This window comes from Lytechinus variegatus, chromosome 18, assembly GCF_018143015.1.
Source record: "Lytechinus variegatus isolate NC3 chromosome 18, Lvar_3.0, whole genome shotgun sequence".
NCBI lineage: Eukaryota > Metazoa > Echinodermata > Echinoidea > Temnopleuroida > Toxopneustidae > Lytechinus > Lytechinus variegatus.
The window spans coordinates 8,591,878-8,736,056 of record NC_054757.1 but is presented as its reverse complement, the minus strand read 5'-3'; the positions used below and the strand labels follow the sequence as shown (position 1 = coordinate 8,736,056).

The 144,179-nt window shown below is 36.4% G+C and overlaps 5 protein-coding genes across 8 annotated transcripts; 3 read left to right on the top strand and 2 right to left on the bottom strand.

Moving 5' to 3' along the window:
- Positions 1-3,287: 3,287 nt before the first annotated feature.
- LOC121405580 (calcium uniporter protein, mitochondrial-like) lies at positions 3,288-58,077 on the bottom strand. 2 transcript variants are annotated; one of them, XM_041596506.1, is made up of 8 exons: positions 57,932-58,077; positions 47,794-47,860; positions 31,089-31,262; positions 28,695-28,799; positions 11,676-11,836; positions 10,362-10,565; positions 8,582-8,704; positions 3,288-3,656 (listed from the first exon to the last, which is right to left on the bottom strand). In XM_041596506.1, exons 1-8 carry the CDS (start codon positions 58,016-58,018, stop codon positions 3,567-3,569), a joined length of 1,011 nt encoding a protein of 336 aa, XP_041452440.1. In that variant the 5' UTR covers positions 58,019-58,077; the 3' UTR covers positions 3,288-3,566. The 2 variants fall into 2 exon arrangements, with proteins under 2 accessions (XP_041452440.1, XP_041452439.1); XM_041596505.1 differs by having other exon boundaries at positions 3,288-3,662; positions 8,588-8,704; positions 57,932-58,076.
- LOC121405578 lies at positions 54,181-57,243 on the top strand. Its single transcript, XM_041596504.1, has 2 exons — positions 54,181-55,205; positions 55,764-57,243. Exons 1-2 carry the CDS (start codon positions 54,186-54,188, stop codon positions 57,120-57,122), a joined length of 2,379 nt encoding a protein of 792 aa, XP_041452438.1. The 5' UTR covers positions 54,181-54,185; the 3' UTR covers positions 57,123-57,243.
- A 5,550-nt stretch (positions 58,078-63,627) lies between the features above and the next one.
- On the top strand, positions 63,628-106,725 carry LOC121431584 (protein ZGRF1-like). The gene is given in 25 exon segments (XM_041629131.1): positions 63,628-63,750; positions 71,875-72,035; positions 73,203-73,343; positions 73,797-73,979; positions 74,911-76,108; positions 84,380-84,558; positions 87,834-87,972; positions 88,593-88,693; positions 88,695-88,841; positions 89,347-89,544; positions 90,373-90,472; positions 90,934-91,080; positions 91,789-91,903; positions 92,495-92,582; positions 93,128-93,245; positions 94,331-94,493; positions 95,482-95,559; positions 96,073-96,283; positions 96,862-97,047; positions 99,540-99,668; positions 100,698-100,909; positions 103,263-103,391; positions 103,841-103,950; positions 104,328-104,519; positions 105,591-106,725. Coding segments are annotated over 24 exon segments (5,022 nt in total). The 5' UTR covers positions 63,628-63,750; positions 71,875-72,014; the 3' UTR covers positions 106,328-106,725.
- A 6,644-nt stretch (positions 106,726-113,369) lies between these two features.
- On the bottom strand, positions 113,370-127,849 carry LOC121432106 (F-box/LRR-repeat protein 15-like). 2 transcript variants are annotated; one of them, XM_041629962.1, is made up of 4 exons: positions 127,717-127,849; positions 124,223-124,662; positions 114,673-115,338; positions 113,370-113,938 (listed from the first exon to the last, which is right to left on the bottom strand). In XM_041629962.1, the coding sequence occupies exons 2-4, from the start codon at positions 124,561-124,563 to the stop codon at positions 113,731-113,733; spliced, it is 1,215 nt and encodes a 404-aa protein (XP_041485896.1). In that variant the 5' UTR covers positions 124,564-124,662; positions 127,717-127,849; the 3' UTR covers positions 113,370-113,730. The 2 variants fall into 2 exon arrangements, with proteins under 2 accessions (XP_041485896.1, XP_041485897.1); XM_041629963.1 differs by lacking the exons at positions 124,223-124,662; positions 127,717-127,849 and adding an exon at positions 115,588-116,072.
- Positions 127,850-128,468: 619 nt separating this feature from the next.
- Positions 128,469-137,757, top strand: LOC121431748 (geranylgeranyl pyrophosphate synthase-like). Of its 2 annotated transcripts, none has more exons than XM_041629442.1 (10): positions 128,469-128,548; positions 131,021-131,114; positions 131,472-131,540; positions 131,869-131,954; positions 132,597-132,760; positions 133,636-133,737; positions 134,190-134,250; positions 135,214-135,460; positions 136,393-136,442; positions 137,501-137,757. In XM_041629442.1, the coding sequence occupies exons 2-10, from the start codon at positions 131,046-131,048 to the stop codon at positions 137,592-137,594; spliced, it is 942 nt and encodes a 313-aa protein (XP_041485376.1). In that variant the 5' UTR covers positions 128,469-128,548; positions 131,021-131,045; the 3' UTR covers positions 137,595-137,757. The 2 variants fall into 2 exon arrangements, with proteins under 2 accessions (XP_041485376.1, XP_041485375.1); XM_041629441.1 differs by having other exon boundaries at positions 131,018-131,114.
- The last annotated feature ends 6,422 nt before the right edge of the window (positions 137,758-144,179 follow it).

The following is a 144,179-nucleotide window of genomic DNA, read 5'->3' as shown; positions in this document are numbered from 1 at the left end:
ATGCATACCATGCTACAAATATATGTTGCTCCAAATGAAGAAAAGAGTCATAAGTGATTTGCACAGTTATAAAGGAGCAAATTTCATGGAATTTGGAGAAGATACCCAACAGTAAAATCATGTTATGGCTTTAATACCTGAATGAATTGATTTGCACACTCTCCACTCCCTGAGGAGTGTAATAGCAATGAGCTGTTAAGTCATTCAACATGCCCAGACAACAATGTTGACATTAACACTCCTAGAGGGTTCGAATTTAAGGACTGGATTGAGATATATGGTGTATGCCAATGCAAGTTATGACTGGTGCAATATGCACTACTTTGCACTTGCTTCAACACACCCTTCATGAAATATAAATCACAATCTTTTCAATTTTTTTATGAATGTGTCCATTGCGTTTTAAGACAAAAAAAAAGCCTTGGAAAACTTTTCGAAAAAGATAATCTTCCCTTAAAAAATACAAAAACCAATATTTGCTTGAGCATTTCTGATATGTTTCTGGAATCATTAAAGACACCTCCATTTGACAACGTTTCCATATCATTGCAGATAGTACCATGAGGATATGTGTTGTATTGTATTGCTTTAGACGTTTCCTCTTATAAAAGTCTCACACAAATTCCAATTTGAAAGAAAGAGAAAAAGGAAAGGAAGGTAGATCTACTGTACATCTACTGACTGCGATGAAAATAAGAGGAATTAACAAATTCTGATGTATAGAGTTATTCATAAATAGATACTAATAATACTCTACGTATATTTGACATTTCAGAATCAGCAATCAACTGCTATCCATTAGATTCTTTCCATTTTCTTTTATATAAAGATGCTAAATTTTCCATTTCATACAAAATTTTTAGAATCATATAGTTACACTACCTTCATATATACATGTACATTTACAATTGCATGTTCCTCGATATATGACTCAAGGATTATACAATGAATATGAACGCCTATAATCAAACATAAATAATTTCTGAATAAACTCGTCCACTATCATAAACTCGCTTCAACCTGTAATAAAACAAATTATTTCTGAATAATTCCAATAATAAGATTGCTCAAGATTTACCTGGACAAGGCAACACATGATTTAAGTGACTGTTATATATAGGTTATGGCCGCTTGTTATTAAAGGTCGTGTAAGTTGCACGTAAGTGTCGGGTAAATTTCTACGGGCAGCTGTAAGATTCAATTTTAATGGCCGCGTCAGTCAAGTGTACGCTAACTAATAGCCAGCCAATTTTTCATAACAAATCAAGAGCTGAGATGGCCATACAAATCATTCATAGAAGTAAAAAATTAAAAAGTTGTAACTCTTGCATGGATTATCTGATCTTACTTTGATTCAAATAATTTGTTTCAATACATATCTCAGCTTTTATGGATCTCTAACACTTGTGTAGTTTCTTGGTAGCTTTGTACTTTGAAAGACACCATAGGAAAAACTGGCCGGCTGGCTAGCTTACACTCACTCCACTTAATTTTGCCCTTATGGCTGCCCATAGAAATTTTCAGAAACTTGCGCTTCACTTACACAGCCTTTTATAACAAGCCGTTATAGCTTGCAATCACAAATAAATCATTTGTCCAAATTCATAAGCTTACCAGAAACTCAACCAGAGGTACATACAGCATCAAATAAGTGACTGTTGTCAAAAGATAGCGTTATGAAAAAGTAACATGCAAACAGCAATAATAATAATCACGGCTCTGCAAACACAAAATTGTGCTATCAATTGCTAGATGGCAAAAGCCAATCAAGGTCACTCTTACAGGTTTAGTTTGTTTGAAATACAAAGCAGGAACCAATCAGAATTATTCTTTCATATTAACAATTGCAAATGTTTGTGTCACAGGCCCAAGGAGTGGACAAGAAGTCAAATTGAATACCTTCTTCATAAAAAAGAGGGAAAGAACGGGAAAAATGCATTTGTTTAAAGGAAAAAGTTATTTTAAATCAACAAAAAATAATATTAAAGCTAAGTTACAACATATGAAAAAAAATTGCTTATTTGAATCATTAAGTAGAATTTGCCACTGGAGGTAGTATATACTATTCTATTATTTTGGTTAAATTAAACTTAGGAAAACATAACAAGAAAACAATTTACTAGTGATATCTTGGGATTCACATAACATAAATTTAAAGCCAACTTATACTTTCAAACTTTTGAAATCATTACCGCAGATGGAAATTTATCTTTAACCAACTGGTCAAAGTATGTGTGAGTACATCCTTTTACAAGTCACTTGCATCAAAGGACCTGCCTTAAACCATGGGTGAATTGAACCACTTTCATGAAATGAAAATTGAATACCTTGTTTTTGTGCACCTTGAGGTCGTCATTGACCCCCTGAGGGCAAACACGTGGCCATGGACTTGTCCTTGACTTTGACCAGGGACTCGTCCTTGCCCTTGAAAAGCTAGTCGTTGGTCTTGGACACTTCGGCTTTTGCTTATGACGGTCAGGATTCAGTCGTGGACATTCTGATCTTGGCATTCTACACGTAACCTTTGGCATAACACTGGTTAAAGTTAACCCATTGCCTAATGGAACCAGGGCTCCGTAACACAAAGGTTTGCGATGGATTGCAAATATGAAAGAACCGCACTGATTGGTCCTTGGTCAGTATTTTGAACCTAATGCGCGTGTAACATCGACAATGATTGGTCAGTTCATTTAGCGATTGATCGCTAATCTTTGTGTTACGGAGCCCTGGTGATTCCTGTACAAAGCATATGGGAATCACAGAACTCAGTACTCAACAGGTTAACCCACCTTCACGAATTGGGGCCACAAAATGTTGTTAAATAAAATGATACAAAGACTACATGGGAGATTTCATATCACTCTAGCAGCATTATCAATTAATAGGCCTATACCTTAACCTGCAATGTCATGATAACAAATGGGAATACATCATTGATTCCTAATGATGACAATATAAGATGTACTGAACAATAAATAAAATACAACTTAACTATACTGTTATGCTTTTTTATCTCCTATCTTTATAATATAAAAAAAACTCACTTTGTGTATCTTTAAAAGCGTTTTAAACATAGGCAATGAATACTTCAAAATATTAAATGATGAGCAGACCATTGTATCCCATACTCTTACTAATCACAGCTTTGCATAAAAGTTAGTTACGTCACAAGCCCGCAAACAAATGAACCTTAACAAGCACTTTGTCCAAAATTAACCTTTTCTGGTGATAGGTTATAAATTAATAAAAATCATGAATTAATTTGGCAGAGTCTTGAATATTAGGTGTTTTAGATTTTAAAATCTAGCCAATGACACAGAATCTTCTCTCACTGAATGCTGTGTTCTCCTTCTTATTCATATGCACTTATGCAGTAAGGATGATTTCCTCATTTCAAAAGGTTCTACATCTTGGATGAGAAATATAAAGCTCCCTAATTCTATACCATAAGAAAACAACATTCTTTAATCCTTGATATTAATATCCAACAATCCGTAAATAGTTGTGAAATACACTAGTAGATAATTTTGGTCTATTGTTATGAACTTGTATGTTTCCATGGTAACTCAAAAGTCCTCTTCTTGTGCCTTTTCCCTAGGAGGTGGAGGGATCGGAAGGTTGATAGTCAACGGATCTCGTAGCCGCTGAAGATCGGCGTTCACCTGGAGGTCAAACAGAGAGAGAGAGAAAAAAATTGATATAATAAAATGCTTCAACTTGAAGAGGAAACGAGAACAGACAATGAGTTATTGATAATTTAATATAGGATATTTTTTATAGCGCACATATCCACTTTGTTAGGTTCTCAAGGTGCTTCTCTATTACCCCAGCTAAGCTTGGCTACCAATTCCAGTGCTAACAGCTTTTTGAGAAATTAATTCCTGCAGGTACCCACTTTATACCTCACCTGGGTTGAGTGCAGCACATTGTGGATCAATTTCTTGCTGAAGGAAATTATGATCGAAATTATGACATGGCTGAGATTCCAACCCATGACCCTCTGTGTCAAAGTTCGGAGACTAATCCACTGGGCCACTGAGTGCTGGTGTTACTGTTGGTATTGGAGGCACAAATAAGAGCCTTACATGTATCAAGCTCCAAATCCTAATGACTTTACACAAATCACATTTTATGGACAGTTCACCACCAAGTGAGATTCATTCCAGGGCTAAATCTATTGTACATTTGGTGCCATGCTGACCTAATAGCTGACCTTTATACAGGCTTTCACCAACACCAAGTGTACATGTATAATGTGTCGGGCCCAGGTGTATCGAGAGCACTTAATCATAAATCCAATGATGAATTGAATGAGTTCATACGTTGTTCTCCATCCTTTCACATGAACTAATGTAAAAAAATAAAAATAAAAACAATTTGACGACTGTGTGTTTCTGCATTAGTGCTTGCTATGCTTTCCAGCACACTGATGAATTAGGTCAACTGATGATGCACTCATTTGCTATTTTCATCAAACCAACAGAAAATAATTGGCATTTGATTGATACCACTGAGAATTACTGATGACAAGTCATCAAGAGGCAACACGACATTTGCTCCTACGACAATCGCTCCATGCTTAATTTTTACTATTAAAGATATAGGCCCGTATTCTGAAGTCAGGTTTAACTTAGACCATGGTTTAACTCTGCTAAAAATTATGGGAAGCCAAACGTTTTAAAATTTTGTTTACAGTGAATGCTTCTCATGTTTACTGTGCTCTTTACTAATTCATTAATGGTGAAGACAATTGTCATACTTATCCTTCCCAGGCAGTTAATAATGTTTTGGGAGTCGAATGAGCTGATACATTGAACCTCTACTGTTAGAGATTTATGTAATAACTGGCTTTCCATAGCTACCCACAGTCTCTCAAAATTTCTACTCCCCTTTTAAGGAATTTAAAGGTTAGAATCTGAAAGTGCAAACAAGGCCTTTTCCGTATGTCAATTACCCAAATAGGTCTATTGATTATCTGGTGAACATTACGGTTCATATCACAAATTATGTTCCCAAGAAAGAAAGAAATCTTAAGTGTGAACAGTCCATTTGCAATCCATGAATTGCCCAAATGGCACTAATGATTGTATGGTATACATAAAGCCCGTCTCAAAGTAAGTGATCTGGTGCGACACAATTTTTCAAGAAATAGCATTTTGCATTACCGGTAAATATGAAAGTTTCAAGAGGTAAAATTATTTTATTTAAAGTTTGGCATATTGTTAGGAAAACTAAAGTCATATTTTTACTCTGCGTCAAGCCCTAAGATGACGTCATTACGATTTGGATTTGAATTTGTTTTTATCCATTCAGAAAGGCTCTAACTGGAGTGAATTTCGATATCAGTAGTCCTATCACTATTCTGGATTCTGATCCGTGATATTTTGTTAGTTGGATTATTCCTATCAAAGGTTATCACAATTAATTTGAAATTTGGATTGCAATGAATCGCATAGTGTGAGATGAGCATAACGGTTCATATCACGATTCTACACTCCAGATGACTCTGAAAGTGTGAACAGAGTTTTACAATACGTAAATTGCACAAATTGTGCTATTCAAGATAGATTAAGGTTCATTACTCAACTTACGTTCACCATAAAATGAAATTCTAGGGAAAAGGGTCCTTCAGACTTGATGACTATTTTGAGTGTAAGCACTGCCTCAATCATCATCAATTTACAATATGGTACTCTTGACCGTACTACGTTCATATCACAATTTTCTGTGCCATATGGAGAAATTTCTAAGGAAAGATCATCATCCTATATGAAACTGAAACTGAAGATATAGCCGTTTCAATCAGTCAATTGCCTGAAGTGCACACTATTGATTGTGTAGCGAATAGCGATACTGCAAATAGGGCTTTAAATACATCTTTTGTGATACCCACAATAAAAGAGTGATCATTAAAACGTACAAAGAATGCCGGCAATAGTGAGCGCATATGGAAGTCATGTGTTCATGCTTCAATTCGACGCAACTTCCCACCACTGTGCATTTGGGGTGCATTATTTTGCCCATAGCACGTACAAACTGAGATGCTATCTGAGATACGCATACTTTCAAAGAATGTGCTATGGCAAGGGCATTGATTAGTATACTATGTACGCCTGTGATGTCATAATAAAAAGCAGGTGTGATCTCTTCATCCATGCGATCCTAAAAAAGTTAGAGGGACTCCAACAACCTTTCGACTACAAATTAATGCTGCATTTATAATGATACACATTTTCAATTTTGTGATGCTAGTGACGATGCAGGCATCTCCGGTATTCGCAAAAACATGCATAAGAACTTGGTGCAGCACTTCATTCTTGCCATATATTGCAAATACCCTAGAATATGCTGCATCACCACAAAACACTCACAAATTTGCAGAGCTACCAAGTCTCACGCATTATGCGTGAGACTCAAGCATTTTGGACTCTTGTTCATCCCCTCAAATCTCTGTCTCACGCAACTATCACAGCCTATCCCCATATACATTGTACACAATGTCTGTGATCTCACTCAGATTCACAGAAAATCTCACGCATAGCTGTTCTTTGAACTTGGCATCTCTGAATTTGCGTTATTTGAATATTATGACAATATGGTTCTGTACGTATCACAAATATCCGTTCCCCATTTTAAATCTTCAGGCTGAACGACTCGTGAAATGTGAACACGGTCCTTCTCAATCTGCTAATTGCCCAAAGAGCACAATTGATTGTGTAGAGAACATTACAGCATAAATGGCTTTGAATTAATGTTTTTGTGATATGCGCATTAACAGAATGGTTCATTATTACTAAAACATCGTGGTATATATCACAAACATCCGTGGTATATATCACAAACATCCGTTCCCCATTCTAAATTTCAGACTGAATGGCACGAATTCATAAAGGTGGATTTTAAAACCATTGGTTTAACCCATGGTTTATGCAGATTTCCTGTATAATTTATGCTTATTTACCACGTATATCACAAAATGTCCAATGCTGATGCACGTTTTCGTCACAGTGTGCCAAACTGACGCCAGTTGCCATGGGTAAATACGCTATCTTATTCATGAGTTCACAGTTTGAAGAGTGGACTCATTAATTCAAAACCATGGACTCATAAATAAAAAAGCAAGCATAGCCACGGCAACAGGCGTCAAGTCGGCGCACTGTGACAAAAGCGCACATCAGCATTGGACATTTTATTAATATACGCGAAAGTAAGTGTAATTTATACAGGAAATCTGCATAAACCATGGTTTCAACCGATGGTTTAAAAAACCACCTTTGCGAATTCGGGCCAATGACTCTGGAAATGTGAACAGGGGCGTCCTCAATCTGTCAATTGCCCAAATGGCACTATTGATTATTCCTTCTCTGGGTAAGTCATCAGTGGGTGATAATTAAATTTACTTGCCACAATGTGTCTCACTACCTTTCACATCGGGTAACCTTTCACCAAGCATCCTGTAGCAGTAATATTCACTGACAACTGTTACAAGCTACTGAAATCCTTGCATCTGATTGGCTGAAAGCCAATTTGTCAGTGATCCATCACTGGCAAATGACTTTGTGGAAAGTGCCCCAGACGTTACCGCTCATGACAGGTTGTGCAAACAATACAGGGTTTGGCTGCGAATGCTTGGCATTGTACGACTATCTGTGGTTAGAACTGTGGTTTATGTACTTTTTCAGAGTGTTCCAAAAGTGATTACTATGAAGAGAGTAAAATGTTCAGTGTCTGCATCCTTTATTAATTGCAGGGTGGTTGGAAAGCAATCTCTGCACAATATCATATTTGATATGTACTACGTGTTTCCCCTTTTTTTGGAGGAGGGGAGAGGAGGAGTGGATTTTTGCTCTTTTTTTCAGAGCACTAAATCCTGCTTTAGTTATACTGGGCCATTCACTTCTCTTAATACAATTTGCTTCAAAAGAAAAATTAGTGGCCATGATCTGCCCATGCGAAGTATATGTACCACATGTAATTAGGAATTTAATTACAACTTCTGATCACACTTTACTCTCTTTTTGAAAAGCCCATGATCTGGAGATTTTCAAAACAGTATTTACCTGAGCACTTTCATCTTTAAGCATGTTATATTTATCTGGATCCATATTTTTCCTCTCATGGAACACAATAACGCAGCAATTCTTGCTATTGACAATGACCAAAAGTTCCCCCATTGTATTGCACAGTGTGAATTTGCCAAATAACTTTGTGCACTGAACTAGAAAATCTACTTCTTGTTCAGTGATGTCTGACCTAACGAATTCCAGTCTACTTGTACCGCAGCTAGTGCTAGCCGAGTCGCATCCGAACCACATTCTCAATATCTTCTTACATTGCAATGAGGTATCATTGTAAAACTTGATCCTTATTTTATCCATCTTGCTGGATTGGATACTATTCTTACCTTCAAGCTACTGGAAGTTACTGGGTCATATAAGTAAACAACATGAGCTACATCCAGGAATTTTGGTTATTGCCACTGGAGAGAATTGGCCGCTCCTGACCATGATCTGAGATTATACCACATATTATACAGCACAATGTCTCCTTGTCAAACTGCCCCCAGACTGCCATCCATTATATTTACCTGAGCAATATCATCTTTAAGCTGGTTGTATTTCTCTAGATCCAGACTTTTCCTCTTAGAATACTTGTGAAACAGGACAAGGTATTTACGATCCTTTGCATCCGGATAGAGGAATTCCTGCATTTAGGACAAAAATATGTAATATACATGAACAAAAAATATAAATCATTTTATAAAATAGCCCTGTATTCTTAAGCATCGTGATTGGCCAATACGCGTCACATGACATCCAACTTGTTTGGTGCACTGCACGGCAGTGCCAAAGGTGCGCAATGAAAATTGATATTGCACGCTCGAGCAAAACAGTGCCGTAGAAGTCCCTGGAGAAGTCGTTTAGTCCAACAAAACTGTACTGTAACTTTTTAAAATTTTGTTTCTGTGTTGCTATTTTATAAAACAAATAATGCACTCGCTCTGTCGTGCGTAAAAGTGAATGCAGAGAAAGCTCTGTTTCTTCAGATGATGCACAGTGGGCACTCGCCGCAAGCGGCTCGTGCACAGTGCGGCATCTATCTAAAGAAACCTTGTGTGCTCTGCATTTCCACTAACGCACTCGGCTGCATGCATTATTTGTATATTTACCTCTACAAACAGAAGCAAAACAAACAGGAAAATACAATTACGGTAATGGCTTCCTAAATGAAAGCATAACTTGATTCCAGTGGCTGTAGGAGATCAATAAAAGTGAAAGACTTAAAGTAGATGATTTGGGGATGGGGGAGGGGGGGGGCTATATATTGACAATATCCCCCCTCCTCAAATTTTCTCTGACCATTACCAGCACAAAGTTGTGACAACTTGCTAATTTTCAGCTGATGGCGTTGAAAAAAAGGAGATTTATTCAGCACACAAGAACAGATCACCGTTTATGTGTAGAGATATACACGAGGGCCGATCACACACCACGCTTGTTACATTTCACAGTGGTTTGCCCCCGAGGTGGATGTTATCAGAGTCGTTTGTGATATAGAGTTTGGCAAATTCACTTTCTATGGTTTATAACATTATGCAATATCTTTGGAATTGTGACTGCCTAACAAAGAAATAAACACAAAACTCTGCAATAAAGGGCTCTGATTGCATTCAAATTCTGGGGCAAACCGCTACGGGCAACCATCTACATGTAAACTAACAGGCCCGTTGGATTAATTTAAACTCAGGTTTGAAGTTGTAGTTTAAGTATGGAAAGCCAATTGTGACATAAATCACTAACAGTAGAGATGTAATATTTCAGCTCATTTGACTCTTAATTTATTCTCAATTGTCTAGGAATAATGAATAAGGTAACTGAGTTCACAATCAAAGAACCAGGAAAGAGCATAGTAAACATACAATGCAATACAAATTTTGATACTTTGGCTTTCCATAATTTTGACACAGAGTTAGACCATGGTCTAAGTTAAACCCGACTTCAGAATACGGGCCACAATGTGTAATCCCTCCTTTAGGAACATGATTATGAGAGACTCCTACAAAGTTTAGGTATTGTTGATTATTCATCATACGCTAGAAAGAAATATATGGTATACCTCTCACTCCAATACAACAGATTTGCCTACTTCAGACAACGCAAATTCATTCCAGGGGCCCGTTTCATAAAGAGTTACAACTGATGTAACTTTGCCATTATGGCAACTACCATGGCAACAGGGCTCAGCAGCCAATCAGAATCAAGGTTGCCATCATGTAATTGCCATAATGGAAAAGTTACAACAGTTGCAACTCTTTATGAAACGGGCCCCAAGAATACATGACTGCACTAAAGCATACTAACCTGGCGAGTGACTACATAGTAGGCATATGCAGCAATTGCCGTTCCGTAGGTAACGAAGTAGGTGATAGGTTCTACGATATCCCAAGAGTATTCCCACCATGTCAGACGAGCTAGCAGACCGAACTGGACAGCCATGAAACCCAGGCCTCCCCAAACGTACACATTGGTGTTCTTCTTGGCTTTCATATCGAGGGCAGTTTTAATCTGTGTAAGAAGGGAAATAGAAAATGGATGAAACTTAGTAACTCTTCAACAGCATGCTATACATGTTATAATGAGCATCATCGATATTTGTCGTCACCAGCAACACAACCATCACCATCATCATCATCATCACCACCACTATCATCATCATAACAATCTTCATAACAAATCTTTATTGTAATCATTATTATAATCATAATCATCATCATCACCATCATCATCATCGCCAAAACCACAACCATCATTACCACCACCATCATCATCATCATCACCACCACCATCATCATCATCATTATCACCATCATCATCATCACCATCATCATCGTCATCACCATCATCATCATCATCATCCCCATTATCATCATCATCATCATCCCCATTACCATCATCATCATCAACAACATTACCAACTCTAGATATAATATTATTACCATCATCCTCATCATTGTCATCATCATCATCATAATCACAATTCATCTCCACCATCACTATCATCATACATGCAATTATCATCATCATCATTTTTATCCTAGTCTCAACATAGTTCTTTGGGGGTGGTAGTGAGTGTACCTTCAAGAAATGAAAGTTCAGAGTCATTGGCCCGAATTCACAAAGGAGGCCACGGTTGAGTCCATGGTTTATGCAGATTTCCTGTTTAAATTATGCATGATTTAGCATGTACATTATCTGGCGCGTGTATAAAAAATATCCAATTCTGATGCGCACTTTTGTCACAGTGCGCCAAATTGACGCCTATTACCATGGTTAGATAATGAGTCCAATGTTTTTATTCATGAGTCCACTCTTCAAACAGTGGACTCATGAATACAATAGCATATCTAGCCATGGTAACAGGCGTCAATTTGGCACACTGTGACAAAAGAGCGCATCAGAATTGGACATCCTTTATACGTGCACCAGATACGCGCTAAATTAAGCGTAATTTATACAGGAAATCTGCATAAACCATGGACTCAACCGTGGGTTTTCAAAACAACCTTTGTGAATTCGGGCCATTAAGTATACAATCATTCAATGTTTCACTTCAGCTGTGTTCAACCCACATTGGAGGAGTATTTCATGAGTAAAGAGCTTTTCCTACTTCCTTACCCGTTCTAATGGCTCCAATTCTTCCTGGAGCTGCTCCAGCTTGCCTCTTAAGATCTTCTCCTTCTCCAGCTGATGTTGCTCCACGTGGAGGGTGGAGTAGAGTTGATAAATCATGGACTTGACATCATCCATAGTCTTGGCATCCTCGCTGATTAGTTTACCTGGAGAGATAAAAAATTATAATGAAATTAATCAAAATCATCATACATGGCGCACACCCCATACAGTTGGTGCAAGCAAATGCGAAAAATCATTTACATACATGTATGAACCATTTCACAAAAACTTTCATCAGAGATTTTTCACTGAATGCCAATGAGATACAAGGATATGCAGTATTTTATAACATTTGTCAGTGAAAGACATTTACAAAACTCTTCATGAAATGCTCCCCTAGAATGCATTCCACAAAAAAATTATAATAATGAAATTAATCAAAATCATCATTCCCCCTGGGGCCCGTTGCAGAAAGATTTATGTTTAAAGGCAAGCCAAAAAATCAATGGCAAGTCCCAAATGCGCGCTGTTGATTGGTTGAAAATCAAGTTGCGCATGATTTTTAGAGTTGCGATTGATTGCAACTCTTTCTGCAATGGGCCCCTGTGTGAGCTTAAGTAGGAAAATGAAAATATACAATTTAGCAGAAAGTGATACAATGTTTGGAGGGAGCAGTAATTGTGCAGTTACTTCAAATTAATATGTGGGTCACCGTTGAAACTCAGGAGTCACTGGCGCACACCCCATACAGTTGGTGCAAGCAAATCCAAACAATCATTTAAGTACATGTATGAACCATTTCACAAAAACTTTAATCAGAGATTTTTCACTGACTTATTAATTATCAGCCAATGGAGATTTTTCACTGACTTATTAATTATCAGCCAATGAGATACAAGGATATGCAGTATTTTATAACATTTGTCAGTGAAAGACATTTACAAAACTCTTCATGAAATGCTCCCCGAGAATACATTCCACAAGTGTATCCAACAAAGAGGTCAAGTACATGCATGCATGAGGTGGTCAACCACATTTCCCACTGTCGGTATCAACTTTATTCATGATCTTTATTAAGGTTCTAAGATTTTACTACAATATCCACATATCGCAGCCAATAAGGCTGATTTGCATTGGATTTACAAAGTATAACATGAAATGATTACATGATATAGCAATCAAATATTATAAATGTAATAATTTAAAATAAAAAGACAAACCCCATGGGTAACCTGGGAGATTAAAAAAAAAAGTAGGGGTCTATCAAATTTTGTATTACATCCATTGTTAAATTTAATTATTGTTACATTTTTATATTGTCTATAATTATTTTATCATGTAATGTTTATTTTGTTCATATTTATGGGTTTTTTAAATCTGTGAATAAAACCAAATAAAACCAATAACTAGGGGTGGGGAAGATAAGGAGGACAGAACAGAAGGAACAAGAGTAGTACCGTAATCTTGACCTTTATAGTACATCTTGAACTGAATACCTGCCCTGGCCAGGGAGGCCAGTGAAAATAGACAAAGGAAGCTGTTTAAAGGGGAAGTTCACCCTGAAGAAAACTTTGTTGTAAAAATAGCAGAAAAAATAGTAAAAATATTGGTAAAGGTTTGAGGAAAATCCGTTAAAGAGTAAAAAAGTTATTAGAGTTCAAAGTTTTGGATTTGTGACGTCATAAACGAGCAGCTGCCCCATGTGTTATGTTATATGAAATGCACAAATTTCAAATTTTGTATGGTTCCTGATGACTTAATTTTGTTTTCTTTTCATGGTCGGGTGTGAATCGATTTGTCTATTGATATACAAAAGTTACAGTGAAAACCATTTTCAATTTTCTGAGAAAATGACATTTCATTGATTTTTTACCATTCGCTATGTGGGAATGCTGCTCGCATATGACGTCACAAATCAAATAATTGATATTCTAATAACTTTTTAATTATTTGATGAATTTATCTCAAACCTTCGGCAATATTTTTAAATATTTTTTCTGCTATTTTACAATAAACTTTTTCTCAGGGTGAACTTCCCCTTTAAGTCTTCCATCAAAATAAATAGTACAAACAGCAATAGTTTGGCAATAGTTTGGCAATAGTTGTTCATCCATGGAACCTGGCTTTGTAGCTCAACAGAGTTGAGTGCCCACAGATATGTGTAGAATAAGCCTATCGGTAGCATAGTATCTTTCGAATTTAGTTCACAGCTACAGAGTACAGTGTATGTGTATACAAAGTAATATGTAGGCTGGAATGTACAAGTGGCAAGTGGGGGTTGTAAAGTCAAGAATAATCATGTCAATTATCACCCTTGATTGATCAGTATGTAGCTATTTTTGTTTGTACTTTCAGCTACATTTTGTTTCATTTTCTGTTCTTGTACAGTAATTTACATTCTTCTGTATTTACATACATGTACTGGTGGAAAGCAAATTTTTGTGTAAACATTACAGGGACCAAATAAACAAATATTTTTAAGTATTTATCTTACATTCCATAATGTTCACTGACTATTTTTTTATTAAATGAAGGTTAGATAATAAATGTGCTTCAGGGAATAATTTTCCTGGTATCGCATCACAATTTGCTCCACATTTTTAAAAGACTGCTATGCACAAAGTCTTTTGTATAGCATATTTTTACATAGTACTGTACATTACTCAGTTGAGAGCTTTTCTCTTATGACCAAAAATGCTATTCAAATATTTAAAGCAAAATTATTACCTGTGCTTAAAGTTAACTCTTAAATTAACTCATAATTTATTCAAATCAATCTACAGTTTGTGACCTTTGTCGAAGACCTGGGATTACTACTGAATGTTGTGATGATATGAGTGCACTTACCAATAAAATCTGCATGGCCTACATGATTAAGTTAACTCATTGTGGTGAGTTTTGGGCATGGGGTACATGGGGGTGTTGTGGTATAGTGGTTAAGACTCTCGTCTTTCAATCTAAAGGACGTGGGTTCGATTCCAAGCCATGGCATGTTTTCCTTCTGCAAGAAATTTATCCACATTGTGCTGCACTCAACCCAGGTGAGGTACATGTAAATGGGTACCGGAAGGAAGTAATTCCTCAAAAAGCTGTGCGCACTGGAATCGGTAGAGTAGCTTAGCTGGGGTAATATAGGAGCGACTTGAGCACCTAGCAATGTGGATATGTGCACTATCCAAATATATATAATATTATTTATTATTACTGCATACTATAATTTTTCAGGTTTCAGTCACCCTGAATGAATCAAGAATATAAAAGTGAGTTGACTCAAGTTTATTACTCATTATAGAATATGAGGAAAACTTGTTCTTGGGGAGGGGTTCTGTCTTTTTGGTATAAAATGCATCAAATACAAGCAATTGTGTTTTTGTATTGATCTAGTAAGTTCCTCATTTCCTTTGTAGAGTTTCTCAAGTCTATAAAAGAGGATCATATGTCACTCTTCAGGAAATGTTCATTCCTGTTTGTTAAAAAAAAATGTGCATGTCAAGGATATGATCAAAGTATATTTTTCTGTAAATTGCAATCAAATACAATTTCTCCTTCCTATCTCTTGATAATTCATTTTCTACTTCAACAATATCAAATGAAAAGAAAATTGCATTTTGCAAAAGGTTCAAAACAACTGTTCAAAACATCAACACAACTGAGCCAACCGGTGTGTTGGCTCAGTTGGTAGAGCGTCTGTCTCACAACCGGGAGGTCTGGGGTTCAAACCCCAGCCGCGTCAGACCAAAAGACGTTAAAAGATGGGAGATGCTGCTACCCTGTTTGGTGTTCAACGATTAAAGGGAAAGAGCCTTGTTGATCTGGCGCTGCACTGCAGCTGCCGGGCCCACGATCAACTGGGCAAAGCAAATTTTTGGAGTATTTCATTTCATGTGTATTTCTAACAATAAAATATGGATTTTTTTATTTTTTGGACATCATGGTGCATGAATATACAAAGTCCTAAGATCACATGAAATTCTGTGAGAAGTAATACATATAACACAACCTCAAATCAATTGTGTTATGATATCAATGGCCACATTAATAGTGTTCAATCAAATCAGCATTATCATAATGTACAAAACACATGTTTATCAGTAGAGAAAAGGTAATGAGAATTGAGAGATGATCAAATAAAATATTGAATCCATCTTAAAAACATGAATGTCCCAATTCCTGGACTGAAATAACAATATCCATTCAAAGGATGTTGAAAACTACATGTATAATGGAGAAGTTCTATAATTAAGACTTCCATTGTCTTTTAAGAAATTATTCAGGCCCATAAAGTTATTTTTATTAGTTTCCCTAGAATCCACCTTCCATTTCCAGGATATCCTTAAGACCAAAGGCGCTGTAACATAAAGCTTTAGGATTGATTATGGGGCCATTTTTACATTTGATCATACACATTCATCAATGCAATCAATCACAGGTAGGTGCTTCATAAAGCTGTATTAAGTTACAAGCGACTTACATGTACGACTGGTGACACTTTCTTAAGAAATAAATCAAGGCCAACTGTCAATCTGATGTGTATCACTTCAGGATTAGTCTGCAGGCAAAGACCCTAATTGAAACTTTGATCAGCAAGTGTGTCTCCACGCAAGACTAGCACATATCAAACTTTCTGTTTGCCCTCAGTACATACATGTAAGGCATGAGTAGGCTGCACATTCAGACCCTTACCTCGAGTGAAGGGTTTGCACAGCAGTCTATTTCAGGACCACCAGTCATTCTTAAAGATGCATGTAACTTACGAACAGCTTCATGAAACATCCCGGGGGGCCACTTACATTGACGAGTGGATACCATGCGTGACCAAAAAACGTGTAAAAGGAAAGTCTTTTTCAAGATAGGGCATGTAATACGCATGTAACGTATTAAGGGTGTCAAAAACACTAAAATAATGAAAAAAGGGTATCTATTTTCGATAGGAGAGCTACATGGTCAAATTTGCGAGGGTATAACAAATCATGACTAAAATGTTTTATAAAGGATGTACTTAAATTGCCAACACTACGTGTTTAGAGTATGATTTGTGCGAATGGGGCTGTACTAAACTCAATAATGTAGGCAAAGGTAAAACCGACGACTGACGTCCGTGACATTGAAATATCGCTGTACTTGTTAAGGGGTTCAATTCAGGGAATACTTGCCAATATTATCATTTGGTTTCCAATACTTGTTAAGGGTTGGGTTTCACATGCCAATATTACTTGTTAAGGGGTGCGTTTTCAGAATATGGAAAATACATGTTTTATACCCCTTTCATATTGCGCTTTTCACCGGCGAAGTTCGCCAGCGAAGGGGAAAGTGTCCAGTATGAAAGGTACACAGGAGAACTTCACCGGTGAAGTTCGCCGGCGAACTTCTCCACCTCTAGAGGTGGAGAACTTCGCCGGTGAAACAGCCAGTATGAAAGCAAACTGGAGAACTTCTCTTTAATGACGTCAGAGGTCAATTTTTTTCTCTCCCAAAGTCTCCTGTACCGAGATTCCGCGCGTGATAAGTTGCAAGCTCAGCTAAATACTATGGCCAAGTAGATACCCTCGAACATATTTTTTTTACTAACAATATTTATTAAAAAGCACTTTTTACATGTATAAAATGCGCTGAAATATAAAAACAAGGTGATATTGTTTGTTTTTCTCGTAATACTTCCAAAATATGTTGTAATTGATTTTTTGATACCTTTTTGTAATAGGTAAGAGGTAATGTTTACAATTTTCTTTCGTGTGGTTCTGCAATCGCCCGTTGACTTTCGCCGGGGAAGAAATGTCAGTGCGAAAGGGTACATTTTTTTCTTCGCCGGTGAAGTGAGGAATGCGAGGCGGAGAAGTTCGCCGGTGAAGTTCACCGGTGAAAAATGAAGAGGGCAGCATGAAAGGGGTATAAGGTGCTTTTTGAGACCGCATGGTCATGCATGGTATCCACTCGTCCATGGAAGTGCCCCCCCCCCATGTAATCAGCCCTACGATCAATCACTAAGCTTTATGAATGCACACTAGTGGTGAAAATCCTACTTAGCTCTTTTGACAAAAGGATAAGGCATATTATAAACCACATAAGTACAAAAGGGCACTCACAGGATATGACCATTCTACAAGATATTACCCATGTGTGTAGGAGTTTAATGGTGGGAAAAGCCCTATCTCTTCCCATCCCACAAATGGACATGGAATCGTTTGTGTGCAACATGAACTACTACATGTATAATACTAACATATATATAGACCTAATGGAAGGTGAAAGATCATTATGGTATAAAGTCCTTCTTATCTTGGCTGTTTCCCAAGAAGAATTGGAAAGCATCCCGATGGGGGCGGAGGGCGGGGGCAGTCAAATATATTGTTCTACACACGCACAACCAAGGAATTTCCCCAAAAAACCTGAACAACTTTTTTGCGGGCTTAATTTACACGTTTTGGCCCCCATTAAAAAAAAATATGACCTTAGGGAAAAAGCTTGGGTGAAAAAATCATACCCTAAACATGTTTGGCTAGTCTTTAAAAAATAAAGCTTTGGGGAAAAAAAGTACCCTAAATACATTTGACCCCGCGATAGACCATTGATCAGTCTTTCAAAACCACCCTTTTCCCTGAAAATCAGTGTTTTTGATAACTTAATAATGAGTCCACGTGCGGACCGCGTCCAAAACTGGAAAAACACCCCTTTAAACATGTTTTTTGGTCATGAGTGTGTACAGCAATATATCTGACTGCCCCCCCCCCCGAAAAGCATCCCAATGAACGCAATAAGGGCACTATTACAAGGTACAAAACATCACGGCATTCACGTGCAGCAGCTAATGGTGAATGAATGAATTCAAATTAATGGTAACGAGCAGGATGCCTCTGGCAGTCTTGCCTGCATTACACCATATAATATTGCAGCAGAGTTTACTGACATTAGGAATCAAACCATCTCTCCTTTTATACCCCCTTTAAATATTATCAAAATATGCATGGGAAAACATGTAATACTCAAGATGACATACATGTAAATATTTGGCACATATAATCTTTATATTCAAGCTTTAAGGAATAAAAAGAATTCATATGATTATTTGATTTTGGAATTAGGAGGAAATATTTTTTGTTCATTTTTTCATCAGAAATAAGAACAATCTTGATCCAGTGTCTGACCTTACATTATTCAACTCACATAACACTTGATACTCCGTAGGTGAAAACCACTGAGTTATTTAAACCACCAATGCAACATTCCAAAAAGTGGCATCATATTTATTTCATGCATGAGCACAAAAAGTCGCTATCACTACGGAAGATATGACCTTACTTTCATATGACTTATATCTCTCCATTTCCTGACAGAACAAGGATTTTGTTTTATTCACTGGCAAATATACATACTGTACGAATATCCACTCTTGTTCATGTTTTGGAAGTTGGAACAGTATCCCTCCCTGTCCACTTTATACTTTTTGGAGTAAAATTGGTAAAAATGGATTTCTTGTATGTCTTGGTGACCAATACATTGTAAATGTGCATTTAAAGCCACATTTTTTCCATCTGTAAATTGATCAGTCCATGATCAGCCGTACAACCTCCTCGCTCTGATAAGTGCTAGGACCAACATCCTCACTTCTGGCAGATTAAGGCCATCAACATAATGGACTTCTTCCATCAACCAATGATGACTGTTCAATAATTCCATCAAGTTCTTCCCATGTCTCAAATGGCTTGTCTGAGAGGTTATTATTCAAATTACACATTATCTCATCAGAGACCTTAATGTGTGTCTATCCCTGGATTCCCAGATGAAGGTTTCTTATAGTTTGCAGTAATATGTGCTTTGGATAAAAAGACAATTCAACGTGGCATCCACATCCTACTAAACTCACTAGGGTACCTAGGGGGGAGGCAATCAGCCCCCCCTGACGAGCTGACGAGCTTGAAGACCTTTTTTTTGCTTGTCAATTTTTTTTCTGGTACAAAATTCTATATTCGTGGTTGAAGACCTTTTTTTTGTGGGGGCTTGTCAAATTTTTTGGCGGATGAATTTGCCCCCCCCTGTGGAAAATCCTGGGTACGCCACTGACTAAACTGCAATGACGAATTAAAGCTACACTCTAAATCCTAAGGATTTTAAATAAATCAAGATCGGCTGTGATCAGCCAAATTTTGAATTTATATTAACTTTTAAATTCAAATCTTTTAGATTGATATTCAAATCAACAAGGCTTAAAATCTATATATTCGGCTGGTCACTATTCACAGTTGATCTGGATTTATTTTAAATCCTTGGAATTTAGAGTGTAATGTTGGCTACTAGGAAGATAACAAAAATCATCATGACCTGTATATAAAAAGCATTTATTTTCTCTAAAAAAATGAGACAGAAAGCGATAAACAGGCCTAATACTTAGACAAATAATTTTTTTTTGTTATTTACAATATTTGGTCAATGCAACAGGCAATATTAAGTCCTGACAAACATAGGGCCATCTGCACCAGCCCACGTTTTCAAGTAAATTATCCCGATCTGAACAATCTTGAGATTATTTGTAATGGAGATACATGTAGTTCGCTGGATTAATCTTAAGATTACAATCCTAAAGTCATAGCGCACTATTTACAAATTATCCCGTTACTTTACAGACCTGTGCAAAAGCACTCAGGATTACACGGCATCACACCAAAATGCACTGATGCCTCGCTCGAGCACGAATTGCTCTTCTTGCACTGGTGGAGATGGGGTTTCTTGAATCTCGAGATTAATCGCGTAGAGGGCCGATCGGGCTAAAATCTCGAGATTGAGCAAACTTGGGCTGGTGCAGCACCGCCTCATTATAAAAATATTATATAATAATATACTTCACTATTAAACTCAGGTTTCACCTTTAAATATCTTTCCCTTTAAGACTTTAATTTTTTTCTCCGTTGAATACAGTGTAGAGTCATTATTGCCCATCTAGCATAAAATTGAATTACACCGAGTTAGATTTCATCTGATTCTCAGACTCTTCAGATGCACTGTATTTCCCTTCAAACTGCCACTTCTCGATATCATCCTACAGATTGCTATTCAAGATCAAATCTCACAAGATCTACTTTTCTTCAGTCACACAACACATTAATTCACAAAGCTCCATGCTGCAGAACAAAATCCAAACCTTCTTAAAACCTAAATCTGTCAACCTGACTTTACTACCGGTATTTGGTGGCTTCACAATTGAAATTACTGCTGCTTCAAAGCAATATTAAGAATCAGATGGAAGGTGGATTTATAAAGATTTTTATTATAGCATTGGGGAAGATCACATAGAGAAAAATATTCATTTGAATAATCACAAGTGGCAGTAAAAACATAGATGTATGTTTGTTTGTACATGGTGGTGGTGACTTTTTTACCCGATTGCTAAGAAAGCATGAATGCTTGTAAGCAAGCAACCAACCAGAGGACCGACGGCTTAAAGTCCCCTGCGAAGGACCTGGTACTGAGGATTAATGCCTTACCAAAGGGCACTAGCGCACCAAGTGGGAATCGAACCCGGGTCACCGGAATACGAATCCCCCGCTCTACCGAGCTATCGCGCCACTTGTGATTATTCAAATGAATTCTATTCCCTATGTAGGCCTACCGTGTACATACATACATGTAAACCCAATTTTATTTTTTTAAATGTGAGTAAAGGTCAGTAAAATTCTTTAAAAAATGATTTTATAATTGGGTCATTCCATCTGGATTCACCCGGTGGTTGCACCCGACCGTCTCAGAATTCGTTGTTATTTGGTATACATAAAATTCAACATGGCCCAAGCACAAAACAAAAAAATTAGTCCAATCGGTCCGTCGGTTCTCGCGCTACGGCCCGCCCTTTTCTCCTTGTTTTGACAAAAATGGGCGTGACCTTCAACTTTCAATGGCCACTGCGTCATTACGTGTTGACCAATTTTCATTAAACTGGTACCATTTGATAGGAAATTCAGAGAGGAATCCAAAACATGCATCGAATAATGTATTGGAGCAATTTATAAGGTCATGACCTTTGACCTTAACTTTGACCTTGAGTTTGACCCCCGGACAAATAATTTTTTAACTTGATTTTCGTGTATGTTAATTATTGGTATGATATTGACAAAATATGTTAAAATCAATGATGATATTTTATTTCTTCACCTTTAAAAACTCTTCCAAAGATACCATGAAATTTCACTCTAGTCCCACACACTGATATTCATGTTAGTAAAGTGTTTACCAGTTACATGATTTCTTCCAATCTTCAGTTACAGTATGCAAGCACATGAAAAGAAATTAAGCTTAATCAGTTCACAAATAAAAGATTAAACCTTTATGCTCATGAATAGATATCTGTTTAGGCATTTTGATGTTCATCAATATATATTCATTTTGATGTTCGGCAATATATATCATATATATTCATAGTAGTAAAGTCTTCACTTTTATCATCAAAATATATACATGTATATATATGTATATGATATATATTGCTGAATCATAAAATGCCTAAACAGATACCTATTCATTAGCATAAAGGTTTAGTCTTTTATTTGTAAACTGATTAAGCTTAATTTCTTTTCATGTGTTTGCATGCTGTAACTGAAGATTGGAAGAAATCATGTAACTGGTAAACACTTTACTAACATGAATATCAGTGTGTGGGACTAGAGTGAAATTTCATGGTATCTTTGGAAGTTTTTAAAGGTGAAGAAATAAAATATCATCATTGATTTTAACATATTTTGTCAATATCATACCAATAATTAACATATACGAAAATAAAGTTAAAAAATTATTTGTCCGGGGGTCAAACTCAAGGTCAAAGTTAAGGTCAAAGGTCATGACCTTATAAATTGCTCCAATACATTATTCGATGCATGTTTTGGATTCCTCTCTGAATTTCCTATCAAATGGTACCAGTTTCATGAAAATTGGTCAACACGTAACGACGCAGTGGCCATTGAAAGTTGAAGGTCACGCCCATTTTTGTCAAAACAAGGAGAAAAGGGCGGGCCGTAGCGCGAGAACCGACGGACCGATTGGACTGATTTTTTTTGTTTTGTGCTTGGGCCATGTTGAATTTTATGTATACCAAATTACAACAAATTCTGAGACGGTCGGGTGCAAAATTGCACATTCATTGGGTGAATTGGCATGGAATGACCCAATTATTCATGGGGGTATCTATCTATTACAAAAACATTCACCCCTCATATTATGAACAGTAGATACCTGTACATGTACATCACTGTACAAGCACACAAACCCCTTTAAAATAGAAAATTGGTTGTTTGCTATCTAGCAAAGAAAAGGACACACGGGAAAATACTGATTGCAAAAATATTATATACTCTGTGGCATGCATGACTTCCCACAGGCCTGGCTTTGCAATGCAATCAATATTAATTTGAAAGCAATTATCTCGAGCTGACAAATATTAACCAAATGATATTGAAATGTGTGCAATGGGTTTGAACACTGGATGTTTTTCTCCTCATACAACAGTCAGACGAAGACCCAAGGGACACTCCGAAATGACGAGATAAACTGTATAGTGTAAATATTATTCAATGCAGAAAAAAATGTGTAGGCGTATGTACATAGAGTATGTTATAAAATTACAGAAAAAAACATGAAAGATTCTCATTTAAGCCAAAGGGCATAGAAGAAAAAGAAGATTCTATGAGTTTGCTAGAATATTTTCTTCTAAAGGCTTAAGCTGATCTGAATATTATTGCAATTTCAACATTTAATATTTTCAACACACTTTCTACCTCTATAAAAAAGAAATCTTCCTCGAAATAGTGTATGAATTGAAATATATCTTGGTGGATAAAGTCTTTATTTTTTGTGTCATTCCTTTATGTGTGGGTGCGTCGTGGTCTAGTGGTTCTGACTCTCGCCTTTCAAGCAGAGGGTCGTGGGTTCGAATCCTAGCCATGGCGTGTTTTCCTTCAGTAAACATTTTATCCACTCTGTGCTGCACTTGACCCAGGTGAGGTGAATGGGTACCAAGTAGGATTAATTCCTTGCATGCACTGAGCGCTGTTGATGGTAGCTTGAGCTATAAAAGCAGGGGTAATAATAGCAAGCGCTTTGTAACCTCAGGCAAAAAGTGCTACAAATTCCAGCTATTATTATTTATTTCAATACCCCTTGAATGCTTACATCATACAGATAATGTATAACAGAAAGATTTGATATGATTCTCAATGAATGTCACCGTAAACAAGTAACAAACAATAAAAAATACACAAGGAAAATTTCATCTGAAAGTCTACTGAAAAGTATAGCCACTAACTATAAATTTAATTTCATTTCCTTAAAAGATGTGTCCGAATATAGCATAACCAAAATGCAAACTGTAAGAATAATTTGGGATAAAGGGAATCACAAAAAAAATTGCGAAAATGGCAAATTATCAACATCCACAAGGGAAACTCTTGTTTCATCTGACTTTTCTATTGATATGGTCATTACTTAATAGAAAATCTAGTTTCATTTCCTTAGAAAAAAATGGTCAATGCATGTACCCAAATTGTGCTCACAGTGTTCCAATGTATCGTACATGTATTAACAACCCCTGAATGGAATTTCATATGCAGAGAAAATGAAATAGGGGTGGCAGCCAAATTGCAAATTTGTATACAGAAAATTGTAAAGTTTATGTTTTGTCTTCAAAGCGATAGAAATGATATTTTAAAGAATTTCATGTACATGTACAGCACACATGGAATAACATATAATTTGCCAATCTATATCTGATTTATCACTGAGTTACATCACATCCAAAATACAAATGAATTCAATTATTTCTTCAAAATTTCCTCAAACTTTCACTTAACTTGATCTCTCTTTTTCAGATTCAACATAAATATTAAGCTAATAACTTTCAGAAGGATACGTTCTTCCCAAACACCATCCGTTTGTGGAACGGTCTACCTGAAAATGTGGTCATCTCACCATCGATCGACATCTTCAAGACACGAGTCAGAGATGTCGTCTTAAACTAACTCAAAATATGAGAACAATTTGTATAAAGTGTATATGCGTTCGTTTTTGGACTTATTTTCATCGAGCTTTGCTACGAGCAACACGTTTAATTAGCCGATAGACAACCAACTGTTGTGCGACGATACTCCGTGGAGGTTTATGCACACTACTGGAAGAAGAAGAAGATTGGTATTATATCATAATCACTCAAGTTTGATTGAATCGTACTTTTCATAGTTTGTTAACGTGTATAGGGAGTATGTGCCTTCCATTTAGCTATTTCTCTCACACAAATAGTATCTTGTGGCATACAGTAGTACTTCCCTCTTCTGCCCCCTCCCCCCCCCCACCCATCTCTGCTGGAAGATGAAAATAAATGAAGATCTGTTCTTGGACAGAGACCTGTTTTTTTTTATAGCCAAACATATTTGGACAGAAAAAGTGTAAAAAGATGAACATTTACATGTATTTTGTTTATTTACTCATTATTACTATTATTTTTTTTTTTGCTTATCAAAATAATCATAAATGCCCCTCCACCTCAATTATGAATTCCTTGTAAATGAGCAATGATAATTGTAATGCATGGTAAATATACAAGTACATTATGTACATTGTAATCAGGATTTTGAAAACAAGTGTGAAGATGGATTTCCAAACTGAATAATAAAATAATAATATTCCGCATTTATATAGCGCTTTAATCGCAACAACGTCTCTAAGTGCTTCACAGACATATTATTACCCCGGTCATCCGATCCTTGCATGCCCGTATACAATGTATGCACATTCTCCACTCCCTGGGGAGTATTCCAACAAAAATTCCAAGACTCAGTTGCTAGGCATACCACATATAGGCTTTCACATCGTACCAGGTACCCATTTAACACCTGGGTGGAGAGTGGCAAAGTGTGGATTAACTCCTTGCCAAAGAAAGCTAGTCCATGGTGGGATTCGAATACACGACTCTCTGATTACAAGGCGAGAGTCAGAACAGCTACACCACGGCGCTTCCACATAATGAATGACGGAGTGTACACATGTATAATGCCTACTTTTTATAATAAGCATGATGAAAAAAAAGATGTTGCTGCATTAACATGTAAAAGTACCCACTAAATGCATATGCATTGAATTTTTGATGATCGGCAATCACAAAGATCAAATTCAATTGTTTTGTCATATCAAAGTAAATCTGACTAGGAAAATATTAATTTCTTCAGAACTCTCAAAACACCCTTTTGCTAAACATACAGAACCCCCAGCAATAAATCATGAAGAGCAAAGCCGATCAAAAATGAATTAGCTTTGCCAGCCGCTCCTCAATCATAATTTCCTCGAGCCAAAACCATCGGAGATAACGAGGAGGGAACAACCACAGGCCGAGGGGAACAATGCGCCGAAAGGGAGAGTGGGTTTTCCTGTTTATGTGTGTATGAGCGACAGAGCGTGATACAACTGGACTTGATGAATTCACATGTCATATTATGAGCTCACTCACTCATAAATGAGGTGCGCTCGATAGAAGAGGAAAGAATGCAAGCGCTCGGCAATGTATTATCCCCACATATATACGAGGTGATTTAAAAATATAGTCACGTTAATGTCCATAATGAAATGACCTTTTAGAGATGCAGTACAAAGAAGGGTATCCATCATCGTATATGGAGTGAGATTAGCCTTTAATATAGCAACTACAACGTGTAATTACATTACATTATACATTGAAGGACTATCATTAAAAAAGATATAGTTGATCAATGTTAATTACAGTGGTATAACACCTTTTTTTTGTAGAAGTGTTGTGGCTCAGTGGATAAGTCTCCAGACTTTGAACCTCAATGTCAGGTGTTCGAACCCCACCACAGCATTCGCGTCCTTTGGCAAGGCATTAATCTACATACCACTCCCAACCCAGGTGGTACCTAGTAGGAAGAAATTCCTTGAACGCTTGAGCATCCGATCAGGGTAGCCATGCTAAATCCAGGATAATAGTAAGCAGCGCTTTGAAACATTATATAAAGCGCTATATAAATGTTGCATGTTATTATCAAAGGATGATGATAATGTTGCGTATTATTATCATCGTTTTTTGCAGGAATAAAAACTATATTCAGAACACTCAGATCAAAAGCACAAAGCACAGAGTTGAGAAAGGGGGCATTATGCAATAATAATGAATGGCTGTAATCACTGTAATTATAAAACATTTTATGCAACTGTAAACTTTAAAAAAAAAACTTTAAAATAAGGGAGCAAAGCATCCAAGATTGTGATTGGGCACTTTTGCATATTAAGTGAAATTGAAAGATTTTGTGCATACTTTTGGTGAATTTTGTGAAAATTTTCAGTAAAAAAAAGGTCAATTTTCAAAATATCCTCCCCCCCCTCCCCAAGGCATATGGCCATGTTGCGTTGCATCATTTTTCTCTTCCTATCATAAACCCTGTTTTAGTCTGAACACATTAAAAACACCAGATGGGGCATTCAGGATTGGCTGCCTAAATCAGATTTCAATAGGAAGTGGGATTGTGGTCTCTGATATCAAAACATTTTCTGAAAAACAATCATTATCTAAAGAAGATATGAACATGTTTTAAAATCGTTCACCATCATGTACATGTAAAATGGAAGAACAAATTTTATCAGGAAAACTTGAAAGCAAATTTGCTTTGAATAATGCATAGCAATATACATACATGTAAGCATAAAAAACATGTTCTTTATTTTGGACTTATTCAGCATGTACTGGATGTTCTCAAATGCCTTTCATTCAATTCATTTGAAAAGAAAATGAAAAGCATGTATTTGAATAGTTTTTGTTGAGTTTTGTGACCTGTGTTACTTTTAATTTTTCTTTAACAATCTCAATGTTGGTTGGAAGATTTCACCATGAGATTACAATGTAGTAGTGATAAAGAAAGACTACATGTAGCTGTGATAAGATTACATCTCTGCTGGTTTTTCACATCCACTTTGTTTTCTGTACCTCTTTTGTCACTTTGCATTATTTGAATAATTATTGATTTTACTACATGTAAATTAAAATAAATGAATTTGACTGAAATAAGGAATGCCAGCTCACAAAAATGATGAGCATGAACATGCTATTGTGTTACAGTCACACACAAGAAAAATCAACTCCAAGCCAACAAATTGGGTGATTTCAAGTCGGATGTTGGCCTTTGTGTTGGTGTTGAAATTTGGATTGCTTCAGAGAATGTAAAACTGATCCAGATCACATTATTGACATCTCAACAACTAGTGACTAGTGAGTGACTTTTCAGCCCATATTCATTTTATGCTTGGTGTTATAATTATGTAAAAATTGACCTAACACCAACACCGAAAGGTCAACACTGACCTTGAAATTACCCGATGTATATCTATGGTAAGAATGCAATAGCCATTGTTGGTCTGGACCCCATAACACAGAGGAATAGTGATTAATCGCTACATGCAATGGCCAATCAAGTTCATCGTTGCATGCGCATTTTGCTCAGTAGACTGACTAGGAACCAATCAGATTTGTTCTTTCAAAATAATCGCTAACCTTCGTGTTACAGGGCCGAGGGGTCGGTTTCGTCAGGGTGAATGCAGCCTAACAGGGTTCCCACAGAAATTTAATAACAGAATTCCATGACTTTTCCATGACTAAATTCGGTAGGCAAAGTTTGGGATGTCGCATAACTGGGTAAAATGGAAATCATGAACACCGATTATAATAGCAGAGAATGATCAGAGTATGAGAGTTGCGAGACACGACCAACTGGAACTGGAAAGCTGCCATAACCAAGAGGTAAATGCAATTCCATGACTTTCCATGACTTTTGACAAATGTTCCAAATTCCCTGCATTTCCCTGACTTTCCATGACCACAAATTTTTCCAGGATTTTCCATGAGTGTGGGAACCCTGCATAAGCAGGAACATTATTTTTTTATCACCAAACCACTTTCATGATTTTGGACTAATTAAACAAATTTTAAGTTTTCAAATATGATATGTTTTCCAAATGATGATCCTGAAGATATCCTTAAGCACTTACCTAGTTCTGGAGGGTCTACCCTGTAGGTTTCTTCATTTATCCTGAGAGAGAATGGATTCCTCATCAAGACATCTATACTGGTTGATCTTGCCACCTTTACATCATCTGGAGGAAGATATAACAGGAATTAATTTTCAAGAACAAAAATACGAATATATATTTATGACGAAAAAGAGAAAAAAACATTTAGATGTGGAAGGGGGGCGATGGGAGCCAAAGATGTGCATGTAAGCACAAAAATAAAGCCACCTTGTGCAATGTAGTTTACAAGATAATGGTTTTGATACAAACTTTTTTGGCAGAATTCTGTTTGTGCTATAACAAAACATGGAACAAACTTTAGCCAACTCATCTGCTGTGATATAAATAGAATATACAGTGTAGTTTATGTATAATGACATGGTTCAGTTTTCTTATATTGTCTGGGGAATGTCTGCTCTTGTCTTTGTCAATTTTATTCATTTTGTTTCAATCTGATGCCTGTTGTTGTTATTTTCCATATTAGTGTTTTTATTGGCAAATAAAATCAATCTCAAATCAATCACAAATATTTACAAGTGATCCATTCTTGAAAAAAAAAGATGCAATGTACATGTATGATAAACCTATTATTCACTTCCATAATGGCCCGAATTCACAAAGGTGGTTTTGAAAACCCACAGTTGAGTCCATGGTTTATGCAGATTTCCTGTATAAATTACGCTTAATTTACCACGTATCGGGAGCATGTATAAAAAATGTCCAATAGTGATGCGCGCTTTTGTCACAGTGCGCCAAATTGACGCCTGTTGCCATGGTTAAATGCGCTATTTTAATCATGAGTCCACTGTATTTAATTAATGAGTCCACTCTTCAAACGGTGGACTAATGAATAAAATAGCGTGGATAACCACGGCAACAGACGTCAATTTGGCGCACTGTGACAAAAGCGCGTATCAGCATTGGACATTTCTTTAATAAACGTGGTAAATTAAGCATAATTTATACAGAAAATCTGCATAAACCATTGACTCAACCATCAACTGTGGGTTTTCAAATCCACCTTTGTGAATTCGGGCCATTATCTCCATTAGATGTGAACATACATGTAGATGTATTAAGGAAATGTTTAAATAGCACCAAAGGGTGTTGAACTGGTCTATTATTAAACTGACTTGTGTGGTCCTACAAGAACATACTGTATTTGCAGTCCTCGATGATATCACATACTCCTCCTCCTTCTCTCCCCCTCCTCCTTCTCTTCTCTTCTTCTTCTTCTTCTCCTTCTCCTTCTCCTCCTCCTTCTCCTCCTCCTCCTCCTCCTCCTCCACCTCCTCCTTCTCTTCTCTTCTTCTTCTTCTTCTTCTCCTTCTTCTCCTCTTCTTCTTCCTCCTCCTCCTCCTCCACCTCCACCGTCACCTCCTCCTCCTTCTTCTCCTTCTCCTCCTCCTTCTTCTTCTTTATTTTCATTTTCATCAGCAAATTCTTCCTCTTTCTTGAAGGTTCTACAAATTCAATTCTACATCTCTGATATTGCGATTCCAAGATGTCTCAAGCTGATAATCTGATAGCTTTATTTCATAAACAATTACCATGACCTTCCCCGGCAGATGGTAGTGTACTTTGACTTGAACTCAAGAGCTTCCCTTGACGATCTACGCCATCCAAATGATTACCATACATTAAGAATTCATCACATAATCTCACGTTATATATATATGGAATCACTTTGTATTCATGGTCATGTATGAGACTTTAATGTCTTGCATCTTGAGACACACTCTCGCATTATGAAAAGGGAGTCTAGTTTAGAGTCAAAACTCAGAAGAAAGAACTTTGTCTTTTTATAGATTAATACATTTATTCGAAAACTCTTGCAAGCTTTCTTCCTTCATTTCTTACGAGCTTTCCAGTTTTCCCAAAAAAAAATCATATAATTTACTGAATGACAATTAAATAATATATTTTCTACTGGAAATAGAGGAATTGTAGCTCAATTGATAAATATATTTAAAGTTCATCATATTCATATAATTTATATTTTTAGAGGACATAAGAATTAATTTCTTATTTATATGGAAGGGAGCAGTTACATTTACTTCAAGGTTCACATATGTTCAATATCATGATAGTTTTCACAAAGATGTTGAGTTCCCCCTGTCTATTGAAATCACATCCAAGAGAAGATAGCATGACAAACTCACTACAAAATGTGGAAGAGGCAAAATGAATAAGAGGGGTAATGAAGACAACATTTATAACAACCAAGGAAAAAAATGAAGATTCTTATTCATCACAGATCTACTGCAGCATCATGATATTTTGCAGGGGGGCAACTCACCCTTGGTCCCATTCATTATTTGTACTATTTATTATTATTATCTCTTGTGGAGGGGACACAAGTCATATACATACCATCATTGTAGATTGCAACAGTCTCGATCCCCCCATCTTCATTCTTAAGATGCCTGAGGAAGTCGCCTACCGTCTCTGTGACTGGTTTGAGGGTAAACTGACACCTCTCTCTCCTGGAAGGGAGGGGCACGAGGAGGGTCGGGAGGCCATTCTGGTAGTCACACACTACACCATCTGTATCAGGAGGCAGAAAAGGAGAGGGGAAAATGGAATACTCAATAATATTCAGACAATCTTACCAGTGAAATATGACTTCTTCTGTGAAGATTGCAAGTCATAAACATCTCTCATTCACTTTTGACCCCACAACATAGTACAGACAGTCTCAACGATTATTAAACTATTCTATAACATCTCCGGCAGAAAAGAACAAAATATAAAGAGAATAAATACATGCACTTTGCACAAGTTAATCTTCTAAAGTAAGGTTTGATACAATTTACAAAAACATTTTAAACTCCTTCTTTAACAGAAAAGGGGTAGGAATTTTGGTATACAGATGTAGGACTCCTTTCAAGGAAAATGGCTTGGAAATTTGGTAAAAGGCATCAGTTTTATGAATTAAGACACTAAATCTTTCTGCACAATGCATTAATCAGGGTTAGATGGTTCGAAACATACCGCTGTTGCGACTGGATAAAAAGACATAATTTTGTAATAAATCCAGTGAAGTCTCAACAAATCCTATCGAGACATTTCTCAGTTTCTTCACGACAGAAAAATGAGATACATTTTAGTTAATGATTATCCAATTCCATCTGAAATGGTATACCATGTAATCATATCAAACAGAGGGAAGACATGAAATGAAAACCACATCATCGCCATGAAGTCGACGAAGAGTGCGTCTGCAACAACAGAGTTCTCTTCAATCGTGTTTACACAATCTTTTAACTGTCAGCAGCAAAGTGGCCCCCTAAAGCTATATTCAATGTGCTTCCTTGCAATAGATCTTGTGGTAATAACTATTAAAATCTGAAATGTCAAAATAAGAGAGAAGCCTCCATCTTTCCAGGCAGGAACATCATGTTCAAAACATGAAGATTGTGTTTATTGTTCATGTGCAACCCTCATTTTGCAGATGTATGGAGGCAATCTAGCCAAGTCAATTGATGAGATTTTATTGGAACAACTCTCTTCTTGCCCATCGCAATATTCAATGCACTTCCTTCTTAAACGTTGTCATGACAAAATACGGTCAATCAAACAAACAGGTCATGCTCACGACATGGCAACAAGAATTCTCTAAATTTCAAAAGAGCTTAGAGAGGCAATCTGGACCAAGGCAGATGATATGATTTTATCATTCGAGAAAGTCTCACTTGCCCCTTTTACACTAGATGTATATTCTAGATGTTAGAAAAATAAAAATCATTTATAAACAAAGTCTCACTTGCCCCTTTTACACTAGATGTATATTCTAGATGTTAGAAAAATAAAAATCATTTATAAACAAATATCATATTTAATATACATGTAATATGGACGTTCATAATGTTGGATGTCTCTGCACTATTTCATGGGCTTAAAGATAAATGAAAGTAGTTGCAGTAGACACTAATTTCACGAGAAAGTGTGTGAAACCAAGCTTAATTGTCACTATATCATCGAGGATCTAGATCTGGTACAGTTACATAAACTGAACTGTGTGAAATCTTGAAATCTACGCTGAAAATGTTCACACTGAATCACCAACACAGATAAGCGCACATGGGACAGGGTATTATTATTGCTTTGAATGTCGGCCCGACGCTTGACCCGAATCCCGTGCTTATTTGCTAATTTCTCAGCAAGTACACAATTTCTTCCAGAATCCTTTGGCACATATTTTTTATTCATACAAACAGACACTTTGGTGGACATTTTATTGGATTCTGTACGAACTCATTTTGAAATTGTTACCACAACTGGACTTTATCTTTAAACTTGAGAATACAAACCAAAGTAAATTTGGGGCAAAAATTATTTGGCAAATCATGCAGCTCATTGGTGGTGAAAATGCACTCCAGTTTTGGCTAGAAATAACTGATATTGAGCAAATTGTTCAAGGAATAAAAAGTGGCAAAGGACTCATGGATGCTTTCTAGTGCAAGGCAATACTCCATGCTCTGGCGAGAATCAACCGGACTCAGCTTGATGAAAACGGGACATTTTGAATATCAAGGACTGATAAATCTAGCATAATATGAGCGAACTCAGACTGATGATGAACTGTCTACTTCATTAAAGGTCAAGAGTACAAGAAAAGTCTAATCTTTTGAGACACGAGATCATGTTCCAGACGGTTTAATGTGCAGAATTAGATTTTATTGGAGCAACTTCTGTATTGCCCTGTGGCAAAAGACAAAAACTGCAAACCCAATCTATTTCAATGCAACAGATGTTATTTTAGTAACTAGTGATACATTTAAATGTCACTGTCGTCAGGGTATGAAGGAAGTACATGTATGATATCTAACAGAAAGATAATGTTCCAGATTTTGTATGGACTTGGCCGTGTTTTTTTTTAATGTAATTCATTTGGTGAGATTTCACTTGAGCAAATACTGTGCATGTATCTTGTTCTCTGATGGGAGAAATTATTCAAAACACACATCTTAAAACAGCTTGGTGACTTTGAAAGCTGCTCAGAAATTTCAACATTCTTAGATGTCCACCCAAATAAACAGAATATCAAATAAAAAGAAAAAACATATAAACGCAAAGCTGAACATTTCATCAAAATCAGATGCAAACTTTTTAATAGAAAGTTATGACATTTAAAGTTTCGATAAATTTCACGGAACAATTACATGTACATGTAATATGAACATGCATTTCCTGGTTGGTATGAAAATGATGGTGTCATCCCCGCTGTTTGTTTTGTATTTTATGATAGGATTTTTATTCTTCATTACAATATGAACAAAAATAGATTCCTCACTGAAAAGATGGAGGCATTGCTGCAACCTACTGTGATTCATAAAGATGCTTCTCCTCACATCTGCAAAATTTGAAATAATCATACAATGAAATATAAAAGAAAAAGCGAATAACATCATTAACTCTCATTAACCTATCCCTGTGTTTGACTTGGGAAGGCGGGGTAAGTTGAGCATAGGGGCAAGTTGATACACCACCCCCAGGCTAATAATGAACGAGTCAGACATAGTGGTGGTGTCAGGTGTCATGTATTGATGACCCATTACATAACCCTTAACCCAACCACTTTATTTCCAACTTTGAACAAAGAGTACTTTTTTAGAGGGAAAAATACAAATTTCAGCCAAAAAGTAAAAAAAGGGTGTGAAATAGATAAGTGCTTTTGACCAACACACATCTTTAAATATATTATAGAAATACAAACAATATTGTTAGTCCAGGTATGGATTCTCATTCTTGTCATAGTTTTTTACATGATGAACGCATAAGAGTGTGGATGTGAAAATATCACAATAAGTTCAGACTGGGGTAATTTACATGTAAGCCAAATCAACAGTTGAGCCATGTTAATTCTAATATGGTGATGTATAATAAAAAATTTGAAAAATTTAAAAAGCCATTGGTATGCAGGCAGAAAGGAGCAAATTCACATGACAGTTCTTTTGCTTTTACAAGATGTTAGTATTTATTGAGAATTAGCAAGTGAAAAGACTTTAAATGAAAAATTGACATCCTGGTTCTTCCCGCATACATTTTGTACATAGTTTTTGTGGCTCAACTTACCCCAGATGCTGGCACAATTTACCCCATATATGGGACAAGTTGAACCATTTGACATTGGTTTTTTCAAAGGTCACAATGACTTTCAGTGTGGGGGTAGAAAGTTATATATAGGTGAAAAACATTTCCCAAGAATCAAATTTAAAGGCAAGGTACTTATTTCTACAATATTACTAGTCATATCAATTCTAACATGTAAAATGCAAAAAGCGTCGCAACTTACCCCGCCTTCCCCTACACTGATTTTCTTTGAAATAAATTTTGTTGGAATATATCATGTTATGTGATGAGTAGACCTTATTTTCAATTTCAAAGGTCAGAGTAAAAAAAAAGAAGTCTCCATCTTTGATAAAAGTACAATTATGAAAATGTTCTATAGAGACATATTAAATGTCATTGGCATAGGTCTTTGTTCCATATGAGATTCAAGAGGCCAATCGAGGCCAGGCCAATTGAGAAGACTTTATTGGAGCAACTCTTGTCTCCTCCTGCCTACTTTTGAGATTCAATATTCCTTGAGGATACATGAAATGAAGGGCCTCTGAATGTCAAACTGTTGAACTCATCCCCTTTCTTCTCTTTATCAATCTCTCTCCATCTCTCTTTCTCTCCCTCTCCTTTAATTCCAAGATCCAAGATTAGTGTTCAAGATAGGATATTTGGATTTGCTCATTTCGAGAACGCAATCAGGAACATCGCGACTGGACGGACTCCATCGGGAAAACGACAAGGAAGAGAAGGGTATATTGCAAAGAGGGGTGAAAGCATCAATAATTCAAGACATTCCATACAGATTGAAGGAAGAGAGGGTCAGAGGAAGACATATTTTGTGAGCCATGTAATAAACAGGGGGGAAATACAGTAGATGAAATGGGAACATGTATTAGGCATATCTGCTTTTCTTTTATGTATAATTATGGTTTCTTTGAAAAATGTGTTCTATATGAAAATCTAAAGGTTATTTATTTCATTTTTATTCATTAAAGGGGTGGTCCAGGCTGAAAATATTTACAATACACAGAGTAGAATTCACTGAGCAAAACGCCAAAAATTTCATCAAAATCGGATAACAAATAATAAAGTTATTGAAGTTTAAAGTTTAGCAATATTTTGTGAAAACAGTCATCATGAATATTCATTAGGCGAGCTGATGATGTCACATCTCCGCTTTCCGTTTTCTTATGTTATTACATAAAATCATATTTTTTTTCATTATTTCATACTTGTATGAATAATATGTCTCCCTTATAATGAAATAAGTTGCGGCAATAAATATCTAATGCACTAAATCAGTTGTCAATCAATTTTTTTTCTAGTTCTTGGAGGAAAAATTTGAATGTAATAAAATACAAAAGAACAAGTGGAGACGTGACATCATCAGTCCACCTTATTTTTACAAAATATTACTTAACTTTAAAATTCAATAACTTTGCTATTTGTTGTCTGATTTTCGGCATTTTGCTCAGTGAATTCTACTCTATTTATTGAGCTATAAATACTTTCAGCCATACATTGTCCCCTTATCTACTGATTTAATAATTCATGTTCAATCAATGTGTTTATAATGCCCTGCATATCATTCATTATTAAAAAAGTCATCATCATTCATACATTGATTAACTAACAAATATGGCCATGTTTATCTTTTTTAATACATGAAATTCACTCATTCTGTCGTTCATTGATCAACTACATTGTACATGTACTACTTTTAATACAAATTAATTCATTTCTAGGTACATGTATCTTTCTAGAATTCTTGTTTTTCCAATCACTATCTTAGGTCTCGAGAGGATGTATTTTCTTCCAGTAGTGTGATCATACATGTAAAGAAATTTAACACCAACCTACCTCAAGAGAATATAATGTATATGCATTCTCTAATGACGTTCAACACCTCGCTTGTTATAATTCACACTGGTGTAGGATACAGGATCAAAGTGGGAATCATCAAAAGGGTGAGTTCACACAAAGATAGAATAACAAAAAATTAAAATCACTATCTGAAAAATATCACAATGAGTGTTAAATCCCCCTGAAAGAAGAAATAATATGGGGCAATTTGGGAAGATGGTCCTTATAATCTTTGAGGGGAGGGGCTAAGAGTGTGTTTACTCAAATGGCCAATTTTTCATTGCATTTTGGGCAATTATTCCTCATCGTCCACTTTGCATGGGCCCTTATTTTGCACTCGGTATCATGGAATAATTGCCATGTTATACAGAATTTTTTTTTTCTTCTTTTTATCTTTCTTTGTAGAGAAGAAATTTCAGGAAAAGTCTTCGCTTTGCCAAGGGATATATTGCTCCATGTTTTTTTTCTGACACTTCCCTTAAAGTCCATGTACAAGATAATGAAAATAACAGATTCTTTTTAGGAATCTTTTGAGGAAATTATGCAGGTATTGCACAGTGTGTAGAGTAGAGAAGAGAGGATGGTCGATTGCCACCTTACGTGCCATAATTCTCACCGGTTATGCACATAAATGTAAGATCAAATTTCAAGAAGCAGGCCTAGTGGGAACTGCACATCTACATTTACAAAAATCTCCAATTCTAATCGATTATATGGACAGCCCTGAAAACTGAGCAGGGCTTTTATACATGTACATGTATCTCAGACTTTCAACAATCGACACATTGGGTGGTTTCAAACCGCCTCGATCATAAGAATCCCTGTTAAATTACAAGAACTTTTTAGGCTAAAAACTATCCATTAATTAGGGCAAGGAGCTTCTTGCATTCACACCCCCCTGACACATACCTTTTGGGATAAGTTCCTGAAGTTAGCATGCGCAGTAAGGTCTGCTATATGCAAGCGAGGCGCGCGATTCAAAATCACTAGCTCAGCAGCCACCCAACACGCTGGGCCAAAAGTTCCCGTAAATTGCTTTCACATTTAATACCAAAATACTTGCGACCTTGGAAAAATCCCAGCGAAAGTTCTCTTAATTTCGCCAAGTACCTACATGTACTATTTAGCAGGTATTTTCTTTCGGGGAAATTACATGTAGTTTGCTTTCACATTACCAAAATACCTGGAACTGCCGAACTTCGAGGCAGTCTGAAACCACCTAGTGTCAGCTATGGTACTTCTCAAATATTGATGAAATTTCTTGCATTCCAAGATTTTCTGATTGGACTTGCAAATGACTATATTTTTCCCAGGTTGTGCTTGCTTGATTGCCAAAGCTACATTGTAGTCGACATCAATTTTTGTATTGATTATATTAGTCATTAGTCAAATGTACATGTACTATACCGGTATTTCTATACCAGTCCCGGAAGAAGGGGCACTTCCGTTGACGAGTATATACAATGCCTGACCATGGCGTATCGAAAAGCACCCTAAACAAGTATTTTCCATGTTCTGAAAATGCACCCTTAAACAAGTATTGGCATGTGAAACCATACCCTAACAAGTATTGGAAACAAAGCGGTACCCTTGACAAGTATTTCCTGAATTGACCCCCCCTAAACAAGTACAACAATATCTTAATGTTACATCATGGACATGATCACGAACGTTGTCTTTTCCTTTACTTTCATTGGGTTTTGTACCACCCCACACACCTCACTCAAGTGTTGGCGCAAAAAGTACATCCTTTTGGTCTTTTTATACCCTTGCAAATTGGAGCGTAAACACATAGTTTTCCTTGCTAAATATATACCCTTTTTTCATTATTTTAGTGTTTTTGACACCCTTATTTATTAAACACGTAACATGCCCTATCTTGAAAAACAGATCCCTTTTACATGTACATGTTTTGGGGGTCACACATGGTATCCACTCATCAATAGAAGTGCCCCCCCCCCCCTGGAATACCAGTCAGCAAAAATAATTTAACCATGGATTCCTCTCTGTTTTATTTATCTCTCAGTGAAAAGTTCGTAATTCCAAAGGTTCTTTATTCCAAAGGTTCGTAATTCTGAAACACGTAAATTGCCTATATACCTCGATGTTAGTAATCCGAAAACATAAAAGGGTTTGTTAATCTGAACATTTGTGGCGTTATTCCGAAGGTTCAATAATCCGAAAACGAAATAAGGTTCGATGTTCCGAAGGTTCGTTAATCTGAAAACGAAATAAGGTTCATTGTTCCGAAGGCTCATTAGTCCAAAAACGAAAAAACGAAGGTTCGTTAATCACTTAGCTATCGGACTAATGAACCTCTGGAATTACGAACCTTCGGAATAAAGAAGCTCCTTGGAATAACAAAGCTTCGGAGTTACGAATGTACATGTATGCGGTCTTTTTTTTTCTATTGACACATAAATCATCAAAAAAATGTACCAAACTACAAATACAGAGATGCTATCAAAAATTTAATAGTGAACCCCAACAGAAAAGGTACTCCTTCACACTATGAGTGTTGAATATAGACAACAACATTACAATGCCCCGGGAGCCTTGAGAATATTGAATGTAATATTTTATTACATCACTTCACAATACATGTACATGTGGGTAATTCCATACGTGTCGTACGGGACATTTTGACAATAATTTCTACATGTAGTTTCCTAGCCGAATGCTTGAGCAATGAATGATAAAGCTATAGTGGATAGTCATGTGAAAAACTAATAACCAATACCAAAAATTGATTATGGGTAAACTATACATGTAGGTGAAAATGTTGTGTGTCGTACAGGATGCAGAAATGTCCTGTAAGACACGCAACATTTTAAGCTCTAATTCACCTATGGACAACATATTCTTGTTGGTTGTCAGTTTTTTGCATGTCTATCCAGTAGTACTCTAATATACCACTAAGTAAATTGAAGTTCTTCGTTTATTTGGACAGCGGGTTGAAGAATGTTGTGAAAATGGCTGATTTTTCTAGCATGGAATCGCCCAAGATGGCAGAACTTGAACACTTTTGAAAGTTCATTCACTCTCTTTATTTAACACCACCACTGCATATCGATTCTGTAAATCTTATATTTTACCAAAAAGCATGTGTTTTTATACAATAATTTTTGTCTCTTTTCAGTGAACAGTTTTTATACATTGCAGAGTTTTGATGAATTCGCAATTTTTCCTTGCTGTGTTTCAATTACATGTACTTGGCTATTAATATTAGAGGTATTGTTTAACTTTGTGAGCAGCTGCTTTAAAAAATTCTCAAACCAAGATGAAACATGTGTACAAGTTCATGTATTATTAATATTAATAAACCCTGAAAACAACCATTATTGAGAATGAAAAGCTAAAACTACAAGACAAACCCAGATTTTGTAAATAGGCGTCTTATAGACACCTAAATAGTACACAAAAGTGTATGGGATGAAATTAAGATGGTATTTCCGGTCACTTTATATTTCAATTTTTGAAGCACTAAATAATTACTTTCAAACGCAATTTTTTCTGGGCTTCATTTTTGTAACATATCACAGACACAGGTGACTGACAAGTGTGACCTTCTAGCTCAGATTTTTTTAAAGTCAAACCAATGTTAACCAATCACTTTAAACAATAAGATCTGGAAAAGGGAAATGATATATGTACATTATTCTCAAGCCTGTCTACTACTAAGACAATGAACACGGCACAGATAAATCAAAGACCAGGGGCCTGTCTTTAATACAAAGACTTGCGATTAATCGAATCAATCACAAGTATGGAAAGCCAGCAAAGTCAACATATAAAATGCATCTTTGCTCAATTTTTTTTTCTAGATTTGAATGTATATCCATAAATTGATTTTTGACAGTTCAGTATGCTCTTCTTTCTTTACAAAGGAATTTGTAAAGAAAGGAATTTATTCTTTTAAATAAAAGTATTTTCTATTATGGTTTTCATGAAGCATTCTCCTTTCCCTTGGCTGCTATTTCAAGCTTTCAGCTTACAATACATGTAGCTGGCCTCTGCATTTAAATTTATTTGTTATTTTTTACATGATACAATTGTCACCTTTTTAATTTGATCATTATATATGTTTGATGTCATAACATTGTTATAAAATTGTAATTATGATTTTTTCATTGTTAATAAATGCAGAAATACCTGCTTAAGAAGAGGACATTTCGCACATTTCTTGTAGGAAAAATTATGTTGAATTTCCACAAAGTTACTTGTATCAATCATAACTCTTTGTAGGAGCCCAGATTGTTTCTACAGTTCTAGGGAACTCCCCCATTTATTTTCAAACACAAAGCTGTTTTAGCATAATCAAACAAAACATTTATAGCACTGGGATAAAAGTAAATAGACACTGTCAAGGGTGTTTGAATATGACATTCTCCAATCTCGAGTTGAGGAGAAGCCAAGAGGCATTGAGATACTACACTGAATTGTTCATCGTGAGAAGAATTTCATGAAAAATGGCACTTCACAAAATAAGCTCCGATATTGACAGAGGAATTCAATGCCTGTATTTTATGCTAGTGACAGTGTACATGTATGTACATGAATGTATTGGGCCTACATACAGTACTGTACATGTACAGTGAAGCACAGGGTCCCATCTCACAAATAGTTGTAATTGATCTAATCAACGGTAATCTCAACTATATACATGTACATGTACATGAACCTTGTATGGAAATCTACATGTATCATTGTCATATTACTTTTCTACAGGAAATTTGCACAAATTTCTTTGTAAACAAAGAGGAAGCACACCGAATTGTCTAAACTATGATGATTATAGCTATAGATACATTAATCACAATTAAGTTGGCATTGCTGGCTTTCCATAGTTGTGGTTGATCGGATCAATCGCAAGTTTCGCAACTCTCTTGTATTAAAGACAGGACCAAGGATGATCTGCTCGGCAATCAGCATGTAGCTTTTTTCAATCGTCCGAGTTTTGCAGTTTGTAAAGACAGCATTGAGCACTTATTTTCCAAGGTATTTTTAAGAAGTGTGGTATGAATTTTCCAGCCTCTGATATTGCATGATCACTTGCAACAGAAAATACAGACGGGTCATACTGAGGCTGCAACCTCAAACCTCCCCCCCCCCCCCACCCTTCCCCCTTTAAAAATTGTGAACATTTTCCTCATCCACAAGGAATTTGAAACAAATGGTCTCGGCATTCTTGCCCAGGAATTTCCAGTGTACCAGCACTTGATGAATCCTTCTAGATACAAGGAACTTTTAAACACAAAATCAGGGGGATCTACATGTACATGTATTTATTAAGAGTAATTAATATATTCTGTAGAATCCCAAAAGGATGATCCCCTATGGAAGGAAGTATGAACACATGTATATCGCCTTTCCAGATTACATACATGTAGTTTTTCATATCCATTTCACACAGTTCAATGAAAAATATAATTGTAAAATAAAAAGTCTATGAGATACATGTACATGTATTTATTAAGAGTAATTAATATATTCTGTAGAATCCCAAAAGGATGATCCCCTATGGAAGGAAGTATGAACACATGTATATCGCCTTTCCAGATTACATACATGTAGTTTTTCATATCCATTTCACACAGTTCAATGAAAAATATAATTGTAAAATAAAAAGTCTATGAGATACATGTACATGTATTAGTGGAGTAGAAGCATGTGTTTCCATCCCATGTGAACATATGTTGACAACTGGAAGTTTTGGTAATGAATCCGCAAATCTGGGTCAAGCTCCTGATCACAAACTTGTTGGGAGATAGAGATGTCCCTACAGTGACCCGTAGCACGTATGGCATTTCTGGGTACTGAGCAAATTTAATTTAGCATTTGTGGGAGACAAATTATCACTTGTAAGCTGAAATCTGAAATACAAACATTGCATGCAAGGATACATGTACTGCACGCCTTCATACTGTTACTGTACACTCTTATTATTTCAACATAATATACTGTAGGCCTACAGTGCACATTATCCATCAGAAAAATTAAACTGGAGTCCTAAAAAATACCTCCATATACACGTACAGTGTACATACATGTACTTGCCGGTCCAGTATCCAATTGAGACATTTTACAACATACAGGTAACACATTTTAGGTGGAAAAATACATGCAAAAAATTATTTTCTTTCTTTTCTTTGCTTTCATGAATTGCCTTCCAAGAAAGACTGAACTGATTTTTTTTTTTTTAGCAATCTACATTTTGAGCTTTCAGTATTAAATCATCGGCAAACTCAATGGTCCATACTGCTAAGGTTCCATTGATCTATAGACATAAAAACATATATGTACTGGACATCTACCAAATTGAAGCCCGCTAAAATGGAAATCTGCGAAGTGAAACAATAAAATGATTTTGCTGGTAACTGAACAAACTACATGTAGAAATGGGCCACTGAAGGAAAAGTATTCACATGTATAAAAAGATCACTAGATACATTTTAATTTTTGTCATCAAAAATGCAATGTTAGGCCTACTATAGACTACATATCATGTATAAAAGAAAATATGAAAACTTTTGCAATACTGAGCATGTACACATGTTTATAGAACGATGGTTACTTAAAGGAGAATGAAACCATTGGAGCAAGATAGCTTGTGTGAAAACAGAAAAATCAAAGAAACTGATCAACAAAAGTTTGAGAAAAATCGGACAAATAATGAGAAAGTTATGAGCATTTGAATATTGCGATCACTAATGCTATGGAGATAGCAAATTGGCAATGCGAAAAAGTTGTGTGATGTCACTTGTGAACAACTCTCCCCAGAGTCCCCATTACTTTATTATATTTTTCACTAGAATTGCCTCTTTTATCACATCTATTTATAAATCATGTGTTCTGTCTACATGAGGGCATGTAATACTTTTTTTTTTAAGAATACATCATGGATAAAGAGTTTGTATCATCATAAGAAAAAGGAAAAAGAGACATTTTGAGGGTATTTTATAGTCCACCAAAGGGAAAGTTGTTCATCAGTGACATCACACATCCTTGTCGCATTGCCAATGTGAGGATCTCCATAGCATTAGTGATTGCAATATTCAAATGCTCATAACTTTCTCACTATTTGTCTGATTTATCTCAAACTTTCTTTATTCTTATTCTTTGATTTTTCTGTTTCTACACAAGCCTATTTGTTCCAAAGGTTTCATTCCCCTTTAATAATTTACATCGATGATGTGGTGCTCTTCTGTACAAAATTAGGACCATGTAGGCGACACGTAGTGTTGTTGGTTCTAAGATGCACATTTAATGCTTTCATGAGGCACATTCCCGTCAAAATATCAATTCGAAGATGGCTGAGTTTCATCTCCGATTTTAATATTTCACTGCTTTATTATGTATGATGCACTACCAGACATTGCCCAGACGATCAACTATCTATATAGGATGGATCTTATCAAAGATGCAATGTCTGGGCAATTTTGACAGCATATCACTTTCAATGCTTAAACTAATTTCTCCTCACTAACATGTGAAATACACAGAGCGTGTTGTTGAGCTACGGGCTATCGAGCATGACGTGATGACGGTTTTTTGCCCAGTAACTTTACTCTGGCCAGGAAGTGTGAAAATATGTCTAATATTGCAGTCACCAAAGATATTAAAGATGATATATCGCACATTAATGGGGGGTGGTTCAAAATATCAGATTAAAATAATCATATCGCAATTATAATAAAGGGAAAACATTCCTTCCATTTAATACCAAAATGCTTATATAAATTACCATTTCTTATACACTAGTAATGAATATATTACTAGTATACTCCAGGGAAAAATTAAAGGGGAGCTCAGGGCAAATTTGCTCCAAAAATGCCCTACAGAGCCCTGGAAAATTAATTAAGAGCCTCTGAAATTCACACAAGCTGTCTAATAAAAGTTGTAACAAAGTTGGGCTTGTGTGAGCTCAAAAGATGGCCCCTGAAAAAGAAAAATTATTAAAATCTTCCCCGATATACAGGTAGGCCCCTAGCATGTACAAGTTGATCTGAGAACCCGTTTAAAACATTTGACAACTTTTAAAGCCGGTGCTGGATTTTGAAATCATCTCTCAATCATTAACCTTGGTTAATCTGGGTTTGTCATTTTGTGATACACATCTTAATATTAAAATGAGAATGCCGAACACAGCTCTCTATAGGCCTACATACTGAATATTTACAGAATAACAATTAACATTGAAAATTATGTTTTTAACTCTTAACATGCCACGCACACTACTAACCCAATGCCACAGTGCTAATCCGATGCTAATCCCCTGTGCCAGCCACAAAACCCCCCTGTGCCACATTGATTTTGGGATCGCGAGTCGTATTCACTCCTTTCAATAGTCATGATTACAATTGCTTGTACATGTAACTCTCTAACGATTAGTTTATCCACAAATATTGTGTAGTAAAGTTGTAGGAAATTTCATACCCATTATAATGGTGTCATTATATGGATTGGTTATTATCTTTACCGCTAAAATATGAGTTGTATCAAGTGGTTCCATTTTGTGGAGTGTTTTGTATGGATCAAAAAACCTAGGTCTCTTCCCTCTCAGAGGCGGAGCCATATCTTGTAAAAAAATGTAGAAATACTCGAAAAAGTCGAATGTAAACCGCGTAAGTTGATCTGTCAGAAAGCAGAGTTTGCACTGCACACAATAGTGCTAATTACGGCGTGCATGCGATGCGCAATACAATGCAAAACGGCGTAACAATGATTGTAATTCCAAATGTGCGCAGTCATGCACGAAGCAGGCGAGGGTAGGAAACAATGCAAGCACAAAGCAGTCAATAGTAGGCGTGCGAGCACGAGTGTGGCATGTTATAGTAGGATACGTAGCGTGCACGAAGCACTCAATGAGTTAAAGTATCAATCCCACCTTAACTGCAAGTTGACAGCTAATAATTTTGTAGTTGAATCTTGATACAAATAAACATCTGGGTCCCCCCCCCCATAAAGATATCACTTGTTATAAATAAATAAACAAATGCACAATATCTACATGTATAACAAATTTACCATTAGCCCATAAAATTGAAGGATTTCAGTAGCTACAATGTCGGTAGTTTAAACTGTAACTGCAAATTATGTTATTGAAACAAGTTTTATGAAACGGGCCTTGGAACATATTCTTTTAGAAAAAATAGAAAGAAGGATAGCTGGTGACCTTGAAGCAATATGTTCACAATGCAGTGACTTTATGATTGATGTATGTACATGTACATGGTCATGTAGTTCCTATGTTTAATACTTTGGTGTTAAAGCTGGTACATGTACATGTATAGCACTTAACAATATACTGTACGTGACACGTACACACTCTTTGTACCAATGTTGCGGAGAATACCAATGCAGAATTCAGTCCAAAGTTCCAAACTCAGTCAAGCCCAGAGAAATGCTGATTTGAATTTTAAAACAATGTTGATTTAAATCAACAGAGAAAAATCAAACAAAACTAATGCTGACAATTTTATGTCCTACTTTAAGAGTTTCAATCCAGTTCAAGCTGTCATGTATGAATATGTACATTGTATACACAGAAGGCAATGTTCAGTGTACATGTATGATCAAATAAAGGAAATTTATGTAACTTAATATTTTCATTTCCCTCAACAAAAAAATCAATATTGCACCTGGAGCTATTAAGACGTCATTGTGTAATTAGCCACTTCCATATCAATTTATATTTTCCTCCTCTTCAAATTATTATTGAGAAGAGGGTACAGTATACAAATAAGCTGTACAAATACATGTAGGTCTGTTTAAAAAATGTCATATTATTAAACATCTGTTATTGTGATTATCCACTGTGTACATTACAGTAGTGCACTGATCCAACTGTTATGATTATTGTGTGTATAATGTACATCTGTACATGTATGTTTTGTGCACAATTTTCTATATGGGTGTAAAACATGTCAATTTCTTATTGAAGATCAGGGATACACAAAATACAGTGTAAACGTGTGTGTGTGTATTTGAGTTTTGTCAGACGTGTGTCAATCAGGTATGATTATTTACGTCTGGGACCGACCTTTAATGTCACCATCCAAAAGACGTGACCAGGGCTCGAACCTTGAACCTTGAACCTCTGCATCAATTTGTAACTTCCCCACAGCTTGGATTACAGGCGCACGCCACAACGCCCGGTCTGGTTCTAGCTTTGTAAATGTATTATATCCATCAGTTTTTACAATTCAGAATTATGGGAAAGGGATCTATGCTTTCATAGTCCAAAAATAATAATTATAATAATGTAATGTAAAAATGTAACAAAAATACTAATGAAGCCAATTTGAAGAATCAAGTCGATTGTTCTGAATGAGTTTATGACAAACCAAATATTTGAGAGCTTTCGTTTTCTGAGACGAGCCATGTGGACGTACGAGATTAAGGGATTTTGGGAGCACTGCGCATGCGCGAAGTATTCTGTGACGAGCCTTCTCGTTCACTGCCCAAATCTGTGACTCGTATTTGAAGGTTTTGACGTTCGCTGTCATAGTGCTCGAACGAGCGCTTGTTCGTGCATGACGTCATCCAAGCTTAGCAAAAATGAATGAAGCCGCATCAACACTTGACTTTCGTTGATTCAGCAAGGCTGGTAAACTGCAAATTACTGCTTGTTACCAGCTTTTCCACTACATTTAGTGTGTCCTGTTTTCAGACACTACATATCCGATAGGTAATTGATGTTCTATTTAAAAAAACTTGGGTTTTTTTTTTTTTGGGGGGGGGGTTGTGCAAGAGTGCAAGTGTTGCACCCTCAGTCGCCCCACTGGTTCGTAGGGTGATGCTGCGCCTGACTCTCCGGCCGAGCATCGGCCCACGGCCCGCTCGCTATCACGCTGGTATATGCTGTGGTCTGGTACGGGCCCAGTACGGGTACGTTGATTAAGTCGAAACTGTTTTCATCAATGTACGAACGTGATACTGAACGAGCGGTGTCACCACTTCCGGTGAACTAGGAATACGTTGCAGTCGCAGACAATCAAAATCTCTCTATTAACCCAAGTTTACATCCACCCCTCCCCCCCCCCATTTTCCTTGATCAAAACATGTATGTAGCATACCGTATCACATAATTCAGATTTTTTTGATGGACTGCAAATTAAAAATCATCCCTTATCAGAGTTTAACTCACCTATTCCACTCTCTGAAGAATACATCAAAGCACTCTGTCGCCATGCTGGGCAAATCACACCCGTATCCTAGTTTATAACAAAAAACAAAAATCAAAGAATAATTTTAGGATTCAACAGAGCTGAATAACAATATCAGGAAAGTATGAATGAATCTCTCAACCAATAAAGGTACACAAGGACTTCAGTATAAAAGTGCATTGTGCAAGTTTAGGGTTAAAATCACTAAACAAATTTTTTTATAAAAAGCTCCCAGAGCTGTGTTAAAAAAAAATGATCTGTAGATCTGTATTTGAAAATTTATATCACACTATTCCTCCCATCCCACCCCTTCCCCCTTTAATACCCAATGCACACACAACTGCCTGACCCAACATCCAATAATGGACAGGTTCCAAAATGATGACATTCAGATCAAGATAATACTTTTTTTTTATTAAGAAATCTAATTTTCATGTTTCACTGCAATCACGGAATCTACGGAAGACCAAGCAGCAATACAATATTACAGCTCTGAATATCCATGGATTACAAGCCATACAGTGTATATTTTACTTTTTTATCCTCACCATTTATTGCTGTATTCTAACCTTGACCTTATCATTTCATGTTTTATGTACATGATGTATACATGTATAGGTACATGTATACATGTACAAAAATAAAACAAAACATCCACAAAAAGATTAAGAGAGTCAATAAGTCACTTTAATAGTCATAAAATTTGTCATTACGACTAAAACTGATTGCTATTGACATCCTTCTATGTGATATTTACAATGGAGCTGGATGTAGAGTACTGTACAAGTACTTTAAATGAGAGTACATGTACCCTGATAAATGAATGAGTAATGACCCTTTCAGGAACAACAGAGACAATATCGATGATTTATAGACATTAAAAGGATCTAAAGGACCAACTGAGTGATTTCATTCAATCACTCACGTGCACACCAAGTATGTACATGAGCATGATGAGCACATACAGGTACAGGAAGTAAATTGCAAAAATGTAAACACTCACAATTTATTACAAAAATAAACATAATACTATAGTAGATTATCATCATTAGAAGTACATTGTATACATATATTTTGTTTTCCATTCATGAGTTTTGCACAAGATATTAAGTAATATAATGTGCTATCAAATGCAATGAGTCCAACAGGGAACAAAAGTCCTACATGTGTGTAGGGGGGAAAAATTGGCATTGTTCACACTAATTTGCAATCACGATGAACAAAATCACCTCTGTGTGTTGAATTAATTTGAGGCATAATAATGACAATTATAATGTTCATTTGACATTCATGATTCACCATACATTTTGATTTTCTTATATCAGCTTTGACACTTCTAAAGAACATACGGTACATGTAAAGCTCAGCCCATAAAAAGCTATTTTCAGCTTCTCTTAAAAGGACGCAGGGAGAATTACAGTTTTATCTACAGTGCAAATGTTCAATTTGACGCTTTCTCTTGATTTTCCGGACTACCTGTATATGGAAATGTACATGTAGAGGTCTGGGGTTCAAATCCCACCATAGCACAAAATTCCTTGGGCAAGGTGTTTATCTATATTTGCCACTCTCAACCCAGGCATACATGTACTTGATATGTAGGAATTCCTTAAATATGAGTGCCCGGTTGGGTAACCAATACCTCCAGTATTCAGCACTTTATAAAAACATTGTTTTGAGTGCTAAATGATGATTCACAGACATGTCTCAACATCATAAGAAGTTGATGAACATATTTTATGCAATATACATTTTCAACAAGTGGAATGCCTCTGGCTGTCTCACCTGCATCACATGATTCAACATAGCAGCAGTGCTGACTTTGAAAACTCGCACAAGATGTTCAGTGATACTTGGTAACTCTTATTTCCACGTTTTATGAACTAGACCAATACACTTACAGAGATAGGATGGTAATTCAACAAATACCCACAATGTGGCAAAAGTTCATTGACCTCACATGACCTGAAACTTGCACAGGATATTCAGTGATACTTGATTACTCTTATGTCCAAGTTTCAAAAGTCAGATCAATAAACTTGCAAAGTTATGATGGTAATTCAACAGATACCCCCATTATGGCCAAAGTTCATTGACCTTTGACCTTGGTCATGTGACCTAAAATGCGCACAGGATGTTCAGTGATACTTGATTACTCTTATGTCCAAGTTTTATGAACTACATGTAGACCAACATACTTTCAAAGTTATGATGGTAATTCAACAAATACCCCCAATTCGGCCAAAGTTCATTGACCCTAAATGACCTTTGACCTTGATCATGTGACCTGAAACTTGCACAGGATGTTCAGTGATACTTGATTACTATTATGTTTAAGTTTCATGAATGAGATCAAAAAACTTTTAAAGTTTTGATTGTAATTCAACAGATACCCCCAAATCGGCCAAAGTTCATTGACCCTAAATGACCTTTGACCTTGGTCATGTGATGTGAAACTCATGCAGGATGTGTGGTGATACTTGATTAACCTTATGTCCAAGTTTAATGAACTAGGTCCATATATTTTCTAAGTTATGATGACATTTCAAAAACTTAACCTCAGGTTAAGATTTTGATGTTGATTCCCCCAACATGGTCTAAGTTCATTGACCCTAAATGACCTTTGACCTTGGTCATGTGACATGAAACTCTACTAGGATGTTCAGTAATACTTGATTAACCTTATGGCCAAGTTTCATGAACTAGGTCCATATACTTTCTAAGTTATGATGTCATTTCAAAAACTTAACCTCATGTTAAGATTTGATGTTTAATTACGCCGTCGCCGTTGGAAAAGCGGCGTCTATAGTCTCACTCTGCTATGCAGGTGAGACAAAAATTTAATCATAATCCTATTCTGCACAACTTGACTATAGATTACTGTCTCCTTTTCTCACTTGGAAGTTTGAAATTTGAATCATTGGCATTTGAAAGAAAATAAGAAACATCAATCGCAGAATTATCGAGACACAGTGTATCTAAAAATAAAAGAAAATGCATTATCATCCTATAATAAAAAAGGATGATTTAAAAGAGATGGTTTCTAGATAACCAGCAAATTACTACCTGCTGATAAAGAGAGAGTAGTTGATGAACTAATTGAATGAGACAAGAACAGCATGTGGTTAAAATGATTAGCAATGTGAGCTGCTCAACCTTCGCTGCATTGTGACATCATTAATCATGACAACAGTTAATGCTTCAAGAACTGAAGACGAGAGAGAATAGGTGAAAGCTCAGAGACTCAAACATGTTTATTTGAAATGCATTGTTCATGTTATAAAACATAAAGTAAAGATTCAATACTCAGCTTTCTCTATAAATGTATCAAAATTTTAAAACAATTTGAAATTCAATGAAAATATGTACCTGTAATAGTTTCCGCCTGTTTAGCAATGAAAGATGCTTCAACCTAACTATTTCAGTAAACTGCATCATAAACAATTCAATGCGACGATGTGAGAACTGAAAATATTAAAGCTTCAAATATACCCAGTGGCAGATTCATTATTTCCTGAGGGGCCAAAAAAGGAATCAAATTTTTCTTGGAAATTCGAAGACTTTATTAAGAAATATTGATATACATGTACATGTAAATTGAAATTCAAAATTGCAAAATTTTCAAAATAGACAAATAGGCCTACACGTATATCTAACTAACATCAATTGGTCAAAATAATATGTGAAATGAAAGTAGAACAAAAATCTTGCAGAAAATCTTCAAGGGAAAATTCACCCTGATGAAAATAAAAGAAAAATATAGAAAATATCTTGGTAGAAATTTGATGGAGATCATCAATGCAGAACTTCAGAGATAGTAAATTTTATTATTTTTTTTTATAAATGCAAGCAGCTCATTATGTACAACTGTAGGTCTAGGCTTTTGCGCTTTAGGCCTATATAAATTTAATAAATTGAATTTTCTTTTTGAAGAAAATGATCAATTAAAATATTTTGGTTTGGAGTATACCTGTCCTGTAGGTCTAGTTTCATCAATAATTATAGAAGGGGTAATAACGGTATTTGTTATTCCTTCTCCGATTTTCATGAAATTTTCAGTGTTTTAGTTGTATGACTATAATTTATCTGTTCAAAATCATATTATTTTCTTCCTGGAGTAACCCTTTATTAAGGGAAATTAATCCTTATGATAAGTTGGTTTTAAAAGCAGAAAAATATAATGTTAAAGATTTGAAGGATATCCATTAAAAATAACAGTATTACGAACATTTAAACTTTTGATTTTGTGATGTCACAGATCAGTGGCTGTAATGTTGTGTGATTTCTGTAAAAAATATTCCATTGAAAAAAAATAAATGTATTAGATAAAGTGATGTGGATGTACATGTATCATTACATCAGACACATTATTGATAAAATGAGACCTATTAAAGTTTGAAATTACATACATTTCAGTGAAACAGTGTGACATGCATAACTTCATGAATATATTTCAGAAAATATCATTCCCGGAAAAGATAACTTCCTGGAATAAATGATCCTGGAAAATAGCAAAACTTCCCAGAATTTCCTGGATTCCAGAAAGAGTGGAAGCACTGTGTCCTAAATCAGAGAAAATGGCACAAACTCTCTTGCAATTTAAATTGAGGGAACTTTTTTTCTCTCTCTCTTCTCAGTCTTCTGTATTTTGTAAAATTTCACTTTACAGTGAGAAATTTGCTTGCCCAAAATATTTGTTGTCTTTACTTCAAAACACCTGCCCGACCCTAACTTTTTTACTTGCCCCAGGCAATCGGGCAAGTGCTTACAATGTCGCTCCCTGCTGAACATGCAAAACTGTTTTTTAACAAAATATTGCCAAACTTTAAAATTCAATAAGTTTTATACTTATTATCAGATCTTGATGAAATTTTTAGTGTTCTGCTCTGTGATACTATTTTAATATTTACATGTAGATTACAGAACATTTTTAGCCCAGAGACAGAGTACCCCCTTAGTTCTTAGGCCTACAGTCGTTTAATGTTTAAATTGGGCAGGTTACATTTAAGGTATAAGGTTACATAAAAGTCATATAACTTGTTCATCAATCCTGGATGTCCTGTTTCTCTACTTCCAGCTCGAGTCCTGGTGTCTGGTGATATAGAGTGACGTCTGAAGAATTGTCATATTAATACAAAAATAAAAAATGCCGAAATTTGACAATAACTTGAATTGATTAAATATTCACATGGGTCTTGGTTTCCATTAACCTAGATGCGAAGTGGACAAGAGCTCCCTGGGTTAGAATTCCATTGGACAGTTAATGGTGGCTGGGAATTTAATTGAGGGAAAGTCGCAGTTTTGTGATGTTTCCATACCTCATTTCGCCTAGCCGCACCTTGCTTAAGTTGTCGTTAACATCAGTTGACAGCTGAAAGTGAAATACATATGCATCTGAACTGAACTGCCGGTTGAACTTCGTTTTTATTTTAATTACTAATTTGGGCCTATGTATAACTAGCCCTAGCCTAGGCCCCAGATTAGCATACTAATACTAACCTCGCAATACGTGTAAGTAGCCTAGCCTAGGCCCTCGCCCGGGGGTCTAAACATTTTTTTTTCTTCCAGTGCCATTGGAACAGCACCCACGCTGACGTACGGTCACGACGGTAGTCGTACATGTAGTCCAGTGGAAAAACCAACAGAGACTGAAGCTTAAAGGACAAGTCCACCCCAACAAAAACTTGGTTTGAATAAAAAGAGAAAAATTCAACAAGCATTACACTGAAAATTTCATCAAAATCGGATGTAAAATAAGAAAGTTATGACATTTTAAAGTTTCGCTTTATTTCACAAAATAGTTATATGCACATCTCGGTCGGTATGCAAATGAGTTAACTGATGACATCACTCACTATTTCTTTTGTATTTTATTATATGAAATATGAAATATTTTGATTTTCTCGTCATTGTCATGTAAAATGAATTTTCATTCCTCCCATGGAGAACTATCAACAAATTACTGAATGGAGGTACCTCTGCTCCTGTTTCAGCCCCTTGAAAGAGACGATGACGACTACGATTTCAATGATGTAGATATAGCTGAGCGACTGAAGAAAGTTCATATCATGAAAACCGTCACCCCAGGCAGATTTGATGATGTATGGTTCAATGAGATTAATAGTTCTGTTCAGAATACAATAGAACATGAATCCAATGCGTTGGTTACTGATGCAAGTGTTTCAGCAAAGAATTACAACTCAGACCTGACATCTACTGAGATTGCTGTCGCTCTTTCACTATAAATGAAGTCAATAGTAGCCCAGGACCTGACGAAATTCATCCTAAGTTAATCAAGTTTGCTGGATTGTCAATGAATCTCTATCTCCTTCAACTGTTTCAGCTTTGCTTGAAGACGGGGAAGATACCCAAGATGTGGAAGAGAGAAAACAAAATATTCATACCAAAACCAGGCAAAGAGTCGTACCATACTGAGAAATCTTATCGCCCACTAGGACTTACCTCTGTTGCTGGCAAACTATATGAAAGGGTCATTACCAGAAGACTGTTGGCAGCCCTACATGAACAAGCCTTCTTTGAACCTGAACAGTTTGCATACCTACAGGGACGCGACATCACTCAAGCTTTGCTCAGTATGACTCTCCCTATACTGAGTGGTTTCAAACACAACCACGACACTGCTGCAGTTCTGATCGACCTTGAAGGTGCCTTCGACAATGTATGGAGAGAAGCAGTCCTCTATAAATTGGCCAAAGCCGGTATCTCTGGGAGACTGTTGTTGTCTATCTCCAGTTTTTTCAGAGACAGATACTGCAGATGCCTTGTTAACACTGTCAGAACAGATTGGCAAGAGACAAGTGTAGGCGTTCCTCAGGGTTCGGTCATTGCTCCGATCCTTTTCATCATTGCAATCAATGATGTTTCTCCACATCTAGGCCATCACATCAAGTATGCTGATGATATCACCCTATGGGCGACAAGCAACTGCCTGCATACTGCAGTTGCGAATCTGAATGACAAGTTGCAACAGCTAGAAAAGTGGTGCAATACCTGGCGATTCTCGGTCAACACCTCAAAGACTAATGTCATGTGCTTCAGTAAAAGAGGTCACAAGGACATTACAGTATACATGGGCGGCCATCGCCTTACCCAAGTAAATGAGTGCAGATGTCTAGGTGTCATCTTGGACGAGAATCTGCGTTTCAGTAGTCAGGTTGAAACAGCAGCATCAAAAGCCATGAGAGCACTTTGCAAGATCTCTGCCTTAACATCACACACTGCTGGTGCCAGCATGGAACTCATGCTTCTATTGTACTCGGCATGTATTCGACCACACCTGGAATTTGCCTACCCTGTATGGTGTACAGTCAGGTCCATCTCGTCGCTGGAAAGAGTTCAAAATCTTGCGCTTCGAATGGCCACAGGGACCTTCGTTCATTGCCCGGGGGGGCCACTCCCATTCACGAGTGGATACCATGCGCGACCATGGGGTCTCGAAAAGCACCCTAAACACGTAATTTCCATATTCTGAAAATGCACTTATTGGGGTGTCAAACCCTACCCTTAAGAAGTATGAGCAACAAAACGATAATCTTGGCAAATATTCCCTGAAATGAACCCCTAAACAAGTACAAGAATTTTTTATTGTTACGGGTCCTTCGGTCGTCGGCTTTACCTTATTTGGTTTAGTACGACCCCACCTTCTACACCTCGATCAAATCGGACTCTAAACACGAAGTGTTGGAGCAAAAAGGTCTAATAAGGACATCCTTTATAAAACATTTTAATTTTGTCTTATCATCCCCGCAAATTCGACCCTAAACACGTAATTGTCCTAGCGAAATAGATACCCTTTTTTCATTATTTTTGTGTTTTTGACACCCTTATCACGTTACGTACGTAACGTGCCCTATCGTGAAAAAGACATCCTTTTTACGTGTTTTTTGGTCGCGCATGGTATCCACTCGTCAATGTAAGTGGCCCCCCCGGGGTTCATTGCTCTTCTGATGCTGTGGAAGTAATGTCTCACACTATTCCTCTAGACATAAGACTACGTGAAATACTTGCAAGAACTTTGTGCCAGTACATTCTTAGTAAGGAAGAAACAGATAACTTTAGAGTTTTAGTCCAAAGTCTCTTGGGTGATCCAGCATTCTCACATGGACCCAGAAGCACCCCTCTCTGCTTGATGACCAGGGCCCTCAAAGATCTGAATGTTAGCGTACATTTAAGTGATCCTGGCTCCCAACCTATCGAAGATATGTCTGACATCCTCTCGTGCAGAATGGAAGAGGTTCGTATTGAGTGGAGAAACCTTGGAAATAGTAGAGACAGAAGCAGTGAGCAGAGGGACCAGGCTCTGAAGTTGGCGACTGATTTCATTCTAAGTCTCAACACCGATACTATCATCTTCACAGATGGGTCTGCATTGTTGAACCCAGGTCCTTGCGGAGCAGGCATTGTCATCTACTGGACAGGACTGAACTGCATACCAATCTGCATCGGCAAGCCTGTTGCTAGCAGTTCGAGTAGCTTTCATGCTGAAATGGTCGCCATAGAAACAGCTGTGGAACACGTCACCCTGAAGAAACCAGCCCTAGTTGATCAGGTAGTGCACATTCTCACTGACTGTCAAAGTGCTGTCATGGCCATGACCAGTTCTCTCCACTCTTCATCGTTCCCAGAGGTTGTGTCTCGCACTAATAAAAACATCACTCTTCTAAGAAGTAGAGGCACTACTGTCACAATCACATGGATCGCTGGACATGCAAATATCATGGGAAACGAACTTGCTGACCAACTAGCCAAGGATGCTACTTTGGAAGCTGCAAGCTCATCATCATTAGCTTCCGCAATTACTCTGCACAAGGAAAGTGCAAAGACTATCTGTAAGAATACTGAGAAGCTCTGGCAACGACGATGGGACAGATCTACAAAAGGAAGATGGACATATCAACTCCAGCCCACAGTTGCCAGGAAGAATGCACACAGCTCTCTTCCAAGATCCACAGAAGTGAAGTTGATGAGGATGCTCACAGGACATACCAAACTCAATGACAATATGCACAGAATTTTCCCTCACAACCACCCTTCACCTAATTGCAGTTGCAACAGAGACAGGGAAACTATAGAGCATGTCCTTCTCCACTGTCCACTGTATGAGTCCAGTAGACTGAAGATGATACAGACTATAGAGAAAGGATACAGCAAAACTAACACTCCATACCATCTCAGAGAGATCTCAGTGGTTACCCTCCTGGGTTTCAACCCTGCAATGACCAAGCAAATGCAATCTACTATTAGAGCATCGGTGGTAGCATTTGTCTCATCCACAAGCGCTAACATCTAGCCACCTAACTCGCCAACAAAACAATTACCTAGCAGTTTTTTCTACCTTTGAGTTCCTAACACCAAGTGTCTACCGAGGAGACTACTAGGGCGTGAAACAGGCCCTAAACGAACAACAACAACAATTCCTCCCTGAACACATGGAATTCTATTATTTTAAGTTAACATTTTGTGCTTCAGGTTCAGGCAAGACTAGGTAGAGGTCCTACTCCTAATCATCAAATTCGTAAAAATTGAAATATTGTATAGGCCTAATTCAAACAATAAAAAACAAAAGAAAAAGTGAGTGAGTGACATCATCGACTCTCTCATTTGGATGTAACTGGCTCGTTCATATAACTATTTTGTTAAAAATAAGCGAAACTTTGAAATGTCATAGGCCTAAACCTACCTTTTCTTATTTTACATCCGATTTTGATGAAATTTTCAGCATTGTCATGATTGTGCTTGTCTGATTTTTCTCTATTGTTGTATTGATTCAAATCAACATTTTTTTTAGGTGGACTTGACCTTTAAGCTTTAAGTTTCTGTCTAACCACGCCCATGCGCCAATGAATGATGAATGCTGATTGAAAATTGAAATTACTACAATTAAGTCTCGCGCTTGCCGCATCGCATTCGCAAGTCGAGTCAAGTCCTAGGCCTAGTTGAGGAAGGTTCGGAGGCGCGGCCGCGGCTGCGTCCGTTGGCCGCTCCCAATAAGATCCGCCCGATGGGCAAGCGCGACGAGATTCTCAAACAACGAAACTTCAGGGTCTATTTAAAGATTGCTATTGACGAGTCATCAATCAGTTTGAACATCATACGTACCTTTTGTGATGTTATTTCCTTTCCTCTGAATAAAATCCCTCTCTGGTGCTGACATAATTGTATTCTAATTAAATTCCTGAACGCCATTTCACTTGCCTAGAAATTCCAAATCTCTCGAAGATAACTCTTTGATAATGGTATCGTCAAAGCAAAAATGGGACGGAAAGAAACTGAAAGAAAGTTGGGGGGCAGTCAAATGTATTGCTGTGCTATGTCCATGCGTGACCACATCATTTCCATACATCCCCTAAAGTTACGAGGGTTTTTTTTCTCTGTGTGCAAAATAACCACCTAAACAAGTTTCTCGCGGGCTTTATTTACACAATTTGGCCACTACCCTAAATACATTCGACCCCGCGACTCACCATACTTGACCAGTCTTTCAAACCGTTGACTAGCTACATATTTGATTGCCCCCCCCCCCCCCCCGGGAAGAAAGTGTTTGGGGGTTTTCCCCACATCTGTTTTTGTGTTCTCGTCGAATAGAATTATCATCTAAAGTTAATTGACCAAAAATGTAAAAAAATGAAATAAAAAATCTTTCAAAGTCTTCAGTACATAGTTGAAACCAATTAGGACGACGCTACAGGGGCATGATTTTCAAGTGACAAATAAAAAAATCCACGGAACTTAAGGTTAAGTGGGGGGGGGCTGAACCTTACCATGCAAACAAATCACAATCAGATGGTCATTTTATCTTTTTGTGCACGGTTTTGGAAAAAGGTGGGGGCTTTTACAAAATATCCCGGAATTTTACAAATGTTCTCCAGTCTTCCATATAAGGTGTTGTAATATGGTGGGGGGGGGGCAAATACTGTTCTCTGTGAGGGGTTTTACTGCATGGCAATTGGCTCTCGAAAATCTGAAAGTTTTTCTTTTTTATAGATGGGGTGGGATTAGTCCAATAAGTTTTAATTACATGTTGGTTCTATAAAAAAAACGATTACACATAATGGCATATTATTGTTTTAAGGATTAGATCACAAATGATATAGCGCGAAGCATGAGCTTCAGAATTTTATGACCCGAAGTTGGCCATTTGATAGAATCTTCTCGGATTTCATAGTTCTATTACTGTGATAATACATGTATGTCCATTCATAATTAGCGCAGTTACTATATACCACTATATACTTGAGGGTCCTGTATTGTTGGTGTAGCTGCATGAGCCGCCATATTTGCAGTAAAGCGTTCAAGGAATAAAAACCTATCTACCTCTTTTATATTTCGATTCTCATTCCTTTACATATCTACATCATAAACCTCAATCGACTCGGAATTTTTAACATGAATGAAGTATTCTGAAAGGGATGCTCCGGGCTGAAAGTATTTATAGCTTAATAAATAGAGTAGAATTCACTGAGTAAAATACCGAAAAAATCATCGAAATCGGATAACAAAGTTATTGAATTTTAAAGTTTAGCAAAATTTTGTGAAAACAGTCGTCATAAAATATTCATTAGGTGGGCTGATGATGTCACATCCCCACTTGTTCTTTTGTGTATTATTATATATTTATTTCAATTTTAGGTGTACTGACTTAAACTGAGACATTTTAAGGACAGTGCCTTTAAACAGATATGTAGCTCACTGATCACATAATGCGAGCGCACCGCGAGCTGAATTTTTTTTATATTCAGACCTAAAAAGGAACATTATAAGCCAATTTTTGTAATCATGATACGTACCTGTCTCGCTAAACAAACAATGCGAGTGCGAAGCGCGAGCTGAAATTTTTGTATGTATTGACCACAAACAGGGACATTTAAAGGACTATTTTTTTAAAGGAATCCATTAAGAGTACACATTTCTCACCATAGTTATCTAATTCCTCAGTGCCAAGCGCATGCTGATTGTAATTACATCTAAACACAAAAGCTCTTTTTGTAGTCTTTGCAATCATGATTATCATACGCATCTCACTAATCAAATTTTGCGAGTGCGAAGCGTGAGCTGAAACTTTGGGAAATTTTGACCTGAAGAGGGGCATTCTAAGGCTTGTCTGAAGAAATTTACGAAGACCATGCACATTTCACTCACCCGGTGAGTGAAATGTGCATGGTCTTCGTCATTGAATGACGCGAGCGCGAAGCACAAGCTGATTTTTATATTCAGATCAGAAAAAGGGACATTTCAAGGACTGAATTTAGGAATTCATGAAGAGCAGACATATCTCACCAATCCACTAAAAAAATGCGAACGTATATAAGCACGGACAGAAATTAAATGTTTTATATTAAGACCTTGAAATGGGGCAATCACTTTTAAGCAGTCATGAAAAAGGAGCATATAATACATAAAACAATAACAATTCGAAGTGCGAGGAAATATATTTGGTGTATATTGACTTGAAAACGGGAGATTTTAGTACAACAGGATTGTATATCTCGTCAAACAGACAATGCGAGCACCAGGAACAATGAAGACATAGGCCCTGCTGGGCAAATAATGTTTCATACTGAAATTATGATTTTTTTTATTTTTATGTAATATAACATAACATGATTATGATATGATAATATAATATAATATAATATGATATAATATAATATGATATAATATGATATGATATGATATAATATGATATAATATAATATAACATAATGTAATATAGTAATATAATAAACAATAATTTCTTCTTTCACACTACGTTCCTATCCCTTTCTCCCTCTTTTTCTCCTTTTCCCCATTTTTTTTTTGGGGGGGCATGTGCCCCATGCCCCCCCCCCCGTAGTCATGCCACTGGCCCACCTAAAATATTGCTAAACTTTAAACTTCAATAACTTTATCATTTGTCATCCGACTTTGATGAAATTTTCAGCATTTTGCTTAGTGAATTCTACCCTATGTATTAAGATATAAATATTATCAGCCCGGACCATCCCTTTAAGGGTGGAAAAATAAACGGGGCACACTTTAGGTTGCATCCGGAGGAGCGTAATGAGCCAAACATTTTGGTGAGAACATCATGCAGGGCAAATTTCTTTTAAAAACTGTGAGAGAGTAAAGCAAGCGAAAAAGATCTTATAAAAATATAAAACATGAATAATTTTGTGATCGATTAATTCCATATGGGGAAAATAGAATCATAATTATATCGCCTTTCGCTTTGATTTCATTTTCCTATCTCTCTTTTATTTCTTTTGTAAATGATGGTGACTTTCTGGAGCCCCAAGCCCTCACCGACCGGGGTGAATAAATTTTGAAAAGATTACGTCAAGAACATAATTATATACACACATTTCATTCTATCCCATCTTGAATTTTTCTTTCTCCATCCACATGTTTCCGAAAGCGAAAGAAATGGTTTAATAAATTATGTCCAATCTATACTCTGTGCAAATATATACGGAGGGGGTGGGGGAGAAATGTTCATCATACCTATACAGTCGATAATCATCGCTACCTTCATGATCATGATCATCTTCATCATCATCATCCTCCTCCTCCTCCTCATCATCATCATCTATACTCTCTTGCAATCAACATTTGTCATGATGGTACATCCTAATTTTACCTTATACTGGGTGATAATACAAGACACCCCTCGATCCTCTCTGAAGTCGGGTATCATATTCGTTCCCCTCATCAGATCGGCACATAATATGAACCCAGGCCTGCATGCATGGACCCACCATAGTCCATCCCCCCCCATCGACCGAAATACCTTGATAATGTAATGAAAATTACCTCCTCGATTCGGAGACATGCTACAACATAACATAATTTCGGAGAGAACGGAAAACAATTATCATTCGAATGGCTATTTATTAATTCATTTATTTTATTCATTTATTTATTATTATTATTATTTTTTGGGGGGTTGATAGTTTATAATACGTTTTTCTTTTCTACAAAAAAAAAATCAGGTATAAATGAAGAGTGCGAGAGCGAGCTTCTGAAACTTTTATATTTCGTGTATAGGCCTAAGTAGGGGAACGTTCTCAAATTTCGAACATTTCTTTTTCATAACACTGACCCAAACAGGAGATTTTTTTCAAGGAAATACTTATACCTGAAAGGGGGAGAACTTAAGGACTGTTTATAGCAAGGGACCAATTTAAGTGGCAGGAGAAGGGGCGGGAAGGGGAAAAACACATTTCTATCGGATACTCAAAGAGCTAGATATGTTCTCTTTTTAGGGGGGGGGGCGGGACTGGGGTAAACCTAAATACCTGAGAAGGCCTATACTCATTTTATAAAACAAAATTATGCATCTCATACACCTAAATAAGGTGAGCGCAAAGCCTGAGCCCTCCCCCTCCATTTTTTATTTTTTTAAAAATTTTTATATATCTGCATGCCCTGACAACCGGACATCGATAGGTCTACTATTTCTGTAGGCCTAACTAAAATTAATAATGAACATGAATGAAATAAATCAATTGTGGAACCGATCGAGTTATATAGACCTAAGTTTTTGATGCCGAGCTCACCTAAAAGGGACTTGTTAATGAGTTCATGAGATACTATATACATATATATATATATAAATACATATTGTGTATTTTCTTGTGTGTTTTGTCTGTTTTTGTCGTTTGGATTGTTTTCTGTTTTGTGTGTGTGTGTGTGTGATTTCTTTCTGTACTGTTTTGTCTATAGTCTTGTCCTCTGTGTACACTGTTTTTTCTTTCTTGTTATTATTTCGTCTTGTCTTGTCTAATTTATTTTATAAACACTATTAGAATCGTTGTTTTGTATATTTTCTTGTATACCATGGGTATGATCATGTAGTAAGGATTGTATTAAGTGTAATATACTGCATAAAACTTACGAAGCTTGACCCCGTTAGTATTTTTCTATTGAACATTATCAATTTCTAGTTGTTTTTGATGAATTTTAATCAGGTATTTATTTCAAGGGACTCACATAAACAAGCGATGCTTTCCAGTGAGCTTTTTTTCATTTCATTTATTCATACCGTATTCTGATTTGTTCCTACTTACTTTGTAAATTTGTGTGAAATGAAGAAGAATAAAAATCAATCAATCAATTATATTCATGAACTTTTTTAACAAGTCCCTTTTAGATGAGCTGCATCAAAAACTTAGGTCTATATATAGCTATATATATATATATATATATATATATATATATATATATATATATATATATATATATATATATATACATACATACATACATACATACATATATATATATATATATATATATATATATATATATATATATATATATATATATATATATATATATATATATATATATATATAAGACGTATTAATACGAGAAGCGCCAGCCTTTTTTTTAATATTATAGACCTGAAAATTTGACATTTTTGGAGCCCCTTTTTTTCTCATTTTATCTGACAGTGACCATGTAATGTGTTTCTCAACCAATAAAAATCAATGAATTTCGTCAGATAATATCTGACAACTTTTCGGACCAAAATGTTGATAAAAATATCATGAAGCACCCCCCTATGTTTTTTTTTCCTGCTCACGTTACTTGAAATAAAAGTGTGAATAAAGGGAGGTAGATTTCATGGATCTCACTTACAAAATATTGGAATCTATTAGAAAAGCAGGCAGTATATTTGCTGTTGTATATAATTTGCAGGCTATCTGTATTCCGTCTGTATTATGGTCCGATTTTTTAAAATAAATTATCTGGGATTCAATCAATTTTCACAGTGTTTTGTACTGTCAAGCGAACTGTATCGATCCGATGACGTCATGATTGTGCATCATCATGGCGGCAAAGTTAAAATGCTCGGACGGAAACATCGGTCTGCTGCAGGTCTGCTGGATGCGACAAGTAGACTAAATCTGTAATTCTTCATGGATTTGAATATGATGGTAAGGCTGTGTTAATTTCCCCATGAATTGCCATGTTTAAGATTATGAATTAAATCAATAGATTAGATGGATCCGACCTTGCCCTGGAAAACATTCTGAGGCGGCGCCTCGATTCGATTCCCGGCGCAGGCCGGGCCTAACCCAGGGAGCTTCCGCCCCCGAAGCGGGCGGGAGCTCCCTGCCCCTGGGCTGGGTTAGCCAAGCCCAAGGCCAGGCTCCACTGACTCACTGAGCTGACAAGTGACATGGACTGACGATGCCAGTATGCTCTGCCTCTGGCTCAGCCTGGACCTAGATAGCTGGCAGCCGTCTGTTTCGAGGAGTTTTTTAACATTTTTTTAAATTTCTCCTCGTACACAGACGGCTCGCTATCGATCGTGCAGCCACCATCATGACTTGCAATGCAAAAAAGGCCCCGTCGGGGCTTTTCAATTTTTGTCTTTAGGCCTAATAAAAATTTCGAAAATTATAGTGACCAGAGTGCAAATTTATATTCACTCGTGGCATCAATTGCCGAAAAACAGAGAAAAATGAAGTTAAAAGGAACAAAAACAGTGACTTACCTCGGCTGTCTCGCAAATTCACTTCCCCGTTTTATCCGATCTTAAGTAGCGGTACATAAACATGGCCATTGAGTCCCCTGTACAGATCGCGCTAGAACTTCGGTCTCTGTATTTGGTGAGTGAAGCCAACGAAGTTCAGCTGAACAACCAACAAAACAGAGACCGAAGCTTTTGGTCTACCTGGACCCTGCCCTGGTCGGTCGCGGTCGGCTGGTCCGGGTCGTCGCTCGCTTGGCCTTGGCAGCCGGCGCACTGGGGGATATTCTGAAAAGTCTCGTAAGTTTCCTCTAGTTATAGTAACCTATTTAATGGAGCGCTATTTATTGAAATTTGAAAACTAGTAAAAGCGCTCAATTTTGTCCCTTGCCTGCCCTTAGATTACTTTTTTAGGCTACTCCCCTACGCTGTACTATTAGCCAATCAAATGCGCTCCTACTAGTCTTACAAACATAAAATTTTCTCCTAGCGCGCAGTGTCTCTTCACTTTGCTGGCTTGTAGCGCAGCGCCCGGCTGCTGCAGGTGCACTGCACCATGATCATGATATAAAGAATTTTTGCTGAAAATAAAAAAAAGTATTTGCATCGGAGATTTGGTTTGTTATGTTGTTGAAATAGTCTTGTCCCTTTCTCTCTCATTTATTGTACCTTTAAGCTTTTCTCCTTTTTTCAAACGTGTTCTGAATGTCACATCCCCCTATTTTGAATTCATCTGTAGCTTCTTTTTTTTCTTTGTTTTTTTACAATATTTTATTTGCCTCTGTCTCAGGGCCATGATAAGAGGGGGTCTTCTTAAACTTAATCCTACTTATTTTAAAAACTGAATAGTTTTCATTTATATGAGAAATCTTCAACAAAAAGCTGATTTGAATAAAAATATTTTGAAAATCAAACAAGCATAATTAAAAAAAAACGAAATTAATATTAAAATTGGATATACAAACGTTATGACATTTAAGTTTTTATAGGTGGGGAAAACGATGGCATCACCCACTATTCTATATTCATTTGAATACTAAGGGGTCTATGATTATTTTTTCATTGTCAGAAACAAGGTTTAATTCACCCCTTCACAATGCTTTATCTACCGTGATTTGGCAATCTCATTATTGTCAAAATAGTGTGCAAAAACAAAATAGTTTATGATGCTAACAATAACAGAAAATATAGAAATATAATAGTCATATTTCCCCTTTAAGTACACAATTTCTGTCTCCTTTTTCCCTCTTTTCTAATGTCTTTATTACCAAATATAGTCCCTATTATTCTACCTGTTTCTATACACCCTTTTCCCCTTTATTCCATTTTTATACCTCTTTCTATTCTCTTCCTCCTAATTTTGATCACAGTATTAAACCGATTTGATGATATTTATACGAAAAGAAAGCCACAATTAGCAAGATATGAGACTTGTATGCTTTTCACACTGCATTTCCTTAACCCCATACTATCCTTAACCCCGGACTATCCTTAACCCCATACTGTCTTTTTTTTTATTCACACTGTCTTTCTTAACCCCATACTATCTGCTCAACCATGGTCAAGCCTTAACCCCGGACTATCCCTCAGCTCATGAATATTGATGATTTTACCATACAGAGCGTGATTAACGTGCAATTCGACTTCTGTGATTGGCTAATGCTTAGCCCCACTTTCCTTAGCCCTGTTTCGTTTTCACACTGCATCTCTTAGCACCGCAATTGTGGTGCTAGCAACACAAGCCGGCTAACCCTGCTTTTTTTGCAGGGCCAGATAGTACCGTACTATTTACCGTGCTAGCCCACTTTGCTAAAACGTAGTGTGAAAACGAAGTGGGCTAAGCTTAACCCCGGGAAATTGGTGGGGCTAAGACCCCCCCTTAGCCCCACCAATTTAGGACAAAAAGTGCAGTGTGAAAAGCAAAGGACCTTATTTTGAAATTTGTCTGCCAAGACTGAAACAGTGACTGACATGACAAATAGCATGAAATTGAAAGCGATGAATGGAAAGATGTGTAATATAGTAGAGTTTAGACAGCTGGCAGCCGTCTGTTTCTAGGAGTTTTTTAACATTAAAAAAAAAATTCTCTTTGTGCACAGACGGTTCGTGGTCGAGCAGGCTGCAGCCGCCATTACTTTTTAGAAATTACGAGTTAACAAAAATAACAATGCGAAATCCCCCCAAATGGGATCATAGATTCTTGTCTTTATTTCATAAAAATGTATTAAAAGAACGGGACCAAAATAAAGATTATTTTTCCATTTTGGCCTAAAATGCACCAAAACGGGAAAGATAAATTTAAAGGAAAAAAAACAGTGACGTAGTTTCTACTTTGGCTGTTGCGCAACTCCCATTTTCCTGGTTTAATCCGTACTTAGTAATAGATCTACCGGTATAGTGAGTGATTGTATTAACGACCGGCCTTATATATTACCGAACGCGCGCATCATATGCATCCATGCCTGTACGCATCAGAAAATAATTTCATATGCTCAAAATTTTGCAACATCCAAAGCAAAGAGAACTTGAATAGAAAGATGATGAAAAATTGTCAAAAACACATTTTCAAAAGTTTTAAAAATAATGATATATGGTCAAAATAGCTCATCTGTGATTTTTGTTGTTTTCTCAACTTTTCCTATAGAAAACACACGTTTGGTAATACGATACCTTTTTCAAGTGACCAAAATATTTCCCATGCGAAGAGGTGTCCGATTGGAAGCTAATATCGAATAAAGGAAAAACGATTTCAGCAAAATTTTTACATATGATGCAGTTTTTGGTACCCTGGGGTACCAAATAATAATCCTCCATTTTGTTGAATTATTAGGTGGTCTGTCTTTGACAGATCACCTCTTAATTTCGTCAGAATTTTCTTATTTCTTTCTTTCTTACTTTCTTTATTTTTACGGATTTTCTTGTCGCCAACTTTTCTCCGAATCGGCTGAATCAATTTTGCTGATTTTTTCGTCATACATAGGATCTGTCATGGACACGTCAAAATAAGCTTTTCAAGGTCATCAGGTCATGATGACGTCATCTAGGCGCCATTTTGTAAAATCACATTATCAATCATATCTCCATTATTAATTATCAGAAATCAATCAAATTAACATCACATCAACTTCAAGTTAAGGGTCATTAGGTCATGTCATCAAAGGTCACCTGGAGGTCACGACGCGCGCGTACGCGTGCGTCAAAATTTCAAAATTCTCAAAATCACTTGTTGACCTAACGAGAGTACGTTTCAGGTCATTTTAAGCATTTCAAAATTTGGCGCGCACACACGCATGCACGCGCGTAACGCCTAAACGCAACGCAAAATCACCGTTTTTTTTTTTTACATCATTTCATTGATAATAAAATTCTGAACAATTTGATACCTTGATCAACCTTCTACGACCATTAATAACGAAATTAACACCCGTTAAACTTTGCAGCACGTGTGCGCGCGAGCTCTCACTATAGGCCATATATGGGCAAAAACATGCCTATTGCAAATTCACTGTAGCTCTTTAAATAGTCCGTTGACCCCCAATTTTGTTTTCATATATCGATAGAGTATGAGTTGTAGATTCGATTTCATGTCACCATTGTCCCTAAATTATATCGTGACGTCATCAAAATGGCGCCTAAACTAAAAATTTCATTTTTTCAAAAATGACGTCATCAAATTTATGCAAATTTGGTTGTAACTTCTCGAATATAGATCATTTTTCGCCCAGATTTCGATATGTTGTAGTTTAGAATGTACTCTTTCTCCTCAGTAATCATTAATTTTCGTTTTGAGAAACGCATCATTGCGTAAAACAGCGATGAAAAGAGGCATGTCATTTTTCCTCATTTTGCGTGTAATCTCTATGGGACATGACTTTTTCTCAAAACTAGATTCGACATTCCGCTATTTCGTGAGCCATATCTCCATTTTTTCTTGTCAGTTTTCTTTAAGCTTTTAGTATGTTGTAGCTGAGATTCTAAGCTTTCGCTAGTGTGCCCTTCATTTTTTGATCAGATGCCGGGATCATGCCCGTATTTCACTTGCAAAATTGGACTTGTAATTCTCAAAATTGCTTACGTGTATTCTCTATGGGGAATATCGTGGCTTTGACTGCTTTCTAAAGGGCGCGGGTTCGAGTCCTGGGGTGAACAACATGATTTTTTTTTTCACTTTTTTTTTTCTTTTTGCCACTTCTTACATGATCCTTTATGATAATTAAAAGGTATAAAAGTTAAAATTTAGCAAGATAAAACAGATTATAATTGCTTTTTTCATATCACATGTGTTTTGCGTGTAATCTCTATGGGACATGACTTTTTCTCAAAACTAGATTCGACATTCCGCTATTTCGTGAGCCATATCTCCATTTTTTCTTGTCAGTTTTCTTTAAGCTTTTAGTATGTTGTAGCTTAGATTCTAAGCTTTCGGAAGTGTGCCCTTCATTTTTTGATCAGATGCCAGGATCATGCCCGTATTTCACTTGCAAAATTGGACTTGTAATTCTCAAATTTGCTTACGTGTAAAGTCTATGGGAAATATGCTAGCTCAATCGGTTAGGCGTCAGACTTGCATCTCATTCAATCATGCGGGCAGGGGTTCGAGTCCGCGGGTGAACATGAATTTTTTTTTTTTTTACTCTCTTGTGCATGATCAGTTATAACAATTCTAATAATTAATACCTAAAATATTGCAAAATAAAACAGATTATAATTACTTTTTTCGTATATTATATCTATCTAATCATATCCATCCATCCGCTATTTGTTATAAATCTATCTATTTATCCATATATATGTCTATCTATTTACTTACTTTGTATATGTATCTGTCTATCTATCCCTCTCTCTGTCTAATATAACATATCTATCTGTTTTGATATGTATATCTATCTATCGTTCTATATATCCATCAATCTATCTGCCTGTCTCTATCTATCTTTATATATGTATGTCTGTCTGGCTATCTATCTATATCAATCTATTTGTCTCTATCTATTTATCTATCTATATGTCTGTCTATCTATGTTTTATTAATATAACCACCTATCATTTATCTCTCAATCGATCACTTGATCCATCCATCGCTCTATCCATCACTACATCCATCAATATATATATATATATAATCATCTATCTTGTATGTATCTGTTTGAAGATGTATGTCTGACGATTGTCATCACCACATCAATAATCACATTTAGCAATGGTCAAAACTTATTCTTAGGATGTCTACGATCAAGATTATCAATGTATCTAAATGATTTATTTCATACATTAGCCGACACTGAATGACAAATCATGACAGACCACCTAATTCGTCCGCATGACGAATTAAATTCTAGTTTATTTTATTTTTTGCGCTGTACCTTGGGTTACCAAAAAATGTGTACAAGTATATTTTAATGTTTTGTACAGATTTTTTTTTCTTTTTAGTGATCTTATGTAACAATTAATGCATGCAAATGATAACTTTATTCTAATTTTCATACATAGCTGACGAAAAGTATACTTAAATTCTTAAGTATAACATAATTTGTTTACTATTGTTGGCATTAGATTGTATCAAAGAAAGGAAATAGGCGTTGTGATCATTGTCCCCATTCATTGTCATGATCGTCGCACCGATCGTACAACCGTGATCACCATGACAACAATGAAACTGTACACTATTACAACACGAGATGGCACTGCACAACGCCGTACCCCGAGGTACTACGGTACCCCGGTGTACGGCGTGGTGCATCATATTTATATTTTGTACATGTAGGTAACTGTGTATTTATGGTGAAAGTTTGGTGAATTTTATGAGAATTTGTTTGATATGATTGAATTCATGAAAAGTGTTCGGTAATACGATCCACTACCATACATCTTAGGGCCATTGAGTCCCTGTACAGATCGAGTTAGAAATTTGGTCTCTGTATAATTGGTCAGTGGAGCCAACGAAATTCGGTGGAATAACCAACATAATAGAGACTGAAGCTTCTGGTCTATTCCTGATTTGTCACAGTCACACTGAAGAATGTGCAATTTGCATTTGTGATGTTTTAGAATCAGTAGTGAATTAATACTTGTGAGGAAAGCTGGCTCAAAATCGCCAATTTTGAGAAGCGTGGTCCGTGGAAAAGAACTGAATCTTAGTCTTAGTAAAATGTATTGTAAGATGAGTTGTTAATATAAATAAACTCAGAATTGATCTATAAATGAATTGTATGTTAGATAGCCTTGAGGACTTCGTGATATTTTTTAATATTTTGACATATACTTCTTCGTCATGGAGCCTTGAACCGCCTCCCATAAGTGTGTAAGAGCCACATATAAGCAAAGATGGATTTCCCTAGGAAATCCATCTTTGAAGATAGAAATCACGTAAATGTTAGTGATTTTTTTTTATTTTTACACCTTCATATGCCTAATGCCGCATATAGAGGTTTCAAAAATTGGTTAATAAAAAGGTTAAAAATTGAAGGTTTCTTACCAGACCAATCTCGTGTAGATCCCTCGATCCGTTTGTCAACAAAGCAAATACAATAGGTCTGACCCTTGAACCGCGTTGTTGATATGGAGCTTCGATTAGCGATGTTACAAAATGCCGTTTTGAAGAACAATTTATAGATAAAGATTATTATTTAACAAATACTAAAATTTAATGTGTGATTATATAAAATAATTATTAATATGTAATATAATTATTTATAATCACGCATTAAATTTAATTATGTTTTCTGCATGCGCGCGAAGGTTGTGAACAAAGTTATGTTAAAAAAATATAGGATTCATGGAGATAAAGATGAGAATGGAAGGGGCTATTGCATTTAACCAGTTTACAGTGTAAAGGGATGTCATTGAACCTGTACTCAGTGGGTGATTTCAAGTTCGGTGTTGGCCTTGGTGTTGGTGTTAGTGTTGAAATTTTGATTGCTTCCCCTAGCTCCAAAACTTATTCAGAGTTTGTAAAACTGATCCAGATCACATTATTGACATCTCAACAACTAGTGAGTGACTTTTCAGGACCATCTTCATTTTATGTTTGGTGTTATAATCGTGTAAAAATTGACCCAACACCAACACCAAAAGGTCAACACTGAACTTGAAATCACCCAGTATTTTTCCTTTTTTTGAGGAAAGAGATGCCCATTAATTTAGTGAAAATGAAGTGAATAACTGAAGATTCTAGCTACTTGTACTCTAACAACTCTGTGTGACTTTCATTGTCAGCAAATATTTTGAAATGTTCAGTCGGTCCCAAAACATATCCAAAGTAATCTACTAACTCGCAGTGTATCTAGGCTGACTGTTTTGCATGACCTATGATCAATGAAATCCAAGCCGGTGCACGATCAGGTGGTGAGGTACAATGGGATGCTTAGTGTTTTCTCGTAGCAACGTTAAAAAAGAAAGGATCAAGAAGATTAATGTATTTTCAATGCCTGTCAAACGAAAAAGAACGCCAAGGAAATCTTTGTCAAAAGAGTAGTTTCATCTCAGTATCAAATAACACGAAAACAATTACAAATGTTTATGGTATAGTGAAAAGTCATTTGGAAGTAAAACCTCACAAATAGTGTATCTTATTCATATTTTTCAGGTTTGCAGCAAATAGTACATAGAAGATGCCGACAGATTATAAAGTCATTCTCAATTATGTAACTGCCATGTGCCAACCAGCGCCATGTCCCAGATGATTAGTATTGTTGGTCTGCTACAACTGCAACTGAGGAAGTAATCATGGCGGCAAGAGAGTATATTGTAAGTAAACACAAACATCTTTGTATATCTCTTGACTGGATAACTCATTTAAATTAAAATAAAAAAGCCAAATAGCCAATATACAGGCAAGCACCGAATGAATCTACCATTCCTTTGAGATTAGATGTTGATATTCTTTCATTTGTGATAGTGACAAAAGAATAATAGGATAATAAGAAGATTACACATTCTGCATCATTTTTATTCACTGTTTCGATGAAACGTTTTCCATTTGTATTTCTTAAATTTCTCCTTCCATGCAGACAAGTTGGTCTCTTATAACTATTGATTTTTATTAAAAATTTCCATAATAAATGACCCTCACCATATTTTCCCCCAAATTGCAATGTTTCCTACCTTAAAAAGACAGACTTACCTGTCTTTGTACATATCCATATTTATATTTCATTCATTTGATATATATTGGCAAGGCATCCACATTTGTCAAGTTTCCTCTACCCAGGAGGAACTTTACCATGATTGCTGTTTAATAAAGAAGGTCAAGTTAATTTGGTAACAAATTTTCGGCATACATCAAGTCCTATTTGTTTAAGATCAGTATGCTCGATCTGTAATGAAAATCATAAGATCAGTATGCTCGATCTGTAATGAAAATCATAATATCATAAGTCAGAAAGTCAGATCATTACAGATCGAGCATACTGATCTTATGATTTTCATTACAGATCGAGCATACTGATCTTAAACAAATAGGAGTTATGCCAAAATTTGTTAACAAATGATAATTTCCTCCTATAAAAAAGCCTCTTCATTTACTATCTATTGTCCATGGCGGATTCCAATATTCGAATATTAATGAGTCAGAAAGAAGAGGTTCGAGGGTATTTGAATTCCAGTTCATCGTGGCTTAGCCGTGAACCAGAATAGCCTGGTGGTTGAGTCGCTGCCCGGAAAGCTGTAGATGGCAGGTTCGAATCCCACTGGTTCCAATTTTTTCTGACTTATAATATGATTTTCATTACAGATCGAGCATACTGATCTTAAACAAATAGGAGTTATGCCAAAAATTTGTTAACAAATTATAATTTCCTCCTATAAGAAAGCCTCTTCATTTACTAAGGTCAAGTTAAGTTTGAGCACTGAAATTGAGGAATATGTTTGCCAAGTATAACTGGTTGTATCTTGCTTCCTGTTTTTCCAATGAAGGTTTTATACACCCATCAGAAGAGAAAAAAGGCGAAGGTATGGCAAGATGGTGTCCTCAAAATTAGCGAGCAAGGAACTAAAGCAGTACTAATTGGAGAAGGAAACAAAAGGCTGGATCAAGTTCATATAAAGGTGAACCAGGTAAAATGCTTTTCTCATCAAGTTCTTTACATGATCATAAATACAGGAATTGTAACAGAAACTCTGCATGATTAAGGTGCAATGAAGAATGTCAACAACAAACCAAATTTTGCTCATTTCATCTCTTGTGGGTCAAGGTTGCAGTTTGATTTTACATTTAGGCTAAGAATTAAATGCTATTGGATTATGACCTCTACGCTGAAGTTTGGCAGTGTTGACACAAATGATTCAGACATATCACAGGGTAGAGAAGTTATCATTTCTTCCATAAATGGATTTTGATATTCTTTATAGGTTAGTCATACTGTACATGTACTTTTATTTTAAAGAGGAGACCTCTTCGAATGGTCACTTCCTGTACAGCTTAAATTCTTTTTCTAGAGTTAAAGTTGTTGACTATTGTGACATTTTTCCTGCAATGTTCTCATTTGTGTTTATCTCTCACATGTGCAGGCTGCTATTGGAGAGGAGCTTGAGAGCGAGAAATACTTGATCAACATTGAAGAAATTGCATCTTCTGATACACAGAAATCTGAACCTTTAAGTCATGATCTGGCTATGGAAAAGAAACCAGATCACATACTGGTACCTCCTGCCCAGGTTCCGAGAAGACAGCCCTTGAAGAGAAAGAGAACAGTAAGTAATTCTTTTACCTACCAAACCATCAATTTTGTATTTCATGTAAATTCATGTAAGGCTTGCCATGGCATCATTTTGATGTGCTAAATGTAAATGTTATAGAAAGGTGAGCAAATTAATTTGCAATGTTACAGGAATTCTGTTATTACTATTATTAGTAGTAGTACTTAGTAGTAGTATATTGCTATTAAAACACTTGTCAGTCTTTGCAACTTCTGTAAAGTTTTCAGGTTGTGCAATACAGCAAAATATCTTGTAGCCACCATCCACTCATGAAAGAACTACAACCATCAGGAGATTTGAAAGTGTCAATTGAAAAGACGGATGTTTCAGGAATCCCTAGCTTATAGCTCGGAAACGATGCATTAAACTTGCATACAAATAGTTGTTGTAGCTCTGTGTTTAGGTCTGGTGTTTTCAAATTATCTATGGGCATTATAGTAACCTTTAGGGGTCAGGCCAGGGTAAGTCGGCACAGATAAGATGTAGAAAAAAATCATACAATTGACCTGTTTGATAGGGGAATAATTTGTATGTATTCATCATTAGTTTTGGAGTTTGTATTCCAGACTTGCAATCCAGGGGCCCGTTTCATAAAGAGTTACAACTGCGGTAACTTTGCCATTATGGCAACTACCATCGATTGTGATTGGCTGCTGAGCCCTGTTGCCATGGTAGTTGCCATAATGGCTAAGTTACAACAGTTGTAACTCTTTATGAAATGGACCCCAGAAGTTTTGTTTTGATGATTTTCAAATGTTCAGTAGTTCTCCAAGAAAGAAACTTCCATAAATCTTATTAACTAGGTGAACAAGGCTTAGGGGGCAGCCATATTGAATGAATTATTAATGATTTTTAATTTTTTTGTGATCAGTATTTATACATTTATTTTGTTGCATTGATGGAGTTTTTATATTTGATATTGCAGGGATTCGTACCCCCAAGGCAAGTCAACAAGAGACCAAGTCCGGAGAAAGATAATCCCCAACAGATGCAGGGTACTCAGAATGTGCCTCGGTCAACAGGGTTTGGAAGTCCGAGGTCTTCACTGTTCAGTTCTCCTTTCAGCAATACTGGGGCATCTTCTCAGGGTCCAGATATCTTGAACATGTATGGAAAAAGTACTGTCAAGTCCTCTCAAAGCAATATGGCATATGCAGTCTCCAACCCCCAAATCCAAAATGCTGTGAGAAGCAAGGCACCTATCTATGATCCTAATGATATTAAGAGCGACTTTGAAGGAGAATCACAGGAATGGAATAGTGATTACAATAAGACATCGTCAAGTCACAATGCAGATGCTGGCTTCTCACCACATCCTGAAGATATGACTGCTATGGCCCTAGATGTAAGTGGGCATCGAGTGGAAAATCAGTTACAAGAAAGCTTTAAGATAAATGTTACTGGTGATCCACCTAGGACAAAGTCATGTGCTGGGAACAAGTCTGAAAACTTAAATGTTCCTGGTTCAACCAATCAGACTCTTGTGAGAACATCTCTTGAACATCAAGGAGATCTTTCAGTTGGTCCAGGTAGGCCAGGAATGAATCTGAATTGTGTGGAGACTAGGCTGCAAGGAGAAACCAAAGCCCATGCTGCTGCGGGTGCCAAGCGGAGCACCTCTAGGATTCTTGCTTTGCTTGGTAAAGGAAACAAGTCTTTCCAGCCTCCTTTGAAGCAGAATACTACTCAAAGTGAAGTTGCAAATGTAGTAACACATCCATCTACAGTATCTGCAGGGGTTCCTAGTTCTCAGACAATATCCATACCTCAGCAGCCAGTACATACCTCTCTGGATAATTACCAAGAAACTGGGAGTTCTGCAGAACCATTGGTGGCAGAGCAGGCCGTGTGGGATAATCCTTTGTCCCACAGTACAGAATCACACAAGTCAGACAGTCCCTTACATACTTCCAGGGAACTTAGAATTCCTCCATTGCATAGAACATCACACAATGTCAGCATACGCAGTGAAAACAATTTAATGAGGGCGAACATTGTAAGTGATCAAAATTCTGAAGCTTGGCATAATAAAACTGGAGTTCATGATGAGCCTAGAATTGCCCAGGGGAATCCGGTACTTAGCCAAAACCAGCACCAAGATTATTGTTTGCCTGAGGAAGCAGGTATGTTGAATTGGTTTTTTTCTTAAGTATAATGCAAGGCATATTATGTATATGCCCCTTGTTTCTAGCTTATATAGTTTATAAATTATCAACTTTTTCTGCATCCAACCCCCACTTTTCTCCAATCTTTCTTCTCTTCATGAACTGCTGAAGCCATTGATGAAATAGCATTATAATTTTTTTTTATAAAATTTGGAAAGTACTGATATAAATCATTTCAGTAAGGTCCCACATATAAGGGGTTGGATGTAGCAGTAGCCTACATATTTCATAGAATTGGCCTTTGTTGAGTTTACATGTAGCTGCATAGTTTTTACATTTTTTTGTTCATGTTATTGTTAGTACTATTAGTGCATCATTTATGATAAACGCTAATTCTAATTGAAAATCCAGTTGTATGATCTTTCGAAATCTGTTCAAGAGTTTCCAAGGAAATATATAAAAGTTACAAATAGTGTTTCTCCTGCATTTTTCTCCTTCTTTAGCTTTAGAGACTGTCAAGGCTACTAAACAATGTGAAGTACATGTAGAATCAAGTTCTGAATTAGAGCACAAGGCATGTAGGAAATGCAATAGCATCAAGTGTACATGTACATGTTATTTACAAAGCAAAGATCTTAGGGACCCTTTTATCACTGTGACAAGTTTACAGGAAAATACAAGTGTGATGAATAGGGATGTAGATGATATAGTAGACAGCCAAGAAAGTACACATTGTCCATCAGCAACAGCAGCTGAGCAGATTAAGAAAAAAAGTCAGGATGAAAGAAGTTCTAAGGATCCTGTGTTACCAGATATAAGTAATGATGAGTTAGTCTCATCAGCTATAACTTACAGTAGTTTTGATCAAGAAAAGGGCATAGGTACAGGTATAGATGATCAAGAGAGGGAAACATATGCATCAGGAAATACAAAGTTTATGGAGGAAGAAGCTTTTCAGACAGAACCATCTGGCTCTCAGAATGAAGACATTATTACTGGTAGTGATGAAACATCCAAGGAAGCACTCGGAACCATGAAGCAACCATCGCCATATATGTCCCGGAGTGGACAGGAATCTACACCGAACATGCAACCTGGTCAGTCTCCTGGCAAATCACACACCGATAGTATGGATGTATGCTTCCAGATTGACTTTGATCCAGATGCTTTGTCTCAAGACCTGTCCATTGAAGCAAATGGATCTCAGACTGAAATGAATGCTGACAATTCTCAGAGCATGGTAGCACTATCAGATCAAGGTATATGTACGGACAAGATTGCTGATTCCGAATGTAATGATGGTTCAGATAAAACCTCTGGAGATATTGGTATTAACCTCTCTGATGGCTTCAAGGATACTTCAATTGTAACAAAGTCCCCAAAGCTTGAAGCCGTATACATGTATGGTCTAAAAGAAGACAATGTACATGTAGAGGACACAGTAGATACTTGTAGAAATCCTAATAAAGTTGCTATAGAAAACACAACTGAACTTGACCAGAAATCTCCATGTCCAAAAGCCCTTAGAGATCTTGATGATGAAGGTAAATCTGAGAAGAGTGATGAATGTCCCGATTGTTTTTCTGCCATTTTAAACGCTGATGACACATTTGAAAACCCTGTAAATGACAATGTGAGTGTCAAGGTGGCAACTGATGTTGTCCAGCCATCCCCAATACCAGAGATGCATGCTGAAGATAGAGGCAGTAATATCAAAGATGGAGCACACCACTGTTTTACACCTCCAATAATTGCTGTTGGTCAGGTGAGCTATGGAGCTGATAATCATTCCAGCAATAATGGAGAGGAGTTTTCAAGGAAAGACATGAAGCATGATAATGGTTTTGTGAAAAGCTCTCCTGTCATTCAGGAATCTTCATGCCATTATGTTGATGCTGCTCAGGTCAGTCTTTGTGAAGTCAACTCTGATCAAAGTGAGATACCTAAAGAGTACAATGTGGAAGCTCATATGCACAATGCAGATACAGCTCATCCAGATCATGAACTCGATTATCAAGTCCTGTACTACAGTGACTTGGTGCTCAAAGGCATGAACAGTCAACAGTCCTCTGTAACTTCCATGGATACCTTGGATTTTTCACAGGATACACAAAGAAATACAGACCCAACACTATATTGCCAAGACATAGACAAGATCCCCCTCTCCCAAGGTGACACTGATCCTTTAGCATCACCTTCCCAGAATGTTGATGCTGTGGTCCCAGACTGCGAAATTACCAAGACACAAAGTCATTATGAAAGTCAACATGGAGGATGTCCAATGACCGAGCATTCAACACAGAGAGAAGTGTCAAGCTGCTTTGATCCTACCACTATACCAGAGCTACATGAAAGTGAGCAGTCAGTCCCAGAGATTTCCATTACAGTTGACCATGAAACATCCATATTGCAGGAAGATGAACGATATGAACAAGTTAACATGGCAGGTAAAGTATCTCCAGGAGATCATCTTACTAGAGAATGCACAACTCCTGAGCCGGAAATTGAACTTTCTGCTCATGCTTTTGATTGTGTTGGGAAAGAAGTGAATGGCAGTAGAGATGGTCTTGGCAGTGCACATTCAATGATGGATTACCAACGGGTCATAACCAACATTAATGAGCTTCTGACACCTAAATGTAGCTCAGAAGATTTGATTTGTGACCGAATCAATATGTCTGTCTATGATGATAATCAGTTATTTAGAGACTCCAGTATTCCATGTACCATTTCCTCAAATGTAAGTCGGGGAAGGACAACCTTAGAACAAGCAGAGGGGTCTTCTTGGAATGCTAGTCATGTTGGGAGAACAACGCAACCTCAACTCTGGTCAACAGCATCAGTGTCTAGTCCCAGATCTAAGCAGGAGGCAGTATTACCAGTCTTTGAATTGCCACATCCTGAGCAGCTCTGTAACTATACATCAAAACAAGTAGGTGAGTATCTATGACTTTTATTCTTGGGTACTTTTACAGATCCTTGAAAACTGGAAAGTCCTTCACGCACCCCCCCCCAAAAAAAAGAGATCTCTGACTTGATAAAATGTTTTCAATCAAGATTATAATAATGTCTATTTTTCTGACTTATGATTTCATTACAGATCAAGCATACCGATCTAAAGCAAATAGGAGTAATGCCGAAAATCTGTTAACAAATTATGATTTCCTCCTATTAAAGCCTCTTCATTTAATTTCTATTTTAATTACATTTTCCTTGTTAAAATCTATGGAGTCCTGGAATCCTTTAATTTTAGTCTTGGGAAGTCCAAGAAAAGTCCTTGATGTTTTAGCTCAGCAAGTGTATAAAACATTTTCTTTGTTCTCTTTTCACCTTCTTTTCTTTCCCTCAGTTAACTGCTTTCTTCTAACCTTACTGTTATTAGTATTGAGCACTGTCATATGCATGCATACCAGAATTAATTTAAGATTAAAGTAGTATTACTGTTTCTTAACAAATCAGGTATCATTATCTATGAGTGATATTGCAAATAGATCTACCCAAGATAAATATACATGTATTGGGAGAAATCTGTTCAACTTGTAGGAATTTGACTGACAGAAGAAAAAAGTTAATGACACACGTTTCCTTGTATAATCTTGTCAAAAAAATCTTTTGACTTGAGTGATTATTCGACCTACAGAAAAATAGACTGATGCAGGCTTCACTAAGTACCATTGCATTATTTGATGGTGTTAATTTTGTAGATTATTTCTTTCCATTACACAGACCATGGCACTTCTCCCAATACAAGACTACATGATGATCATCTTTTCAGCCCTACATCTACCATACTCCCCCACCCCTCATATCTGAAAACTTCAGTGAAAAGAAATGCAACAAACAAAGAGCCTAAGGTTTGTAAGGTAAGCACTGATTTACTGTTTAGTGCGCACATAAGTTTTATGTGTAAAAATATATGATGGGGGACCCAAAGCTGTGCACTGTGTTTGCAAATGATAAAAACTGTGCCAAATTTGATATTTGAACAAATTACCTTTCCCTAATTTGTGGTAGATATTCTAAAAATTCTTAACAAAGAATGATATATTACAAAACTAACCAATACGAAAATCCTGCCGCGTTTTCCTAACACCTGTTGATAATGATTTTGCTGCCCGATGTAGAAAGGGTCCTAAAGCTGTGCACTCAAGTTATCATGCAATGAAATAGTATTTCCTGTGCCTTAATTTCTGAAATAGTTTATATTATAGGAAAATATCAAATTAAAGTGAATATAGCATCAAAATTCCCAAAAGTTTCTGATTTTAACTGCATTTAATGATTTATTGCAGCCTTTGTAGAAGAATTGAATATCCTCACAATATTTCATTTTATCATATGATGCTCACTGAATAAATGATGCTCCTATTAAATGCTTGTATAATTTGCACAATATTTATGAATTATCACATGATTGTATTGTATGTTAAATCTAAACGATGCTTTTATTTTCATGGTTATTTTTCCAGGAGAATGAATCTTTAAAGGATGGAATCTACTGGAAGAAGTTTGTATCCAGTGGAAAAGTGAGAAGAAATCCACAAACTCCTACCAACTCTATGTACCTACCAAGACAAGAATCTTATAATTTCCAAGAAATACTGCCTTTGGGGACTGAAAGAATGTTTCCATATAGCACCCCTCTTGTAAATGATGCAAGGGCTCCTGGACCATTTGGTCCCTTAGCCAAGGGATACCTTGGGATTCCCACCCAGAAAGAATTTGAACCAAGGCAGGAATGGAGTAATCAACTTGAGATGCATAGTGATAGACTTGAGGTCAGTAGCACCCCTGCAAGAGCACCATTTGGAAGTCTGCGTTCACCTCCTCAAAGCCCTTCCTTTAAACCTACTGTAGAAGACTATGAAATGTTGCCAGTAGTAACAGAGAGGCTGAGCTCCTCACAAGCCTTTATGGGAAATACAAGAAAAATTCAGCAGTTCCATGGTGCCACAGATAGGAATTCCTTGCAATTCAGACAGTCAGATAATGATAGAAACCTAAGGAATTGGGAATCAGCAAGTGTACCCCATGCCAATCCATGTGTTTTAACAAACTACTGTGATCCTCAACTCAGACAAAATTCAATTCCGGTCACCTTGGATACACCTTCGCAGGGTGTTCTCAATATGCTACATGCAATAAAGAGTAGACCACATGACCCTCCTTTGTCAAATGATGACCAATCGTGGGATGATTTCTTTGGGGTCCATATAAGTCAGAATGGTTTGCCCCAATCCACTCAGAAATGTAGAATCCAACAGGTACCTCAATCCAGAAAGGCCATTAGACATCCATCTATCAATAGGATTAGAGATGAGGAATCACTAGAACGAGACGTCTTTGGTTTATACTCAACAGTGAGGGCACCATCTCAGGATGTGTTCTTGGAGGAAGAGAGATATATTGATAATTCCTCATACCAAAAGGAGGCCAATTTTCATGTTGGGAATGTCCAAACTTACAGAGAGGATTTGATGAGTCCTGAACTGGTTTTGCAATTAGACAGTCCGCCATCTGACACTGCGATGGTTGCCTTTGGTAGCCAACACTTAGGGATGTCCTTTGGTTGCTCAGCCAGACATACTTCAAGAGGTGACATAGGGATAAATGGTCCATCAGAGGCAATCGACAGACATCACAAAGCATCTACAAATACATGTCCTGCAATTGAACATGTTGTATATGGGAATGAAGGCAAAGTAGTGGATGCTGCTTCAAGTTCCTCTGATAAAGCATCTATAAAGGTGGATGATGGATGGCATTTTGATAGCCTTACAAAGCAAGTCCAAGTCAATGATGATATCCAATGTTCTATGCATCATGGAAAACTTGAACAACACATTGATCTTGCAGCTTTCAAAGCTCCACAAGGATCTGACAGTACAAATACAGATGAACCAGGTATTCATCAAGATATTAATGTAGGTGTAGTTGGCAAATTACAGTCAGAGCACCCTCCATCTCCAGTGGCAAGATGCGAACAATATCTTGGTGGCACCTGTGATTCCAATAGGATGAGACATTCTGGATTGATAATTGATTTTGAAAGGTCACAAACTCCAGACTTATTTACAACCCAAAATGATGATCCAATTGATGATTGCATTCCTCCTGAAGAAAGCTTGAGTAGTAACATAATTATACCAGAAAATAGTTTGACTTTATTGGACAATCCACTCTCTCTTGTATGCCCAAGCAAGCAGATGGATGCAACTGACCAGATTAGTGACGCCATGGTTAAAGAACCTCTAGACACCTTGGAGCAGGAAACACTAGCTGATTACAATGCATCAAGAGTCTTGAGTCAGACTCCCCAGGCTGGTGAGAGGAAGATGGCCTGGAAACGCAGACCCCTCATCTCAAAGCCAACCGATGTACCAAACACGCCTTTACCGAAGATATTCAGCAGAGAAGCAGTTGAAGACATTACTTTACCACTAGACACAGAATCACAGAGAATTGATGCTGTGCAGGCTGAGAATTACCCAGTATGCAGTACAGTCACAGATGCATTACATGAAGTGTGTGACACATTGAAAGATCATTCCGCTGGTCATTTTCCAGAAAGAGACATGTCTGGCATGAATCAGCAGGATGAGGATTTTGGGAAACTGTTCGGTGGTGCTTCAGCTGATGAAGCTCCATCGCTTTTACAGGAACAGCATGAGTTCACACAAGAATGCAATCAAGAAAGGCATCCACGTAGTGCTTCCTTGAATGGAGGCACTTCTAAAGGCATTTATGGTGGAGAATGTTCATTGAGTGATATGGATCAGCTGCATCAAGAAGAATTTGAAGGCTCTCATGAATTCCCGCAGATGATACCAACAGGTGCATGTACAAGGGTACCTCATAGACATAAGGAGGTGAAGTTAAATCAGCATTATTGTGAGGATCGAGAGCTGGCATCAGTCTTAGACATGGTACATATTGAAAATAAGCCAGGACAGTCAAAACTGGACGTGCTGGAGAAAAGACATAATGATTGGATCACTGATGATCTACATGGCAACAGAGCTTCCGCTCCGAAGCAAAGGAGTGACGAGATTAACAGATTTCTCCAACTTACAGAAGATAGTTTGCACTCTACGGGAAACATTGCACAGTCGAGAAAGCACTATGAACCAAGCAATGAATTTAGAGTAGGGACACTACAGAACAGTTTAGGAGTAGGACAGTTAGATGTGCAAGGTAGCTTACATTTATGTTAGGCCATAACTGTTGTTATATATCCTTGAAGCTGATCTTACATGCAGTATAGAATGCCAGATTTTCCCAATGGCTTGCATACTGGTATTATGCCTGATCTTCTGGTTTCCAAACACGAAGCTGATTGCATTTTTCAATTTTACTTTTAATTCATTCATAAATCTTATCATTTCCATTTGATTTTGCTCAAAAGTTAATTGCATTTCTGGGGCCTGTCTAACAAAGAGTTGCGATTGATCCGATCAATAGCGACTATGGAAAGCCAGTAAAGTCAACATATAAAATGCATATTTGTTTAAACTTTCTTTAGATATGAATGTATATCCATAAATTCTTTGATTTCTTGACAATTTGGTGTGTTCTCCTTTGCTTACAAAAGACATTTTGAAAATTTCCTGTAGAAAAAATTATGACGCTGATGGATTTTCATAGAGTAATGATTGATTGGATCAATCATAACTCTTTGTAAGATGGGGCCCCGGATGTGTTTTTTTTTGTGAAACATTTCATGTGCCCTGTTAATAGTATGCTATATCTACTGTTGATTTGGGCTTTTAAATCCTTTGATATTGATAATATTGAACCCATTCCGAATTATACAATTATGAATTCTAGATATTTAAATAATTGTCCATTTGAACCTCAAGCTACCCAGATTTATCAATATTAAGATCAATGCACGATTAAAGTGGTTTGATGATTCTATAAGTTTTGAAAAGCAGGCTGACTATGGTCACTATTTCACTATGATTTTGCATCAAATATAGCTAAATTCATCAAGCTGCAGTGGTACTAAAAAAATAGTGAAGCTACCAGAAAATGCACTCCTGCATGCCGAGTGTTGATTGTAGACAACAGCACTACAATGTCCGGCAAGGCCCAGAGAAAGAAAATGAATTGAATGTAATATCTTATCACCTGATTTTACAATGAAATATATAAAAGCTGGCAGAACTTGAACACTTAGATATGTTTATTGTCTTGTGGTGTTCACTAAATTTTTAGCACCACTCTACATCTTTTTAAACTCTGTATTTATTCCTTTTTATCATGTCCATTTTTGGTAAATCTTTGTAGTCAATCGCAGACAACATGTGCTATCTCTGCACCATCTACATCATGCAAACTTGAATGGTGATGGGACTGCAATGGGGAAGAGTGGTTCCCAGACACAGTCGGGAGATGTCTTTCCAGAAGGGGTAGGTGGAAGAGGGAGGAAGAAAGGGTTCAGGACACCAGTCTCCGTGATGTCAAATGTAAGTTAGATGTCCAGAGGATGTTGCAATTGATATCCCAGTTGTATGTGCATCACATACCACATGGGTCAGATCAAGCTCAGGGTCCCGTTTCATAAAAACTTGTTATAGTATACAAATAATGCACGTAAGCTCGTGCATGCAGGGCCAAATAATGAACGATGTGCGAGAAGAGCCAATGGGTAAACCGCACCGAGGTCCGCAGGACTGAGTGCGGTATATCCATTTGGCGAATCGAGCACAGAGTTCTTTATTTAGGCCCCATGTTACTGAGTTGCACCAAATGCTACATTCTATCTAAATTCTAGATAATTCCAGACCTCGCATTATCCTGCACTCTGATGTCAGAGTGCAGGATAGTACTTTTGGTATGACATCAGAGTGCAGGATAGTGCGTTTTGGATGCAATAGTGCAATATGCTGAATATCATGTGATCTGATTTGGACCAATCAGATTACAGAACATTCTTGGGAGTTGTATAATAACAAATTTACAATTTCTATAGCAAATTTACTATCAGCCAATCAAATCGAAGGATTCCAGTAGGTTCCAACTGCTATTGCAAATTTGTTATTATAACAAGCTTTATGAAACAGGGCCCCTGGTGATGGACTCTTCCACATACCAATCAATAATATTACATGTTAAATATCATGTCCACATTGGCACTTAAAGGTCAAGTCCACAGGAAAATGCTGACTTGAATAAATAGAGAAAAATTAAACTAGCATAGTGCTGAAAATTTCATCAAAATCGGATGTAATATAAGAAAGTTATGACATTTAAAAGTTTCGCTTATTTTTCACAAAACGGTGATATGCACGACTAGGTGACTTGATTATGTCCATCACTCACTATTTCTTTTGTTTTTTATTGCTTGAATTATACAATATTTAATTTCTTATAGATTTGAATAGAATAAGGACCAACTTGACTGAACCATATAGGATTAAATAATGCTAATTCCACATGTTCAGGGAGGAATTAATCGTTTTATCACTTGACAATGAGAAGAAAATTAGAATATTTCATTTAATAAAATACAAAAGAAACTGTTAGTGGATGACATCATAGTCTCCTCATTTTCATACCAGCCAGAATGTGCATATAACTTTGTGAAATTAAGCAAAACTTTAAAATGTCATAACTTTCTTATTTACATTTGACTTTGATGAAATTTTCAGTGTTATGCTTACAGGATTTTTCTCTATTTATTCAAATCAACTTTTTCTTAGGGTGGACTTGTCCTTTAAGTATGAATCAGACTCTCCCCCCAGTCTTTAGGGTTAAGCATGACTTTTATTATACTTTATTTTATTTCATTTCTGCATTCACATTATAATCAGAATTTCAAAATATACAAGATACAAAGATAATATACAACAAAACATTATTAAAGGACAAGTCCACCCCAACAAAAACTTGATTTGAATAAAAAGAGAAAAATTCAACAAGCACAACACTGAAAATTTCGTCAAAATCAGATGTAAAATAAGAAAGTTATGCCATTTTAAAGTTTCGCTTCATTTCACAAAACAGTTATATACACATCTCGGTTGGTGTGCAAATGAGGAACTGATGACATCACTCACTATTTCTTTTGTATTTTATTATATGAAATTTGAAATATTTTTATTATCTCGTCATTGTCATGTGAAATGAAGTGTCATTTCTCCCTGAACACGTGGAATTCCATTATTATTGTAACATTTTGCAGAGCTGCCAAGTAGTACGATTTTTCCGTATTTCATACGGAAATCAATTTAAAATACGGCAGTACGCTTTTTCATGATAAAATACGGGAAAAAACAAATAAGAGAAGAAAAGGTATTCCGTGTGTTACTGCCCTCTACGTTCAATGAGTTATGCTTTCATCAAGGCTTTCCAATTAGAATTTTCGATATCGTGGCAAATCATTGAATGCGGGTGACAAGTTCCGAGCGCACGCACGTAGTTTACAAGCGCAAAGCAGCGGCTCAAATCGCGATATTTTGCGACTGGTAAATACGTCTGTAAGGATGATGACGTCATCCAAGATGGCAACTTACGTTGACCGACAGAAGGATCGAAGATGACGATGTTTCGATCATAATTTGAAACGAATTAGCCGTAACTGCGGTCTAAGGTACGATATTTCAGAATTTCATACATTTTTCCGTAAATATGGATGCAATTTCTTTTTCATAATGTGACATTTTATGGTTTTATGTGCAAAAAAACGATCGGAAAAAACAGGTTTCCGTCGAATGTTAGATCTAACGTTACTGCTAATCCGTTGTCTGTACGTACCGGCCTCCAAATTCTTCAGTCTATGTATTGGTGAGTCAGCCAACGCAGTTCAGCGGAACAACCAAAATCTAGACTGAAGCTTTCGGTCTCGTGTGCGACGGTGTGGGGCGCAAAATAATGTAAGAAGTGATCAAACTTTGCCATTATGCATGCATATTTATCTCATGGTAAAAATACAGATTTTTTGGTCAAAATACTGATTTTAGGGGATAAGAATACTGAAAATGCAAAATACAACTTGGCAGCTCCGATTTTGTGCTTCGGGCAAGGAGGTCCTAATCGTCAAATTCGTAAAAATTGAAATATTGTATAATTCAAACAATAAAAAACAAAAGAAATAGTGAGTGAGTGACATCGACTCTCTCATTTGGATGTAACTGGCTCGTTCATATAACTATTTTGTTAAAAATAAGCGAAACTTTAAAATGTCATAACTTTCTTATTTTACATCTGATCATAATGAAATTTTCAGCATTGTGCTTGTCTGATTTTTTTCTCTATTGATTCAAATCAACATTTTTCTGAGGTGGACTTGACCTTTAATAGCAGTAAAATAAGAAGTGAAAATAAGTATGAACAATATGTATTATACATATTACATGAATAATGATTTCTTAAAGGAATGCAGGAGACATTTGGGTCTATTATGTGCATTTCAATTCGTAGGGATTCTTACACCCCCGCATAACTTTATTTGGTTTGGTGTGGGAGTCACTGTTCAGTCAAACAGACCTCAATTGATTTCATTTCTTGCATATCAAAATACTTCCTGAATTATTTAGAAATATATATATTCTATAACTTTGAAATGCTCTGTACAATAAATACTCGTGTTTATGTGCCAGAATGGTTGCCTTGGTAATAGCATATTTTGGCAGGAAATCAGGATTAAATATGGGGCATTGATCAATGACATATGTAATATCTCTCATTCTCCATGCAAATATAATTGTATCACCACCCTACCTGTACACATGCATAACAGATTGGTATGCATGGTGAACTCAACTTTCCAGCAGCTGATACAGTTCATAGTGGGTCTGTACCTCAGAGAAAGATCACGATACCAGTCTCCTTTCCCAGTGCATCAAGTTACAAACAGGTTCTGACAGAGGCTGTAAAGGGTAGGTTTAAAGCTTCTTTCTACAGTTAAACTTAATACCAAGCTTTGTAATTGTTCATTTCATTCTTTATAACTATGTACCAGGCATATTTTCTATTCTTTATAACTATAACCATGTACCAGGCATATTTTCTATTTTTTTTCTAACCTGCGTAGGGACTCGCATAATTGAGTGAAATGCGCTCTACAAGTAATGTTCATTATTATCATATTATTATTGTCATTTTAGACTGATGCAATATCTCTTCATTTCAAGTCAATTTTAGTCTTTAGTGCATTATTTTGCTTTAGTTAAAATTGATCTATCAATTTCAAATTTGATTTGATTTTTTTTTCTTGTTTATATATCATGTTTAATTCTTTATTGTTTCTCTATACCATGTAATGTCATTAATGTTTTGGGAACTGTGCTTACACAAGGCCACTTGGCATTATTTATGCAGTTCCCCATTTCATTTACATTTGTACTCTTGCTTGTAAATATATTGTTTCTCATACCTTGCTTTATAATTGTTTTTATCAAGAATGAAATAAATGCAAATTGAATTGAATTGAATAGATTTCTTGCAGTGTTCCCGAGTGACTGTAATCTCTGTAATTGTGTTATCATCACATCAACAGAACATCTGAACATCCTCCTTTATGAGCTCTCCCATCGCTACCATTCCACCATGGAGAAGGCTGACATCACCCCTTACACCAAGACCCATCACTCCGGCGACGCCCACCAGGGGACCGGGTGGGGGTGGTTTGGGGAATCCCCCTTGTAAGCATGGCCAGCCTGCCAAGATGGTGTGTGTCAAGAAGGATGGTCCGAACAAAGGCAGGATGTTCTATGTCTGTAACAACCAACGGGAGAATCAGTGCAAGGTGGGTGTGGTTTGGTTGAATAAATAAAATTGAATCAGATAAGCACAGCTGCCAATTACATGTAAGAGGATTTTATCCTAGGGGAAAGTGACAATACATTAGATTTTCCCCTAGAAATAGGGTAAAAGAAATATAGAATAGGATTTTTTCACATTCAAGGTTTGCATCTTTTAATTAGCATTTAAGAGAAATTTTCATCAAAATTGGAAGAAAATTACATTTTGTAATATGTTGTGAAGCAGTTATATGCAGAAATACAAATGAATGAGCAGGTGATGGCATTGATGTTTTCCATTATCTCATTTTATGAAATATTTATAACTCAATTATTTTGTTTTTTACAGTATTAATATATCGAATCCACCCCCCCCCCCTCTCTCTCTTTGTCAAAATAACAGTAAGGATGATTTTCTCCTTACATGATAATTCTATAAATTGGAACTACCAAGATAATACTTCTACATCAATATTTTAGAAGTTAATCTTCTTCTTTCTTCTATAACAGTTCTTTGTATGGGCAGACCAGCATTCAGCCCAGGCCTCACAAGCCCCAACCCAACCTTCACAGTCGAGAGCTAAGATTTCTCTTCACAATGCCGAAAGCATTGAGAAATTTGCAAGGACCCACCAGGTTCATCTGTACTGTGAATGTCAGTTGAGTCGAAGGGGCAGCTTGAACGAGGGACCCCTAGGATCCGCACCGGTAAGAACCCTGTGCAGAGATACTGTGGGTGAGTGGATAAGTCTCCAGACTTGAAATCACAAGGTCCGGGTTCAAATCCCTCTACATCACCCGCATTTTGTGGCAGGTTATTTAATCTACATGTCATTCCACTCGGTTGTAGAGAAATGGGTATCTGGTAGGGAGGAATTTTTTTATGCATTGAGCATCAGGGTTATGGTATGTGGTACCATATAGATGTGTTGTGGCTCAGTAGATAAGTCTCCAGACTATGGACCAGAAGGTCCGGGGTTCAAATCCCACCAAAGCATTCACGCCCCTTGCCATGGCGTTTATCTACATTTGCCACTCTCCAACCAGGTCCCTCTCTTACAACAAGTTGCGGTTGATATGATCAGTCGCAACTATGAAATGCCAGCAAAGTCAACATATAAAATGCATGTTTGTTCAAGAGATTTTCTAGATATGAATATATATCCATGAATTCATTGATTTCTTGACAATTTGGTGTGTTCTCCTTTGTTTATAAAAGACATTTTGCATAATTCCTGTAAAAAAATTGTGGCACTGATGGATTTCCATAGAGTTACGATTGATTTGATCAATTGTAACTGTAAGACGGGGCCCAGGTGTAGTAAATGGGTACCCGGTAGGAAGGAATTCATTGAATGCTCAATGCACCTGATCGGGGCAGCCGTGCCAAGGCTGGGGTAATAGTATGTAGCGCTTTAAGCGCTGTATAAATGTTTCTTATTATTAATCGTAGCAGTAGTACAAAGATCCTTGATAGAAGAATTAAATCAAAACTAGATGGTACAACAATTTTTATTCTCTCTCTCTTTTGGTCAGTCTTGGATTAAGAAATACAGAGCACAACAGCTGAACAATACCACCAAGAAGTTATACATCAAATTAGACAGGAAGGAACACTCTTCTACCTATGCCAAAGGTATGTAGCTATATCAGAGATTTAGTTGTCTGTTATAAATTTTGTAATGAAATAGGAAGAAAAATATGACATGACTATAAAATAGATTTCTATTAAATATTTTAGTATACTATCTTTGTCAAGAATATTGACAAAGATAAAACAACTCTGACATTCCAGAGAAGTATGGACTGATATTTTTGTTTGGTGTAGAGTTAAACCTATGTTGACTTAAGAGAATGCCACCCTTATGAGTGTATTATTATGTATCATGATCTTTGTTTAAAATGGAATCGATATTTACATTATGGCTAAGTATTGTCAGAAATCCGATCACAAAGGACGGATACCAGGGTTCCTGCAAGACTGCATAGTCCAAGTTATATTCTCACATGTTAATTTTAACTTCTCATTACAATTTTCGATAAAAATGTTAACAAAACAAACTATGACTGTCATTCTGATTTTTGTTATAATTTCAGATGACCTGTGGATCGTAAGTCAAGATTTGACCTTTGACCCTGCCTGTTCCTTTGTGGCCAAGAGCATGTTTCACGGGCCATCATCGACCAATGAGATTGAGATTGAACCTCTGACTGGCTATTCTCCTTCTAATTGGTCCAGAGACGGTAAGCTCCCTCTGTATAATTTGACCTTATGACTCTTGAGCCAGCAAAGTCCCTTTGTTGTAAAAGTATACTTGTATTGTTTTCAGAGTCTATTTTTATGGCGTATCTCACCGAGTGGCCTAATGCTTGCAAATGTAGTGAAGTTGGGATATCGCCAGGGTTTTATTGATCACAATGTATTTTACCCTTATTAAACTGGGGGGGGGGGGGCAAGTCAATTTGACGACCCATCCCCCTCGACAGATTTCGTCACTTCACCGTCCCGAAAATTTTTGACTGCGCCACTCGCTGATTTTTTACTATCAAGTCTTGCACTTCTTTTGAGGCCAAATTTGCGACGCCCGGGTATGCGGTTCCGAAATTACACAACATTTTGTAAGTGCATGAGAGAAACAAAATTGCTCAAAAACGTGATTCCGTGAACAAAGTCAATACAAATTGTGTTTTTCAACAAAATATCATGAATGTATGATTATTTTTCATTTTAATGGTTTAAATGGATTAATTTTATGCTATTTATGATAGCAATAGGGTCCCCAACAAATTTCATCGGAAAAAAACAATAAAAAAGTTTGAAAAAGACAAAGAAATAAGTAAGAATTAAAAAACAATATGTTCCAAAGGAAACTTTTAAAGGGAAACAAAACGTACAGATTGTCATTCTATACAAGTGGTTGTTGAATCAGATCTATCTGTATTTGTGTACAGGTGCAGTGTATGGAATCCTGGCTTGCAATGCTAGCTCAGAGCTGACTTGTCTTGAAAATCTCCAAGAATATGTCAACCCAAGGACGTTCCCCATCCTTCCTCATCTTATCAGCTGGTAAATATACTAACTCTCCAATTTTATGACCAGTCACTATAGTAAATTGGTCTTCAAAATGTTAAATTTAAAGAATAAAGTTATTTGAAACTAATTCTTCCTCTTCATACTGTCAAAGTTTAAAGTTGTAAAGTTGTGGAGCATTGTGGCCCACTTGATTTATATTTTTCTTAGTTTGAAACAGAGGGTCGCGGAGTCAAATCCCGCCATGGCGTAGTTTCCTTCATCAATAAATTTATCCACATTGTGCTGCACTCAACCCAGGTGAGGTGAATGGGTACCCCGCAGGATTAATTCTTTGAATGCATGAGCACTGAAAGGCAGCTCGAGCTAAATCCGTGGTAATAATAAGACGAAAAACGCGCCTCAGAATAGAGTATTTCTAGATAAATGGCACTATATAAATGCCTACTATTGTTATTAAAGTTGCATAAAACAAAGTGTTCTTTGACGCTTTTTTTTCTGACTGTTTGGAAGTTTCACCAAGATTGCAAGGTTTTGCATATCTCATGCTCAAGTGAACCCCGAATTTCAAACGTTATTTTCTCTGTATTATTCAAAGCTCTAATTGACTTTCTGCTATATTCACAGTGAGCCAGAGAAAAATCCCTCGTTCCATGGTCCTGCTTTCGTCAAGCCTGCAAGGTCTCGTCATCTCAACCTCCCATCATCACTCATCGTGAGTTTTATATTACAGATAATATTATCACTGTTTAGATGAAGTAGTATAGTCAAGTAGACAGTACATTACCTAGAAAAGCACAAGACTATGTTTTTTTGTTGATTCTCGTTCTAGATGGGTAAAGTAAATTAATATTGGTTGGCCACCTTCTCAACCTTGAATATTTTATAAGAATTAGTCTGGGCTGGGATTACAGTCTGTATTGATGAACCTTGAGATTCTCAAAATTCTGGCCTTCTTCATGTTCCACATTCTAAGGAATCATGGGAGAACAAGCTTCCGCTCATGCTTGATCGAACCCGCTTCTCAAATATTTGAACAGACGTTGGTTTCAACGTGTGTTTGATTAGCAGTTCTCTCTCCATTTCGCTACTCTCTTTGTCTTCTTAAGTACCTTCATGCATTGTTACCAGAAAGAGGCAATAGTGCTTTAAAAATATAAGATTTTATTTTTTCTTTTTATCATGATCATTATCGTGATCATTCTCATTATTATTATTTTTAGAGTTTTTATTATTATCACAACATCTATTTCTTTTCAGACTGAGCTTGTTGAAGATACCATCAGATCATATCATTTGAATCCTGACCAATCGTTGGCCTTGCAGCAAGTATCAAGCATGTTAGAAGAGGACAATCCACCGGTTACACTCATACATGGTAATGATTACTCCTATTTCAAGCAAGATAAGATGTATCCACTTGGTCTACTATCAGATGGTCTAATTCTCATAATGTTTATCACCATCATGGCTAAACCCACTTGTTCTATTTTCAATCTGTCCCAATTGCTTTTGGTCCAACCATCACATAGTCATTTAGTCTAATGTTCAATGGTCTAATTTCCACTTCAGTTCATGGACCTATTCGCACTTTGTCAAATAAATAATTCATGTTATCATATAGACTGGAATGGTATCAGACCAAGTGAATATTATAAATAATGGTAAAATGGGCTTAATGGCAATTTGATAGACCCATTGGTTGGAGATGGACTAGGATTAGACCATATGGGATGAGACCAGATGGAAAGTGGACAAAGTGGATGTACGCCAATTATTCACATGTAATAGATGTGGAGCAGTGGAAAAAAAAGAAGAAAAAATTTAAGTATGAAGTTCAGAGTTAACTCAAGCATGAGGTGTACAATCTCAGCGAAACTTCCAAGAAGTCTGCAAAAAATGGTGTTAAAAAAACTTCTTGTATCTTCTCTTTTATTCAACTTTACAACTTCAAATTTTGACAGTATGAAGAGCAATCACTTTTTCAGATAAGCCAATTTTCTAGGTTTTTTGCTTTTGGAAGACCGAATTACTATCTTGGCTATTGAAAGATAACCTTCCCTGGTGACTTATTGTAGATTTTTTGTATTTACTACAGCAAATTCTCTACAGAGCACCAATTTCTTTTAAAATGCAAGTCAAATCACAATGGAGAGCTGAGAGGCTTTTGTCGAAAGTTGATGGACCGGGACAGCATCGGAATCTCTTGACTCTGGACAAGGACATATTTGCAATTGTTCGTCCCGTGCAAATCTTCAGATGATCTGCTGTCCCAGTCCACGAACTATCGAAAACATCCTTTCAGCTCTCCATTGTCAGTTTAATTGCATTTTCAAAGGAATCGATGCGTTGTAGAGAGTTTCTCCGCAGTAAATGAAAAAAACTACCGATCGTTAGTTTTGGGGTGGTTGGTCGCAAATGTGTATAATAAAACACCACTAGTTTTGTCCTCACCTCCTTTAGGTGTGTTTGGTGCTGGTAAGAGCTACCTCTTGGCTGTCATGGTCCTTTTCTTGATCAAGCTATTCAACCTGCATGAAGAGAATGAACCTACAGGTCAGGATGGTGGATGGAAGGTCCTCATAGCATCTACGACAAATGTAGCTGTAGATAGGATACTCCTAGGGTGAGTCCAGGGCCCTGTCTTACAAAGAGTTACGATTGATCCAATCAATCGTAACTATGGAAATCCATCAGTGTCATAATTTTTTCTACAGGAAATTTGCAAAATATCCTTCGTAAACAAAGAAGAACACACCAAATTGTCAAGAAATCAATGATTTTATGGATATACATTCATATCTAGAATCTTTTTAACAAACATGCATAATGGATGTTGACATTGCTGGCCGTCCGTAGTTGTGATTGATCAGATCAATTGCAACTCTTTGTAAGACGGGCCCCAGAATTACACTAATGTTGTTATATTCTTTTATATAGGACATGTAATAATGTGAGTACACAAGTAAAATGATAATCCAATTCAGGATTGTGTATCGCTTCATATCAACTAAAAACCCTGAAACCACAAAGTTTTGCTTGAAATGCTTCAAAGAGTTTACAATCAGGGATTTGAGTAAATTTAGATGGACCCACTTTTAACCGAGTTGAAAGTTAAATGTAAATCTGCCATTAATGCAACAAGTTCATTTTGTGAATACATTAAAATTCTTCGGGTGTAGTTTGCTCCTTCACTTTGAAGTAGAAGACCTGTTGGGTGTTTTATAAAGCTGTTTGTAAGTTAAGAGCGACTGGTGATCCTTTCTTGTGGTGAATGGTATACAACAAAATGTTCATTGGGATGGTTCAACTCATAGGAAAGGTTCACCAGTCGTTCTTAAAGTCGCTCTTAACTTACGAACAACTTTATGAAACGGCCCCCTGCTCCTATGCAATATGCTTGTAGTCGTAATCTTATGCTGTGGCTATTGAATATAGGTACAATATATGTTCTTCAATGTTCTTTTATGGCACAGTGGTATTAACCTAACCCTGTATATGTTTGGGTGTTATTGTAGGATTAAGAAGATTTACAATCTTTGATTAGTTTAATTGTTAATGTACATTTGTGTACAATTTTCTTATACAATGCTTTCTATTTCTTTTGCTTTCAGACTTCTTGAACTTGGATTTGAAGATTTCATTCGCGTTGGCAGCCTTAGAAAAATAGCTAAACCAGTCCTGCCATACAGGTATTCTTGTGTATATTTATGTGTATACCTCTTTCTGTCTTGCTTTCTTCCCATTTAAGAAAAATGTGTTGTTTTATATTAGTGGAAAGAATATTTTTTTTATCGTGATTTTTTTTGGGAACTGTTAAATATCAAGGCTTGCATTTTTCTCTACCGGGGTGCACATTCAACACTTCACCTTTTTTAAAGACTACATGTACCTGTGAAACATACATGTACATATACTTGGAATCTTCTCCATCATCATTTATAATCTATTCATAGTGTCCATGCTTCGGACAAGGAAAACCAAGAGATGAAAGAACTCTAAGATATTTTTAGGGAGAGCTCACCCAAAGTGAAAGGCATTCAATGAGGAGGAGCATCACAACTTCCCTAAAAAATGGGCACTGGAGAACTTCAAACTCCAGCAAACCTAACTCTTTTTGGTGAGACATTCGAATGCTGAATGTTTTTTTAAGTACAAACGCTATGAAGCATCTTGAATGTTGATGTCATCTTTTCTTTTCATAGTGTCCATGCTTCGGACAAGGAGAACCAAGAGATGAAAGAACTGCAGGAGATGTTGAAGGGAGACCTCACCCAGAGTGAGAAGCAGTTGGTGAGGAGAAGCATCGAGAGACAGAGGCTCGGAAAGAACAAGGAGATGCTATCAAAGGTCAAGGTCATCGGGGTCACGTGTGCAGCTTGCAGCTTCCCATGCATCAAGAATTTAAAATTTCCTGTAAGTTGATGGTACTTGTATTTTGTATGTAAGTTATGATATAGTCCACATGCTGAGAATTTTTCATTCAGATTGGTCTAAAGTTAATCACATGAGAAAGTGTAGTGATTATTCGTGATGATAGAACTTGTGTATTTTGCTGATCACTTCAGGCTGGAGCATCATAACACATTGTCAATGAGTGTGTTGTCCCTTGATTTTTATTTGTTCCATTTTTCCCCTGTCCCATTCCGTTGCGACCCTTTGATGTGTGACTGGTTCAAGAATTTTTAGTGATATGTTATAACATGTGATGATTACATCATCACATTTGTAGCCTTCTCTGTGGATTTGTTTGAACATTAGAAGCTAGATTGGAGAACCACATTACGCAATCTCTACCTTACAATTAGCAATCTATTTTTATTTGTATTTCCAAATCTCTGTATTTCACCCTCATCCCCCCTCTTTCTCTTTGTATATATCTATCTTTCTTGTTCTCTTTCTCCTTCTATCCCCATCTCTCTTCCTACCACCACCCCCCCCCCCTCTGCATATATCTTTCTTCTCTTTCTCTTCCCCCCTCTCTCTCTTATCAGGTTGTATTACTTGATGAATGTAGCCAGATGACTGAACCATCCTCCCTGCTTCCTATGGCTCGGTTTGGATGTGAGAAGCTAGTTCTTGTTGGAGACCCACATCAGCTCGACCCTACCATCCAAGGATCAGAGTCGGCTCACAAATCAGGATTGGAACAGACTCTCTTTGATCGACTGTCTCTCATGGTAATTTGAATATTTATGATTTGTTTTCAAAATGACGATAATAAAATATTTAACTTTTACAAACTATGCTAGCCTAGAAACATAACGCCTTAGTGTCACCCCCACACATGGCCATTGAATACAAAGTGCCTATTCCCCATATGTGGTGTTAGGGTGGAAGATAGTACAACTATTTCTGAAAGTGACTCCAAGTTGATTCTTCTCTCTACCGCATCCTCCTGTTGCGTTGGCTTCTCTTTTCCGTCTTGCTTGAGTTTTTCCTGCACACCGTCCACTGATCCACTATCGAAGCTCAATGGTGTAGTGGTTCTGACTCTCGCCTTGCAATTAGAGGGTCGTGTGTTCGAATCCCACCATAGCCTAGTGTCCTTTGGCAAGGCGTCAATCCACAATTTGCCACTCTCCACCCAGGTGCTAACTGGGTACCCGGTAGGATGCGAAAGTCTATGTAGTATGCCTAGCAATTGAGTCTTGGAACTCTTGTTGGAATGCTCCCCAGGGAGTGGAGAAGGTGCATACATTGTATGCGGGCATGCGAGGATCCGATGACTGGGGTAATAATATATCCGTAAAGCGCTTAGAGACATCGTTCCGATGTGTTAATCGCTATATAAATGCGGAATATCATTATAATTATCTCTTATTCCAGTTGCAAGACTGGGCGTTGTGGCGTGCGCCTGTAATCCAAGCTGTGGGGAAGTTACAAATTGATGCAGAGATTTGAGGTTCGATCCCTGGTCACATCTTTCGGATAGTGACGTTAAAGGTTGGTCCCAGATGTAAATAACTATATCTGATTGATACACGTCTGACAAAACTCAAATACACACACACACGCAAATCTTACCATGTCAGCAAGATTCTACCATGCATTCAGCTTTATAGCATCAGTCAAATTGGTTCCAAGTTGATTTTGATGATGGCTTTCCTTTCCAGTGCCTCATTCACCAGCACATCTCTCATGATCAGTGATGTTTTCCCGCGGTTTGCATGGTTTTGGATTTGACATCTGGCAGTCTGTTACCATGCTTGTGTCTACGTTTTTACAATGCCGGTTTGCAGGTTGACGATACAGTGTGAAAAGTTTACTCACAGTATTAAGTCACACGTATTGTGTCTACACTGTCCTGTGTTGTGCTTTAATAAGTATAATCGATATCTGCAACCACAACACTACATTTTTTAAGACTGCTTGCATTTGTTATAAATTTTTAATAAAAATTGTTTAAAAAAATATATGAAATGCACAAAGGTTAAAATAATGGGTAGCGCCTCGGGACGCTTACGCTTGTCGAACAAAGTTTTTCCTTTACAAAAACAGCAGCAATACAAAGAATATCAACAGTACGAATTAATTGCATAGAGCTTAGACACTAAAGACATTTCCAATACTGAGGAAAATAATGTACAATCTATTAAAATGCATTTAAAAAAAATATCACAGTACATTTCAATCTAGATGTAACTACATTAACTGTAGTGGTGGGGGAGTTTACTAGCTAGTTCCTGCTCTTCTGTGGCTAAAAAAAAATCATTCAATTTTCAGTTTGTCCACATTTTGGCTTATGGAATCAAAAATTAATTAGGTAGGCTTCTGTAAATTGCAATATAAGTGGGCTTCATATCATATACAGAGCTGCCAAGTAGTACAGATTTTCAGTATTTAGTACTGAAAAATGAGAAGAATACTGATGGTTTCATTCAAAATACTGATTTCTCGAGTTTTAGTTTTATGTGTTGTCCTATGGTATTGCTTTGAAAATACTGATTTCCTTGCCAAAATACTGATTTTCAGCTTTAAAAGTACTGAAATGTTCTTGTTCAGGTTGGCAGCTCTGCATATACCACATGACCAAGAATTTGCACTCTTTATCCTATTGAACTCTTTGTGAAATTCATACTTGTTAACATTGCTATCTCCTCCTGGAATTTGGCGATCCCGATATGAGATTGAGAATGACACACTTTAGACTTTAGTGGGTTAAAGGGATGGTCCGGGCTGAAAATATTTATATTTTAATACATAGAGTAGAATTTACTGCGCAAAATGCCGAAAATTTTATCAAAATCAGATAACAAATAATAAAGTTATTGAAGTTTAAAGTTTAGCAGTATTTTGTGAAAACAGTCGTCATGAATATTCTTTAGGTGGGCTGATGATGTCACATCTCCACTTTCCGTTTTCTTATGTTATTACATAAAACCATTTTTTTTTCATTATTTCATACTTAGTGTGAATAATATGTCTCCCTTATAATGAAATATGTTGCAGCAATAAATATCTAATGCACTAAATCAGTTGTCAATCCAATTTTTCTAGTTCTTGGAGAAAAAATTTGAATAAACCTAATTTCATATAATAAAATACAAAAGAACAAGTGGGGATGTGATATGTTACTAGTATCCGATCTTGATGAAATTCTACTCTATTAATTAGGCTATAAATATTCCAGCCCGGACCACCCCTTCAGTTTCATGATCTTTCCATACAGGGTTATGATCCTATTATGCTGAGGACACAGTATCGCTGTCATCCCTGTATCAGCAGCATTGCAAACACACTCTTCTACGATGGACAGCTATTGGATGGGGTCATCGAAGAAGACAGACCTCCTTTGCTGGTGAGAACTTCATTGTTTTGTCTAAAGTGATGTGAAAGATAGAAGAAACTTGGGGGAAAAGAAGGTAGAAATGGATTAGAGAGAAGGATAAAGTGGAACAAATAACGATGAATATTAAAGATTTTGTTGAAGTTTGGTTCACAACACAAAAAACAAAAATAACGAAGAGTTAGTTCGAAATTTTCTGGCTGCTAACTGCAACCTCGATACAAGCTTCCGAATGTCTACGACCCGATCATCAACCATTACGTCTCTAAGGTCAAATCAGGTCACATCGCTGATGAAACTTGCAGTTAGCAGCCGAAAATTTTGAGGTAACTCTTTGTTATTTTCTGTTTTTTGTGTTGTCTTCAACAAAATCGTTTTTTTTACCAACACAGATGAACTTTAATGAACAATGAATATTGAGGGGAAAAGAGAAAGAAATCATTAAATATGAACCAGAGGAGAAAGGGAAGGGAAAAATGAAGTTCCTGGGGAAAAAAGAAAAATGAAAATAAAGAGATAAAGAAGAAGAGGCGGGAAGGAGATGATGAGGAGGAGATGGCAAGGAGGAGGAAGAGGAATAAGGATGAGAATGAGAATGAAGGAAAAAGAGGTGAAGAAGAGGAGGAAGGAAGAAGGGAATAATAGAAGGTTCTGTCCATTAGGGCTAGCTAAATACATGTACTTGTATCATATGTCCATATTCATTTTATATAGTGGAGCGTTGTGGCCCAGTGGATTAGTCTTCGGACTTTGAAACAGAGGGTCGTGGGTTCGAATCCCAGCCATGGCGTAATTTCCTTCGGCAAGAAATTTATCCACATTGTTCCGCACTAGACCCAGGTGAGGTGAATGGGTACCCGTTCAAGGATTTATTCCTTGAATGCTTTAGTGCCTATATGGCCGCTCAGCTACAGCTGGGGTAATAATGATAATGTACCAAGTATATTTCAGCGCCTTGAGCACATGATCAATGTGGATTTGGCGCTTTATAAATACTCTATATTATTATTTATTAAAATGACGTTCTATCATTTATTTCAGCCCAACCTCCCAACTCTCTGTTTCTTCAACATCTCCCACGGTCGTGAGATGAGCTCAAGGGATGGTAGTTACTTCAATGACCCCGAGGCAAGCTTTGTGGTATTCCTCATCAGTAGCATGATGGAGATGGGGATTTCCCCATCTGATGTAGGGGTCATCACACTTTACAAGGCTCAAGTCAGTAGGATCAGAATGCTCCTCCAGACATCAAGGTAGAAAGGGAATTTACATTCTGCCAAGGAACAGATGAATGGATGGATGCATGAATGAATGAATGAATGAATGAATAAATGAATGAGTGAATGAATAAATACATAAATAAATGAGTGATTGAATGGCTAGGTAGGTAGGTAGATAGATAGACAGACAGACAGACAGACAGATAGATAGATAGATGAATAAATGTTTAACTGTATGAATAAATATGTCAATAAATAAGTATGTGAATAAATAAATATGTAAATATAAAGGCAATTTTTAAAAAGCAAGATAAAGATAATAATAGTAATGTTAATGATGATGATAACATGTATAAAAAATGAAGAAGAAAGAAATTTATGTCATCCATGGTTACACATGTCCACTTCATTACACATTCAACCTAATGGTATTTGTAAAGTGGGGAGAAACTCGTTCAAATTGAAAACCCCTCATTGGTAATTGGAGTAATGTTTCACAAAGATTAATATCAGTCCTTTCATATAACAAAGTTGCTCTCGGCCAATTAGATAGATGTCTTTGGCTTATGACAGTTGCCGGTAAAAGTAACATCCACTTTAGGAAATTATTCCCAGGGGCCCGTAACACAAAGCTTAGCAATGATGATAGAACATTTTTCTACGATTGATTCCATTGACTACAATGTACAATCAGTTGTAAAAATCAAGCATACGATCAATCGCTAACCTTTGTGTTACAGGGCCCAGGTGATAATATGTGTTGCTATTACAAATGTTCACTCAAGATCATGGTTTTCTAAGAGGATTGATATAACCTTGAAGGATGGGTGTGAATCGTACAAGATTAGGATTAATTAGGGTAGACTAGGGGTACATCCAGGGAGGTGGATTAACCGATAGCTTTACAGTGGATTCCTTCAAGATGCGAGATGTATCAATAGGATTTATAGATATATCACAGTCAATTAATTGATTAGGGGGTCTGATATGGAAAGGGTCATTTATAGTAGAATGTTTAAAGGACAAGTCCACCCCAACAACAAGTTGATTTGAATAAAAAGAGAAAAATCTAACAAGCATAACATTGAAAATTTCATCAAAATCTGATGTAAAACAAGAAAGTTATGACATTTTTAAGTTTCGCTTAATTTCACAAAACAGTTACGTGCACATCCCGGTCACTATGCAAATGAGAGGACTGATGAACTCACTATTTCTTTTGTATTTCATTATATGAAATATTCTAATTTTCTCATTATCCTGTGAAACAAAGTTTTATTCCCCTAAGAACATGTGGTATTACCACTGTTATAACATTTTATGGTTCAGTTAAGTTGGTCCTTAATGTCAAATTGGAAAAAAAATGAAATATTGTATAATTCAAACAATAAAGAACAAAAGAAATAGTGAGTGATGGACATCATCGACCCTTTCATTTGCATGTCACTGAGTTTCAGCGTTATGCTTGTTAGATTTGTCTCTATTTATTCAAATCAACATTTTTCTGGGGTGGACTTGACCTTTAATAAACACCCATACAGGTGTGAATTTCATGAGCGCCCCAGGTGTGAATTTCATGAGGCCCTCCACTCCCCCCTCTGGGTAACATTTTATACCATTTCCATACACGTGTACTTTTGATAAGCCTAAGCTTCCAGACACACCAAATTACAGATACATTGTGAAAATTGCAAGTGCGGTATTTGTAATTAATCTCTATACGGATATAGGGATAGTGATTTTTTTTTTTTTTTTTTCAAACCTGTTCCAGTTCAAACTTGATCTGAAAAAGAAATTCTGTTTTCTCATATAAAATGTACACAGCAAAAACTTTGCATAGGTATTACAATGAATTTACACAGAAAAGTAAGAGCCAAATAGATTTTCTGATTCGATTTACAGGTAACTAGAAAATCACTGCCCATTACTATGCAACTCAGTGTTCTATTTTGTTTTCATATTCAACAACAATAGTTAGGTAGAAAAATTTATAACAACAATGAACTACTCATGTTTATGAGGTGGGGGGAGTTAATGTTATTTATCTATTGAGGGCATTTTAGTTTTGTCTCTTAAGTCTGGGGCCTGTTGCAGAAAGAGTTGCAATCAATTGCAACTCTAAAAATCATGCGCAACTTGATTTTCAACCAATCAACAGTGCGCATTTTGGACTTGCGATTGATTTTTTTTTACTTGCGTTTGATTTTTTTTACTTGCATTTAAACGCAACTCTTTCTGCAATGGACCCTAGTTCTGGTAAAAGTTGAAGCACTTTGAGAATTCTCCTATCCTGTCCTGTATTAATCTTATTTTGTGTTGTTCTGTAAAAAGATCGGTTGAGGAATATGATCAGTTCAATTTATTTTGCTTGATTAATTTTTGACAGCACTCAGAAAAGCAGTGAACTGAAAGCTATCCAGATATCCACAGTAGATGCTTTTCAAGGTGGAGAAAAGTCCATCATCATCTTGTCTTGTGTACGGACACAAAGAGTAGGATTCATTGACTCGGACAAGTAAGTACTTGAAGATAATATTTATTAGTTTGTTATTACCACTCAAAGGAGATAGAGAGATCAGAGCTGGGTCCCATCTTATAAAGAGTTGCAATTGATCCGATCAATGACAACTGGAAAGCCAGCAACGTCAACATGTGAATTGCATATTTGTTCAAAATATTTTCTACATATTATGTATATTCATACATTCATCGTTTTCTTGAAAATTAAGTGGACTTCTCTTTGCTTACATTGTGCAAATTTCCTGTACAAAAATTTATGACATTGATGGATTTACATATCATTGAGGTTACTTGGATCAATCGTAACTCTTTGTAAGATAGGGACTAGAAAACTTAGAAGGGAAAGCCATTCTTATCATTTGTGAAATTTAGAAACTGTCAGATAATGCATCTGTCTTCACTTCATGTTTGTATTTAATATCCATGATTTGCTTTCTGTTACAGGCGTACTAACGTTGCGCTGACCCGATCTAAGAATCATCTGTTAATCGTTGGTGGAATGAAGATGCTGTCAGATAACCACCTCTGGGGAGAAATCATCCACAAATGTCAAGGTACTGTAGTTGGCAATTGATATAACCAATTGTTACCTGTATATTTTCACAAAAAATTACAAAATTTGGGAGACCTTGGGAACAGATAATGAATTCAGTCAGAAACTTCATTTCATTCCCCTAAACTTTACCCCCCCCAAAAAAAAAAAGGATGACACATGATAAAATTATTTCTGATTGTAAAAGTAAAAGTGGACCAAAGTTATCTGCTAATGCTAGAAAGTCAATATGATGAAATAAGGAATGTGGAAAATATATTCTGTTGTATAATAAATGTGATTTAAGAAGCATTACTGGTTCCTTATTTGCAGGTCTGTGATCATTTTGCAAGCTCTGATATCATGTGATCTTTATTGCCGTTGACCTTGTATTTACAGAGCACCCAGGAGGAATTCAAGATTCCAAGGTATTCCAGAAGAAGTGGGAGGAGAGACTAAGGGAACTGAAACAAGATGTCGACCCGGAACCGGAGAAGAGGCCTCGGAGAACGAGAGGGAAAAGAAGAAAGCTAGAAAGGAACGAGAGAGAACACTCACCAGCCATGTCACTGGATAGTGATGATGATGATGGTAAATTGGTTTTTTTTCAATGTAGTCAATTTAATAAATGATTAATAGATAAAATAGAAAGGATGGAGATAAAAAAATCAGATAGATAGATAAATAGATAGCTAGCTAGATAGATAGATAGATAGGTAGATAGATAGATCAATGAATGGATGGATGGACAGACGGACAGACAGACAGGTAGATAGATAGATCGATAGATACATGTAGATAGACAGAATATGTTAGAACAAGTTAATCAATTATGTAAATCTGTCAGATTCCATCTAAGAAACATATCACAGATAAGAAAGTACATAACTGAAGAAACCTGCCACAGTGCTGTTCGTTGTCATATTTTGTCCAGATTAGATTACTGTAGTACAGCCTATTAACATGTGTCCCCCAAGTGTATTTGAAGCGCCTACAAAGTTTACAAAACTGGGAAGCCCGTATTATCTTTAAGGTGGACCGACGTCATGATCCTGGCCCTTTACTTAAATCTCTTCATTGGCTCCCTGTAAAGAAGAGAATTGTCTTTTAAGATAGCCTTGCTTCCCATAGACCAACTCGCCCTAATCTCCGTTCATCTAAAGACCCATATTTGCTTGCCATACCCAAAACTCGTACAAAAACAGGTGATCGCACATTTAGTGTTACTGCTTCTAAAGAATGGAACAACATCCCCACTTTCATTATATCATCAAACTCTTCAGATCAATTTAAGAAACTTTTAAAAACATACCTCTTTTCCGATTAATTTCTTTTGCATATATTTGTATTGTAATTATTATGTACCTTTGTTTGAAATCGTTTGTAAACGCTGTGTTATAGTTAACTATGGAGAGCGTACTAAATGCTAGTTATTATTCTATGAGTGACAGTTTGCTGAAATTTAGGGTTAGGGAGCTGGGATTTTAAGAAAGGGGATCACTTGAAAATTATTTCCTCTAACATTAAGAAGATATGTTTTATTACCCTACTGACAAATAGATATCTTGCTCAATATTCAAAGGGTCTATCAATTAAAAGTAACAGAAAATACCAGCAGTGGACAGTAACCTATCTGTTTCTTGAATCTTTGTTTCTTTCTAGATGATTTTGTAAGCAGTGTTTCTCCCTGTTTATCTGGAACCAGCAAAGATCACGAGCCAGACACCTCTGGACAGGACTGTTCTAAAAACACAATACCACTTCCCCCAGGATCACCCCACTCAACCCTAGGTGACGATGACCTGGTCTGTGTGGATCTGAGCACCCCTCCAGAAGATGTGGAACTCAGCAACACCAGATCCAGGATGGATGCGAAGGAACCAGCTCCTGTACCTGATGCCACGTCTGTAGCTTCGCATCTTGCCCCAGAGGTGGACCACCCTCTCCGCCCACCTCGTTCATTCCCAGTGGATGATGACCTGTCTTCTGTAGATCCACCTGATCCGCAATTTGACAACACCACCAGATTAAAGATGGACTATGCCGAATCAGAAGCGGGTGTGTCCTCTGCAGTCCCTGGTACCTATCCAGGAGACAATCTTACATTATCACCCAGGACATCCACAGAGGAGGATGACTTGCCCAGTGTAGATATAGGTACCCGACCAACGGTCAAGGACCTCGGAAATTCCAAGTGGACATCAGAACACAAGACAACTTCCTTTCCTGGAGATGATGCTACTCTGGAGGAATGTAGAGATTCAGTTGTGCAGGAGTTGGTGAAGACACCAGAGGCCAGTTTTTCTTACTCACCCCTGGAGCATGTGGTAGAATCTGATTCAGAGGAGAGTGGAGAAGACGACCTTCCAAACTTTGACATTGGAAATATCTTTTCATGATGATATAGTCTTCAGTAGTGCAGAAAACAGGGACTCTGAGACAAGACTTATTTGGAAATTAAGAGCTATTTATAACATTCAGAATATATTGATGGTGTAATGACTTCATTATTTTGCTGCCAACAGCAATTGCGGATATCGTGTAGTCATGCAGTATACCTGATTAACCCATAGAGGGACAGAGTCTCCTTTAGGAGATTTTGTGGCATGTTTTCTTTATCCAAAATTTTAGCAATCACACATGGAATATAAGAAAGAGAAAACTACCAAAATATTAATACCACATTGCAAATGTGCTATTATCATAAATTTAGCTGATGTTATATCCATATTTAATTATTTTGAAGTAGAAAAATTATTATTGTTGCTGATATGAGGAGTAAAAGAAGATTAATCTCTACTTTGTACCTCTATTGGTTAATTGGAGTTCATCAAAATATGTTACCTGTCCATTTCAAATTTACAAGGACAACTACAAAACAAAAAGGAACAACTGAATAATCAGATTACAGCTTTATAGTGACATTAAATTCACATTTATTATATTGCATCGTGTCACACACATGCTACATAAGGGACACATAATGTCTTTGTGCCAACACTTGTGTATATCAAACAAATATTTATCAATTATATAAAATATATTAAATAAGTCTTAATATCGAATACACTGCCGTGATTCATACCATGATTCTGCCAATATATTTAATAGTGACATCTAGAAGAAAGGATAAACTAATATCCAAATTGTAAAGTTGAAATCATATTTTTACTTTAGCAAAGAAGTGCCAACTCCATCACTTGATTTGTTTGGAGGTAACTACCATAGATATGATAACATTACTCATTGGAAGTAATGTCTATGTACACATATGAAGTAACCTGTCATTAACGTCTCCCCAGAAAAGTTTTGGCAGTTTTTATGACTTTGTTTGACGAGTGAATTTTTAAAAAGTATTTCCTGTGCTGTCAGCTACACAACCAATTATTTTTGTTCCAAAGCACTATCATACATTCTGGACAAATATGGCTGCCCTTACATCACTACCAACACTGATTCTCCTTATAACATGCTTGATTCTTTGATTATTCTTTGAATACAAAGTGTTATCTTAATAGCCCACATTGAAATAACAGTGTAAAAAGGTTACTTTTTTCTGATTATCAAATGTGACAAATCATATGAATCAATCATGAATAACAGGCATATTCCTCTTTTACACATAAATTCATCTTTCATAACCTCTTTGAATATAAAATGTCTATTCATAAATAATGTAAAACATAAATATTAATGTCAGAGAGAAAATTAAAGAAATTTACAAACATACTCCCAATTCCTAGAAAGGATTATTTATAGGCAAATGAAGACTCGCTTAACCCTATCTAGGCCGGGGTATTTTGGGAGTTCATATGGCCGGGGGGGGGCCTCCCAGGCCCCCCCCAAGATCTCGGCCGTCGACCGCGCGATCACGCCGAAAATTGGCATGCTGGTTGCCTGGGACATAATCTCCAAGATTGTATAGTAATTTTTTTCGTGGGAGTCGCTATTAAGTGATTATGCTAATTTATGTGTAATTAGTATGCGAAATCATACTTTATCCTCTAACTCCCTAAATAAAGCTCCAAATGTACTAATTTTTGGTATAGAAACTCTTTGTGGTGTTCTTAGCAAGTGTACATGAAAAAAATTGCGATATCAATTCATTTTCTTATGTATTTTATTGTTTTTTGCAATTTCTTATGTATTTCTTTGTTTTTTGACCTTTTGTTTTTCATTGTTTTTTCAATGAAATTTGTTGGGGACTCTTCTGTGATCATAAAAAGCATAAAATAAATACATTTAGAGCAGCAAAACTAAAAATAATCATACATTTATGAATTTTGGTTGAAAACACTATTTGCATTGACTTTGTACACGAAATCACGTTTTTGAGCAATTTTCGGTCTGACATGCACTTACATAATGTTGCGTAATTTCGGAACCACGTACCCGGAGGACGCAAAGTTGGTCTCAAAAGTTGCGCAAGACTTGAAAGTAAAAAGTCAGCAAGTGGTGTGGTCAAAAAATTTCTTGCGGCGAAAATATTGCGCGATTTGTTGAGGGGGGGGGGGCCTCCGAGGCCCCCCCCCCCCGGCCTAGATAGGGTTAATGAACATCACTTTCTGAGCTTTAATCAAAATTGGAAAATGTTGAGATACAAGGTTTTAAAATTGTATTCATGATACTTTGTAAATGCAGTATTCATATAAGAGTTAAAGTTGGCCTTAGCTCAATCTTTGACAATTATTTATAAAAATATACTACTAAAAACCTTCGACATTATAAATTTTAAGTTGCTTTTGCACTATTTTCTAAATCTTTATAAAAAAAACAACTTAACCATTGCACAAGTAGTAAAAAAATTGAAAACAGCATTTCTAACAAATTGAAACCTCATTATGTGCGAGTGTCTGCATTATATAACGGGCTTTCCTGCAATTTATGGAGTATTTCTACCACACAAGAGTGCCCTGGACAGAAAATGTAGAATCCCTTGTTAGTGATCAAGGAAGCCCCTAATTACAAAACTGCATGCCTCTGGACTCCATTATTGTGTGTGTAGATGTTAATACATAATAGCTGTTGGGAGAAAATAAATTTTAACCAAGTATATGAATTAAGGATATCTCACAAACCTCGAAAACATTCCGACTTTGGATGGCAGAATCTGCATGGTTACATTTCTGAGCTTACATGTATGATTTTTCTACATGTACTCCCATCTTTTTCTCTGAGTTGAGGAAAATTGTCGTAAGGTTTGCTAGACTGTGTGTATTAATACAAAAGCTAAACATTTAGGAAGATATGATTTTCAGATTTATTTTTCTTGCAGTGTAAATGGGACCTACTGGTAAAAGTTTTAAAACATTATGTAGCACAAGCATAACCACATCCTGTTTGGTCAATGAGCAATAAGTGGTAAGAATGGTATTAAGAAAATGTATGGAAAATATGTACATGTACCTCGGTTCAGGAACACACTGAAAACTCAGTATCAAATATGTATTCCTTCCTGATATAAAGTACCGGTAAAAGAAGGTCATATTTCTGATCTCATTGTTAACATTTATCATTGCTTACTGGTAGCAAGATTTCTTCATGGCTTTGATGATCAGATCATAAGGAGCCCCATAATTCAAGCATAGTCTACCGAACCAGACTTCAGGTAACGGGCAATATATTTTGGTATTGGTGATATTTTTATATTATTCGATGATGCTTAGTGATTGTTTCAAACCCATCATTCAAGTACATGTATTTGTTCACATTGCCTGCCACATGAAATTATTTAGGTGAAGCTAAGTTGAGAAACATTTGTAGAATACAGATTTTTGTGTGTGTGCATGTATCTTACTCATATTAGAATGAATATTTATGGGGTATTGGCAAAGTGCAGACACCATTTCACTTGCCAAACAATACAATATACAAGTGCATTGCATTTTAGTTAGATGTTCAAAAAGTTTATATTGTGTAAAATTTAAAAGAGTAATGTGTATATATTCCAGCATGAATCCTGCCAAATTTAAGTACTCTATGAAACATTCATTAATGATTATTCTCCCAAGATGTATGTTCCATTGTAATATAGATTTTATCATATTCTTGCTTGTACATAATCATTCATGATATATTTGTATGAATAAATAGATAATGTGATAAAACATTGTTTTGATTTGACTACATCCTTGGATGAACTCAACCCAAAAAATGGTGGGGTTGTGCCGCAGGCGAGACAAAAAACGGGGTCCTCGGAGCGGTCTTATTGTAAAAAAGGAGGGTCCTCGGAACAGGCTTCGGTACTCAAATGTTTGTGAAAACGGGGGTCCTTGTGTGAGCGAGTATATGCATCCCTATGGAACGGTCATGCAGCTAGCGCGGCCTCCGCCAGGTGAGCTCTGCGGCCGCTTTTCACCAAACTTGCGGCTCATTGTAGCAGATCAATGCGATCGGAACGGCGTAACGAAAAATATGCGAAGCTTTGGAGCTGATTTCTTCTATTTTTCTCAATAAGAAGAAAATGCTATGCCTTGGAGCGGCTTTCTTTGTTCTTTTTCTCAGTAAGAGAAAAAATGCTATGCCTTGGAACGGAAATTTGGGTGTAAAATTGGGGGTCCCCTCCGCGGCACATACCCACTATGCATTATATGAGTGCACTCACGAGTGGCCCCCCCCCCCCCCCCCGGATTTCATGTTGATATGACAGAAATATACTGATTCATATTGAAAAGATAAAAATGGAAGGCATGTACAATGAAATGGAGGAACATAGATCTATCACTTCTGAGACTTCTTTGGTGGAAATTCATATCGTCGCACGAACCGTCCTCTCTGCGCACTTCGATGCGAAAGTTAGCGCACTGTATCTATTCCACGAACCGTCCTCTCTGTTACGATGCCCATTGTGGCGTAAATAATTCACTTCAAGAAAATATAAAGATACGGGATGAAACTTTGGAACCTGAACTATCGAACAAGGACACCGGTAAATAATTTGCTCTCCTTGTAGGTGCACTTATTGCTGGTTTTAAAAAAGCTTTTCTTTAAATTCGTTTTCTGCAAAACTAACTTTCGCATTGAAGTGAGCAGAGAGGACGGTTTGTGGTGAGTGCGACAATATGATGATAGATTTCATCTCAACAATTAAAACTGACAAGGTTTAGTTTTGTATATGATGGCAAATAGAAATACTCTCTGATCAAATTACAAACTTCATATTTGGTGGCTAATTATTAATACTGCAGATTATGTGGGTATAAAAAAACGTTTATTCAAAGCACATTTGAATCTTAAATTTAATCAGTGAAAATATATCTAATATAAAACCCAGATTTGTTAAAATCCAACATTATTATCAACTTCTATAGATAATGTTCCGAATGTTGTGATATTTGATAATGTTATTGATATTATGTATCAATTATCAATAACATTATCAAATATCACAACATTCAGAACATTATCTATAGAAGTTGAAATAAGAAGTTCATGAACCTCATTGGAATCTCATATTACAACATGAAAATGTATTCACTATGAAATGTGTTTAGTAGTAAATTAATGGGTACATGTATGCATCAAATATCACATGAAATATCAAAGTGGGAACAGAATCTGTATTTCACTTTTCAAAGTTCACTGGAGGGATTATCTTGCATACCAATTCCATATTAGATTACACCTTCATGTTTATGGCATGAACCCCAATAATCAGATTTTTCAAAATATAATCAATCAGACACTATTTGTGACAAAATAAAAAACATACTAAAGTTTAATAAACAATGACTAGCAGTACCAAAACAAAGATCCTGATTGAAGTTTTGTGATATGGTAAAAAAAGATGATGATAGTGATGATGATGAGGATAAGGATAGAGGTATGATGGTGATGAAGATGAGGATAATGATGTATTGCCTATACATACAATATCTCAATCACCACCATCACCCATAGGAGGTGCAATAATAGTAGCTCAGTTTACATGAGAGGTTACATGTAACTGTGTAAGTGCCCATGCTTAACAACTTTGCGATATTTGAAAACATACTTCATTAATCAGTCTAGAAAAAGTATATCAGAATTGTATGAAAGCAATCAAACTATTAACATGATTGTACACACTTGTATTAATACCCTGCGTTTTACTCCAACAAATTCAGTGTACATGTCCTTGTATTCACAGAACGAATGAAGTATCCACTTGGGTAAAGACTAGTATTTTGTAGATTAATGCCAATGCTTCAACTGATATTCAGATTTGAGCCTATCTGGTACTCTACTGTAAACTGGATATGGGTAATATTTTCTACCGATCCATGTATACATCTTTGAAACCATGTAATCATGAACATACTGTACAGGGAATAATGTTCCTGGAATCGCATTGCAATTTCCTCCACAATTTTGAAAGACTGCTATGTACAGTATAAAATCTTTTGTATAGCATATTTTTACAGTTGAGAGCTTTTCTCTTATTGACCGAAAATGCTATTCAAATTTGTAAAGGAAATTTATTCCCTGACATACAGTGTATATGTACAATGTAAACCATTACTTTTTACTATGTTATGACCTGGGGACTGTTTAGTATTTCTAATGCTATTTCTAAGTGACCTACAACTTGAGGCCCGTTCTTGTGCTAGACAAAGATACCGTAAACATTACCCACTTAATGGGAGTGAACTTTTGTATGATTCTAATCAATCTTGAAATATTATTAACAATAATTTCAACATAATCAACTTAAAAAAGATCAGATTTTAACTTTTGCTGATGGGATTAAAGTTATTAAGAAACTGATTTATCACAAGAAAGGATCACCAATTATGCGAAATATCATGCATAAATTATGAATAGCTTAATGAAACGACCCATCCTGGAATAAACAAGGCAGTGTGTAAACATTCTCAGTATATATTAAACTTGTCCAATACATCTGAAATTCCCCAACATACAATCTTTTGATGAAGAAATCTGATTAAACTGTGCTATATTCAAAGCAAAACAAACACATTTCCTCCAAAAAATAGGCAGGTAATATGATGAGGATGCTAATTCCTTGTGCACATTGAATAATTGACAAATGTGACCATCCGCCCCTCACAACCAATGCAGGTAGGGTTCTCTGTATTTAAATTTGGTCTCCAAAAGTATATTTAAAAAAATTGAAGAAAAATAAGCTGGTCTGAAAGAGTAGCTCCTCTTCTCCATACTGTCAAAATTTGAAGTCGTAAGGTTAAAAAAAAGTTGAAGGATTTCTATGAGACCTACTTTCAGCTGAAAGTCTCAAGCAGCTTGCACAGTATATAATATAGGGTATTTATATTAGGTGCTCAAGGCGCTCCTATATTAACCGGCTAAGCTAGGCGTTCAGAGCGCACACAGCTTCTTAAGGAATTACTTCCTACCGGTACCCATTTACCTCACCTGGGTTGAGTGCAGCACATTGTGGATCATTTTCTTGCTAAAGGAATATACGCCATGGCTGAGATTCAAACCCATGACCCTCTGTTTTAAAGTCCGGAGACTAATCCACTGGGCCACAACGCTCCACATAAAAATAAATTTATCATGATTGAGTCAGTGGACACAAAACTTCAATCTTTATGCCTTGAATCTCTCAATTAAATTCTTAGAGAAAGAATTGGATTATTGTTAAACTTGAATTTTGACAAGTTATAAATCATAAAAAAAAATCTTCATAAAAATCTAAAAATCCATTTTGGCCTGCATACTTGCCATGGGTTTGAGAAAGACAGTCACCAATAAGTTTGAATTTATAAACATACCACATGTTATTCTTTCCAATAGATTTACATTCAAGCTTAAGTACCCAAGCCCTGGTAGATCGGTGTCATCATAAAGCAAAGTTCGGTGGCATACTTCTAGCTCGTGCAAACTCCCTTGCTCTCAGGTGGCGCTCTAACTTGGCAAGATCGCTCTCCTCCGGAAGTAAGATATCGATATGAACCCCCTTGGAACGGAACCTTGCTAAACTTCTCTCAGTTATGTGTCGACAGTCTTTGACTTTCAATGTTTTCAAGTTCTCCAAGCTCCATAATTTGCTGTTTGGAATGAATAAATGGGGGGGGGGAGAAGCATAGAAAATATATTTTTACTGACGGAAGGAGACTATTGAAATGGTAACCATAAAGGAAACTCAAGTACAAGTAATCTTTATTTCTCATCAAACACAATTCATTTCATTACCGTACCAATATGAGCTTTAGATTATTTTTCAATATATTAACATATTTGAAAATGAGGGAACATTTTAATTTTCTAATGGTCGATGAGATTTATTCCATGAATATTATGATTCATCCAATAAACTTGAAATATTAAACAGTTAACAGTGGTGTCACAGTCTACTGAGCTGGATGCAGTTTCACTTGGAAAGATGTGCCTGGTGTTTATTTGCCTGATGAAGCCAAAAGTGGTTGGTGAAGTGTCGCAACCACAAAGAATTGTGAGTTTCAACTTAACAATTTTCACAAATTTCCAGTAAAATATTTCTAAGTGTTTGATATTTCTAGATGAAAATTGAAATCTATTTTATAGGAGTAATATGAACTAAAACCATGGTTTAGTCCTGCGTTTCATAAGCCAATGATTCATTTAAAAAGAAAAGTCATTATAACTCATCAATTTTGAATTCTTCCTATAAACATAGATACTTTACACTTAAAACGTATTACAAATGACAGGTCAGACTGGATCAAATAATTCTCTGCACATATATTGTAATTTTTGTGGTCTTAACACTTCCTGTAAATAAACAAAGATAATGTTAACTTACCGAACTGCATCATCAGTGATCCTCCAGCACCCTTGAACATCCAAGTACTCAATGTTTGGACAATACGCACAGATCTGATCTACTAGGAGATCGGTAACACCATACGCTCTAGCTACAGACAACCACTTCAAATGTGGGTGAAGCTGTAGCACCAGAGAAATGGTATCATCGTCCATTGCCCAGCATCCCTTGAGGTCTAGGTGTTCCAACTGGTCACAGTTCATTCCAACACACTCCACAGAGGTGGATGTCACCTGCTGGCATTCTGCAAGGGACAGGCTGCACAGGTCTGGACACCGAGTGGCTATCCTTCGCACCACGTTAGTCGACAGGCTGGAGTTTTCAGAGATGCTGATATCCCGAAGGTTTCTGTTTGCTTCAATGACTGGTAGGATTAGATCGTCCGTGATCCACTTCTTGCAATTGGCAACGTTGAGTGTGGTGAGGTTCTTGGCCTCACTGGATACCACGCGGAATGCATCAGGAGTGAACTCTGGCCCTTCAACGGACAGATCAAGGTGATGATTGGAGGCAAAGAATATTGCAACCACGTCTCGGAATCCACAGGAAACTTGGCGCAACTGAAACAAGTCCCTGAGGTCCAAGAAGGGTAGAATTCTTGAGACTAAAACATCTTCCCAAGGAAGGATATCCAGAATGGTGGATCTAAAGTGAAAGAAAGAAAAGAGATTCAACAACATAAGAGAAAACATCCATCATTTCCTTAAGTAAAAAGATACCTTTCTTCAATTATTTGCACTTTGCAAAGAGAATTACTTTCATAACTCTTTTTTGGAAGCCAATTCTACATTATCTATTTTTAAACACAAAGAAAAATGTTTGATTTGGAATTCGAAAGAATGAAAAAGATATAGACCTTTTATAGCAATTGATAACGGTTATAACCGAGCTTACCGCTTTTTCTTTGGCTTCACACATCCTCCAATGAGATGCTTCAATATTCTCATCAAGTTGGCAACCATCAATGCCATATTTCCACTCCCCACAACCATGCCTCACTAACACAAAGGAACCTCGGCAGCTCAATCCAGGCCAACACCGAAAAATGACTCTAAAAAGCAAACCGTTCCTTAGAAATGACTTCTCCAACCAAGGCATCCATGGGTTGTACTAAATTTGTCCATACAAATCCAATTCATGTGTTTATTAGACGAATTTCGTCCCTCAAGAATCACATCTTCATGCGATTTTTATGAAAAAGAAGGCGTAGGGCCAACTCCCAGCTCATACGCAGGATTACGAGTGTCTTGAGAGCTCTGGGTATTACAGCAATATGGCATTCCAAGTTATGACTGGTTAAGCTGCCCTTGGCATGAACCTAAAGAGCTAATGACACATCGAGCTAATCCCAGCTGTCAACAGCCGGGTGTCTGGTGAGATACATGCGTGCATAAATACATGCAACAAGGTACGTACGTAAGTACTGCCTGTAAGAATCCACAGTCATTCGTTAGTGATTGGGTTGACAAAGTGCTTCCAGATCTAGGGCTTCAAATTATAAGCTCCAGATTTCTATGACATTTTCACAGTATTTCTCCTTGTAGGCATCAATAGGTTAAGGTGATCAAATGGCAGAAATACCTTTTATCAATTCTAAGCATCATTCTGAATTTAATTCTCATTTTCAAATAGAAACATTATTTTACTGATGTAAAATTTTAATTTCATTCTCATGCAGGCATAAAATGTCCCTTGATCATATTCACCAACGATCTACCTTTCTTAAAGACTATTGTAGGAGTATTAAACTCACAAGCTCAGTAATTTTTCACTAAAAAGACCAACCATTAAATTTTGGAATATATACATGTATATGTAATAACCTTTGTGTGCATGACATTTCTGGAATTTCAACAGTCTAAAAGAAACATCATACATGTACCTTGTCTTCAGCATAATGTTTTACTCAACAGAATATGAACTACTTTTTGCTCTTGTATCTTTCATATTTTTCTCTTTTTAATGCAATATAGCAAGTCAAGAGCCAAGTTTATCTCTTTAAAAATCTCCCTCTCTCTTAACAAGCCTACCAGTCCCAAACCAAACATTTCCTGCTCTTGTTTACAACCAAGCTCTTTGGTTTTAATCTAATTTCCACAAAAATGAAGGCAATAGGTCCATCTGCACCAGCCCAAATTTTCAAATAATCACACTATTTCTGATCCACCGAATTATCCCGATATGAACAATCTCAAGATTATTTGTAATGGAGACGCATTTATCAGGATAGTTCGCTGGATTTATCTTGAGATTGAAATCCCAAGTCAACTTAGAATTATTTGCAAAATGGCACACTATTTACAAATTATCCCACAAATTTGCAGGTGCAGACGCACTCAGGATTCACAGTGTTGCACCATAATGCATCAAGCATGAATTGCTCTTCTTGCGCTGGTAAAGATGGGGTTTCTTGAATCTTGAGATTAATCGCGAAGAGGGCCAGTTGGGGTAAAATCTTGAGATAGAGCAAACTCGGGCTGGTGCAGCACCGCCTCATGTGACATTAATGGGTGAATATTGGAAGTGTGTGAGGGGTGGGAAAGGGCCTAGTTGCACACCTGCGTAGGAAAGAGCAGAAAAGTTTTTACCTAAATTCATGAAGAAGTAAAAAAAGTTAAAACAATAGTTCTCAATGCAGTGTTCATTTCAAACAATGAGTAGGGGAGACCAGGGTTAGTTGGAACATGGGGTAAGTTGAAACATTGTAATTCTCTTTAACGCCTGTAAAATATATTTATGCAATACTGCCCTCAATTTATTGCTATTAATAATACAACAGTGTTGAATTATTATTACAATAAATTGAGGGCAGTATTGCATAAATTTATTTTACAGGCATTAAAGAGAATTACAATGTTCCAACTAACCCCGGTCTCCCCTACACTGATATGAACATATACACTCAATTCTGATAACAAAGTTGTTATTCTGCTAAGAAACAAGTCATTGTAGTCCAATTCTTACAATGTACAATCAAGTGGTGATTCATTTTGAAGGAAAACCTGAAGAAAATGATAGTAACTGAGGATTTAGAGGCTTCCTGCGAAAGGTGAAACTTGTGACACACACCTGCGATTAACCATATTCACAGACGTGAAGGAGGAAACACATTTCAAGAGCGAGGGGGGGGAGAAAGAGTGATTGGGATGAGAAGGGGGGGAGAGGGAGTAAGGATGAGGTGGAAGGGGGATTTAAAGAGAGAAAGAGTGAGTGGGAGGGGTGAAGGAAAGAGAAATTGAAAAAAGGGTAGGATTAAAAGATAATTCAATTATACAACAATTTAAATCACAGTATAAGCAATAAAAAATGGTAGAAATATAAAAGAAAAAAAAGAATAAAAGAGAACCGAAGGAAGAGAGATGGAGAAAAGACAGAGAGAAAAAAAGGAAAGAAGAGCAAGGACAAGTCCACCCCAACAAAAACTTGATTTGAATAAAAAGAGAAAAATTCAACAAGCACAACACTGAAAATTTCATCAAAATCGGATGTAAAATAAGAAAGTTATACTTATAGCATTTTGAAGTTTTGCTTATTTTCAACAAAATAGTTATATGAATGAGCCAGTTACATGTACATCCAAATGAGAGAGTTGATGACATCACTCACTATTTCTTTTGTATTTTATTATATGAAATATGAAATATTTTGATTTTCTCGTCATTGTCATGTGAAATGAAGTTTCATTCCTCCCTGAACACGTGGAATTCCATTATTTTAACATTTTGTGCTTCAGGCAAGGAGGTCCTAATTGTCAAATTCGTAAAAATTGAAATATTGTATAATTCAAACAATAAAAAACAAAAGAAATAGTGAGTGAGTGACATCATCGACTCTCTCATTCGGATGTAACTGGCTCGTTCATATAACTATTTTGTTGAAATGTCATAACTTTCTTATTTTACATCCGATTTTGATGAAATTTTCAGCTTGTGCTTGTCTGATTTTTCTCTATTGATTCAAATCAACATTTTTCTGAGGTGGACTTGACCTTTAAATGTACCTACCATACAGGGAACACTTTGGGGCAAGATTTTTTATGTGGACCTAGCATGTACAGACATCAATATGTTTGTTTTTTCTAATGTCGGTCTACTTTACACCAGTGAGAATGAGCCTATGAAATCGAAAAGCCCAAAACAAGCTCTGCAAAACTAAAGAAAGAGCCCTAGAAATTCCCATGAGGTCCAATATCATCTGTAATTACAGTATTGCACATTTTAATTTGGCTGGTGAGCTAAAAAAAAACTAAAAGGTAAAAAAGTGGTCCAGAATCTAATTCAAACCTATATCAATTCTTTTTAATGAACTCAGTTATTTTCTGAATAAATTCTGGTCATGCAGTCTGTGACTACATGTACATGTATGTGTATCACGTCCCTGGTGTATCCATGCTTAGAACTACAAATTCTGGAAAACCCATGACAGCCTTTGCTAAAGATATTCTTAGCAGCTGACGCAGACAAATTAGCACTTGGGATTAAAAGAAGTCCCTTGAGATTAAGCACAAGTGATATATCAAAAAGTAAATGTCATTAACCAAGGAAATAGAATTGAGCCATGCATGAACATACATTCAGACAGGTCTCAGGTAGATTTAACCTCAAAAGTTGTATCTGCTCTGACATCATTAGTTATGTCAGCATTTAGGTCTTTTTTTAGTTTTTTATGCATGATAATGTTGGAAACATATAGCAGAATGTAACTACATAAACATGCACACATTGGTCAGACGTAATTATGATTCATTCAATCATCTATCAAGTTTTCAAAGACTAAATCTAATTTTTTTCTTTAATAATACATATTCAATCAAGGACAAAACTCAATGCTAATCATAACCATGTACTGTGTAACAGTACCTATTATGAGCTCACAATTAATATAGTCATATGAGATTCCATGAAGGTCTGCTAATTATAATGTGAGATGAGGGTTGCTTTCATCATAATTAGCAATCATATTAAGATTGATGAAAAGACATTGTGTATTAAACTAAAACTAGAAAGATATTGTTATTCATATTAGAGTTTGAATGTTTGAAATATGTAATGAGTCTTGTTTTTTACTTTCTATGAGACCAATTCAGCCATTTGGCTGCGACTCATGTTTTTAATAAACCTTGAATTGAATCACATCAAAGGCCATGGCCTGCCCTTAAATGCCCCATTGTTTGGCCATGGAAATATGCTGTGCCTTGATAAAAATGTCCGATACATTTGTATATAACAAAGCATAAGCGATTTTGTGTCTCGCCCACTTAATAAATAACCAGAAATATTGTGATTTGTGAGGGCACGGAACAGATTCGAAACTTCATTGTGAAATGACTGGGTTGGAATAACACTTGTCATATAAAGAGTCTTGCACACACGTTGTAAACTTTAATGTTGACCTTAAATGAACGTTGACCATACCATGTGACCTCCAAACAAAATAACATGCAGCTCTCCTAGTACACCTACATGTACAACCCAAATTTGATATAAAAGTGACTTATGGAACCTTGAAGAGTTATACATGACATGTATGTCATATCATTGAACTCAAAATGACCTTTGACCTTACCATGTGACCTCTGATTGCGCCATGATCTCATCAGTACATCTACATGTACAACCAAAGTTTGGTCGAAAAGTGACTTACGGTTTATATTACAGAGTTCTTTGTCATAAAAAAGTCAGCACGTAAATTTTCATGTTGACCTGAAAATGACCTTTGACCTCACCATGTGACCTCCAACTGCAACATGACATGAAGGTCTCCTAACTACAGACTACATCCAAGTTTGGGTGAAAAGTTTTGCAGTTGCAGAGTTAGAAGTCATAAGAGAGTCTTGCATGCAAACTTTACCCCCCCCCCCATGACCAAGGGAAAAAAGGAGAAAAGGAAACAGAGTAGGATGAAATCTGTTATTTTCTGAATATTACGGTATGTCAAATTCACAAAATTGGATTTGTGTAATACATGTATGTCAAAATTTTGCCCTATATGCCATATCCAGCCCCCTCAATTTTTTGGCTCATCACACCACTGGTCCCAAAAATCAGGAATCATTAGAAGATTAGAATAAAGTGATCACTACAAAATTAAATTCAAACAGGAATTCTAAGATCTTAAGTGATTTCAATGTTATCAAACTAATTGTACAGTATGTTACTTTAAAAGGCAAAAGTCCCAAACTGGTATTTCAAGGTAGCCGAGCTAAAGCCAGGGTAATTAAGCAGGGCCTGCTGGGAGAAGTTTTAGGAACTGTCTGAAGTGGCTACCCTGGGTAAAGTATGACATTATTTAATTTCATAAAAAAAAAACCCTATTCATCAAGTTTTGGAACTTAATCTTTTTTTTTTCAATGTCTGAATTCATTGTCAGGTAAAATGAAATAATAATAGATAAAAGATGTAAACTGATATCTGAAAAATGGGTAAGATTTTCAATGACAAAATTTAAGAAGTAGAGTCCCAACTATTTTGTTTGCTAAAATTTGTCATTGATTATTCAAAACCACTCAAACATAAAAATGGGACAAAACTTCAGAATTCAATCATACATTGTAGCTCTAAGCCTCTAAGAAAGCTTTATCTAGTTAGGGCTATTATCAAGGAATATACAGGTAACAATCAAATGAGGGCACTAAAATCACAGGAAAATTAGCTTCTTCTTGCTATTATCAAGGAAAATACAGGTATAACAATCAAATGAGGGCACTATTAAAATCACAGGAAAATTAGCTTCTTCTTTTTTTCCAAAGAATCCATCAAAATGCAGACTTGCCAACCTCTTGGAATGAAAAAAACTGTACTCTGTGATAGAAAAAAATGTACTTTTTCAAAAAAACTGTATTTCATAATAAAATGTCTGGCGCACTCGCTCAATGCGGCGCTCAAGCTAAATTGCGCACTGCTCTTCCAGATGAAAAAAAACAAAACATTGAAACATGTGTATATCTCACCCTGGTTTTAACAAAATGATTGAAAAAAAAAAGTTACCAGAAATTACATTGATCTAATAAACCATATTGGTGTAAGTTTTATGAAATAGAGACATATGGATATGATTTTTCTCAATAAATTACGATTTTGTAAAAAAAAAAAACGTAATAAATACGGCCAAAACGTACTGGTTGGCAGGTCTGATAATGTCAGTCTATCAGTGTTAGAATAATTCTGTCTTTGATCTTGGTAAAACTTAGACAAGCTTTAACTTTCCGAAGATACATGTCAGAGGTATCGGAAAGCAGGATCTCACACTGACTGGCATCATAGAACTTCATGGGAACTCTTAATTTGCTGCAAACTTCTTTTTATATTACCCTCACATTCACCACTAGAGGGCGCTGGACACTGGTTATGTTATCTGACACATAAATCACTGTCAATCTATAAGTATGTCTCTACTTGTCTACAAAAATAATACTTAAACTTTCAAATATTAGACTTTTCTCTTTTCAGTGTTGGTTGATATAAAATCAATAAAATGAGAGAAAGAGAAGAGGACAATATACATGTAAAATAAATTAGATTAAAGGTTTGACTTAAAAAAGAGACCCTTTTTTTACTGTAAATTAGTACAATATTTGTGACCTGCCACATAATTTTAGTTGCTCAAAATTAATTTGAAGCAAAATTTATCAAACTTGAAAAGGAAAACTTTCTTAGCTTTGAAATGATATTTTTTAAATGAAACAGGCAACTAAATCCTATAATAAATGATGAGGATGATAATAACAATAATGAATGATGATAATATTATTATTAATGACTATTACTATAATTATTATTATCATTATACATGCTTCTTCAATCACTACGCCACTAAAGTCAAATCAGATCACATCGCTGAGGAAAAATATAGCCAAAAATTTCAAGGTAATTTTGTTTAGATATCAATTATTCAAATGTTTGTTGAGAACAAAAGTTCAAAATTTCCTTATCTTTATTATTAAAATTATTTTTCAATTTCAAAATCTCAATATAAATCAATCAATCAGTCAATCAATTCAACTAAAGTATGCCATTATAGAGTAAAAAGGAAATTTGTATACTATAATCTCAACAGTCATTCATGATAACATGGTCAATTCTGACCCCCCCCCTCCCCTCCTGTGCATGCATATCATCTGATTAAGATAAAAACTAACTTAATTTACATAATGTACAGTACGATATGGGCAAGGCAAGTCTACCCAGTTCGAATCTCTCGGGACAAAATAAGTCTATTAAATCTTGGCAAAAAGTTGGTGTAAATAAAAAGAGAACAAGTGGAATGCCTCTGGCCGTCTCACCTGCATCACGCGATTCAACATAGCAGCAGTGCCGACTTTGAAAACTACTATAACTCGCACAAGATGTTCAGTGATACTTGGTTACTCTTATTTCCACGTTTTATGAACTAGACCAATAAACTTTACAGAGATAGGATGGTAATTCAACAAATACCCCCAATGTGGACAAAGTTCATTGACCTCACATGACCTTTGACCTTGATCATGTGACCTGAAACTTGCACAGGATATTCAGTGATACTTGATTACTCTTATGTCCAAGTTTCAAAAGTCAGATCAATAAACTTGCAAAGTTATGATGGTAATTCAACAGATACCCCCATTATTGCCGAAGTTCATTGACCTTTGACCTTGGTCATGTGACCTAAAATGCACACAGGATGTTCAGTGATACTTGATTACTATTATGTCCAAGTTTCATGAATCAGATCCAAAAACTTTTAAAGTTATGATTGTAATTCAACAGATACCCCCAAATCGGCCAAAGTTCATTGACCCTAAATGACCTTTGACCTTGGTCATGTGACATGAAAATCTAATAGGATGTTCAGTAAAACTTGATTAACCTTATGGCCAAGTTTCATGAACTAGGTCCAAATATTTTCTAAGTTATGATGTCATTTCAAAAACTTAACCTTAGGTTAAGATTTGATATTGACGCCGCCGTCGTCGGAAAAGCAGCGCCTATAGTCTCACTCTGCTATGCAGGTGAGACAAAAATCAAACAATAACACTGAAAATTTCATCAAAATCGGATGTAAAATAAGAAAGTTATGACTTTTTAAACTTTTGCTTAATTTTGTGTAATTATTATATTCATATCCTGGTTGTTATCATAAATTGCATCTACATGTATCCAAGTTCTCTGACCTATTAAATAAGGCTAGTCATAATACAAAAATATCCTTGAAAACAATATCAAAGATCTATTACTATAACTTTATTTTTGGAGGTGCAGTGTTCTTACAGTTTAATAGGATTTTCGTCTTTTAATCCGAGGGATGTAGGTTCCTTCAGCAAGTAATTTACCAAAATTGTGCTTCACTCAACCCAGAAGAGTGAATGAGCACCCAGTAGGAAGAAATTCCTCAAATGCTTAAGTATCCGATCATTGTAGGCATGCTAAAGTCGGGTAATAATAACATAAATAAGCAGGGCAAGGGCCTGCTGGGAGAACAGTTTTCGGAACTGAAATGGCTACCCTGGGTAAAATAAGACATTACTATTACGGTAATAATATTTCCTTACCCGTCATCTGGCACAATATTCAATGGATTATCATCATCGCCTTCATCATCCTCTCCCAACTCCTGCTTTCCTTTTGCTCGGCAGACCTCGGTCCAATCACACTCCGGCAAGAAAGACAGATCCGCCGTCATCGACATGAACGACAGTCGGTTCAGGACTTCACAGTCGGGTTCAAAATCTTCGTCATCTCCCTCACCATTCACCACATCTGATCTAGATTTCCTACGATGCTGTCCTCCCTGCTCCTCAAGTTTTCTCTTTGAGTTTGTTTCCTTATCTTCATTTTGAAGGGTGATCACTTCTTCCCATTCCCCTCCATCACCATCCATCTTGCTTTCCATCAGAGATTTTACAACAATTCACATGGTGTATACTTTGAGACTTCTAATTCATTTCAAGTGCAGTTTACAGACCAAGAGTAACAGTCAAGTTGCCTGTAGCTGTTGAAAACAAAGATGAAACAAAATATTAAAAGCGATTGTCATTGATTTCATTCCTTTGATCATATGTGAAAAATCTCCAAGGCCAAGATCTAGTCTAGACCACTTTATCATCATCATCTACACTTAGTACAAGATGAAGGCGCAAGCTTGTACATGTAACTCCCGGTCGCTTCTTGTAGGATAGGTCACTGAAAACTACTACTTCATGACATGACGAAAAACTTCCATTTGAGAACACTATACCCCAGTTCCCCTTCTCATCAATTCTCTTCTCCAGCCGTAACTGCCTCAAGAAAGCAATTTAAGTATCAAAACAGCTGTTTCTTGACGTTGGTCCAAAGATAAAACAACAGCCTGGCATTTACAGTCACAGCAGGGGGCCACACACGATGGGATGCATGCGCAGCGCTGAGTGCGGTCCCTGTAAGCATGCCGTCATTTTTATTCGCTTACTTTCCTTATTCCGAGGTCGATTTTCTTTGTTCGAAATTGAAAATGGACTAACATTGGGTTACTGAATACAATATGCCTTTGAAAACGTGATTAAATATGGAATACAATAATTTCATTCCGAAGGTCCTACTACAGGCAGAGAAGTCTTACGTAATAGCGCAGCTGTTGTTTATCTTTTCGTCCTTTGCTCAACGCTCATATACTGGCCTGTGGGGGTGAAATTGAGACAGCGGGGATTACCCCTGGATTACTTGGCCAAGCGCGGTTGATAAGGGCTTGGAAATGGTTTTTAGGAGATCCAAATGGAAAATGGGGTACAACACCGCAGTTCGCAATCCGAACTGAGATCCAAATGGAAAATGGGGTACAACATCGCAGTTCGCAATCCGAACTGCGGTATTGTTTCAAAGGGAAGTTTGACGTAATGAGCTTGTACTCAGTAACATACAAAAAGACAGAAAATGGTAAAAAAAATACAAACAGATGTAAAATAGGCAGGTTTGAAAGGAAACGATACGGCAAGGCACGTCAGGAATAGTTACAGGGCTCAAATTAAGAATTTATGAGCAATGCCAATTGTAGAGTACCTCACCTTACTCTGGAGTTGAAAATAATTACCAGTATATAAAACAAGAGTAAAATTCACGAAAGCAAACCAAACCACTGAAAAATTAATTAAGCTCTAGATTCCATATGGGAAATAACTAAACAAAGACAGTTACTGAATTCTAATTTTAGCAATATTTTTTGAGTTGTACTTGTACACTAATGACAATGGTTGATTTCAAGAAGGGATGGTCTGGGCAGAAAATATTTATATCTGAATAGAGTAAAATTAACAGAGCAAATGGCTGAAGATCTTATCAAAATCAGATAACAAATGACAAAGTTATTGAATTTTAAAGTTTATGACAATATTTTGTGAAAAAAGTTAATTGGATTATACTAAAATATGAATTCAAAAGTTGTAATCATCTTATTCTGTTCACTATATTTCCCAACATTTTGTACTAAAAATTGATGAAACTTTGCTTGTAAATTTTTCAAATGACTTTCTTAATTGATCGACAATACGACAATACACCAGACGGTGGACTGTACTGTTTCCAGAAGAAGATCATCCAGATCGGATACATAACAACTGAGTAGAAGCATGGTATAATTAAAGGACAAGTCCATCCCAACAAAAAATTGATTTGAATGAAAAGAGAAAAATCCAACAAACATAACACTAAAAATTTCATCAAAATTGGATGTAAAATAACAAAGTTATGACATTTTAAAGTTTTGCTTAATTTCATAAAACAGTTATATGCACATCTTGATCGGTATGCAAATAAGGAGATTGATGACATCATCATCCACTCACTATTTCTTTTGTATTTTATTCATTGTATAAAATATATGAAATATTCTAATTTTCTCCCGATTGCCAAGTGAAACGATTTATCCCCCCCCGAACGAACATGTGGAATAAGCATTGTTTAATACTATATGGTCCTTATTGCCAATGTGTAAAAAATGAATTATTCAAATAAAAATCAAAAGAAATAGTGAGGGACATCATCGACTATCTCATTTGCATTATTCACTGAGTTGTGCATATCAATGTTTTGTGAAAAATAAACGAAACTTAAAATGTCATAACTTTATTTTACATCTGATTTTGATGAAATTTTCAGTGTTATGCTAGTCTGATTTTTCTCTATTTATTCAAATCAACATTTTTCTGGGGTGGACTTGACCTTTTAAGACTCGAGCTCGAGTTAGACTTATACCCCTTTCACGCTGCCCTCTTCATTTTTCACCGGCGAACTTCTCCGCCTCGCATTCCTCACTTCACCGGCGAAAAAAAAATGTACCCTTTCGCACTGACATTTTTTCACCGGCGAAAGTTCAATGGGCGATTCGAGGGTATCTACTTGGCCACAGCATTCAGCTGAGCTTGCAAGTAGTTGCGCGCGGAATCTCGGTGCAGGGGACTTCGGGAGAGAAAAAATTTGACCTCTGACGTCATTAAAGAGAAGTTCTCCGTTTTGCTTTCATACTCATACTGGCTGTTTCACCGGCGAAGTTCTCCACCTCTAGAGGTGGAGAAGTTCGCCGGCGAACTTCACCGGTGAAGTTCTCCTGTGTACCTTTCATACTGGACACTTTCCCCTTCGCTGGCGAACTTCGCCGGTGAAGTTCGCCGGTGAAAAGCACACTGTGAAAGGGGTATTAGGCTGTCTTAGCTTAGGCTTAGCTTATGTTAGTCTCAAATTGAAATTGATTGAATGCCATGCCAATTTTTGTGACAAAATTATGGAATTACATACTAATTAAAAATATACCAGTACATAAGGTGAAAAAGAAATGTAAGAAGTTAAACTCATTCTGCGAAATGCAGCAACAATTTATATTCAAATTCGATGTTGATATTAAGTCAATTGACCGGCTACACATGCGATTTTTAAGCACGCGTGTAGCATCTATTCACCACATTTCTGTGATATCATCACTCGAATAGCATAGGGGCTAAATCACCTAACATTAGCATGATGAGATAGGTGATCTTGGATGATAGGATAGCCAGGGCCAATATATGCGGCTTTTTACCTGCTCTCTAGATCTCGAAACCCTGTAGATAGTCTACTGTCAGATGTTATAATCTTCAGGTTTAGCAATCCACTTCAGTAAATATTCAGAGATTTATCTACAACTTAGTCTTCAGTGGCAAGAAAAGCCCATGCCATGGCCATGAAAAGTTTATTGATATTTATCAATTTGGGCGATTGCACTTTTGAAAGGGGATGATGAAAATGTATAAACTTTGATATCAGACTTTGTATTTGTTTTACTACCTTATTGTAATATATCTGATATTCAAATATTAATTGAATAAGTTTACGATTGTCGTTAAATATGTGTTTACAAATATATGATTATTCATTGTGATAATCTTAATTCTGTTTTCTATTTTGTGAGGAGGTAGGCCCTACCATTCATTCCCCGACTAAAGCCACTCAGTTGTGTGGTCCAGAAATTATACTGGGGCCGATTGCACGAAAGGGTCTTTCCAAGGACCGTCTTTCGTGTCGCCCATCTTTTATGATACGCTATAAGCGGGGGTGTTTCTTAAATTTATGATAAAGAATAAGATTCGTTAGCTTGCTTTTAAATCAAATTTTATACAATTTCATGATATATCACATCATTTCATAAACAAATATTTTGTTTATTTTAAAGGACGAATGAAATATGTTTGCAGATGATTTATTTAAAATGCGTTTCACATGGCGCATCATAAAAGATGGGCGACACGAAAGACGGTCCTTGCAAATACCCTTTCGTGCAATCGGCCCCTGATGTTTTACAGCCTTTACTTGCTTTAGAAGAAAAGACCTCCTTATTTGTGACGTAATCTTGTGTTATTCATATTGTAAAATTGGTAAGCATTCGATTTATTTGTAATAATTTATCGGCACTGGAAATTTCTAGTTATTGACAAGACAAATATGTTCAAATGTACAATTAGTCCCATACATTGGCATTGCTGTACTCAACCATGTCAACTGAACTGGTTATTAGTGTAATTCGCGTGGCGTGGGTGTGTGCATACATGTTAATGTTTGGACCTCATTGGTACTAGGAGTGGGTGTGTGTGAATGATTGTATTTTGGGGTATATGCTTGCCTTAGCACTATTAAGTTACACATTATAACTCGTCTTTGGAGTGTGGTACACATCACTCATCCTACGAACGAATGGTAAGTCAAACTCTCTTACTTTTTACATTTTTATACCATACTTTTTCTATTACTAGTACTGCGCCTCACATAGTCCCATCCCCTACCTTTTGCTGTATGGCAAATGGTCGGGGATAAGGAGTGGTACACATGCCTACATTTATTTTTTTTAATTGTGAGTAGGCCCTAAGCTTTTTATGTTTTTCATTAAATTTTTTTTTTAATCAGATGAGATGAGAAGATAATTATCTGAAGTTCTGTTCTGTGATTTCTATTTTTTAGTAAGGCAAAATAAAGCCCACGACACCCCCCAAATGAAGAAGATATAAACAAGTAAGGAAAAGAAAAAAAGAGCAGCTAGAGCAGAGAATAATCTAGACAGCTGGCAGCCGTCTATTTCGAGGAGTTTTTAAACATTTTTTATTTCTCCTCATGCACAGATGGCTTGCGATCGTGCAGCCACCCACTCATTCAATGAACAAGGTTATGATATAACCTTGTTCTCAGTTACATCCCCATGTGTGGCAAAATAATGGTGGCAATGTTTGGCTTAATTTCTCTTTTTATATGGGACAAATGCTTGATTTTCTTACACTGTCAGTTTTCATTACAGCTATTTATCATATAACTTGGCACTTATGTACATTAAATTCTTTAAATTATTTTTTTCTTAATTAAAAATAGAGATCAAAAAATGAAAATTTTCTTGCCATATTACTTTCTACCAAATAGAGGGCATACACAGAAATATGCCCCAAATTCAAGTTTTTGAGCGCTCTGGTGAATAGAAAAATTATTCCCAAGTTACTAATGAAAAATAAATTGCAACTGTATGGAAATTAGTAATTTTGGTCACAAAAGTGATATTTTAATAATTTTTTAAAGTGTGTGCTCTTTACAGCACTGGCATACCTTAGTCCTACCTGTAGATTCCCCACAGGCAAGATGGTTGCAGTGAACAAGTGCAGCCACCATTGATTAGGGGGTTAACAATGCAAAATCCCCCTGACGGGGCACATCTATTATTTCATAAAAATATATAAAAAGAACTGGCCCAAAATAAAGATTATTTTTCCATTTTGGCCTGAAATGCACCAAAACAGGAAAAAAAAATTTAAAAGGAAAAAAGAGTGACTTACTTTAGCTGTCATGCAACTTCCACCTCCCTGGTTTATATATAAACATATGGCCATTGAGTCCCCGTACAGATCAAGGTAGAACTTCGGTCTCTGTAATTGGAGAGTTCAGCGGAACAACCAATATAACAAACAGAGACCGAAGATTTTGGTCTAAGAATAATCTTCCCAAATTTGATTAGCATTTTTGGTCATACAAGAAAAGCTCTCAATTAGGTTCTGTGCAGTTCTATGCCAAAGTCTGAGCTACACAAAAGACTTTAAAGGGGAAGTTCACCCTGAAGAAAACTTTGTTGTAAAAATAGCAGAAAAAATAGTAAAAAATATTGGTGAAGGTTTGAGGAAAATCCGTTAAAGAGTAAGAAAGTTATTAGAGTTCAAAATTTTGGATTTGTGACGTCATAAACGAGCAGCTGCCCCATGTGTTATGTAATATAAAATGTATGAATTTCAAATTTGGTATGGTTCCTGACGACTTAATTTTGTTTTCTTTTCATGATCGGGTGTGAAACGATTTGTCTATTGATATACAAAAGTTACAGTGAAAACCATTTTCAATTTTCTGAGAAAATGACATTTCATTGATTTTTTACCATTCGCTATGTAGGGATGCTGCTCGCATATGACGTCACAAATCAAATAATTGAAATTCTAATAACTTTTTAATTATTTGATGAATTTTTCTCAAAACTTCGGCAATATTTTTTATTATTTTTTCTGCTATTTTTACAATAAACTTTTTGTCAGGGTGAACTTCCCCTTTAAGTGCAGTCTTTAAAACTATGGAGAAAAAAATGCATCCTATTCCATGAAGAGCATGGAGAAGTGAGGATTGAATAAAAATGAAAATAAATGAAAGGTTAAAATAGTAATTAGTATCCATTTGTTATTCACATTATCTAATCTCTTTCTCAACTTTAGACAGACTCTACACTCCCAGTATTGTTTATCAGAAGATGATGATTGCTATGTAAATCGGAAACATTTAAAATTTATTCACTATATTAGTCTATCTTTTGTCTCTATTTATTTCAGAAGCATTGAATCGCTCTACCAATTAAAAATGGCAGAAAACAGTCACCCTGAAGATGAGAACCAATCAGCACAGCACAGAGAGAAAAAACAGGAAATGGTATTTTCAACTATAGTTTTTGAAAATTGTTCAACGATTTATATTGTGCATTCTATCCCCCCCTCCCAACTTTATTGAATGAAAGAAGTAAACATGTCAATTCAAGAACTCAGTATTGCTGAGAGCCTAAAGCTAAATTTGTTTGTTCATGCATATTTACATTTAACCATTCAAAATTTAGAAATTATTTATATGAAATGTTGCAGAGTGTTTTGGCATGCACTACTACACACATTCGTTTTAATATAATGAGAAAAATAAACTTTGAAAATACAGTGTAATCTATCCCTTTCAGTTAAAGGCCTTTGTTTGTATAATTTTTCAGATATTTTCTTCTTATTCATTTCTCACTTTCAGATATTGATGGAGCCATATAACTACATTTTACAGGTTCCAGGAAAACAAGTCAGGACTAAACTCTCACGGGTAAGAATTTTTTTTTTCTCATCATTTTGTTCAAAGATGCATTACCTGAATGCCACAGTGCAAAGTTTTCAAAGTTTTCTCTTTTGCATTTTTATACAATTAAATTTTGAGTATTTCATAATAACATGTTTATGATATTCTTTACCTCAGTTTGCCCATTTAAAAAAATCTGGATTTTTTTTATTAATACCTTAAGATTTAAAACAAGTAAACAAAAAATATGATGATGGTGGTCATTTAAATGATACTTGTAAAATTTGAATAGACTTTTAATATATAAGCAAGGATTTCGTATAGTATTTGTCTTCCTCTTTTTTTTCATTTACAGGCATTTAACTACTGGATGGACATTCCTGAAGATAAAGTGAAAAAGATCAGTGAAGTAGTTCAAATGCTGCATAATGCAAGTTTATTGTAAGTATTTTCTTTATTCAAGAATTTTTCCATGTAAATTGAATTATTTCAGGTTCTTTGTAAATATAACACTACTTTTTATGTAGTTTACATGAATGTTTTTACTACAATTTCCATGAGATTGAAAAAAAAAATTGTCTAACTTGGTAGGAATAGAGAAGCAATTTGGTCAGTGAAGCAATTGACCCTCTGAATAAAGTGGAGGCCAGAACGATTTTTGAATCAGCTGACGAGCAGTAGGTCACAGATTAGTTTTCCTTTGCATAATTCTTGTCAAGTGGTTGTGTATACATATGTTCACTTCTGCAGTGAGTTATTTTCATATTTTTTTCCTCCAATATTTTGTAGAATTATTTTCAAACTATGACCCCCTCTTGGGTTATGAGGGTACACAAAAGTGAGAATTATAGTACTACGTACATGTAGTACATGACATTTTAATACTATTAATGTACAAAGATAATGACATAATGATACGAATAGCAATAGGTCGATAGGATTATGTTAAAAGTTTAATGTAGGCCTATACAATAATGAAATAATGATAATGATATAATGGTTGTTTTATCAATAAAATATGTAGAGTGAAATTTCTATTATGCTAACTGTGTTGAATGTACTTGTATTTGATTATTCTTACAGAATTGATGATATAGAGGACAGTTCCAAGCTCCGACGGGGCATTCCAGTAGCACACAGTATCTATGGTATAGCACAAACTATCAACTCGGCCAACTATATATACTTCCTAGGGCTGAAGGAAGTGATGCAGTTTGATCATCCTGATGCAATGAAAATATTTACAGGTAGGTTGAATTCTTACTTTTATCTTCTTCACTTCACTTCATTATTTCACTTTGTTTTATTAAAAAAATCTAATTTTGGTTCTTGGAAATGGGCTAACCCTTAGGATTATAGTGTATCTACATTAGAGTTTTTCATCCTGTATTGTGGTCTGTTTCAGGGTTTTTGAGGACAAATACGGGCACTCGTGCACATGTTTCATTTCGGTTTGAGAATTTTTAAAATTGGCTGCGCACAAAGTGAAACGATCCCCAATGCTAGACATTGCGGATGGAGTGTACATTTGTGAACCGACCAAACATACATACCCTTGTAGAATTCAGGAGTCTGACAGATGAATGAAGAAAGTGGCCGGTCTTACAACAAAGCTGAATCATGTAATACTACAATGTCTTGCCTAACATGTTTCAGAAGGATAAGTGTACTGTTACAGGAAACCAAAACCCAAGAAGAGAAGCAATCTTATTAGAAAGAGTAAAATGAGAGGAACAATAAAAAAAAAAGTTTCATCAAAATCGATTATGAAATAAGCAAGTTATTGACGTTTAAAAAGTCTTGTACTTTCTATGGGATCCTCAAATTGGCAAACATGCTTTAAAATGGCTGATTTTGTGGACAACTCTCCATTTGTTTTTCAGATTTTCCTCATTATCTTTCAAATTGCATCTAGCCTCCTCCTGTCATGGGAAAATATAAATCACACCACATGTCAAGGTCAGGAGGAGCTAATGTGAAATATGTAAAAGAAAGGGGAAAATCTGAAAATTTGTGTACAAAACAACTCATAACTCATAACTTGCTACAGGTAGAAAACAAACAAGTATTTAGGTTAAAATGTCACAAGTCAAATAGCTCTTATAATTATTTGTGCTTTCAGAGCAGCTAGTCTTATTGCACCAAGGACAGGGTATGGACATCTATTGGAGAGACTCCTATACATGCCCCACAGAGGAAGAATACAAAGAGATGGTCATAAAGAGTGAGTACCATAGCATCATTGTGCTGCACTCAACCCGGGTGTAGCAAATATATACATGTAGGCACCTTGCAGGAATACTTAATTCCTTGTTATGCCTGTGCATTTGTAAGGTTAATAATGACATTTAGCATCGAGTACCCTGCAAAGCGCCTCGCATTTTGAACAATAAAAAAATGTCCTGTGGTATCTTGTACCCTCACCTCTTTAAGAAATGAAATGAAAATGAGTCCATAATTATGCAGAAAATTTTACTCAATCTTTTTTTTTATGGCTTGTCAAAATTGTTGTCTATACCCTCCTAACACCGAAACTTTTGATCCATCCCGACACTGTGATTGGCTCATGATTTATTATTATTATTATTGATAATTAAGTTCATAAAAAAATGTTTAAGCTTTCAGTATTTCCATTGTCTATATTAATTATGATGTAAACTTTTACTTTTATAACAGAAACTGGAGGTCTGTTTGGTTTAGCTGTCAGACTCATGCAACTTTTCAGCACAAACAAAAGGTAGGATTTAAAAATATTGTCAAACATCTGTATAATGTTGCAATAAGTATATGTGTATATCTACATGAAAGTTTATCGATCTATCTGTCTATCTATCTCAATATTTTCTATAAAAAAGAAGATGCTTACAGTTACCCATGTAGTTTATCCTGACAAGCCTGTGGTTCTTGTTCTTGAAGAGTTGAATTAGAGAAAGAAAGTAGGTTAAAATATTGGGAAAAAAAAGGTTTCAATATTATCTATTTTTTAAACTGGATGAGGTCCTAAAAAGACTATAAACCAGATATGTAGAGAAAACTACTTGAAAATGGGGCATGAGGAATGAAGGCTCAACATTCCAGATAGCTTGAATGTCTATCCTTAGGTATATCTAATGCCAGTATTATTTTTTTTGGGTGGGGTGGCTTCAACCACCTAAGTAACAGCTAGATTAAGGTAAACAGTTTTCTGCCGTACAGAAGAAAAAAAATCACAGAAATTCGGAATAAAAAACAGAATTCAGAGAATTTCGTGCAAAACACATCTCTTTTGACCTTTGACTTCCAAAAATTAACAGTGTGAAATCATTAAAATCAAAGCAAATCCAGTAAAGAAAACCTCGCATCAGTGGAAAATCTTCTGATCTAACCTTTTTGCAGTGCTTAGCATTTTCCACCAAGCTTTATCATCTTGAGGAGTCATATTTTTTGGTTTGATTTCTTTGTCTTGGATTTACTTGGATGTTGAGACGTAAAGCAATATGCTTATGTGCCCCTCGTTGAGTTTCTTACCTTTGGTAAGGTCTGTACTTTAGAGGATGGTTGTGAACTGATTTAGACTAGTTGCACTTACAACTGACTCGCGCAGGGAATTCCAATTATTGCAGCTCCTCAATGAGAATGAATTTTGGCGAACGGCAGATCTGCATCTCCACTTCCTTAGTTTCATGCTAAAACCAACCAATCAATTCTTTGTCTTTTCCAGTGACTTCAAACCCCTGAGTGACATCCTAGGCCTGTACTTCCAGATCCGAGATGACTATGCCAACCTCTGCTCCAGGCAGTACACCGAGAACAAGAGTTACTGTGAGGACCTCACCGAGGGCAAGTTCTCCTTCCCTTTGATCCATGGGATCCGCAGTCGACCAGAGAACACGCAGGTCATGAGTATCCTAAGACAGAGGACGGAAGACATGGATGTCAAGAAGTACTGTGTAGACCTACTAGAAAAGGTAGGTCCTTGAAAGGACCTTAACCTTGATGATTACTTGATTTTAAGAAAAGCGGAAACATATGGGCAATTCCATAAAACATGTACGTCCGACCCCCTATATTTGGGACTTTCATGAAATTTCTTGTTCTTTTGATAGTCTGTAATGCTCTTAAATGACCATGACTTGGTCAGTCTATGAAGTAAAGTAAAACTTGAACAAAATGGGGGTCGGATGTGCAAAAAGGTTGATTATTTTATGGAATTGCCCATATACAAGAAAATGTCAATATACCGGTACATGTAGATTTGATGAAAGTCCTTGAATGAATATAAAGAGAGAGATGAATTTTAAACATTTTTATTTGTGATGTTATATGCAAGCACCACACCATATATCATATAATGTGAATTCCAGGAATTCTCATTTTTAATGGAACATGGTGAATATTAATATTTTTCTTTTATCTTTTAGAAGGGGGGGGGATGGAGTGATGTGTCGGATGATATATCCAAACCACAAATAATATCACCTTCAATTTTGTGAGAATGTTTCATTTTGGGAAATTCATATCACATGACATGCGGAGGAGCTGCTCGCCAACAACGTCAATTTTTTAGATTTAATTCATAGCTATATGTTTGACAAATTCTTTTCTAACCTTCACTAATATTTTTCTCTGATTTTTCTGCTTGTAGTAAAATCAACTTATTTGCCCTGGTGGCCGCGTGGCATTTTCAAATCGGGACAAACAGGACAATTACTGCCTTTATACCGGATTTAAAGATAACCAAGGCGTAACGATATTTATACTGAATCTAGTCTTTGCAGTGCGAAAATGTGTCTGTCCAAACACATCATTACTTCATTACATCATTATGATGATTTCTAAGACAAATTTTATTTTTTATAGAATTCATATGTATGTATTTTTGTTCTGTTTTTCTATGCAGTTTGGTTCATTTGAATATACAAGAACGGTGCTCTTTGATCTAGAAAAGCAGTAAGTATGCATATATTTCCGTAATAGATTCACAGATCATAGTACTTTCATTTTAATATTTATTATCATTATTATTTCTTTGGCATCACCTGTGCCTGGGAGGCGAAAACCGAACTGAATCACTGTGACCCGCAGGTCTCTCCTCCCGATATAACTGATTAGGGGAATGCAGGTGAACCACTACACCGGGGTTCCCCCTACTCTTATACGAATAGTGCAGTGGGTTCTTAACGTGCAAAGGTGGTGACTCTCCTCTGCACGGGGCCTCCATTTAACATCCTATCCGAGGGACAGAGTGTTTTCCATTGTAACATAGCCTGCATCTATGAAACATGGGAGAGACGTTTACACACAACGCACTTGCTTCACTCATCCGCCCGGGGTGGACTCGAACCCACGTTACCGACTGAGCCAACACCGCTCTCAGTTTCCCTTCCATTAAAGGCATTTCCTAACATTGATATGATTTCTTAAAATCTTAGCTGCAAGGTCCCACTTGTCACCTGTGTCTGTGATATGTTGTAAATATGAAGCCCAGAAAAAAAAATTCTCCCAAAAATCATATTTTAGAGTGCTTCAAAAATGTGATTAAATAAATGACTTGAAACACCGTCCCAATTTAATTTCACATACTAACATGTATTTGATTAATCTACCTAGGAGATTAAATGAATGATTTTTCTGTCGGTGTCTGCAAAAATTTTATTTTCATCTATCTTGGGTGTATTCTTTAGCCGTGTGCAAAAAAATCAGATACAGTATGTACTGTATATAGATATATCGAAGTCCAGGATATTGTTATGATTTGCTCTATAAGCCAGTGTAGGCAGTATTGTCTTTGTTTTTCCACGGTTTCTAGCATGCATGTACACACTTCTGACAGTCCTTTCTCGTGTTAAGTACCGGTATATATATTTTGTTTTAATACCATGGATACTGTACTACCACCAGAGGAGATGCTACGATCGATGAACAGGCACTCAACTCAAGCCTACAGCAACGTGGACGTAAAGTACAGTAAAGTTATTATTATCATTTCATTTTATTTTTCATCCCAGGGCTTATCAGCATATTACAAACCTCGGAGGAAACCCCATCTTAGAATCCATCTTGGAAGAACTAGGAAAACTCATACGGCATAGGGATCAATGACGTTTGCCCACCTGTAACATCTGAACTTCCGTCTATGACCATCGTGTGTTATTACAGGTGAATCTACCAATGTCAAATCTCTTCGGAACACTGAAATCTGTTTGACTTAGGTATATTCCACTGTAGGAGACTTGAATAATACATGTTTTGCATATTCTTGTGTGAAAAGAATACTTTTACTGAGGCGATTCTTCGACTTATTGAAGGTCTACTTATGCCAGTTCTACTGTATTTGTATTGTTATTTGATGCCATCAGTGATTGGTGGTGAAATTACCTTATTGCTAAGAAAGCATGAATGCTTGTAAGGAAGGAACCAGAGGAACGACAGTTTAAGGTCTTCTCCGAGGAACCTGGTAATGAGGATTAATGCCTTACCAAAGGGCACTAGCGCACCAAGGAGGAATCAAACCTGGGTCACCGGAGTCTGAAACCCCTGCTCTACCGACTGAGCTCTCTTTGCCAGTGCAGCAGGCAAGAAGTGAACCACCCGTTGCCTCAGGTATACCTGACCTAGGTGTGAAGATAGACAATCTCACCTTTGCTTTCCCCCACTATACTATAGGACCTGATAAAAGCAATTTGTTGTAATGTAAGGTGGACATTCATCCACTGAGGATCACTATTTGACATCCTATCTGAGGAACAAAATGTGTTTCACTGGGCATCACATGTAGCTGTGCTAAAGGAAAGGGTAAATGGATACACTGCATAGGCTTCAGTCACTGGCTTGAGTGTTGAGCATTTAAAGAATTCTTTCCTACCGGGACTCATTTGCTACACCTGGGTGAAGAGCGGCAAATGTAGATAAATGCCCTGCCAAACGACGTGCGTCCATCAGTGGGATTTGAACCCCAGATCTTGTGGTTTAAAGTCCAGCAACTTGTCCACTGAGCCACAACAGCTGTACATGTATGTTTTCCTGCACAGCATTGTTTTGTGATATGTCTATAGTACAAGCTTGGAAATTATTGGGACCAATGCTAATATCAGTATAAAGAATGCTTCCTTGGATCAGGGTCAGTAAAGTTAATTTGTATGTGAAGGTAGAGGGGGGGGGGGTGGAAAAGTTACTGTTAGATTAATTCAATATCTCCCATCGAGATGTGTGCATCATTTGTTGTTCAATAGGATTTTCTTGCTAATGTGTTTTTTATTCATTGGAAATTGTAAATTTTGGAGTCTGTTTTTACAATATTTGTGCTGATCCACTGTACTGAGTTACTGCAGATATTGTGCTTTACAGGTTTGCTCTTTGTGTGCTGCAGTTGTCCTATAAATTGAAAATATCTTTAGATTTGCAAAGCTTAAGTAAATCAAAATCATGCTGCAAATAATTTGATCATAATTCATGTAGTGCGGAAATTCTGCCATTTACAATTGTTTTTGTCTCACCTGCGAAGCAAAGTGAGACTATAGGCGCCGCTTTTCCGACGGCGGCGGCGTCAACATCAAATCTTAACCTGAGGTTAAGTTTTTGAAATGATGTCATAACTTAGAAAGTATATGGACCTAGTTAATAAAACTTGGCCATAAGGTTAATCAAGTATTACTGAACATCCTATTAGAGTTTCATGTCACATGACCAAGGTCAAAGGTCATTTAGGGTCATTGAACTTAGACCATGTTGGAGGAATCAACATCGAAATCTTAACCTGAGGTTAAGTTTTTGAAATGTCATCATAACTTAGAAAATATATGGACCTAGTTCATGAAACTTGGACATAAGGTTAATCAAGTATCACTGAACATCCTGCATGAGTTTCATGTCACATGACCAAGGTCAAAGGTCATTTAGGGTCAATGAACTTTGGCCGAATTGGGGATATCTGTTGAATTCCCATCATAACTTTGAAAGTTTATGGATCTGATTCATGAAACTTGGACATAATAGTAATCAAGCATCACTGAACATTTTGTGCAAGTTTCAGGTCTCATGATTAAGGTCAAAGGTCATTTAGGGTCAATGAACTTTGGCCGAATCGGGGGTATCTGTTGAATTACCATCATAACTTTGAAAGTTTATTGGTCTAGTTCGTTAAACTTGGACATTAGAGTAATCAAGTATCACTAAACATCCTGTGCGCGTTTCAGGTCACATGACCAAGGTCAAAGGTCAATGAACTTTGGCCGAATTGGGTGTATCTGTTGAATTACCATCATAACTTTGAAAGTTTATGGATCTGATTCATGAAACTTGTACATAAGAGTAATCAAGTATCACTGAACATCCTGTTCGAGTTTCAGGTCACATGATCAAGGTCAAAGGTCATGTAAGGTCAATGAACTTTGGCCATGTTGGGTTTTTTGTTGAATAACCATCATATCTCTGTAAGTTTATTGGTCTAGTTCATAAAAAGTGGACATAAGAGTAACCATGTATCACTGAACATCTTGTGCGAGTTAGAGTAGTATTCAAAGTCAGCACTGCTGCTATATTGAACCGCGTGATGCAGGTGAGACGGCCAGAGGCATTCCACTTGTTCACCAAAGTGATACCTCAGGAGTGGTCAAAAAGCTAAATGTAACACCATTTTTATGTAGTCCTGTTCTATTTAGAAAAATATGTTTCCATCTTTAGAGATGGTCTTTGTGTTTATGACTGCTCAAAGATGAATGTAAACCGAAGACCCAGATTAAGATTTCGGTTCTTTAGATTTTTTCTTGCCACACGATTGTTTTGTTCTCGTCATGTTACTTGATGAATGTTATGTTAATGATTAGAAGTAAGAAGCTAGACTAATGCATTGAAGCCTCTTCAAGAGACTTAGTAATAAGGATCGGTGCTTTGTCAAAGTCTCAAGGGAATCAACTTGTAAAACTGGTTCATGATTTTACAGGATATTAGTGCTGAATAGTACAGCCTCATTTTTTTGTGTGTAATTGTTGTTGGCGAGGGGGGGTGTAAACAACATGTGTAGAACCATGTAAATGTATTTTCTTCCATAATGATCTGTCAGTATATTTTTTTTGGGGGGGGGTTATAATTGCTTTGTAAATATTTTTTGTCTTAATTTCAAGGTCAAGATGTCAGATATGAAAGGCAATAGCTATGTACATGAAGCATGCTAATGACAATCACACATATTCTTGCCAAAGTAATTTAAAGTCCCAGTCACATGTCGACGCCGGACCACCCTGGACGAGATCCGGGGGAGAGATCCCTGTAGACGCCTTTGGAGGTCTGTGTAGGTTCATGGACGTCCAGAAGACCAACTGGCAGTTTTGTGGAGGTCAAAAACATCCGACGCCATCTGTGGACAGCTGTGTTTGCAGAGCAATCCAAGTAGCTGCCATGTTGGTACAAGTTGACGCGCTGATGGTTCTTGTAGATGCTGTGCTCTTCTGCCATGGTCCATGTAGATCCATTATGTAGATGACATGTTGATACCGTGTGTACAGTCATCAGCACTCGTCGGCGTTCAGTCTGGGGCAATAATGTCCTGGACTGCCCCACATCATGCTGGCATTATCCGGGAATGGTAGATGACATGTTGATACTGTGTGTACAGTCATCAGCACTCGTCGGCATTCAATCCGGGGCAATAATTCCTGGACTGCCCCGCATCATGCTGGCATTATCCGGGAATGGTAGATCCTTATGCGGGAATTGTAGATCCTTATGCGGGAACTGTAGACCCTTATGCGGGAACTGTAGATCCTTATGCGGGAATTGTAGATCCTTATGCGGGAATTGCAGATCCTTATGCAGGAATTGTAGATCCTTATGCGGGCATTGTAGATCCTTATGCGGGCATTGTAGATCCTTATGAGGGAATTGTAGATCCTTATGCGGGAATTGTAGATCCTTATGCGAGAATTGTAGATCCTTATGCGGGAATTGTAGATCCTTATGCAGGAATTGTAGATCCTTATGCGGGAATTGTAGATCCTTATGTGGGAATTGTAGATCCTTGAGGATGTGTGATTTTATTCAACTTGGGCTTTACATGTAAATCATGATGTGACTGCATAAAATGCTGGCTTTATTCTATTCCTGTTATGTCTTTTTTTCCTCTGTATCTTATTTTTTACTATATATTCACCTCATTTTTCCTTTGTAGTTTTTCTGAATTGAGGCATTTGTATCTTCATAATTGCAGTTAAGATCCAAAGACACTACAATGAAGTGCTATTTAAATCATGCTAAAAAATATCATTTTGTATTTCCATGTTCCTTCTCTTTACTATTACATGTATATGTTTAATTCTTTTATATTTCTGTTATATTTATACTTTCTGAAATAAAGTAAGAATGTTTATAAATATCATGACACCAGGTGATATTCACCTAAAGACTAGTTAATTTCAACTTAAAATGACATGATGATCCTATTTTATTTTTTATACATGAAATATAACTTCTTAAGTTAATATTTGCATATCTTTATTTGGGTCACTTGGGATTAACTTGCCTTTCAAAAAGAAATCCCTTAATCCAGGAAATTTAATACCAAACAAAATTTCAAGTTATTCACCTCTGATTTTTCTGTATTTAAAAGTGATTTTCAAATAAAATATCCTTCATATCTAAAAGTTAATGCACAGTTCATGCAACATCACATGTTTTTTACTATTAAGAAATAATGGACTGTGACTATGTCTATGAGCTTTATCAAAAGACAATTTAGAGATTAAGAATAGATTATGACAAACATTTATCTTTAAAATTGTCTTATGAAAGTTTCAAGATGAATTTGAATTCTGTACGGGCTTCAATTTGAATTTTGGAGCGAAAAATCTGATCTTTTAATGCAAGAAAGGTGCAATCACTTGCATATCAATTTTAGGTTCCAAACCGAGTTTTCTGTCTAGCAATGATGGTTTGTTTGTTGGACCATATGATTGTAGTGTAGTCAATTGTGTTCTATGATTTTAGTCACAATTTCAAATTGATTGCAAGTAAATTTCTTCCAAAGCCCAGTGGCCCGTATTCTGAAGTCAGGTTTAACTTAGACCATAGTCTAACTCTGTACTAAAATTATATAAAGCCAAAAGTGTCAATATTTTTATTAAGCTGTGTGTTTCTTATGTTCACCGTGTTCTTTCCTGATTCATCGATGGTGAAGGCAATCATCTATTTATACTTCCTTCACAATTATGAATAATTTTGAGAGCCAAATGAGCTGAAATATGACATCTCTATTGTTGGCGATTTATGTAACAATTGGCCATCCATACTTAAACCACAACTTTAAACCTGAGTTTAAGTTAAACCCGACTTCAGAATACGGGCCAGTATGTCTAAGAAAGCAGGGTCTTTATTAAAGCCAAACCAGTACTAAATGATATGTCTAAAATATATCTTGGACTCAAAAAAGATTGTTGCGGTACAGTGGATTAAGAATTTGAAAATTTCGCTTCAAGATTATAGAACAGTGATGAGGCTATTCATTTGCACTCTAATGAAAACACACTTGCGTGTTTTTTAATATCTGTTGAAAATATAACTTTGTATTTTTAGCATTGATATAGAGAGGTTCTTCCTTGTCATCTCATTCTTTTTTTATTTATACATTGATGATCTTTGTATTGATCACATGAAATTCTTGTCTTTCATTTTCTGGTTGTATGAACTAATAATAAATGAAATGAAGAGATGTTTTCCTTGTATCCTATATTTGTGTAATCATGTTGATAATGTATGATTCTAATTTCCATTCCTATTAGTAATTATTAAAAATGCAATAAATGTTAAAACCAAACATTGAAAATATCTGGGATAATTGTCTCGTCTGTTTCCCTTTCACTAATACAAGTATTGCTTTTCCAGAGGAAACATGCAATTTTTAGAAATTGAAATGATAGGTCATTTTATATTCATTTGATTTGATATATCACACAATCCATTGTGATTGAATCTGTATACACCAACTAGAGCACTTAGGTCGGCCAGTGATTACCTTCGCCTCACATATTCATAAACTCGTACATTAGCTGGTGAAAGAACTTATACAGTGTCGGCTTCAAAATCCTGGAACGACCTGCCACTAACAATTAGACAGTCTCCAACATTAGCAATTTTCAAAAAGTCATTAAAAGCTCATCTCTCTCGTACTTTGTAGTTTTTAATTAAATTATTTGGGCCTAATGGGAAAAGCGCAGTACAAAATATTAAGCCCGGGATATTAAGTAATAATAATAATATGATGATGACAGATTTAAGATGTTTAGTTTGGTTTTTGTCCTGTCGCCAAAATTGGAATAATTTTCATTTCTGGTTTGTTTTCTTCTTCAGTGGCTGACTTTTGACAGGCTTATATTTATTGGTATTTTAATGATTCTTATCAGAATGAGAGAAAAATGTGATAGGGAAATCCAGAGAAGAGAGAAAAATATATATAAGGGGGAAAGAGTGTGATTGGAAATATAAAGAGGCGAAAGAAATAGAAGTAGATAGAGAAAGGGGGAGAATATAAGGGGGTAAGAGTGGGATTGCAAAATAAAGAGACGAAAGAAATAGAAGTCGAGAGAGAGGAGGGAGAGCATAATAAAGAGGCGAAAGAAAAAGGAAGTATAGAGAGAGAGATATAAAAGGGGGTAAGAGCGGGATTGCAAAATAAAGAGACGAAACCGCAACTTGTTT

What these genes read in the sequence shown, in the direction of transcription:
- LOC121432106 (XM_041629962.1), bottom strand. Translation starts at nt 124,563, where the DNA reads ATGGAAAGCAAGATGGATGGTGATGGAGGGGAATGGGAAGAAGTGATC. An exon ending in AATATTGTGCCAGATGACGG is followed by an intron (nt 115,339 to 124,222) that starts GTAAGGAAATAT and finishes CTTTCACTTTAG; the next exon opens with ATCCACCATTCTGGATATCC. An exon ending in ATCACTGATGATGCAGTTCG is followed by an intron (nt 113,939 to 114,672) that starts GTAAGTTAACAT and finishes CATTCCAAACAG; the next exon opens with CAAATTATGGAGCTTGGAGA.
- LOC121431748 (XM_041629442.1), top strand. Translation starts at nt 131,046, where the DNA reads ATGGCAGAAAACAGTCACCCTGAAGATGAGAACCAATCAGCACAGCAC. An exon ending in CTGCATAATGCAAGTTTATT is followed by an intron (nt 131,955 to 132,596) that starts GTAAGTATTTTC and finishes TTATTCTTACAG; the next exon opens with AATTGATGATATAGAGGACA. An exon ending in CTTTTCAGCACAAACAAAAG is followed by an intron (nt 134,251 to 135,213) that starts GTAGGATTTAAA and finishes TGTCTTTTCCAG; the next exon opens with TGACTTCAAACCCCTGAGTG.
- LOC121405580 (XM_041596506.1), bottom strand. Translation starts at nt 58,018, where the DNA reads ATGGCGTTCAGGAATTTAATTAGAATACAATTATGTCAGCACCAGAGA. An exon ending in AATTGGAGCCATTAGAACGG is followed by an intron (nt 10,566 to 11,675) that starts GTAAGGAAGTAG and finishes CTTCTTACACAG; the next exon opens with ATTAAAACTGCCCTCGATAT. An exon ending in ACTATGTAGTCACTCGCCAG is followed by an intron (nt 8,705 to 10,361) that starts GTTAGTATGCTT and finishes TCCTAAATGCAG; the next exon opens with GAATTCCTCTATCCGGATGC.
- LOC121405578 (XM_041596504.1), top strand. Translation starts at nt 54,186, where the DNA reads ATGTGGAAGAGAGAAAACAAAATATTCATACCAAAACCAGGCAAAGAG. An exon ending in GAATGGCCACAGGGACCTTC is followed by an intron (nt 55,206 to 55,763) that starts GTTCATTGCCCG and finishes GGCCCCCCCGGG; the next exon opens with GTTCATTGCTCTTCTGATGC.